General features: G+C 40.5%; 2 protein-coding genes across 2 annotated transcripts; both read left to right on the top strand.

Moving 5' to 3' along the window:
• The first annotated feature begins 28,590 nt into the window (after positions 1–28,590).
• SNX31 (sorting nexin 31) lies at positions 28,591–91,514 on the top strand. Its single transcript, XM_058564444.1, is given in 15 exon segments — positions 28,591–28,761; positions 28,866–28,940; positions 39,037–39,151; positions 40,834–40,898; positions 53,038–53,148; positions 57,036–57,126; positions 58,125–58,212; positions 61,333–61,402; positions 68,340–68,432; positions 71,864–71,914; positions 71,916–72,155; positions 78,925–79,038; positions 81,999–82,076; positions 87,351–87,407; positions 90,207–91,514. Coding segments are annotated over 15 exon segments (1,407 nt in total). The 5' UTR covers positions 28,591–28,695; the 3' UTR covers positions 90,300–91,514.
• Positions 91,515–130,819: 39,305 nt separating this feature from the next.
• On the top strand, positions 130,820–140,421 carry ANKRD46 (ankyrin repeat domain 46). Its single transcript, XM_058564720.1, has 4 exons — positions 130,820–130,823; positions 133,221–133,558; positions 134,774–134,932; positions 139,313–140,421. The coding sequence occupies exons 2-4, from the start codon at positions 133,248–133,250 to the stop codon at positions 139,527–139,529; spliced, it is 687 nt and encodes a 228-aa protein (XP_058420703.1). The 5' UTR covers positions 130,820–130,823; positions 133,221–133,247; the 3' UTR covers positions 139,530–140,421.
• The last annotated feature ends 3,758 nt before the right edge of the window (positions 140,422–144,179 follow it).

The raw sequence follows: 144,179 nt of genomic DNA, 5'->3' as shown, positions 1-144,179 counted from the left end.
ACCTGGACCTCCTTATTTTAAGTCGACAGTCCAGAGTTTATTTGAGCTGTTTCAAGGCTTAAGACTAGGTGTCTTAAGGGGGTACCAGCACATACCCTAGGTCAGAGGAATCTAGGGGAGGAATTCCTAGGAAAGAGAAACTGAGGGGGAATTTCCTAGGCCGGGGGAGCCTAGGGGAAATTTTAGAGTGAATGGGGCAGGCTGATCTTTTTAATTTGGCTTTAAAATTGGAAAGAATTATGTTTATAAGGTCTGAACGAAACTGCTTGATAGAGAAATGAGAGACTGAATTTGTCCAACTCCGAAGAAAAGGGACATTGCTCCTCCTGGCCAAAAGGTGTTTTTCAGGTGATTGAAAAAAACCTCAGCAGGAGTGTCAGAGGCGATCTTCACGATGTGCAGCGGTCCCATAGGGAACTCCACTATCATTCACATTAATTAATTACAGGTTCGTCTGGGGACGCAAGTGTGAGGGTTGGTCACCGCACTCTGAAGCCCCAGGGCAGTCTTAGATGTCTGGCAGGAGAAACCAAGGCACGTAAGAGAGTGCTTATGACATTTCTTTAGGGAGTAACGCTCACAAGCAGCACACTTGTGACCCACTACACTGTCCTCAGATGTTGTTCAGAATTTATAGCAAAACAAAACTAAAAGAAATGTGGGAAATGGAGCTTGCTCGACCAGTTCCCAGCTGGGCAGCCTCCGCTCTGAGGAGACTTGCGCAAGTGCTTAAACAACAGGGGGCTTAAGACTGAAAGAAAAAAATGTGAAAAGAAGCTTTTGCAGACGCAAACTGCTAAATTTTCTAAAACAGCAGCTATAAAATCTTTGTTGCATTTGTCTGTTCTTTAAGTGTGTGCCTATATGTATGTTATATGTGTGTGATATTTTACTTCCAGAGGGTGTGGTCAAAATTAAGAGCTCTATTCAATTAACTTGAAGTAAGTGCTTACACAAGTTATTTCTAAATGCAGTTAACCTAAATGTTTTTCGAGTTAACGTGATATGAAATAATCTTTGGTAAATAAAAGTTTATTTAAGCTTGTTGGTTTTCAGCATTGGATGATACAGACACGCAGCCTTTATTCTGCATTTACTGGTCAAATAAGCTGATGTTATTTCTATTACAAAACTGGTTAAAAAAAAAAATAACTTAAATGATGGCTAATTTTATCTAATGTCTCATAAAGTCTTGTAGGCAATCTAAATAATTATTGGGAACAAGTAACTAAATAGATGTAAAAAAAAATATGAGTATTAAGTGAACTTTTAACAATAATTATGTGTTATGGTGTATGTACTTAAAATAGCTTCCAAATTCTTTTTGGTGACTTAAAACTTTAGAGTTTTGCTCAATTTTATGATAAAAATTCATTAAGTATCTAGATCATTTCCAAATAAGATAAGATATTAGACATTGATTGCTAAATATAAGCTTATCTACTTTTGGCTTCTTATTATAGTAAAACTAAAAGATGTTTTGGGTCTATTGGTAAACATGTCTTGTGTTTTATTAAAAGATTGTACTTTAAAGTAACATGTTTCCAGAAATTATGACAAGTGTTGATATAAATTTGTCAAGCCACAGAATGCTGATGTAAAAGAAAGTTTATAATTGCTTACTTAATTTTTACTTAAAAATTAAGGTTTCTAAGGGTTAAAAATTCTAATATGTGATTAAAGCTACTAAAAATTAAGAAAAATATGTTTGTATTCAAGGAGAGTAAGATGTATGTTTTCGTAAAGAAGTTGTGAAGAATGGAAATATTTTTGTTTGGTTAAGAAAGATAAATTTGTCCTAAAGTACCAGGAGGAAAAAGAAAGGCACAGGACAAATTCTGAATGTAAAAAGGAAGTTATAAAAGGTCTGTTGAAGAGGAAAGAGTTTTATGCATGGTCAAGTTGGCTAAGATTAAAATAAATTTAATTAAGGGAATAAGTTTTAATATGAGAAGTAAGCTGGCACCAAAAGTCAAATTTCGGTTTTCTCTTTCTTTTAAAAGAATAATTTTCTTAAACTCAGTCTGCTCTTGATAAGGAGATTATTATGTAAAAGGTTTTTCTTTACCTTTGAGTAAGTTTATCTAAAGGACAGAGATCTATATTTTGTTAAGGTAACTTCCTACATTCAAAAGACTGAGGACTCTCTATTAAGGTTTTTTTTGACTGTATAAATGCTGTTTGCCCTTCACTGTTTCTGTTGTCACTTTTTGAATGAATAACTAAGCATGTTTCACTGCGAGAAGATCAGCCACCCCTTGATCTTGTCTGACCAAGTGTTTTAAACCCTTTTGATATTTTTGACAAGCTCCTCAAAATTCATATCCTAAATAAAGTCTTTCTTTTGACTTTCTTCTTTGAGAATTTTCAAAGGGTCCTGGGACTTCTCAAAGAAATTTGTTTTCTCTAAAGAGGGAGATACTAAACTAATTAGGCTTGTTTGGTATGCTAAATTGCATGGGAAGAATTGTCGAGTAAATGATAAACCTTCTTAGGTTATGTTGCATAGGTAAATATTACTCACTATTTTAACCCTGCTACCTTGCTTCCAGCATCACAAGAGGAAAGACCACGACTGCATTCTATTTAATTTGGTTTACAGATGGGTCTTACTTACATGATAAACAAGACATGATCAAGCTGGATAAACTGTCCAGCCTCGAGAATGCCTGCTAATTCCTATTAACTCTGCTAACCCAGTAAAAGACTTCCTTCTACAGGCTCAAGAAATCACCACGGAAGAAGAGAAACAGATATAGCAGTCAAAAGAAGGAATTTTTAACACCCCCTCACAGATGTGGTTTGGGCCCAATAAGAAACCCATAGTACCTATTGGAGCACAATTGCCATTGCTCCAGGATATACACCAATTATAATTCTGTGGGGAAAGCAATGTTTTTGGAAACTTTCTCCCACAGTGGCTCATAAAGCCTTCACCTGTTGTGTTTTATGCCCAAAATATAATCTGGGGAAACTACTTCATGAATCACAAGGCCACTTTCCCTTTACTAAGGGACCCTTTGAGGTATGGCAATTGGACTTTGTCCAAAAGCCACCATCACAAGCATAAATATATCTTGTAATGATCTGTGTGTTCTCACACTGAGTTGAGGCCTTTCTTTGCAGAAGAGCGATGGCTTTAGACAAATTATTATTAGAGAGAATAATTCCTGTTTGGGGAATTCCTACTGAGTTACATAGTGACCGGGGAGCTCATTTCACTGGACAAATAATGAAATCTATTTGTAATATTTGGCCAATAATGCAGCATATCCACTGTGTTTACCATCCCCAATCCTCAAGATTGGTGGAAAGAACTAACAGCACAATCAAAACTCAATTGGCAAAGCTTTCAGAAGCATTTAATCTCATGGCCAAAAGCTCTCCCACTAGTGCTCCTCAATCCTAGATCTACAACTTTGGTAAACATTGGTTGTCTCCTTTTGAGATAATAACTGGACAGCCTATGCAATTAGACAAAGAAATGTATAAACCAACTTTGCTTAAAGGAAATATCTTAATTATTGTCAAGGTCTCATTGAGACACTTAAAAAAAAAAAAACGATGAGAGGTTGGTAGTCGATTCTTTTGAGAGAGCTCCCAGACCTTAAGGATTATAACCTGGAAAATTTATTTATCAAAAGAGACATCAAATAAAAAACTCTTCACAGCCCTGTTGGAAAGGGCCATACCAGGTACTTTTAACCAATTCATGCACTGCAGAATCAAAAGGCATAGACTCATGGATTCACATTTCTCATTTTAAAAAGAGGCTTTTCCACCTGAGTGGGTTTCAGTTCCTATTTCTGACACCCGACTTCAACTAGCCAATATGAATATCTCCAAACCAGGATGAGAAGAAGACAGCATCTGTTGTAGACAGCTATCCCAAGACTCTGGACCAGGGTTGTATTCCCAACCTTATATCTCCTCATTTAAACCTTTGTTATGCTTAAACTGTATACCTATTTTATAATTGTTGCATTTAAGATTTACAGAATACTATCATACTTAAAGAATTAAGTGATTGATTTGGAACAGACCTGATCTTGAAGGCCAGGCATTTATCGGGTGGCTCCTAATGGAACTTAATGGTTATGTGGAACACATCTCTGGCCTTGGCTTCTGGCTGGATGGCTAAAACACTGCACCCCAAGCTTCCCTTGGATGCAGGGAAGGATTCACACTGAACTAACACCTGCTGCCAACCTTCCTCTCTCTAAGGCCAGATGGGCTCATTCAATGTTCCATTGCTATGGCCACCAAACAGCTAGCTATATTTGTTCCTTCTTTGGGGCTAGTGGATGTCATATCACATACACAAGCCCTTAATGATAGTCAAGCAGGAATTGCCTTATTAAATACTAAAATGTCTTTAATGAAGAAGACTGTCCTTGGGGCCGGTGCCGTGGTGTAGTGGTTAAGTGCACACGCTCTGCTGCTGGCGGCCCGGGTTCGGATCCCGGGCTCACACCGATGTACTGCTTGTCAGGCCATGCTGTGGTGGTATCCCATATGAAGTGGAGGAAGACAGGCACAGATGTTAGCCCAGGGCCAGTCTTCCTCAGCAAAAAGAGGAGGATTGGCATGGATGTTAGCTCAGGGCTGATCTTCCTCACAAAAAAAAAATAATAATAAAAAAATAAATAAAAAGACTGTCCTTCAAAATAGTATGGCCTTAGATATTTTAATGCATCCCAAGATGGTATATCTATAAATCATTCAAACTGAATGCTGTGTTTTTATACCTGATGAGTCTTCTAATGCGTCATCTCCGCTAAAGCACATGAAAAAGCAGGTGAATGCTTTAAGTGATCCTGCACCTGGTCTTGATTTGTTTGGTTGGCTCCCTCCTGGTATCGGTTCCCTTTTTCAATCCAGATTGCAATTCCTATTTCTATTACTTCTTGGAATTCTTGTACTAGTCATAATATTTAAACTAATTGCTGTTTTCTTTACTCAGTGTTGTAAGACTGGCGTGTAAGCTGGAGTAATGAAACTCGAGATGGTCGATTGATCTTATAACCCCGGACAAATTTCCTTTTCTGATAAGGACTATGACTAAGAACTCATTTTAGGACCGGCCCCATGGCTTAGCGGTTAAGTGCGTGCACTCCGCTACCGGCGGCCCGGGTTCGGATCCCAGGCGCGCACCGAGGCACCGCTTCTCCGGCCATGCTGAGGCCGCATCCCACATACAGCAACTAGAAGGATGCGCAGCTATGACATACAACTATCCACTGGGGATTTGGGGGAAAAATAAATAAATAAAATTGTAAAAAAAAATAAAATTATAAAAAAAAAGAACTCATTTTAAACTAATCTTTTCAAAGATGTTCAATTATTATCATTGTTACTGTACTCGTTCTATAATTGTGAATAATGTAAACATAAGGAGTCCTAAAAAGCACATATACAATGTTTGTGCAACAACCTAAAATTAATCCAAAACCCATGAAATGCTTCCTCTGTTAATATATACCTCTATGCTTGTCCACTATATCCAATTAATTCCCCTCAGTGTGGACAACTGGGCAAATAAATGAGATAAAATCCTGGCACCGAGGGACATGATGGACCCAGAGCAGGCAGCAACCACCCTGGCGCTGAGGGACAATATTTTGATCATCAATGCTTTCTATCAAAAGAATATAGATCAAAAGGGGGAAAATGATAAATAAATGGCAAGCAATAGGATATATTGGAGCATATGAGGAAGCCATTTGTTGTAAAACTAATTCAACCTGAGCTTGTTTTTCCAAAAGGGCCTGTCCCTTCGAACATGCATTGTATATCTGCTCTACCATGTCTCAAAGATAAGAACAAATGTCCTTAAGATAAGGATGCAACTTCCCCCACATTGGCATTTCCTTAAGGATAAGCATTTCTACCTAGGCTGGGATTTGATTGCTGCACTCATCCTGTGACCACCCAACTCAAGACAACAGACCTGCTACCTGCCACGTCCACTGAGACAGCAGACCTGCTTCCTGCTGTGTCCATCAATTGCTATGCTGACAGGGCGATATCATGACTATTGTAAAAGGGACATTGCAATCATATGTGATACATGCTCTTTGATGGTATATAACCACTCTGTACGCCCCACTTCTTTGGTGCCCTTCCTTCCTTGAGGAAGGAAAGCCCCAGGCTATATGGTCCTCAAATTTGGCTCATAATAAACTCACCCCAATTTTGATTTATACATTGATTATGAATTATTTGCATCAACACACTCTCCCTATGCCTTGCTCCAGGTCACCGGTATCTCCTGGAAAAGAGCTTGTAGGTTCATCCGGCCCCCCAATTTTTGTGGCTGCCACCCAGAGGACACCTCTAGATTGCCTGGCTCTGGTGGCCAGTGGGGCTTATGCTTGCTGTCCCACAGGACTGTAACAAATGGAGAAAGAGCTCTTATCAGCTACGAGTCCCAGGGAGACTAGAACAGCAGACAGGCAACAGACTGAGAAGCCCAGTCTTTCTGTGAAAGAGACCTATTAGCTTATCCTTATAGCTGCAGCTTGAGGGGCAGGCTTCTAAATAAACACAGATCTAAGGCCATCTATAATCTTCTCCAGAGATCTCAGAGGGTAGACGTTATCTTTGTGCTCTCCCTCTGCCATGCTCCAGAGCACTGGTATCTCCCAGGTGGGAGCTTGTACATGCATCTGGTACCCAAGTGTTTATGTCTTGTGCCCTGGATTTTGTGGCTGCCACCCAGGGGACACCCCTTGCTTGCCTGTCTCTGGTGGCCATCGGGGCTTGTGTTCACAAGTTCAGTGGATTGATACCAAAGAAAGAAACAGTTCTTAACCGGCTATCACCCCAGGGCTCAATGCAGAGAGAGCAGATAGAAACACCTCTCTCTTAGTCTTCCCCTAAAAGAGATATATTTGCATACTTTAAAAGCTACTGCCTGAGGGTCTGGCTTCCAATTAGCCTGTGTCTAGGTACTGAGATTCTCCCCTTAGGAACAATGACAGGTATTGGCACACCCTCAACTACTAGAAGCCACTAAAAACAAAGTTGGCTGCTTAGACAATCATAAAGGTTTGAGAGACAAAGAGCTAGAGCAGGGTTGAACAACAGGGCTCATCTCCAACACAAGGCCACTCCTTCAAGACTGGGACAAGGTGGCTGTTTTATCTAAAACATAGAAACCAACTCAGAGATTCAAGGAAAATGAAATAGAGGAACACATTTCAAATGAAACAAAAAACAAAACAAGATAAAACCTTGGAAAAAGACCTTAATGAGATGGAGATAAGTGACTTACCTGATAAAGAATTCAAAATATCAGTAATAAAGATGCTCATTGAGCTTGGAGCTTGGGAGAAGAATGGATGAATAAAGTGAGAATTTCAACAATGAGACAGAAAATATAAGAAAGTACCAAATAGAAGTCACAGAGCTGAAGAATACAATAACTGAGCTGAAAGATATGCTAAAAGTGTTCAACAGCAGACAAGATAGCAGAAGAAAGGATCAGTGAACTCACAGATAGGACAGTGGAACTCACCAAATCAGAGCAGCAAAAAGAAAAAAGAATAAAAAAGAATGAAGCAAGCATAAGGGACTTATGAGAAAACATCAAGCAGACCAACCTTCACGTTATAGAGGTCCCAGAAGGAGAAGAGAGAGAGACAGGGGCAGAAAACTTATTTGAAGAAATAATGGCTGAAAACTTTCCACACCTGGGGAAGGAAACAGACATCCAGATTCAGGAAGTACCAAATAAGAGGAAGCCAAAGAAACCTATACTAAGACACATTGTAATTAAAGTGTCAAAAGTTAAAGACAAGAAGAGAATCTTAAAGGCAGCAAGAGAAAAACAACTTGTTACATACAAGGGAACTTTCATAAGATTATCAGTAGATATCAGCAGATTTTTCAGCAGAAACTTTGCAAGCCAGAAGAGAGTGGCAGGATATATTCAAAATGATGAAAGAAAACTTCCAAACAATATATGCCGGCAAAGCTGTCATTCAGAATTGAAGGAGAGATAAACAGTTCTCCAGAAAAGCAAAAGATAAAGGAGTTCATCAACATACTCTGGTCTTCCAAAAATGTTAGAGGGACTTCTTTAAGCTAAAACCAAACGGTGCTAGATAGTAATAAGAAAATATATAAAAGTATAAATCTCACTTGCAAAAGTAAATATAAAGTAAAATTCAGAATAATCTAATGTAAAGGTGGTGGGTTAATCACTTATAAAGCTAGTATCAAGGTTAAGACAAAAGTAGTAAAAATAACTATAAGTACAATAATTTGTTAAGTGATATACAAGATAAAAAGACGTAAGTTGTGAAATCAAAAAATATAAAATGGTGGGGAGTAAAAATGTAGAGCTTTAGAATGTGTTCAAACTTAGGTGTCATCAACTTAAAATAGACTGTTATAAATATAAGTTGTTTTATACAAGCATTATGGTAACCACAAAGCAAAAACCTATCGTAAATACACAAAAGAGACAGAAATCTGAAAGAGAAAGGAATCTGAGCATACCACTACATAAAATCATCAAATCACAAAAGAATAGAGCAAGAGAAGAAAGGAACAGAAGAATTATACAACAGGCAGAAGACAATTAACAAAATGACAATAAATACATACCTATCATTAATTACTTTATCTGTAAATGGACTAAACTCTTCAATCAAAAGACAGAATAGCTGGATGAATAATAAAAAAGACTCACTATATGCTGCATACAAGAGACTCACTTCAGATATAAGGGCACACACAGGCTGAAAGTGAATGGATGGAAGAAGTTATCCCATGCAAATGGAAACCAAAAGAAAGCTGGGGAGCTAAACTTATACCAGACAAAATAGACTTAAAGACAAAGACTGTAACAAGAGAGAAGGACATTACATAATGATAAAGGAATCAATTCAAAAAGAGGATATAACATTTGTAAATATTTATGCATCTAACAAAGGAGGACCTAAATATATAAAATAAATATTAACAGGCCTGAAGGGAGAAACAGATAGCAACACAATAATAGTAGGGAGCTTCCATATCCCACTTCTGTCAATGGATAGATCATCCAGACAGAAAATCAATAAGGAAACATTGGCCATAAATGATACATTAGACCAGATGGACTTAACAGACATATACAGAACATTCCATCTAAAAGCAACAGAATACACATTCTTCTCAAGTGCACATGGAGCATTCTCCAGGATGTATCATATGTTAGAACACAAAATAAGTCTTAATAAATTTAAGAAGATTGAAATCATACCAAGCATCTTTTCTGACCACAATAGTATGAAACTGGAAATCAACTACAAGAAGAAAACTGGAAAATTCACAAGTATGTGGAGATTAAACAACATGCTACTGAGCAACCAATGAGTCAAGGAAGAAATCAAAAGAGAAATCATACCTTGAGACAAACAAAAATGGAAATAAAACATACCAAAACTTATGGGATGCAGGAAAAGCAGTTCTAACAGGGAAATTCACAGCAATAAATGCCTACATCAAGAAACAAGAAAAATATCAAAGAAACAACCTAACTTTACACCTCAAGGAAATAGAAAAAGAACAAATGAGCCCAAAGTTAGTAGAAGGAAGGAAATAACAAGAACTAGAGTGGAAATAAATGAAACAGAGACTAAAAGGACAATGGAAAAGATGAAACCAAGAACTTGTTTTTTGAGAAGATGAAGAAAACTGACATACCTTTAGCTAGACTCTTCAAGAAAAAAAGGGAACTCGAATAAAATCAGAAATGAAAGAGGAGATGTTACTACTGATACCACAGAAATACAAAGGATCAGAAGATCCTTGTATGAACAATTATACACCAAAAAATTGGACAACCTAGAAGAAATGAATAAATTCCTAGAAACATATAACCTACCAAGACTGAATAAAGAAGAAATAGAAAATCTGAATAGACCAATTAGTAGTAAGGATATTAAATCAGTAATCAAAAACCTCCCCTACAAACAGAAGTCCAGGACCAGATGGCTGCACTGGTGAATTCTATCAAACATTTAAAAATAAATTAGGGCCGGCCCCGTGGCTTAGCGGTTAAGTGCGTGCGCTCCGCTGCTGGTGGCCCAGGTTCGGATCCCAGGCGCGCACCGAAGCACCGCTTCTCCAGCCATGCTGAGGCCGCGTCCCACATACAGCAACTAGAAGGATGTGCAGCTATGACATACAACTATCTACTGGGGCTTTGGGGAAAAAAATAATAAATAAATAAAATTATTTTTAAAAAATTAAAAATAAAAAAAAATAAATTAATACCAATCCTTCTCAAACTATTCCAAAAATAGAAGAGGATGAAGCACTTCCAAACCAATTTTATAAGGCCAGCATTACTGTGATACCAAAATGAGACAAGGAAACCACAAGCAAAAAAAATTACAGGTCAATATCTCTGATGAATGTAGATGCAAAAATCCACGACAAAATATTAGCAAACCAAATTCAATAATACATTAAAAGGATCATACACCATGACCAAGTGGGATTTATTTGAGGAATGCAAGGATGGTTCATCATCTACAAATCAATTAATGTGATACCACATTAACAAAATAAAGGATAAAAATCATATGATTATCTCAATAGATACAGGAAAAGCATTTGAAAAACACCAGGATCCATTTATGATAAAAACTCTCAATAAAATGAGCACAGAGGGAATGTACCTCAACATAATTAAGGCCATATATGATAAGCCCACAGCTAATGTACTCAACAGTGGAAAGTTGAAAGCTTTTCCTCTAAGATCAGGAACAAAACAAGGATGTCCACTCTCACTATTTTTATTCAACATAATATTGGAAGTCCTAGCAGAGCGATTAGGCAAGAAAAAGAAGTAAAAGCATCCAAATTGGAAACGAAGAACTAAAACTGTCACTCTTTGCAGATGACGTGATATTATATATAGAAAACTCTAAAGATGCCACCAAAAAACTGTTAGAACTAATTAACAATTCAGTAAAGGCACTAGATACAAAATCAATATACAAAAATCTGTTGCATTTTTATACACTAATAACAAACTATTAGAAAGAGAAATTAAGAAAACAATCTCATTTATAATTGCATCAAAAAGAATAAAATACCTAGGAATAAGTTTAACTAAGAAAGAGAAAGAACTATATCCTGACATTGATGAAAAAATGAAAAAAATTAAAGACGACACAAACAAAGGGAAAGATATTTTGTGCTCATGGATTGGAAGAATTAATATTGTTAAAATGTCCATACCACCAAAGAAATCTACAGATTCAATGCAATCCCTATCAAAACTCCAACGGCATTTTTTAAAGAAACAGGTAGAAAAAAGAATCCTAAAATTTGTGCAAAACCATAAAAGACCCCAAATAGCTAAAACAATCTTGAGAATGAAGAATAAAGATGTAGGCGTCATGGTCCCTGATTTTAAACTATTTTAAAGCTATAGTAATCAAAACAGTATGGTATTGGCATAAAACCAGACAAAGATCAATGTAACAGAGTAGAGAGCCCAGATATAAAGCTATACACATATGGTCAATTAATTAACGACAAAGGAGCCAAGAATATACAATGGGAAAAGGACATTGTCATCAATAAATAGTGCTAGGAAAACTAGACAGCAACATGTAAAAGAATAAAACTGGACCACTGTCTTACATTCAAGTCTAATAATTTTGGGGTATAGTGTAAGACTTGAAACCATAAAACTCCTAGAAGAAAACACAGGTGGTAAGCTCCTTGACATAGTCTTGGCAATGAGTTTTTGGATTTCACACCAAAAGCAAAGGCAACAAAAGCAAAAACAAACAAGTAGGACTACATCAAACTAAAAAGCTTCCGCACAGCAAAGGAATTCATCAACAAAATGAAAAGGCAACCTAATGAATGGGAGAAAATATTTGCAAGTCATATATCTGACAAGCAGTTAACATCCAAAATATATAAACAACTCATAAAACTCAATAGCAAAAAAACAATTTGATTTAAAAATGGACAGGAGATCTTCTTTTCCAAGGAAGATATACAGATGGCCAACAGGTACATGAAAAGGTGCTCAACATCACTAATCATCAGGGAAATGCAAATCAAAACTATGAGTTATCACCTCACACCTGTTAGAATGGCTATTTTCAAAAAGAGAAGAAATAAGCATTGGTGAAGACGTGGAGAAAAGGGAACACTCGTGCACTGTTGGTGGGAATGTAAATTGGTGCAGCCACTATGGAAAACAGTATGGAGTTTCCTCAAAAAATTAAAAATAGAACTACCATATGATTTAGCAATTCCACTTCTGGGTCTTCATCTGAAGGAAACGAAAACACTAACTCAAAAAGATATCTGCTCCCCACCCACCATGTTCATTGCAGCATTATTTACAATAGCCAAGCCATGGGAGCAACATAAGTGTCCCTCAGTGGATAAGGAATAAAGAAAATGTGGTATGAATATACAATGGAATATTATTCAGCCATAAAAAAGAAGGAAATCTTGCCATTTGCAGCAACATAGATGGACCTTGAGGGCGTTACACCAAGTGACATAAGTCAGACAGAGAAAGACAAATACTATATGATCTCACTTAGACGTGGAATCTAAAAATAAAAACTGAACTCATAGATACAGAGAAGAGAATGGTCGTTGCCAGAGGAAGGGGTGGGGGGTGGGGGAAATGGGTGAAGGTAGTCAAAAGGTACAAGCTTCCACTTATAAGTCCTGGGGATGTAATGTACAGCATGGTGACTACAGTTAGTAATACCATACTGTATATTTGAAAGTTGCTAAGAGAGTAGATCTTACAAGTTCTCATCATACGAAAAAAAATTTGTAACTATGTGTGGTGATGGATGTTAACTAGACTTATTGTGGTGATCATTTCCCAATATATACAAGTATTGAATCATTGTTGTGTACCAGAAACTAACAACGTTATGTCAATTATATCTCAATTAAAAAAACTGTACAGGGCCAGCCTGTGGCTTAGCAGTTAAGTGCGCGCACTCCCCTACTGGCGGCCGGGTTCGGATCCCGGGCGAACACGGCCGCACCGCTTCTCCCACCATGCTGAGGCTGTGTCCCACATACAGCAACTAGAAGGATGTGCAACTATGACATACAACTATCTACTGGGGCTTTGGGGGAAAAAAGGGGGAGGATTGGCAATAGCTGTTAGCTCAGGGCCAGTCTTCCTCAGCAAAAAGAGGAGGATTAGCACGGATGTTAGCTCAGGGCTGATCTTCCTCACAAAAAAAAAAAAAAAAGAAAAACCATACAAGAATGACTTGATATATAAAATGGGGTTAAGTCTAGGCTCAGTTAGTTATAATCTGGCTTTCTACCTACACGAATGTCCAGTGGGACATTAGAAATTTGTGTGGGGGGCCAGCCCAGTGGTGTAGTAGTTGCAGTCGCGTGTTCCGCTTGGGTGGCTCAGGGTTGGCTGGTTCAGATCCTGCACGCAGACTTACTCACCACTCATCAAGCCACGCTGAGGTGGCGTCCCACATGGAAGACCTAGAAGGACTTACAACTAGGATATACAACTATGTACTCGGGCTTTGGGGAGAAAAACGAGGAAGATTGGCAACAGATGTTAGCTCAGGATCAATCTTCCTCAAAAAAAAAAAAAGAAAGAAAGGAGAATGAGAATTTAAAAACAAAAAAGGAAATTTGTGTGGAACATGAGACAATTCTTCTTTGTATAGCAGTGTCTCATGCTTTGCAGGATCTCGAGCATTAAATTCAAGCAGTAGCTCCCCACCGCCATTGTGACGGCCCAAATTGTCTCCATAACTTTCCAAGATGCTCTCTAGGGGGTGCTGCGGCCCTCCCACTCCCCATATTGAGAAGCGCTGTTCTGGGATCACGAGCTCTAAGCTGGAGTTGCTTGCAGTCATTTCTTCCAGCTTGGTGGAAGCAGCCATCTGCAGAAGACACAAGCGAAGCCAACACGGAGAGGGAGGCAGAACTGAGAGGTGGTAAGAGAGAAAGGCAGAGTCCTGAGGATATTATTTGAGCTCCTGAATCCACGTATGCCTGAAGTCAGATAACATCTGTATTTCCCAGTTTACATGAGCATTAAATTTCCTTTTAGTTTGAGTTACACTGAGTTTTGTTTCTGACACATGCAACCAAAAAAATTCAGTCTAATATATGGTTCAAAAGGCAACTGTAGATATAATTTAACCTTTTTTTTTTTTGCTTGTTCAATGATACTTTATCATTACTCCTGGCTTACTTTTTTCTTCTGCAAAGTAGGAATGGAAAAGGAAAGTGAACTCCAGGGTGTTATGTCCCAGTAGGTCAGACTTGTAAAGCCTGTGCGCAAACGACTCTACCTTTTCTTTTTCTCATCGAGCTGATCTACACCGACACACCCCCACACGCATACACTTGAGCCCTGGCAGGCATATCCTTATACTGTCGCCACGTTCTCTGGCCATAGCTGGAATTTGATTGGACCAGGGATGGACCAATCAAATTCGCCTTCCCAGGAGTTTCAACCCAGGGCCCAGCGGACTGAAACACTGTCTCTAGGGCTGGAGCTGTTACAGGTAACATGCACACTAGGGTCGGGGAGGAGGAAAGCTGTAAGGTGCTATATTCTGCCAGGTGATTTAGGGAAACAAACAAACAAAAAGACTGATTAGCAGATGTTCAGAAAGAAGAAAACAGACACAGAGTTTCAGAAATGTTCCAGATCCAAGACCCAACCCTTCCCAAGATCCAGACATATCCTGCCCTTGGATTCTTCAAGAACCCCTGTATCTTTAAGCAAATTTCCGCTTTTTGTTTATCTCTCCAGTGGGTTTCTTTACTTGCCTCTAAAGAATTCTAAGCTAACACCTTATTCCTATAGGTATCCTAAGGCCTCTGCTCACATCAAATCAGATCACCAGGAAGCCACGCAATGTGGTGAGGGTAGGGGCTGCGCCATCTCCTGCAGAACCACCTCCAGGGGACAGGGAGGTAAAGTGTTGCCCTTGGCTTTAATCAAAGGTCAGCGCAACCACAGACTTTCGTATTCAAATCCCGTCTCTGACCCTCATCGGCTGTGTTTCTTCAGGTAAATGACTTAACTTCCTTGATCTTGACACTCAGGATGATAACAACCCACCTCCCAGGGTTGCAATGACAGCTAAACAAAATGAAGACAGCGGTGTGCTCAGCACAGCGTCTGGGTCCACTCCAGGCTCAACAGGCGTTGTTTCTCCTACGCCCTCCCCTTTCCTCTTTGCCACCTTGCTCTTCCTTTGCTGTTACCCAGTTAACTAGTTCTGAGAATATCAGCACAACAGGCAAGACTTCTCTTGAATTTGAATTTTAATCAGAAATCTTGACAAAGCACAAAACGATAGAGGGAGATTGGGTCTTAGGGGTTGTCTAGTCCAACCCCACAACCCCATCGTTTATATTAAATTTTTAAAATTTTTTGTCAAGGTTAGAGTTACATAGAGGTTAAAGAGTCAGCTCATTCTATAAGGTTTCTGAAGACAAACAGCAGTCTCCTAGCGCTCACCCCACCTCTCCCGCCCGAGAGGCGGTCTTTTCCTGTATCTGGCTGATTAGCTCCACTCCACCCAACACCATGCTTCAAATGCCACTTATGTTTCGGGGTTAGGCATTATCTATTGACCTCTCACCACAGAACGTGAGGACCTGCTCCCTGATTTTGCAGATCACGTTCAGGATCAGTGACTTGCCCAAGGCCCCACCGAGTTAGATAATCTGGGGTTGAGGCCAGAGGACCTGCTTTTTTTTTTCTTTTTTTAAAGCTCCTTAGTATTTTCTCACACTCAACGCAAGTTTGGGAGCCACTGCCAAGGCACTGAAAGCTTTGGAGGTGGAACTTCGGCATTTAAGTCTTGACTCTGATGCTTTCGGGCTATGTCATCTTGAGCAAACCTTTTCTGAGCCTCAGTTTCTTTATCTCTAAAATGGGCACATTTTTAAGGACTGATAGGAATAAAGTGGGACAACATGGTCAAATGCTGTATGAAGATGAGTGATGACTGTGAGTTCCAGCTACAAAAGCTTGGCCCCATTAGTTCACTTCTTAGGGCCTCATTTTCCTCATTGGCAAAATGGGGCTCCCCTGGCCCTGCCTTTCCTCCTGCTCTTCTGCTCCAGTTCAATGACCTTTTTTCTGTTTCCCCAGGAGAACTTGAGGCTCTCTCACATTGCTGTTTTTCTGCCTTAAACACTCCTCTTTCTAACCCTCTACACAGGCTCTTCATCTGGCTAATCGTGATTCACACTTCAGGTCTCAGTTAAATGTCCCCGGTCCAGGTAAGCCTTCACTAGGCCCCAACTCAGGACTGCTCCCTCCGCCCCCAGCCCCATGCATGTTCCTGCTCTGAGCTCTATGCTTGTTCTTCACAGAACGGATCACACTTGGGGTCTATTCCAACTGCATCCTTTCTTCCAGAACATCTGGCTTCCCCATGAGACTATATTAGCACAGGGACAACACCTGGTACATCTACCACGGCACCCCCAGCCCAGGCACAGGGCCAGACACCCAGTAGATATCCACTAAGCATTCTCTCCCCTTTTGGCTGAATACCAGTCCACCTTGCTTCACCAGCTCACTGCTGGAACCGCCAGCTCAACCTTGCTCCTACAACTCCCTGACTAGAGATGCAGAAAAGCTGGTTGTCCTCAAGTTCATGTTTATTTAACCGAAATCAAAGTCTGATAGCTGAATAGTAAGACAGGCTCAGCAGGCAGGACGTCCCCAGGCACGTTATTACTTACAGTGCATCCTGGCATGGCTGGAAACGCCCTTCCTTTATCCCTAGCCACGGAGCCGTGGCCCTCACTTCTGTCGAAGAAACAAAATCTTCTTTATATGAACGCTTAAGCATTAGGGTTTCAAGTGGCAGGGAGAGCCCCGCTCTGTTTCAGAGCTGTGGGGCATCGCTGTAATTCACACGGTATCCTCGCAACTGAGGAAGAGGAGCCAAAAAGAATCAAAAGCAGAAACAAAACCACTTTTCTGAAAAGGCATTCCACGAAAGCCCTGTACACTCACAAAAGGGCTGGTTGGGTCATTTCCAGTTGTACTGTCAAGAAAAGAGCTGTTGCTCTTTTTTAACTCTCAGATACAAACATACTACTCGGTGATACTACTCAGTGACAATCATATGTTCTGATTTTCACTGATTTGTTTTCAAAAGCCAAAAATATTCCTTTAAAAAAATAAAGCCAACTGTGTTATGATACTCCATTGTTGGAACAGAAATTTCTAGTGCTGAACAAATTCATACCTAGAAATGTTCTCCATTGGAACAGCTGGAATGGATGTTGTAAGGAGACTTCAACATGCGATAAGACAGTTTAGATGACAAATGACGACAGTTACTAAGAGCTTGGGTACTGCAAACACAAGGTACAGCTGCCATCTCCCCAGCCCTGCCTGTGATGGGCATTACTAAGTGATCACAGCAGTTGACAGGACAGTTGAAGATGTTGGCTCAAGAATCATACTGCTGGGTTTGAATCCTGACTCTGCCATTTGACAGTTGCGTGACCTTGAGCAGGTTACTCAACCATGCAGTGCTTCAGTCAGCTCATAGATAAAGGAGCAGAATACCTACCTGGTATCCTGGAATTGGCTGAGTGACTAAATGATTTGATATCTATGTAAAGCACTTAGAAGAGTGTGTGGCCCAAAGTAAGTACTCAAGAAATATTAAGCTCTTAAGCCAAAAACTGTACACAACCCAAGCACTTATAGACAAACAAATAGATAAATTGTGATATATACATACAATGGAATACTACTCAGCAATGAAAAGAAAAAAATTATTAACATAAACAACAACCTGGATCAATCTCCAAATAACTATGCTGAACAAAAAAAAGCTAGACCAGAAAAATATGATTCCATTTACATAGAACTCCTGAAAAAACAAACTAATCTATAGTGACAGAAAGCACATCAGTGGTTGCTTGGGAACGGGGAGACATGGAGACAGGGGAGGGGAGGATTCAGAAGCGGCAGGAGGAGACTTTCATGGGTGATGGATATGTTTCCTATCTTGATCCTGGTGATGGTGTCACGAGTGTATGTATATGTCAAATCTTATCAGATTGTACAATTTAAATGTGTGACTAGTTGTATGTCAATTATATCTCAATAAAACTGTTTAAGAAAAAAAGAAATATCAGCCATTACTATTTCACACTAATCCCATCCTTGTTCACCCAGTGCCCCAGTGGTCACTACTGGATCGGAGTCAACATTCACTTCTAATCTCATTGGTTACCCCTGGTGTAGATGAACTTTTTGATTCTCTCTCACTTATGAGAATTTATGATTCTATAACTTACTAGTCCTCTGACCTTATACAAGTCACTGAAACTCTCTGAGCCTCAATGTTTTTATCAGTAATATGGAAATGATAATATCCACCTGCCTTTCTGGATGGTTGGGAAGGTCAAATGAGGAACTGTTCATCCCAGTGCTCCAGGATGCTGTATGGTGTGAGGCAGACATAGGGGATGAGGCGGGCTGTGTGAGCGTGAATGTTCCATGTGTCTGCCAGCACTCTGTCTGCCAGCAGAACTTGATTCTAAGTACCTCTTAAAGCAGCCCTTTTACAAATATTATTCGGATTTATGACTTTTGTATGAATGCTTTTGTTACCTTGGTTTTGTGGTTAATCATCAGGGCTGTGGAGGGGAGGGATTCAGAGATATCCGAGTCTGAGGGACCCAGGCCAGGCCACTTGGAGAGGCCTGGCCAGCGTTAGCAGGGATTGCTGCATATAGAAACTTCCCACGTGGACAGTCTGTCGCCTATCGAACCTTCTTCCTTCTGGCCGGGGGCCTCTGCCCTTTGATGACTTAAAGCCTGGTGCTGGGTGTCGTAGCTGGGCCCGGCTTGATCCCTTATGTAAAGACAGTTGTTTAGTATCACTCCAGAGAGTCTGCAGCGGTGTTTGCAGGAAACAGGATATATTAAAAGACCTCATTTTGGGGGTGGGAGGGAGTTTACAAACTCAGAGTAAAAAAGACTGGAAAGATACAAACTAAAATTGTACCAAATGTGTGCCAAGAGCTACAAACCAAAACACTAACAGTGATTACTCTTAGACTTGGGGTTGGGGAAGCTTTACTTTCTTCTCTTGGCTTATCTGTATTGTCTAAATTTTCTACAAGGAGTGGATATCGCTTTTGTAATAAGAAAACTTAAAAAAAAAAAACCCTCAGAACCCAAGTATTTCTGGTATGGAATTGCTACCTTAGTGCACAAAGGCAAGAAACATTCTTGTTACCTCTAACCAGTAAAGATAACCATCGGCCATAAACAAACAGAAGATTGAAATGCCTCAAGCCTACGTATGACCTGCCAGCTCAGCCATCCGTCTATGAGAGCTGCGCCACGGGGTGGTTTCAGGAAGGTCCTGCTGTGCCCTTTGACACCCAAATGAAAAGGACAATGATGTCCCCCAAGCCTCCTTATTTCCCTTAACACTGGATCTTGCTCTGTAACCCGTACGGGAATCCAAATTCTTCTTGAATCAGCATGTTTCCTGCCTGTGCAACTAAATTTGGAACGGCCTGTGTTGCGCCCCGAATTCCCCCAAGGCTATCAGCCAATGGGCAGAGCAGCCCCCCCAGAGTGACGGCACGGCGGCTGCTGGGCCATGGCCCTCCCTGCTCGACTGAGACCTAGACCCACTGCAAAGAGCCTTTTAAAAAGGTATGGTGGTCCCCAGAAGCACACAAAGTCCACTCCAGCCGTGCCCCACCACTGTCCTATTGTCTCCCAGAGAAGGCAGTGTTCTATTGTCTTACATTTGGTTTCAGAGCCCAAACAATCAAATTGCAAATCCTGGCTGTGGCATTTACCAGCTGCGTAACCTTAGGTGAGATACTTAACTTCTCTGTATCTCAGTTTCTTTATCAATAAAATGGGCACAATGGTATCCATTTCATCGGGTTGTTGTGAGGGTGAAGTGAATTAATATCGCAAAGTGCTCTGATAGTGCCCGGCCTATAGTAAGTACTCACCACATGTTAACTATTATTTTACTGCTGGCCCATGCCTCTGCTCAGTTTTTGAGCATCCACTCACTGTCCCTCAGAAGGTTCCTAGCAGCATGTGAAACAAACCTTTTTTCTGCAAAGGGATGAAAAAGACATTGAATAAAACCCCAGGTGATGTTTCACACACGTCAGTTTTACCCCAGCAAGCTGCTTGGATGAAGGTCTGAATGCAGCTTCCTGGGGAGGCGTTTTCCCAAGACTAGATCTTATCTATTATAGAGCAAGTTGGGGCCAAACTCTCAACCTTCAGAAGCCTAAGAGCTGTGAGGGGCTCTGACCATGATGGGTTTTATCTATTTTCCAGCAGCTTTCACACATGGGGAGTTTTAAACGCCTGATGCCCAGGCTAAACCCAAACCAATTAAATTGGGACCCCCGAAGGTGGGAGCCTTCAGCATCACTCTGGCTTTAAAAGCTTCCCAGGTGATTCCAATGTGGAGTCAAGGCTGAGAGGCATTGTCTAGGCCTAAACCAAATGTCATGGATTTGTAAATGTTTTCACAATGGTAATGGATCATAGGTGATGGCTAATGTATGTTCATATTTAAAGATATAAACATGTTAATAAACTGCCAACACTGGGGACAGAAAAGGCTCAGGAATGGGGCCCTTAAGATGTCAAAGCTCCATGGTATTCTCTCACCTTTTGAAAGACGCTTGGTTTGAGGGATCCCTAGGTAGTACTGCTTGTGTTCTTATAACTTACAGAGTTTTTGGGGAACAGTTCCTTCCATTTGATAACATCCAGCCTGCTCTCAATTAGAACTGCCCACATGAATCTACAGGCAGGGCTGGGCAGAGGCAGGACTGAGCCTCACATCTCTGCAGTGGCCCTGCCCTGGAGGCATTCCGTGTCTCACTGAGGAGAACTGATATGCAAAGGGGAACAACCAGGCCTCCAGCACACGCTGAGGGTGAGGAGGGAAGCCGTGCCAGGGAGCAGAGAGAAGCGGGCTCTGGAGAGTCTCTGAAGAGGTGGGGCAGCCCAGAGGAGGCCACTAGGGAGGGACGTGTGGTGTGTGTCCTTAAAAGTTCCTCAACTCTCTGTGCTTCTATTCCTTCACATGTCAAATGGGGATAACAGTACCCATGTCAGGGGCACTGTGAAGATTAAGTGAGTTAGCACAGTACATGTAAAGCAGACAGTGCTTGCTACTGAGAAAACTTTCCAGGGTTAGCTGTACTTACTATTGCTGTTGTCAATATTATTATTAAGCAGCAATGGTTATTTAGACTGTTCTACAAGCTGGATGAAATTTTCCTCAATAATATTCTCCCCACCTTTGTGAGGGCACAAACTCCTTCCCATTGCAGCTTTTGGGTAATGCTCCATGTGCTCCTTCGATCTCTGATGTTCAAGGTCTGTGTCTGTGTTGTAATCATGATTGACATCTATCTGACCTGTAATAATTTAATAGCATGCTTCCACTTTATATCCCATTTCTCTAAGGTCATTTGTTTTTTATCCTTCTCATGAAAACCATCTCTTTCCCAAAACAGCTGTGCTGCCCTCAGGGACAGTTGCCAAAGTGAGCGCTTGCTGCCTGCCCCCTCTGAGCCTCACACGAGTGTCTCCTGCAGTTACCATTGGCCTGTCAGGGTACCTAGAATTCGTCAGGCTCAGGAAAGACATATGAACCAGGCTCACAGGACACTGAGGTACCAGCCAGGCTCCGATTTATTGAGCCACCAGGGGAGGGCACTTCTTGGTGACAAGATATTCCTGTCTGAGCTCTCCAGAGCACCACCACCTCTCCGGCCTCCCCAGAAACCCAAATTACTAATCAGAAGGCTGGTGAGCATCAAGTCAAGGCAGAGGAAATTGAGTCTTCAGTGATATCTCATCCCGGCCATACAAAGGCCTCATGAACATTCTCTGCCCCACATCTCTAGCAATTAGAATCCCCATAACTATGAGACACAGGAATTGCTTCCTCCCCTGGACAGAACTTGGAGGAGGGGCAGGAGGAGGAGACTGGGCTTGTTGGCAGCCCTTTCTTAGGCACTCCACCAACCAGTGGCCCTTAGGATTCCACATCCTTTTTCAGACTCTCACAGTGCAGTAAAATTGGCTAGGTTACAGCTCTAATTTCATTCCTTCCAGAGGAAGTCTTCTAGTCGCCTTGACCACACTTGGCAGGTTTTTACCAAGGTTCCATAGCATGAGCCCACCTCTCTCCTCACCTTCTGTGCCTTCGCTGGTGACCACACCCTCTCCTGTGACATCGATCTCCTCCTGTAGTCCCATGATTCCCCATCACAGTCTCATCCCTCCGCTCCAGCCTGGATATCTGAGCCTCTAATTGGATCTCCCTCCAGGACATCCAACTCAGGTTGTCCAAACTCACTTTGGACTCCCCCATCCCCTACCCGCTACTTCCCCCGATGGCAGCCCCATTGTCCACCAGGCCTCTCCAGCCCAAACCCTGAGGCAGCCTTGGGTCTCCCTCACCTTCTTTTCCTCACCTCCCATGTCTGATCAATCCAAGTTCTGAATAACTTTCCCTCCTGAAAATTTTTTTAAACAATGTAATGGAATATTACATATTGCAAGATATGATGTACAGGGATGTGCCCTCCTTTTGCCTGCATGAGCTTCATCAGTGAAGGAAACAACTGGTGAATGTTTGCTCTTGTACCTTTATTTCTTCAAAATTCAATCCCTAGTTGCCTTTTTCCTTACACCTAGCTACCAGGCTGGGACAGAGCAGGTCACATCAGTGAATAGTTGTTAGAAGCAACCATTGCACCTGAAGACGATCCAAGAGAAAGGAAACGAAAACCTACAAATTCCTCCCAAATTTGGATCAACAAGCCAAATTTTCCAATATATTGTGAAAGGATTACAAAGCAGTTTAGGGTCAAATAAAAAGTTACAAATGCCTTAAATGGTTGTCCCTTGGCTTCTTGAGGACAGGAGCCATTTCTAACTAATTATATGGTTTGTGCTGTGCTCCTTAATATTTTTAATCCATTCCTTTCAACACTGCCCTGTCTTCTCTTGCACAGTGACAGCAACTGCCCACGACACCGGCTCCCCACAGAGCAAACAGGCTCCACCTAAAACAGTTGCAGGTTTCTGTGCTGCAGACTTCTCAGAGCCCTCACACAAGAAAGTACTGTGTGAATGTCCAGGAGGGGACTGTCACAACAAATGTCACCCAGAACTCTTAGACCAGGACACCTAGTTTTTGAGGAACACCTTACAGAACTTGTAAGTTCTACAAGAGATTGTTCTACAATCTCTTTTTGCGAAAGACTTCCTTGCAGATCTGACTGCCTCTAGTCATGTAGTCACCAGCGATCTACCCAAAACACACCCTGCCTGCACACTCTCCATATTTACAAACCTTCAGTAGCTCTTCTTCATCTACAGGACAAACTCCAAGCTTCTTGGCCCAGCAGCTACAGCCTTTAAAATCTCACCTGCCTCCTTCTCCAGCCTCATCATGCACCTCTTCAGGCTTCACCTTTATTTCCCTATAACAGTAAACTCCTAGTGTTTTGTTTTTGTTTGTTTGCTTGATTTGTTGTGTTTTTTAATCATCCTAGACCTTTGCTGTTCTGCCTTCCTGGAATGCTCTTTCCAGTGAACTTCTACTCATCCTGAAAGAACCCTGTCAAACCTCACCTTCTCCAGTAAGCCTTCTCTGCCTCCCACCTCGCTCCAGGCTGGCTGGGCTCACATCCCTCCATCACGCTATTGTTGCACATTGGACGTCACTCTGTCCTTGAACTCACCACGATGGCGGTATTCAGCTATTTCTCCGTCTGCCTCCCCCCACTAGGCAGCGAGGCCTTGCAGTTAGTCCCGTCCACCTGCCAGTTCCCACCTCTAGAGCAGCACCTGCACGGAGGTGCATGACCAGAACTGAGCTTCTCAGCGGCACACTGCCAGGTCCCCTGTGAGGGGTCACTTCTGCAATGCAGCAGTCTCACTTCGTAGGGTAACCTCCTCCTGACGTCAGTGTCCAAACCTGGGGGCCCTTGATTTTCTAGAGTTCTTCCTATTAGCAGGTATGAACTGAAAAGTTATTTTTGTTTGGAGAAGTGCTTAGGAGCAAGGGCTCTGGAGCCAGACTCCCTGGGTTTGAATCTCTACTTCCCTCTTACAAGCTGTGTGACTTTGCACAAGTATTAAGCTCCCTCTACCTCAGTTGTGTCTCATGTAAACAAGGATGACAACTGCACTGAGCTCATACGGTTGTTGTGAGTTTGTTGATGTGAACACCCAGAGTGCCCACAGTGAGTGCTGCACAAGGGTTAGTCAGTCTTACTATCTTCAGGACATTGTCCCTCGGATCACAGGTCTCCCATCCTGTTGGCTGCTCTATCTCTGTTTTATACAACTCAACAGCAAAAAAACCTAAATGATCAAATTAAAAAATGGGCAGAGAATCTGAATAGATTTTTTTCCAAAGCAGACATACAACCACAATGAGTTATCACCTCACACCTATTAGAATGGCTATTATCAAAAAAGATAAGAAATACCAAGTGTTGGCAAGAATGTGGAGAAAAAGAACACTTGTGCACTGTTGGTGGGATTGTAAACTGGTATAACCACTAAGGAAAATGGAGGTTCCTCAAAAAATTAAAAATAGAACTACCATATGATTCAGAAATTCAACTTCTGGGAATATATCCAGAGAAAATGAAATCATATCTCAAAGAGATATTTGCACCCATATGTTCATTGCAGCATTATTTACAGTAGCCAAGACATGGAAGCAACCTAAGTGCCCAGCGATGGATGAATGGATAAAGCAAATGTGATACATATATATACACACGCACACACACACACACAACAGAATAGTATTCAACCATAAAAAAGAAGGAAATGTTGCCATTTGTGACAACATGGATGGACCTTGAGGGCATTATGCTAAGTAAAATAAAATAAAATACCATATGATCTCATGTATAGTGGAATCTAAAAAAACAAAACAGATTGTTGTCCCCAGAGTCTAGGGGGTGGAGAGTGGGTGAGCAAAATGGGTAAAGCTGGCCAAGAGGTACAAACTTACAGTCATAACATAAATGTCTTGCAGATGTAACGTACAGCATGGTGACTATAGCTAATAACACTGTATTGCATGTTTGAAAGTTTCTAAGAGTAAATTTTAAGAGTTCTTGTCACAAGAAAAAAATTTTTGTAACTACGTATGGTAGTGGATGTTAACGAGACTTATTGTGGTGATCATTTTGCAATATATACAAATATCAAATCATTATGTTTTATACCTGAAACTAATGTCAATTATATCTCAATTTTTAAAAATGGGCGAAGAACCTAAATAGATATTTTTCCAATAAAGATATACAAATGGCCAACATCACTAATCATGAGGGAAATGCAAATCTAAACCACAATTAGTTATCTATCACCTCACACCTGTTAGAATGACATTACCAAAAACAAAAGAGGTAAGTGCTGCCGAAGATGTGGAGAAAAAGGAACTCTTGGTCACTGTTTGCCCAAATGTAAATTGGCACAGCCACTATGGAAAAGAGTATGGAGATTCCTAAGAAACTAAAAATAGAATTACCATATGATCCAGCAATCTCACTTCTGGGTATATATCCAAAGGAAATGAAATCATATCTCAAAGATATATTTGCACCCCTATGTTCATTGCAGCATTATTTACAATAGTCAAGACATGGAAATAAGTAAATGTCCGTGAACAGATGAAGAAAATGTGTTATATATATATATATGCACAATGGAATATTATTCACCCATAAAAAAGAAGGAAATCCTGTCTTTTTTAACAACATGGATGAAACCTGAGGGGATTATGCTAAGAGAAATGTCAGAGAAAGAAAAATACTATATGATCTCACTTATATGTGGAATTAAAAAAAACAAACTCATAGAAGCAGAGTAGATTGGTGGTTGCCAGGGGCTGGGGGTGGAGAAACGGGTGATGGTGGTCAAAGAGTACAAACTTCCATTATGAGATGAATAAGTTCTGGCGGTCTAAGGTAAAGCATGGTGGTTACAGTTAACAAGACTATGTTGTATACTTGAAAGTGCAAAGAGAGTAGATCTTAAATGTTCTCACAAAAAAAATGGTAACTATATGAGGTGATAGATGTGTTAACTAACCTTTTTATGGTAATCATTTCACAATATATACATTGTCAAATCATCACATTGTAAACCTTAAACTTACACAATGTTATACATCAATTATATCCCAATAAAGTTGGAAAAAAATACAAAATACTCTGACAAAAAAATAATGGTCATTGACTGAATGAATAAGAGCCGACTGACGGGAGCAGACATGAGAGGTGGAGGAGGACAGGGACTTGCACAGAAGCTGGTCCTGTTCCAGTTCAGCTTCAGGGGTGGCATGAGTGAAAGGAAGGAAATGGCTCTGTTTGAACAATGTTATGAGGCTGAGCCAGGGCTCAAACAGGTAGAAGAAAGTTCTCAGGAGGATGGGCCTGACCAGATGCTCTGCTTTGCTGCCCTGAGGACTGCGCCAGATCCCAGAGCCTACCTGATCAGTCTCTGCCCCAGGGGATACTCAGGGACACCCCTGGTCGTGGTATAAGGTGGCCCTTCAGGTGACAGATGGCCCACAGGCAGGGGAAAAACCCTAAAACCCATCTACCCTGGACTGAAAATCCCCTTGAAATGAGTACAGTTATTAACATAACTTCATAGAGGAGGAAACCACAGTTTAAGAGTCCACTAACTTGCCCAAGGCCCCTCAACTAGATGCCACTGAGCTGGGATATGAATTCTGGTTTCCACTCTCTTAGCCGCTATGTTATATCACCTCCCTAAGTGTCAATTCCCTTTTCTCTAAAGCCAGAACCATCAATGGTTCCCAGCTCACAGTTACTGGGGAAATTAAACGGCATGGTGTACATCAGAGCTGGGTACACAGTAAACATGCAGGAAGTAATGGGTGTTCAGCACGTGTTGGTTCTCCTTGCCTAGTCTCTGATTCCCATTTCAGGCACTCAGCTTTCACTCGGTGAAGACTTGCATTTTAAAGGACTTGCAATGATTCCGATTGGAATAAACTACTCAGAACTATGAAAAAGTGATCTGTGACCTTAGAAAAGTTACTCTACTCTCTGCGCCTGTACTGTCAGTGGTAGGATGTTGCTCTAAATGTTTACCTGGAAGAGTTATGGGAAGATACAAGGACGGGAGGAAGCATGGAGACAGCCCAGTGCCTGCCTTGTGACAGGCACACATGTCACTGCTGCTTTCCTCCGCCCCAGTGACCATGGCAAGGTGAGAGGAACTCTATCATGATTTAACTAAAAGAAGAGAATTAGAGAATTACTTTCCATGGCAATTAAAAATGAGAGACTGTTGAAAGAACTCGAGATGGTTAGTCCAGAGAACAAACGGCTTATATGAACCCAGCTAACTGGATGCTGGCACCTAGTTGAAACCAGGGCTTCTTGGGAATCAAGAGAGGCCCAAAGCCACTTCCATTTGATGAGGTTTCTGGTATCTTAAGAAAAAAAAAATTGTTGAGGTTTCTGGTATACTAAGGGGAAAAAAAGGCATTTTTTTAAAAAGGAAAAATATTTGGTATTTAAAAAATACTAAGGCAAGGTTACAAATATCGTGGCATACCTTCAGTGTTACATTTAACCAATGTTAACACAAAAAACTGAACCCAATTGTGCTAGTTATAGGGTAGTTACTAGATTTACGTTTTGTTTTCTTTTGTTTTTTAATCTTAATTCTTGCACACCGCAGGCAGTGTTGGCAGGTCATGGGACACAGACTTTTTTCAACCCTGTCAGGGCACCTACTTGGAGGAAATGTCAGCATTTTGTGTTTGAGGGTGGGTCTGAACGTGATCTGTCTCTCATGATACTCATTGGAAGGGGGCCTGGACACGCTGCAAGCCACAGATCAGGACCCGGACACCTGGAGAAGGCCGGCTTCTCCTAGGCTGTGCACCCCCACTCCCTACCCGCCCAGCAAGTAGCCCAACCCCGAGATGTTGGGTGAGGTGAGGAGTAGTTAGTGAATTACTCGATTGGCACGTGTACAGGACATCTTCGCGGCTGGAGCAACGATTTTTAACTTTTGTGGATTCAAGGAACCCTCTGGAAAATCTGACGAAAACCCTGGACCTCCTCCCCAGAAGAATTCCATCACCCCACCCATCCACGCACAGTTCCTCCCCCCCCAAGCACCCCCCAGGAGTCCAGGCTCCAGGGTGAAAGCCCTGGCCCGAGGAAGGCTCTGGCGCTCTCTGAATTCCGTCCAGGCCCCACCGGGCACCAGGAGCCCTGCCTCGGGCGCAGGCTGGCTGCAGGCGGGGGCCGCTGCCCGGGCCCTGGGCCGTGGGCGCGCTCCGCCTCCCACCGGTCCTGGGAGCCGAGTCGCGCTGCCGGAGCGGGGCGGGGACCAGCAGGCGGCGCAGCCGGGTCCCTGCCCCACCTGCGGACGCCCGGGGCGAGCGGGGAGCGGGAGCAGGGCCCCGCCCCGGACGCCGTAGCCAGCCCCGCTGTGCCCACAGCCCCCGGGCTCAGAGCCTAGGACCGCGCCGCCGCAGGTCGGGCTCCCCGACTGCAGCCCGAGCCTGAACTCGCAGACCGCGCCCCCGCTGCCATAGGTCAGGTTCCCAGCGCTCTTCTGGAGCCGCCGCCCGAGCCATGAAGATGCACTTCTGTATCCCGGTGTCCCAGCAGCGGCTTGACGCGCTGGGGGGCCGCTACGTGGTGCGCCGGGGGCCGGGGTGCGCCCGGGCAGGGAGGAGGCCGGTGACATGGCGGGGGCTCACCTCGCTCGGCTAATCCGGGACGGGATGTCTCTGTGTTTGCAGCTGTACTCCGTGTACCTGGACGGCTTCCTCTTCTGCAGGGTGCGCTACAGCCAGCTGCATCGTTGGAACGAACAGGTGAGGGGTTCCGAGGCGGGTGAGGAAAAGTGCGCCCAGTGGGCTCTGTCTTGACTCTGACAAGACACTGGGCCTTTTGAGGGCTTCAGGCTCCTAATCTGTGAAACGGAGTCGTGATAAGGATTGTGAATTGCTTGCCATAGAGCTCAAGGAATGCGTGGTGCCGTTCCTAATCGTCTACAGCTGGGAGAGGAGGTAACAGGGCGCAGGTGATTCTCCCAACCCCCTTCCAGCGCAATGATCCCACCAGCCCCACCTGGCAGGGTGCTGGACAATGGTGGCCTCCCGTTTCCGTGCCGGCTGTTCCCCAGGACAATGTCTCCATTCAAAATGAGCAAACCAAGTCTAGAGCAAGGTATAGTCTTAGGACTCTTGTACATGCGTATTTAATCTCCTTTCCCCCAGAGTTTAAGCTTAGCCCCTTTAAAACGGTGTCTCTATTTTTGTTTTCAAACGACCGTATTCATGGGCTTCAAGTACTGGCAAGCTGGGAGGCCAGGAAACAGATGACTTATCAAGACAGGGGGCCATTTCCCACCATGGTTTCTCACTCTGAGGTCCTAATGGCATTTTCTCTGCGAGGTGGACTGATTTACTAGCCTGCTCTGACGGTTTTATTGTTCTAATGAGGAGAGGTTGCAAGTCTTCAAAATGGATTAGAGGAGTAAATGGAAGTTTGGAAATGAACTTCATCCACCCCCACCTCCATGCACAGTTTTTTCTTTTAAATGTTTTTTAGATTTTGTATGCTATTATAAAGAGCACATACCTAAAGTAAGAAAGAAAAGAAAGAAACTAACTTGCCCAGGCAACAGCTGTTAACAATTCTGGGACAATCTTTTCTGACAATCTCTGGTTTCTAGTGAGTAGATGCACCACATTTCCTTAACCGTCTTCTGTTGATGGACAGCTCAGTTCCATTTTTCTGCAACTGAAAACATCACTGCAGCAGGCCTTCTTGCTCATACATCATAGTGCATTGGAAAAGTCCATTTCCAAGATATGATTAAGTATTTTTGGAGTCAACAAAAAACAGCTGTAAAGTGGTTGTTAATTTATGTAGTGGTCTTTGAGTTGCTAGCACTTGGACAGTGCCTGTGACCCAGTAGGTCCTCAGGAATGATTGTCAGATGACTGAATGAGGAAGGGCATGGCTTCAGACTTCTGAAAGATGAGAAGCTACTTGTGGCCGAAACATGTTTGGGGAGTGAGGAGGACTGCAGAGGCAGGCAGGTGGGGATCTCGAAGGAAGAGAAAGTCTGGGTGCTTTAGGCATTTGAAGAAGGAAGTTGAGTTCTCTCTCTCACTCTCATCTGTCTTCCTGTACGGTGAGGGGGGACTGGGGAGGTAGCCAACAGAAGGTGGAAAGCAGGAGGGAGCAGGGAGAGCAGTGTAATTGACCGACCAGCTCCTAGCTGGTGGCCTCGCCTCTTCTCTGACCTTCGGTTTTCTCATCAGAAATTGTGAGCCAGTAGGTGGTGATGGATGTCAGCTCCGCAGGGCGCTTGTAAGACTGGGACCAGTTTCTCACAGAGCCTGGCACTTAGTACATGCTTAGTAAAAACCTCAGAGGTTTGAAGAATTCCTGAGTCTGGCCCTCCTTAACCAACAGACTTAGGAAAATGCTTTTTCTGAGAAAAACCCAGACCTGTCAAATCCTAGCAGGTCCAGAAGCAAAGACATAAAGTGAGTAAACTTTTGTTTTTGATCTTCTATGTTAGAAGCCATAAACAAGAAACCGTTTGTTATTCCCTGCAGTGGACTCTGAAATATTGAATTGCCAAGCCCAGTGCCCTCTGTGGGGCATACAGTATATATTAATGAATACTTCATATTTGTCCCAAATTTTTCAAAATTCTAAAGTGGAGATTTCTTTATCAAGTTTCCAGCTACCTTATACCTTGCGCTTATCATTTTTTTCCCCTTTCTGTAGGAACAACTTCATTTTAAAGAAACTATTTAGATCTTAGATGGCTATTGGTATTTATTATTAATTTAAAACAATTAAGCAGTTACTATGTTCCAAGGTTGGTGCCAAGAGCTTTACAGGTGATAGCATGTTTAATTTTTACAACAGTCCTATGAGCTAGGATTATAATTAGCCCCATTTAACAGAGGAGAAGACTGAGGCACGTCTTGCCCAAAGTCATGCTGCTAGTAAGTGTGGGAGCCAGGATTCCATCTCCAGAACCTGCTTGGACACATTACATTTTGTGGTTTCTTACTATAGTTGACAAAATAATTGTATCAGTAAATACAGTTAATTGAGTCTTAAGGTAACACATTTATACTCTATTTTGTCATAACATAATAAAATTTTCCAATTTTGGGTGTTCAGAGTGATGAATTTTAGTAAATGTATACAATTACCACTGCCATAATCAAGATAAAGAACAGTTCTCTTGTCCCTGCCCTTGATCCCCTCCCTCCACCTCTGGCCCCAGAAACCAAGATCTGCTTTCTGTCATCACAGTTCCAGGCACAGGATTTTATTCCAGCTGCCCAGCAAGCCCCTTAAGGCCGGTAGTGCAATTGTCATCGCTATTACCATTTTATAAATAAAGAGTCTGAGTAAGGTTGCCAGATTTAGCAAACAGAAATACAGGATCCCCAGTTGAATGTGAATTTCAGATAAACAACAAACACTTTTTTATTGTAAGTATGTCCCATGCAATGTTTGGGACATACGTAACTGGGCATCCTGTATTTTATCCTGCAGCCCTAAGTCTGAGACTAAAAGGTTGGGTGACCTCTCCCAGCCACTTCTCGGTGAGTTTTTATTCTTCTCTTCCGTGGAAGATGTGAAACGGCTCAGAGTTCTTAATTTGATTTAATACAAAGTGCTATAAGAAAGGAAACAATATAAAGGCCCCACCTCTGTGTGAGTTTTGTGAGTATAGGTTTATTTCCAGGGAAGTTCTGCACCCCACTAGAATAAAAATTTCATCTTATAGAATTAACTGATTTATTCATTTACTTAAACGTTTACTAAGTTTCTGTTACATACCATGCACTATTTTAAGTTAAGTGAAACCTCTGACTTGAGTGCGTGTGGTTTTTGGCTTTAACGATTGGGTTTCTGTTGTGTATGCTGGATCACTCTGAGGTTGAGGAGGAGCACCTGTACCGGGTGAGATGGCCCCTGCTCCTTCTCAGCCAAGCTATGTGGAGGCTAATGTGCGTAAGACCCAGCCTGGGGAGAGAGGGTTGTATTTCCAAGAGGTCGGCTGTGATCTGCACACTCAAGCACTGCCTTCAGCCCTGGCCCCTGCTGAGGCTCCCCTGAGGGCTGGCAGCTTGCCCCTCTGCTGCCGAATGCTGCCCATCTCTCCGCCGTGTGAACTGCCTGACTCGACTTCTTTCTGTGCCTTTAGATGAATAAAACCGGTTTGATTTATGCCCCTGCCCTTGCCTACACCACCTCCCGCAAATGGGTTTAAAGGAGTCTGTGAAGGAAACATTTCACTGGCTTATTTTGGCCAAGTGTTCAAGATGAGGCCATCTGTGTAAGTGATACTGGACTCTGTGAAAAGGATGCTGGCTTATTTGCAGACGTTCTGCCAGCGTCAGACACGGCAATGGGACAAGCTCTGAAAGCTTGCAAAGGGTCCTTCCGCGGGAGAGGAGGGCTGTGCGAGCCTGTGCACGCTGGCTCAGTCTTCTTCTCTGCGGATGCTGGCCCAGCCTGGCTCCTTCACCCTTTTCACCTGGTCTCCCCTCTTTCCTCACTCGAGCCCTCTGTTTGTATCAGGCTGGCCCATTCATTGCCTCTGCCTGGCTCACTTCTCCGTCCTGGGAAGACTCCTGCTTTCTGGCCCGCTGGTCAGGGACCAGCTGTCTCTCAAGGTCCACCTCAAGCCCTGCCTCCTCTGGGAAGTCCCCCTTGATTGCATGAGATGCCTTCTCTGATTCCTGCCACTTTGTGTTTAGACTTTGTTATGTTCCTCTTTTTCTGTGCATATTTTTGTCTCCTCTGATTATGTGGTTGCAAAAACGAATATTTAAATGAAGGAATGAATGGAGCCTGTAGGCATAGCGTACCCAGCACAGAATCCTACTTGAATAGATGCTCAGTAGAGATTTGGTGAGGGAGAAGGAGGAGGAGGAAGGGGGAGGGAGGAAAATGAGGGAGAGAAGAAAAAGTAGTGAAAAGACTGTGTCCAAATTCTGCCACTCATTAGCTTGTAGGCCTTGGTTTAAGTCACTTTATCTCCCTGAGCTGCAGGTTACTGTTATTGTCAAGGTGGGAAGATGACAATGTTAATGGTGATGATGATCGTCTGCCTCACAAGGATATTTTGAGAAGCAAATGGGATAATATACAAGCTCCATGCTAATATTCTTCGGTACCAGATGCCACAGCCCAGATTGCTTTGAGCTATGGCCCTTTACCTGGTGAATCTGGGGTTTTGATTACGAGGTGTCTTGGAGAGGTGAGATGGATGAGTCAACATGAGAAACACACTATAGAAAGTCTGTTTGTGTCTATAATTCCACCTGTCCCAGGTCACTGCTCTGGGATAGACATGGGGGCTGTGAGTGCATAGGGCACGGAAGGAGGTGGTATTTTCAACTGGCCAGTAAAGTCCTATTCACGTGAAAAGGCAGAACTGCACGATGGAGAAATTGGTGCAGGAGATTGTGCTGGGGTTAAAAAAAAGGTATTATCTGAACACGGTCTTTCAAAGAAAGAAAAGACAGACACCTCATAAGAAAAGAACAGAAGAGGTATGTTTTCCTTTTGATCTCTAAACAATTTTTTGAAACAGTGATTGGACTAAACTCTAATACCAGATAATTTTCAGTATGCTAGTCATTTTAATGCTCAACTATGTGCTATCTGAGACCAATAGAAAAGGTTACATTTTGATGGAGTTGAAGAACTTGTGGAGTTGATTATTGACTTTTGGCAGACTTGACTCAGTTGGTTGTATGTTTGTCTTCCCTTTAGACCAGTACTAGAGAAAGGAGGGGAAAGATTCCTTGAGAAGTCAGCTCAGGTTGTAAAACCTGCTGGGAGAGTTTTTGCACCGTGATGGCTGTTAGAACCTTAATCTTTGTTGGCTTGATCCCCAGTTGTTGGCTTTAGGATAGGGGTTTCCCCAAGATGCTCTCCTGCAGGGGGCTAACCCAGGCAGCCCTGGTGGCTCAAGGCTCCTGTGAGTCTTCGAACCAAATTGGGAGCATCTGTGAAATATATGAACACGTGCCGAGGAAGTCAATTGCCTTTAAAGATTACTTAATCGGTTAACCAAGAAATAATTGCATGTAAAGACAAGTTTCTGCTTCTATTTAGTGGAATTAGCAGAGATGGGGCATGTAAATCCTAGGTTGTTTGAGCAGCCTTTCCTGGGATGATGCTCCAACTGGATAGTGTTTGGTATGGCAGGAAAATTTCCTTGAATTTAAAAGAAACAGAATTATGGCTATAATATTTATACTACTAGATTTAGAAGAAAGGTTGCAAACTTAAATGGCTACAGGGGTCAGGCAAGTCATTTAAATGAGAGCCTTGGATCAAGTGAGAGGCAATGGGGAATGGTGGGAACTGCTCAGGTCTCCTCTAAAGAGGACGGTTGCCTGAGGAGTGTGAACCCAGCAATTCCAGACTTTCTGCTTTTTCAACAGAACAAAGAACATCAGTTTTTTTAAGTAAACTTTATTTTTGTAGATCGGTTTTAGACTTACAAAAAAATTTCAGTTTTTCAGATAGTACAGAGAATTCTCATATATCCCACACCTGGTTTCCCCTATTGTTTTCCATCAGTATGGTATGTTTGTTACAGCTGATGAACCAGTATTAATACAGTATTATTAACTATAGTCCATAATTCATTCAGACTTCTTTAATGTTTACCTAATGTCCTATTTCTGTCCTATGATCCCATCCAGGACATCACATTATATTTAGTTGTTATGTCTCCTCAGGCTCCTGGAGCCATTTCGAGGAGTCCTGGTCAGCTGTTTTGTGGAATGTCCCCAGTTGGAATCTGATGTTTTTCACAGGACTAGACTGAGGTTATGGGTTTTGGGAGGAAGACCACAGAGGTCAAGTGCCATTCTAATCACGTATTTGAAGGCACCTATTCTCAACGTGACTTATCAGTGTTGATGTTGACTTTGATCACCTGGCTGAGGTCAAGTGTGTCAGGTTTCACCACTGTCAAGTTACTCTTTTTCCTTACTTTCCATAGAGTACTCTTTGGAAGGAAGTCACTATGCACAGCCCACACTTAAAGAGTGGGACTTGTGCTCCATCTCCTTGTGGATGAGTATCCATGTAAATTATTTGGGATTCTTCTGCACAGGAAATTTGTCTATTCTCTCCTGTTTATTTATTCAATAATTTATATTTGTATGGGCTCATGGATATTTACTTTATACTTAGGGTTATACTTTAATACTTCTTTATTTTATTATTTTAATTGTTCCAGCTTTGGCCCATAGGAGCTCTTTCAGTTTACTCCTGTGTCTCCAACATACACCCATTGCTGATTTTTTTGCTTTGAGTACTTCCTTATTTTCTGGTGCTACAAGATGCTCCAGACTCATCCCATATATTTCCTTTCTTGGTCCTAGAGTCAACTATTTCTCCATGCAACCCTGGTTGCTTTTATTGGAGAACGCTATTAGAAGCCAAGATCTGGGCACTAGGTGTGTTCATTGCTACTGAAGTGTTGTTGCTTCTAGGCCCTCTCAGTTAACAGAGCCAGGAAAATATGTGTGTATACTAATGTGGGTATATATGCGTATCTATAAATAGTTCTGTGTGTAACTATCTGTATCTATATTAAGCCAAACATGAGTTCATACCAATATCTCCAAATAATCCATTACCACATAGAGCATTCTAGCCTACTCCCCTTACTTATCTGAAAACTCTCACTCCAACCATGAGAAACCTGATTCCCACCACCTGTTATCCATTTGCTTAATTGTTCAATTTGTACACACATATAGTAGTATCAGAATTGTTAACCTGTACCCCCACGGGAAACCACTTTATCAACTAGGGTACAGTGCTGGTGTAGTTTCTTTTGCCTTTAGTTTTACAGACTCCACTCATTTCCAAAGCTACTTAGGTCAACACCTTTTTCCTTCGCTCCCTTCAATGAAGTTGTTTCATACGTGTGTAATATAGTTAGATTGTTTTGTTATATTTTGCATTCCGTCCTGAGATTCCTCCAGCCTCCTAAATGATTTTTAAATATTTGCATACATTAAGGTTGTGTTGTAAAGTTCGGTGGGTTTGACAAATGCATAGTGTCATGTATCCATAATGACAGTAATCATACAGAATAGTTTCACTGCCCTAAAAAATTCCATGTGCTTTACCAATTCACCACCCTAGACTCCTGGTGACCATTGATGTTTTTACTATCTCTATAACTTTGCTTTTTCCAGAATGTCAGATAATTGAAATCATACAGTATGTTGCTTTTTCAGACTGGGTTCTTTCACTTATGAATATGCATTTAAGGTTCCTCCGTGTCTTTTCATGGCTTGTTAGCTCATTTCTTTTTAGTGCTGGATAATATTCCACTGTATGGATGCATCACAGGTTGTTTGTCCATTCACCTATTGAAGGATCTTGGTTGCTTTCAGTTTTTGGTGGTTATGAATAAAGCAGCTGTAAACATTTGCATGCAGATTTTTGTGGACATAGTTTTCATAACATAAGCTTTGTAAGAAATTGCCAAACTATCTTCCAAAGTTGCTATACCATTTTGCATTCCCTCCAAGACATAACTTTTAAAATTTTTAAATTGCAAAAATGAAATTGGCATCAAATCCAAATTCTCTATAAATCGATTAAACTACAACCTAGCATACCAAACAAAACACATCAGGGAGCTGTTTCTTACTTACAGGCAGGCAGTTAATAATCTTTCCAGATGTTAGACCAACACTGTCCAATAGAACTTTCTGTGCTGAGCATTTCTGTGGAAATGCTCTACGTCTTGGTCCAATTCAGCAGCAATTTGCCACATTTCCATTGGCTATTGAGTATTTGAAATGTGACTAGTATGACTGAGGAACTGAATTTTAAATTTTATTTTAATTAATTTGAGTTTAAATTTAAATAGTCACAGGTGACTAATGGACATCATATTGGATGACACGGTTCTAGGCCATTGTAAGGATTTTGGCTTTTATTTGAGTGAGATGGGAAGCCATGAAGGATTTTGAGCAGGGCAGTGGAATGATCTGACTTACATTTTTAAAGTATCACCTTAGATGCTGTATTAGGAATAGACTGAAGGGGGTCCAGGACAGAAACAGTGAGATCTGTTGTAAAGCTACTGCAATAATCTAGAAAAGAGATGACAGTGGCTTGGAGCAGGGCGATGGCAGTGAGGGTGGAGAGAAGTGGTCACATTCTTGATGTATTCTGAAGTTAGGGCCTAGGCAAGGTAAATATTTGTCAAATACGCACTGTATTTGTGGCAAAGGTCATGGAATTAAAATTCTTACCTGTTTGCAGTCTTGTTTCTCTTAGATCTGCTTTCATTTTCTTTAAGCCACTGACTACAGTAATTTTAAGAATTTCAGCCCTCCTGATCCAGAAGTACCATGTTAAAACCTGACTGGGTTTCTGACTGGTTTCCTTTCTCCTATTTTAAAGAGAATGATGCTGTGCCTTATCTTTAAGCCACCACTCTGGGTTTTGGGCTGGAATGAAGGAAGATGCACTTTTGGTTTTCTTTTTTTCTTTCTTTTTTTTTTTTTTGTGAGGAAGACTGGCCCTGAGCTAACATGTCTTGCCCGTCCTCTTTGCTGAGGAAGATTGGCCCGGAGCTAACATCTGTGCCCATCTTCCTCCATTTTGTATATGGGATGCCACCACAGCATAGCTTGATGAGTGGTGCATTGGTCCGTGCCCGGGATTCAAACCTGCTAGCCCTGGGCTGCTGAACTGGAGTGCGTGAACTAGACCACTATGCCACTGGGCCGGCCCCCTTAATTTTTTTGTGTGAGGAAGACTGGCTCTGAGCTAACATCCATTGCCAATCCTCCTCTTTTTGCTGAGAAAGATTGGCCCTGAGCTAACATCTGTGCTGATCTTCCTCTATTTTGTATGTGGGACGCTGGCACAGCATGTCTTGATGAGTGGTGCCTTGGTCTGCGCCTGGGATCCGAACCTGCAAACCCCGGGCTGCCAAAGTGGAACTTGTGAACTTAACCACTACGCCACTGGGCGGGCCCCCTTGGTTATCTTAATTTAAAAATTGTTTTTGATGCATCCACTATCAGCTTGCATAAAATTACCACCATGGTCTATGGGTAGGTAGGAGGGAAGGACCTGCCTAACTGGGTTTCTATTGGAATCATGTGTCAGACTTATAGGAATTCTCTAAACCAGCCCCATCCAATAGAAATATAATATGAGCCACATATGTAATTTTAAATTTTCTGATAGCCACATTAAAAGGAACCAGGTAGAATTAATTTTAATAATATATTTTATTTAATCCAACATATCCAAAATATTATCATTTCAACATATAATCAATGTAAAAAATTATTAGTGAAATATTTTACATTCTCTTTGTACTAAGTCTTCACAGTCTGGAATGTATTTTACACTCATAGCTCATCTGAATTTGGACTAGCCACCTTTCCAGTGCCCCTTAGCCATGGGTGGCTAGTAGCTACCATGTTAGATGGCACACCTGTAAACATCTGCTGTTATGTTCAGATTTGGTGGAGGTGGGGTGAGGAAATTAAATTCCTAACTATCCTCATTGATATCACAGACACTATTGGGGTATGAGTTAAAGAAGTATTGTATGATGTGCGTGGTGGGCAGTCTTGTAAAAACATATGAAAAATTAAAATTACCCCAAGTCTGCTAAACTCAGACCGGAGTCATCAGTCTGCGATATGTGTGATAGTATCTCTAGAAACTTATACTGAAATAAATTCCTCCTTAAGAAAATCAAAGTATCCCCTTTTCCTCCTTTTGGCCACCAGGAAGGGTTAGTTCTAAATGAAGTGCTGGAGTGAGACCTGCTGTAAGAGAAGGGTATGGTGTCTCACTAACCTGGAATTGGAGGCTCTTTGCCTTCAACTGTGTGTTTTCTGGATCTTTCAGCTGAGGCGGGTCTTTGGAAATTGCCTGCCGCCCTTTCCACCGAAGTACTACCTCGCGATGACCACATCTATGGCTGATGAGAGGAGGGATCAGTTGGAACAGTATTTGCAAAATGGTATGGATTTGGATTCTTTTTTCCAGATTTATTGAGACACAGGTTACACACCATAAAATTCACCCATTTAAAGTATACAATTCAGTGGTTTTTAGTATATTTACAAGATTGTGGAACCATCACTATAATCTAATTTTGAACATTTTTATCACCCCAAAAACAGACCTCACGGCTATTATCACTCACTCCGTATTCCTCTCCTCCACCAGCCCTGTCACCCACTACACTAATTTCTGTCTCTATAGACTTGCCTATTCTGGACGTTTCATTTAAATGGAATCATACAATATGTGGTCTTTGTATTTGGTTTTAAAAATGCTTTATGTTCATATTCGCCCCTGGGTGCTATATATTGGCTTTGATTGTACAAGTCAAAGGAATATTACCTGGATTAAGACTGAAGAAAGGGATGAGATGAACTCTTTATGCCAAAGCTCTCAGGAGGTATCAGAGATGTTAACTGGCAGTGCCAGAGATTGCACCTCCATCTCTGTCCTCACCAGGAAGCTGAGCTAAGGCGCCAGGGACACTCAGAGGTCTGCTCTGGCCCCATGAGGCTTGCAGCACGACGTTCCTTGCCCCTTGCCTTTGTCCTGAAAACGCTATGCACAGCACAATGGTGCTTGGCAAGCCTGAGCTCGCACAAAAAGAAAGGATTAGGAGAAATAGCACAAGGGGCATTAAAATATTTAAGGGTTTTAAAAAGCGGAAACAGTATATACACAAAATGTTTTAAAAATATAACCTGTCCAAAGGGTATACAATGAAAGGTACATTCCCTTCTACCCCAGACTCCTAGGCGTCTAGAAGAAAATACTAGTACAGTGGCTTGTGTATTCCTAGAACCTATCTGTGTGCCTAGTAGTGTGTCTGTACACCCCTGTTTGTTGAACACAAATTGAAACTTACTCTACACAGTTCTCTGTACCTGATTCTTAAAAACTTTTTATTCTGAATGAATTTCTGATTTACAGATAAGTTGCGAAAATAATGCAAATAATTTCTGTATACTCTTCACCCAGATTTCCCAAATGTTAACATTTTACATTTGCTTTATCGTTCTCTCTCACTTTCCTGTGGGGATGTGTGTGTTATGGATATATATGGATATACATACACATATATATAATATATAATTTTTTTGAGATGCTTGTGTTGCACATACAAGCCACTTAACCCTTAAAAGCTTTGTGTATTTCCTAAGATCCAAGACATTCTCTTCTATAACCACAGTCTAGTTATCAAAATCAAGCAATTAATCTTGACACAGTAATGTCATCTAGTTTACAGACCTGATTCAAACCTCACCAGCTGTTCCACTGACATCCTCATAGCAAAACAAAAAAAGTTTTTTCTTCTGTATGTCGATTTTTTGCCTCTTAAAATATGTATTTTACTGATCATTCTAGGCCAGCAATTATAAATTTACCTCATTATTTCTCCTGGAGATTCCTGGAAAGAGTCGCCTGAGATTGGTGGGATGGGTTCCTGTTGTCATCAAAGCTGCTTGGAGGAGGTGGACTTTGTGGCTTTTCGTATATTTGAGAAGTCACAAGCTCCCTGCCTTCGAGGAGGCAGTGCTGCACTGGCAAGGCCTGGAGGGCTTCCTGGAGGACGGAGCAGTTTAATAGAGACATCAACCCAGCCCTGTGCTAACTTGGCTCACTGTCCATGTTTTTCAGTAACCGTGGACCCAAATATGCTGAGAAGCGATGTCTTCGTTGATTTTTTAAAACGGGTGCAGCTGGTAAGATTGCTCTTCCTTAAGTCATTATTTCGCTGCAGAACATGTCTCTTCGTTAATCACGTGTACGTTTCTGGCCATCTGCCCCACGGAGCCTGGACTCAGGTCAAATACATTCATTTGGAGTACACTGGAAGATGGTTCCCATTTTGTTCTTTTGGAGGTTTGGATTCTAGATGGAAAATTAAGTGTGTCACTTGACCTTTAGCTCATTTAAATAAAGCAGATACCTTTTTTCTGTAGCCTAAGGATTGTACATCTCAAAATTGGCCATGAAGAAGAGAACCTTTGTCATTAAGGGCCCCCATGACAATTCTGGGTCCCTACTTCTATAGCTGGGATTTCCAAGTATGCCACAGTGAGGCCGTCAGGACACCAGTAATAGCCATGCCAGCTATTACTTATATACTCTCTGCTCCTAATTTTATTGTAAATGGATCATGGAGAAAATTCAGTCTGAACAGAATGACATGCAGCAACTCTCTTTCCTTTGTCGGTCTAAAGAACCACTGGCTACTTGTTCCCTAGAGGCTGGAACTCTGCCAAGCGCCTTTGTTTAGCACATCACTCATTCTGGTTGTACGTATGGGGACATTTTTATGCCTGCATGTATGTTCTTGGCTGAATGGAAAAGCTACGAAAAGATTGAAGTTGTTCAATGATATGATATTATTGAACTGGATCCCTAGCTAGGGGAAGAATGATACCTAGATCAAACTTGTAAAAACTGGGAGGAAATTGCGTTTATTCAGTGGTTTGACTGTGTTGGTATACTTGCTGGGCCACTCAACCTGAGAAATGACCCTAGAGCTTCCCATTGTGTAGTTGTTCATATTTTCACATATACTTGATGGTTTAAAAAAATATATACTTTCCTTTTTTTTAAAAAGTTTGTTGTTGAGGTGGTGATGGTGGTAACATTCAAACAGCACAAAAGGGTATACTATCAAAGTAACCCCTGCTCACTCCACAGAGCGCCAGTCCCCCTCCTCAGAGACGACTGCTGTTTACAGTTTACCGTGTGTTCTTCATGTTTCTGTTCATGTACAAGCATTCATATGAATGCATATCCTGTTTTGTTTTTTAGTTTTTGTTTTTTTTAACAAATAAACACATACTCTACCTACATTCTGAACCTTGTTTTTTAAAATCTACAGCTTGCCAATCATTCTATGTCAGTACACAGATGTACATTTGGCCTTGGTCTGTCATCTTTTTTTTGGGGGGGGAGGCATTATAGTTTTTCCTTTTAATACTTTTTAAAATTCATTCACAGGGTAGCAATGTTTTGGCGTTTCGAATGTCTTTTTTTTCTGATAATTTGAAAGAGTTTTACTTGATTTTAGTTCTTTTAGTATTTTACCTTCATAACTTTATACACAAGTCTTAGGCCCCCGCTGCGTTCGGTAGTGTCTCTTCTCGCTTCTTTTGATGAGATTTTCGCTTGTGTAATGGCTTTATTATTCTCTTCCATTTCTTCCATGGACTTTGTCAACTTACTTTTATATCCTTTTGTTATCTTACCTCTTTTTAGAGGCCTATATTGTTCTTTGAGGTCTTAGTTCAGAGAAGCCATATTTTTATTAATACACCCATCATTTTCGTCTCCTTTGTGGCATCATTTTTGGGTATGTATTTCTCACCCTAGTTGGTCAAGTTTCTTTCCTCCTTTCTTGCAGAGTTTTTGCTTAGGTGCCTTGCCAGTTCTTCTCAGGCATCAATCAGCTGTGAGGGGCTGTGCTCTGTGAGCCAGCTGTTTGCCGACCCGGCGTCGGGGAGGAGCCAGAGTGGAGACATTTGACTCTGTCTGTTGTCCTTCTGGATCTTGCCTCTTGTTTCTGTCTCACTCTGCCCTAAGGCCCACACAGTGTGTCTAGCAGGGAAGCCATAACCCACAGTTCCTCATATCATGATCTAGCATTGTAAACCCTCCTGTTGACTAAGCAGCCTCGGGACTGGCTTTGTGGTTAAAAGTGCAGTCTCAGGAGTGCAGGCCAAGGTTCAAATTTTGGCTGCCCTACTTTCAATTTGTATGGCCTGGGGCAGTTTACTTGTCCTCTTTGTATCTCAGTTTCCCCATCTGTAAAATGAGGAGAATAGCTCCTGTCTCATAGGATTCATTTGAGGATGAAGTCAGCCAGTGCTCTTAAAGCCCTTAAATGTCATCTGGCAAACGTTAACACTTATGAGGTGCTCGCTACTGTTATCAGTGCCAGTCCCTTCTCTTCCCAGCCATGCTGAGAGAGTGCATTCAGCAAAGATGGCGTGTCTGCACGTTTCTTTGGCTCCCTGCCCACTAGGTGGTGTCAAATGGGCCCAGAGTTGTGCTCCAGACATGCTGAGTTCCTCAAGATGAACTGCTAAGATAGCTGCTGCGTTGTTTGAGTCCTGCAGACTTGTTACCTCTGCTTCCCTCCTCCCTGACGCGGTCTGGTTTTCACTGCACTTGGCAGCCCCTCTGGAAACCTAGTGGTTCAGGCTGGAGAGCATTTTCAACTTAGTCAAAGATGATTTTCCTTTCAATTGTTTTCTGTTTGCCTCCAAAAGGAGAGCAGGACAGAGGTAACTTTACTCCTGAAGATGTTTATAAAGGAGGTTTACTTTACGATTTTGAAAAGGAAACTAAGTTTAAATCAGGAAGGTTGTTCTGTGTTCATTGTGCCCCTGTCCTGCTTCCTGCTGTCTGTTATTGTTCACACATTCAACAAATATTATTGAACACTGCGGGAGCCAGCCCTGGTCTAGAGGTGGGGAAGACACCAGTGAACAGCACCCAGTCCAGCTCATGGAGTTTACTGTCTTGTTGGGGAGACAGAAAAGTCACTGGGCAAGTCACTAAATGTAATGATCACTGCGACACAGGACTGCATACTACGACATAGGAACAAGACTGTGATACAGGACTGCGTACCATGCACTGTGATGTAGGACCAAGCACTACGATGTAAGACACAGCACTGTGAGACAAGGCCATGTTCCAGGAGAGGGTTAGGGGTGCATCAAGATTTCCATCCTCTCAGCCCAGGTGCAGCATCTGTGGGCCCTGCTACCTCCAGTGGCTTTGTGCCCACTTACCCCAGTGTGCAGTACAAATAGTATCATTCTCTATGTGTGACCTGGTGAGAAGAGGGCTGGGAGGCACTGCCACAGGATGAGTGTGTGTCTGGGAGACATGGTGGAGAGTACCTTGGTCAGGAAGACCTTCTAAAGAGTGACGTGTAAGCTGGTATTTGAAGATTTCTGGGCAGGGAGGGAAGACTATAGGTTTTTTTTTTTTTCCATTGAGAGGAAAAGAACAACAAAGCACATAATATCTGAAGATCGGGGAGACTCAGGACTGATATGAGTGAAAGGGAAGCAGTAGCACTTTTTATTGGGGGTGAGTCTACTCCAGCTGCCAGTAGACCCTTCCCCTGATCACCTTGCAGGGCCAGAGGGATTTATTGACCGTAATGGATGCAGTCAATGCAACTGGCTGGCTGCGCTTGCAGCAGGATTGCTCCTGCAGGGCTGTTGGGAGCTGGGAGGACTGGCAGCAGCCACGGTGAGGTGTGGATTTGCCAGACCGTGAAGGGAGCCCGAGGAGCAGGGATTAGGCAGTTTCCCCAGCTCGGTATTATACAGACCCTGCCTGGATATTTTCACTGCATCTGATAAGTGCTTGGCCTGCAGTTTCCAAGTGGTTATTGCCAGATAATCACATGTTCACAGGCCTGGCTCTCCAGGGCTCAGCAAGTACAAGAACATCTTCCTGTCTCTGGGTGAGGACGCACGATATTAGAAACGTGAATACATGCAGCCTTCCGGGAGCCCGTCTGAGGAAAGCCTCTATCAAGGATGGCCAAAGGCCAGCTGCAGTAATCAGAGGGGTTTGCCTCTTTGGGGCATTTAATCTGGTCTGGATCCTGCTTTATGTGCAGTATCTCACTTACCCCTCACAGCTTGTCGAGGAGGGTGCTATTGGTGTCTCTTTTTCAGGCTAAGTAACTTGTCCAAGGACACATATCTCATAAATGTTAAGAGCTGAGATCTGAGCCCAGGGAGCCTGCATTCAGAGCCCCTGCTCCACTGATGTTATGAGATTTATCTAGGGTAGTGCTGGCCCACCCAGCCCTGCCCCCACTGGGTCCCCCTTGTTTTGTGGGTCTAGACCCCTTGACTTACTATGCTCTGTGCTTTTGCCCTGAGAGTGCCTTTGAGATGAAGGGACTTTTGAAAAGGCAAAACTGAAGTCCTTAAACTAAAGACCCTTTATGTTCCTGGTTCTTAAACTGTAGTGTTCTAAGGCCTCGTGTAAACAATAAGAAGACAGAGGAGGTATTTGGAGTAGCTTTTGTGCACCTGGGAAGTGAGGAGCAGTTTATGTATTGGGGAAGTTTTGCCCACCATGGCTTTGTTTGGGGGCTCTGGGAAGTGTCTCTTGCCCCATTTCCTCATAAGAATGTTTCCCATTTCCTTGTAGTGAAATGATTAGGGCCCATCATAAGTGTGATGGAAATTCAGAGCATAGTGAGTCCTACATATGGATTTTCTTGGATAAGAAACCTCAGGAATAAGCACCGTGGCTATCAGACATTCTTCTGATATGGCCTCAGAGCAGAGTATCAATAAAGCACACTGATTGATCTTCTTTAAGAAATTAAAAAATTGCTCAGGGTGTTAAATTCGATTTGAAAAGAATTAGCACGTTTTAAAATGTGTCAAGGCAGCCCATGGTATTGGAGGATTTTGAGATTTCTTAAAGATAAATGCATTCAATTTTCTGGTGTGAATGGTACATTTTGATTCCTGATCCACCCTAAATCAAGATGGCAGCTTAGTTAAGGTTTTGTTTTTCTACAATCCAAATCCACCAAGTTGGATATTTCCCCTCTAATTGTGTTTTTGTACAGCTTTTACATTTTCTTAATTGTATACGTTCTAGTAAAATTCAGATATCACAAATAGAGCCAAATTCCTCCTTGATCACCACTCAAACCTAGAATGGTTTACCTGTTGTGCGCTTGCTTTTATAACGTAATATAAAGGTTTTCCGATGCCGTTATTTCTCCTCTTTACCATACTGTTCTAAAATTGTTTATTTTTTTATCAAAGCAAAATGTGCTCATAGTTTTAAAAGTAAAGTAGTGCTAGAAAGGATTGTAACATAACTATCTCTTGCTCTGCAGAGGCAATGGCTTTCAAATCTTTTAGCTTTTTCTTTAAATATTTAAAAATCTATGGTTAATGATATACATCTCCAACTTTCTCTTGTTCTTCAGTTTGTAGACATTATCCACTGACTGCCCTGTTATGGGGGATGAGGACTTCAGCTTCCTTATATCACTTCCTCCGTTCCCCACTTCTGCCCAATTTTATGTCACAATTAAAAAAAAAATAAATTCTTAGTCAATATTTTCATCATTATAATATGTAAATATTTCTTATTTCTTAGCCAAATAATGTTTAAGATTACCTTTACTTTTTTGAACAACTTTTATTTTTCCTGGAGTTAAAATGGCATCTTTTTTTTTTTTTTTTTTTTTTTTTTTTTTGTGAGGAGATCAGCCCTGAGCTAACATCCGCCAATCCTCCTCTTTTTTTTTGCTGAGGAAGACGGCCCTGGGCTAACATCGGTGCCCATCTTCCTCCACTTTATATGGGACGCCGCCACAGCATGGCTTACCAAGCAGTGCGTCGGTGCGCGCCTGGGATCCGAACCAGCGAACCCCGGGCCGCCGCAGCGGAGCGCGCGCACTTGACCGCTTGCGCCACCGGGCCGGCCCCTAAAATGGCATCTTTTAAAAGAAAAAAAATATCCTTAGTTGTCTTTAAGTATGACTCTTTCTGTACCTATCACAGTGCTGAGAACAGAATTTTCCCCATGGTCAAACCAATCATATTCTTTTCCTGGAGATGATCTACCCAGAGTCTCTGTCTTTCTGTTGTTTATGACAAGAGAGACTTGAGTAAGTTTGCCTGCCAGTGGGAAGGAGCCAGTGGAGAAGGAGAGTTTGAAGATGGGAGTGGGTGGGATAGGCCTTGATAATTAATAGCACCAAGTCCTTGAGGAAGGAGGATTAAACACAAGCTGGGATTGGGTGGAGGAAAGATAACTCTTAAACTGAATGTGAGACAAAGAGAAAGATTGAGTGAGGCTACAGGCACAGTCCAAGGTTTGTGAGTAGAATTAGAGTGAGTCCCCACTCAGTGTTTCCTCTGTGACTTCTATGAGGTGAGGTCAACTGGTGGGGATAAGGGAGGAGGTAGATGTGGTTGGAGTCTTAGGGAAAGTGGAGAAGGTTGAAATAGAGTGTGAGTCAGAACTCCATTGGCTGAGGCAACCAGTAGGACATGCTGGAGAGAAGGAGGGAGATTGAGGGCCAGTTGGCAACCAGTGTCTCCCATTCTAACCAATGGCAAAGAGTTGGGTGGTCCTTGAACCTTTTGCCTCCATTGCTGTGGAGGTTACCCACTGAGAGAAGGTTGCCTCAACTGAAGCCAGTGTTGCTGTGTCAAACAGAACATTGGAGACTTTAATCTTAATGTTCTCTTCTAGAATATAGGTAGGGTAAATATGAATGGTGAGCTAGAGAAGGAGATAATGTGTATAAACAATCGATTTTTAAATGCTCCATTTTAGATGCCTCTTAGTTCTTTTTATCCTCTCATTTGGATTATTTTGAGAAATATGGCACCAAGATTATTCAAATACCCATTTATACAGGGCACTGTTCAAAATAAATTTATGCATAATCCCTGCTCTGAAGGAGCTTATCATCTAAGCAGCTATCTAACCCAGCTTTAAACAAATTAAGTATAAAAAAGCCAAGAACATTCAACAAATAAACAGAGTGGGTAAGGTGGAACTCAACTGCTTCCATATTAGTCAGCCCTTTTTCAATTGCAACGGACAAAATCACAAACGGGAAATTTATTCAGTTAAATGAAAAGCCAGGGAAGTTGGGCTGGCACTCTCATCCCACTCCCTACTTCAAGCTTTGCTTTTCTTTATGTCGACTTCATTCTCAGAGCCTCTCTCCATGCTGTGGTAAAAATGGCCATTTGCTTCAAGATTAGCAGCCCCAGCTGAAGGAGAGTATCCTCACTTTCCTTTCTCCTTCTCACTAATGGAGTCAGAACTCCATTGGATGAGGCAATCTGCCAGGTAATTGCTAGAGAAAAGGAGGAAGGAAAGTGAGGGGCAGTTGCCAACTGACTTGTCTCATCCTGACCGATGACAAAGGGTTGGGTGTCTGTGACAGAATAAGAAACATATGTTTGGTTTTTGAACCTTATTCCTGACACAGAGCTCCCAAAACCCTTGTAATTTCCTGAGTGATGGGGTGATAGGTGCATCTTAACACAGAGCTTCTAAGACCCTTGGAATCTCTGGAGTGATGAGTGTCTTTTTGTTTGCTAATGAGATGACTGGTGGCCCCCAGATGCTTCAAGATGGGGACTGGTCAAAGGCATGATTAGAGAGTTGGAACTTCCAGCCCCACCTCCTGGCCTCCTGGGATGGGAGACGGGCTCAAGATGAAGGTAATAGTTGGTCATGCCTACATGATAGAGCCTCCATAAAAATCCCTAAACTCTGGGGTTCAGAGAGCTTTGGGATTGGTGAACATGTAAGTGGTGCACCTGGGGAGGGCTCTGCACCCCTTTCCACATACCTTGCCCTATGCATCTCTTCCATTTGGGTATTCCTGAGTTGTATCCTTTATAATGGGTAATAGTAAGTAGTTTTCCTGAGTTCTATGAGCCGTTCTAGAAAAGCATCCAACTCAAGGAATGGGGTCATGGGAATCCCAGATTTATAGTGGGTGGGTCAGAAGTATGGGAGGGCTGGACTTGCGACTGGCTTCTGAAGTGGGGCAGGGGCAGTCTTGTGGGACTGAGGCCTTAACCTGCGGGATCTGTGCTAACTTCAGGTAGGTAGTGTCAGAAGTGTTGGTGTGAGTAAAGTAAAGAAAAACAGTGTTTTTCCTTTTAGCGTCCCATGAGCAATGTAAGGACATTAGAGAGTTTTAAGCAAGAGAGGGACATTTTTAAGTTTGCATTTTAAAAATATTTCTCTGCCTGCTATGTGGAGAGTGCTTTGTAGGAGGGGAAAGCATGGAAACAGGAAGCCCAGCAAGGAGGCCACTGTGGGAGTCCAGGGGAGAGGAGAAGTCAGTGGGTTTAAGGTGCTGGCGGTGGAGATGAAGAGAAGTGGATGGATTCAAGAGAGAGCTTAAGATGTAAAACATACAGGACTCAGAACTTGACTGGATATGAGTGTTGAAAACATCTTCCTAAATCTTTTCTTGATTCTTTTATTTCTTATCTGTTGCCACTAAGTCAAATTAAAGATAGATAACTTCTTCCACATTCCTACTGCTAACAATAACAAAACAATAAAGCTGCTATTTGAGTGTTTGCATTGAGTGCTCTTCCACACATGACCCCTTGAGTCCTTGCCACAGCCCTGTGAGGTAGGCACTATTCCTGTCTTCACTTTGAGCTGAAGGAGTGAGGTATACAGAGGGAAAGTAATCTGTCCAGGTTTACACAAGTCATACGCAGTAAGTGACGGAGCTAGGCTTGGAACCCAAGCAGTCTGCTCTGTGGATTGTGCTTTTCTTAACCACGTGGTCCAGCCCGGTCCCTCTGTACCTCACACATGGATTACTGCAACCAACCTCTCTTGAATCCCCTTATCCTCAGTCTCTCTTCTAGTCCATTTTCACCCCACTGCCAGACAAATCTTTCTATAACTCCCTTTCCATCTCTCCATTTCCCTGATCCAGGACCACCATGGTTTCTTTTTTGCCTTTTTAATAGAATTCTCAAGTGTCTGATTTCAGGGCCGTCTATAATCTGACTTGCTCCACTATCTATTCTGCTTGCTGACTTTTCTTTTGCAGAAGAATTTAATAAAGATATGCACTTGTATCATTTTGTTTGTATAATTTAGATATTTTACTGGTCTGCAATATAGCTTGAGTTTGGAGTTGCATTGAGGTAACATACATTAATGCTAGGCTTTACTTTAGAATCTTATCAAGAAACAATGACATTCTTTCCATTCATTTTGTAAGTGTTTCTCTCCTCAGGTAAGAGATGTTTATTATAGGCTAAAAACCTTTAAGAACCCAAGACCTAGGCAAAGGTGTACCTTGGAAGGAACTATTCAGAACAGTTGCCCTGGGGGAACCCATTATCTCTGATGCCTGTATCTCAGCTAAATGTGGGATCTTGGCCCTGCTGTGGTTCGCCTCCATCAGTTATCATATCTGCAGAGGAACAAGGAAAATCTTCCAAAACTCCCTGGAGTGAAGTGAAGCAAGTGTCACCCAAGGTTGCGTGGGGTGAGCTCAGGGCCTGTTCTTTGGAGGAGGGAAACCAGTGGCCCTGACATTCTGTGGAAGGGCGTGGAGTGATTCTCAGAGGATGCTGGGAAGTGAATTGTCCCAGCACTGGACATTTGAAGGGAAAACCTGGGAGATAGTTCAATCTTTGCTGATTCTGAGGCCAGTACTGACAGGGAGAAGCCACAGGACTGTTTGAAAAGTGACAAACACGGTGATCGATAATTGGAAAATTCATGTCATGCAGAGAGAAACCTATTGTACGTGGAGGGAGGCAGCATAACCTTATGCTGGTGTTATGGTGGTAAGATGGCAGCCGTATACCTTATCCAAACTTGGACAATTCTGAGAGTGAAAGGAATGCTATAATTATTACACTTGTATCCGTCTGCTAGGGCTCCCATAACAAAATATAGACTGGGTGGCTTAAAAAGCAGAAATTTCTAGGGGCCGGCCCGGTGGCGCAAGCGGTTAAGTGCGCGCGCTCCGCTGCGGCGGCCCGGGGTTCGCTGGTTCGGATCCCAGGCGCGCACCGACGCACTGCTTGGTAAGCCATGCTGTGGCGGCGTCCCATATAAAGTGGAGGAAGATAGGCACCGATGTTAGCCCAGGGCCGTCTTCCTCAGCAAAAAAAGAGGAGGATTGGCGGATGTTAGCTCAGGGCTGATCTCCTCACAAAAAAAACAAAAAAAAAGCAGAAATTTCTAGAACTGTGAGAAATCAATTTCTTCTTTGTGTACACATGGAGAGAGAGCAAGTTCTCTGGTATCTCTTCTTATAAGGGCACTAATCCCATCATGAGGGACTTGACCTCATCTAACTCTAATCACCTCCCAAAGGCCCCATCTCCAAATACCATCACATTGGAGGTTAGGGCTTTAACATATGAATTTGGGGGGACATAAACATTCAGTCCATAGCAATGCTGGATGACAGGCTCATACTAGAAGCTTCTGGGGCCAGCTAGGAGATATGTCCACCTTATTTAGAGCCCAGGAGCCATGTGGAGCTGGCCTTGAATCCCGCCTCTGCCGCCATCTAGCAGTGTGTCCTTGTTGTTTAGCTATTTAACTAACCTTGGTGAACTTGTACTTCATCTGAAAAAGGGGGCTTAATAAGTGTATATGCCTCCTGGAGTTGTTATGAGAATTAAATGAGCTACTATAGGTGAAGCAGGTAGCACAGAGCATAATTATCAGTATCATGATCTAACAATATATTTGTATATAATAAATATATAGATATTAGGTTTATTCATAAATGATGTACTATATATACATGTTGCCTATATATGTGGCTATAAATACATTCATAACCATATGTTGTTTTTTGGACCAACCCTTTGAATTTGGAAAACAGCAGATTGTCTCTCCTAAAGTACTTAGGTTCAGAATCATAGAAACTTAGTAATTATAAGTATGCGGGGGTGGGGGTTAAAATTTAAAGTCAACATTTGCCCTTTGATAACAAAATTAGGAAAAATAAGCCTGTCGTTAATATGATTGGCCTTTTGAGGTACTGGACAACGAGACTGAGTTGTTGGGTCCCCTGGTTCCCTACAAAGCTTGGTGCCTAATCTGTTGTGTCTGAATGTCAGGGCGGGGGGGTCAGGAGGACTACGGAAAGGGGAGGTGTTGCCTGTTGAAGGGAACAGGTCTCACCTGGTCAGCTTACCTGGGTAAGCTGATCCCCAAACATTTAGATCTTCCCTCCCCTAACCTGATAGCAGGAAGGAGGTGACCAGTATTACTAATATTCTAGTCACTAAAGAGAGATGCCCCCCCAACTGTATTGTTAATATTCTGGCTTATATAGTAGGTGCAGAACACAGGAAATGCTTTGAGTGACTCTTGCCTCAGTTCTCCCAAGGATGACTCATAACTAGCCTCATTCTAAATGCCTAGGAGAGAGGTTAACTCACTGCGTACAGTGGATGCATTGGGGCATTAGGTTTAATCCTGTCGTGGAACCTGGGATGAGAAAGGCTGTGACCTGAGTCAGCCTCCCAGAGGTGAGGCAGCTCTGTGGACTGATGGATGCCGTTCAGGAGGTGCTGAAAACAGCCACCCCCAGTGCAGCTGCCCTGTGAGGCCCGTCTGGGCAGCCACTGGCCAGGCCTCCTCCTGGGGTCCCTCTCTCTATGGTAACTGAGCACCAACTCAGCCTTGCACTTTCCTAAACTCTGATGGCCTTCCAATGTCTCTAGTGTGTTCTTGACATTCTAGTTCTTGACATTCTAGAGCACTCCTTCCCAAGAACTTCACAGGTCCCCAGATCTGCAGTCGCCTCTGGCGCACATGCATCCCCTTGCAGAATGCATGGGCACGAGCAGAGCTGTGCTGAGCTGGGATCTTGGGCCCTCAGCTGGTGCCCACTCGCCAGGGAGCAACTGGCTTCCCCATACAGGCCTCATAGTTTGCACACTTCAGAATTTTGCTGTAGCAGAATCATAAATTACTGCATATCACGGACTTCTGGGATGCCCAGAAATATTCAAAATGGGAGAGTTAAATCTGAGACAACTAAAAGTCACATGGATGATTTTATCAAAAACTTTTTTCCTAAAATGGATGCTTTGTTGTTTATTTGGAAATTATTCAAGTTGGGTGTCATAACTTTGCCTTGGCCCCTCTTCACACCCCTCCCCATCCCCACCCCCAAAACGACATCACCCAAATCACTTGGCTCTTGTGTGCTTCGGGTACTGTATGCCCCCAGGGCCCAGGGAGAGGAAGCGGCTGACTGTTCCCACTGCCATGTGCCCCCTGAAGGGTGCCACGAAGCTTATTGTGCTTTCCTTTTGTTTACAGGACACATTCAGCATCACTACCAAGAAAGCCTCTCTGGATGTATTTCTGCCGGATGGAAGGAGTATTCAGGTCGAAATTCTAACATCAGACACTGCCGAAAGAGTCCTAGAGGTGAACTTTGTCTCAACTCCACCTCCAGATCTGAATTAGGAATCATTCTGTTTGAAGGCAGGGACTGGGATACAGTTACCTTCTGGAAGCTTCCTGCCTATCATTTTACCCTGGATGACTTATCTGCAGAGGTGGTAGGATTTTCTGGAGACTGACCAAGGAATCTGAGCTGTACCAGTCCTCCCAGTCCTCAGGGCCTCTTTAGTTTTACTTTCCCTGTGGGCATCAACTTTCCAGGTCCTCCTTAAGGCTGCCGTCAGTTCCCTAGAACTCAGCCCGGGATGTGCCGGAAAGGTGCAAAATGCTTTATTATAGGATGCCCCGTGGTTGGGAGCAGGAAGGAGGGTGGGGCCCAGATGAATCTGGAACAGGCCATACCCAGGGGAGCTGGTGACGGGTTCTGGCAGACAGGGATAGTGGATTTCTCAAAGCCTGGAAGAGTGGTCCCTCCTCCCCCACAGGGAAAACCCCTGAAACCAAGGCCGCAGCAGGTCTAATTCTGGGTCTAGACGGCCAGACCTGAGTTTTAGTTGGTTCTCTGAGGACTTGAAGGATGAGACCAGAAAGCATCCTCCCCTTCCTCAGATGTGGCCATTACCAGCTCAGCTCCTCAGGCCTTTCCTCCCTGCGAGCTGGGCTGCGGAGGGGACACCATCTTCTCACACCCACACACTGCTCCTGAGGGCCAACTCCCAGGCCCCTTTCCTTTGGAGTTTTAATCCTCCAGAGAAACATACCAGGAAGAATAAAAAGTTATAAACAGGAGGAAGTCGGAAAGTTTCTAGGACCTTTCCAAGGACAGAAAGTTCTTGGGCTAGGGTCATATCTGACGCCTTCTGAGCTGGAAATGAACGGAAGTGCTCCCTGTTGAGCTCCCAGCTCCCAAGCCCGCCTTTACCTGAGACCATGAGGAGGAGCTTCTTCCCTGCATCGTGGCTCCTCTTCTCACCCTGGAGATTCAAGCTCTACGTGCCCTCCTGGCCTCAGAAGAGCAGCACCCGCGTTAGGAAGCACCCTTCTCTAGATCTTCGCCCTGCCCAAGAATGATGATTTTGGACCTTTCTTCCTGCTGAAGGCACTTCACACACCCCAACTTTTTCTCGGCTCCTATACTGCTGACCTGGTTGAATGGTATCAGCAACCGCCTAGTTGCTGAGGCCATCCATTGAGGAATTACTCTAGGCTCCTCCTCCTTCACCTCCCAGTCCTACTGACACTGTATCCCAAGTCTCTCTGCTATTCATCCCCATCTTCCTATTTCCTCCTCCTCATCTTCATGCCCCTAGTTCGAGCCCTCCTCATTTTCCAGCTAGATTTCTGTAGCAGCCCTGAAACTAGTGTCCCTGCTTCTAGTCTTGCTAATCTTCTGTACTGATTTCCGGAATGATCTTTCTAAAAAGTGTCAAATGCCTTTGATGCTTAATATTTGAGGGGTTTATACCAAAAAAAACACCCCACTAAAACACAGTTCCCTCAATTGCCCTCCTGGGACATGCAGAGTGGGAGACAGACACATAAATGAAGGAGGATACGGACAGTAAGAGTGAGGGTGGGGACCACAAACTTGGGTATCTCTGGGTCCAGGCAGGTAACTCAGGGGTGCAGCTGTGGGGTGTTAGATAATTTGGAGATGAGTGGGCCTGTGACGAACTGGAGAGCGCCTGCCCTGCCTGACGACATCATTATTTGCATGTTTTTCACCCACTGGGTTTGCTGGCCAAGCTAGACGTTTCTGCAACTAAAGCTGGCTGCTGGTGGGAGTTTTGGGTCTCCTATCTGCTGGGGTTGGGACAAGTCCTGGAGTAAAATGACAGCACTGCCACGTCGTAACTGTGTGAGTTTGGGTGAGTTATTTAACCTTTCAAGACGACATCTAAGTAAGTATATAAATAGCTCATGTTCCATCAGCAGTGGTGGTTATGGTTATTTATCATTATTGGTATTGATATTAGAGGGAGTGCTGAACTGAGTAGGACAGTAAGTCTAGGGTTCCACAATACCATCTATTTTGTCCAGGTCCCCTTGTAACTAACGGCATAAATTTAACGAGGTACATTTGTATCTTAGAAAAATGTACTTTCCCTCTTCCATTCACATTGGCTTGTGAGAAATTCAGACCCACGACACTGACATGGTTAGCATCAGGTTAGTTTACCTGGAGGTTCTACCCTTGAAATGGTGGAGTTTCCATAAAAGGTCACAAGAGCAGTTGGCCAGGCAGAGGTGTGAATTCCATTCCAGGGGCTGGGAAATTCTCTAGCTTGCATGAAAATGTAATTTAAATTTTGTAATTAAAAATGATTGTGTGATCTTCTCAAGCACTTTGGCACCACTCGCACTTTATTTCTCCTGTCCACTTTACCCCCATCCTTCTGGGCTCTTTAGGACCAGCAACCAGCTAAAATCTCTTTTTTGTTTTTTATACATTTGTGCTAATGTAGTTTTATTGGTGGGGTCTGTGTTTTGAAGCTTCGTTAACATTTGCTAAGAACGAAATACTATTGTATCTCTTTTTGTCCATGCTTACTCCTCTCAAAAGAAGGTGTTTGTGTTTGTGTCTTTATAAATTATTAAAGGCTTCTCCATTCTCCTTTGTCCCACTCCTCTCTCTGCCTTGGCATGTAAGATTCCTGTTTTCACTGAGTGAGTCAGAGAAGAGAGAGCTCTCATTTGAGTGGACACGGGTGGTATTTACTCTAGGAAAAGATGTCTTTACACTCTTTTCCCTACCAGCACACCCTCACCCCCACACAGAGAGGAGCCCTGTGTTTTGGCTTGGGGCTTTTTACAAGGGCATGGGGAGGGGAGGGAGACAGAAGGAGAATGGGGAGAAGCGTTGAGTAAAACTTGTGGCAAGTTCCCAGGCTCTTCTTTACTTTCAAAGCTACACTGAGAACACCCACTCATCCCATCCACCTCATGAGACTGCTTTACGAGGTAATTGATAGCTCTCTGACAAGAAAAGCACCCCTTCCAGCCTGGTATTTGTACAACTGCTACCTTGAGAAGTTGGAGCGGTGGTTAAAGTGCTGTAAAGGCGAATCCTCACATGTTAACAGAGGTGATCAAGCGAATTCAGACTGGGCGTGCAAAGAAACCACTCAGGAGCCCAGTCATAAAGAGGAGTTGGGCTGGGCGGTGGAGAGGGGGAGGGTCTGTGGCAGCATGGAAGTTCCTGCTAAGGAAAGGCGAATGGATATATAAATGTTATAAAGTTGCATCCTCATGACCCGTTGCTAAAAACAAAACCATTGGTGTTGAAATGAAAGCTGTTTGGTGTAAAGGTCGAAGAGGAATATGAAGTGAGGCAGCTGGTGCCTGGTACCTGAGGTTTCACTGAGCAAATGCCATATAAATTAGACTTGACTATCACAGGGGACGTCAGAGAAGGCCTGGGGTGTCAAAGGCAGACAGTAGCTCATACACTTTTATACGCCAGCCAAACAGTGGGGAACGTCCCTTTTCCCAATGTCTGGCAATCCAGGCCACGCATGGGAAGGTGAATTGATGTGTGGGCCCCAGGGGCAGACATTACAGGACAGATGTTCATGGAGAATGACGGCTGCCCTCCAGTGGACAATAAAGACCCACATGATCCAGGAGACACGTCCGCACGTGAGATGGGACAACCAGCCTCAGCTGAGGCCAGTTTATGTCCATTGTGTTGGCACTGATTTTTATTTTCTTCACTCTAATTTTTTTATTTCTAAATTTTCTAAAAGGAGTATGTACTAGTTTTAGATTTAGAAAACGTTTCTTTTAATGTCCACTAGTCCATTAAAGCACTTTTTATTGATGTTTTACAGGCAATTTCAAATTCTGCGTGTCACAGTAAGCATGATGGACACTCAACTCCTCCCCCTCTTTTTTTTTGTCTTTGGTTAAAGGTGGTGTCACACAAAATTGGACTGTGTCGGGAGCTCCTGGGCTACTTCGGCCTATTTCTCATTCGGTTTTGCAAGGAGGGCAAGTTCTCTGGTAAGAAGGAGAGAAAGAATGTAGGGCAGCCAGGAGCGGGGTGGGCAGGTGTGGGCAGGTGCACAACCCAGGAGATGCTGTAGTCACAGCTGAGGGGCTGGTCACCCCCCAGGGGAACTCCCCAGTATGTGGTCCCTACTACTGTTCTCAGCCCTTGGATCAAAAGTTTGGGGATGGGAGGTTGCATCTGTGTTCAGGGTGAGCTGGGGGCAAGCAGCTCCAGAGAGGTAGCATGGTCAGGGCAAGACAGCAGATCTTTCCAGTAACTGTGCTTCCTCTTGTGCCTGCCCCAATCCCACTCCTGGTGTCCGTCTCCCTTCTACCCTTGCCCTTTACCCTCCCCTTTACCCTGACCACCAGCCATGCCACAACCCCCTTGTGAATGGAGTGCTACACTTCAGGCATCAGGAGATTCCATCACAGCATCCAATCTCCTTGTTAAGGAATATTTGCTATAAAATGTGGGTGATATAAATAAGTTCTTAGATTCTTAAAAAAGAAGAGGTAATGAGATAGTGAAAGATGAAAGATGACAGTACACTTCACGTAGCTTTTGTTTTTCTCTACAGTGCATTTCTAGGTATTACAAGGTTTTTTAGTTGTGAAATGGTGTCAATTATCTCAAAGTAGTTCAATATGTTCTCAAGAAGCTGTGGGGAGGTGGTTTAGAGTTGGAAGTTTTTGTGTGTTGGCTTGGCCATTAGGAGCTGTGGTGTGCTGCTGAAGGCACTGGACCTCTCTGGACCTCTGTTTCTTCATCTGTATCACAGTGTAAAGTATCCCCTACTCAAGGCACTGGTATTTTATGAAGATCAAATGCTATTTATTTTTTGAATGAACTTCAGAAAGTTAAAAATTACATACAAATGCAAGTGAATATAATTATTGTGATTTTATTCTTTCCAATAGTAATGCTTTATTTTCCCATTTTAAAGCCTCTGTACAAACCACTATTTGTGCTGTTTCAACCAGTAAGACTCCCTTTCCTCTTTCTGTAGTCATGAAAAAATTGGCAGACTTTGAGCTCCCTTATGTTAGTCTTCGAAGTTCTGAAGTGGAAAACTGTAAGGTTGGACTCAGGAAGTGGTGAGTAGAATTGACTGTGACAGTAGGTGTTTGAAGGTATCTTACTATTGCTGATCAGATCTTGTCAGTCTCTCCATGTCTGACACACAGTCCTACAGCTAGAGAGAGATCAGGAGCTTGGAGAAGGTTAAGAGGAAAGCAATGAAGAAGAGGGGCGGGGGGAGAATGAATCAGAACATTTGTCCTAAAGAAGAGGATGTTGAGGATGATTTTCACTGGTCTCAAGTAAATACTCAAGGGACATTATCATGAGGATGGCGGCCATGTAGGGGTAAGGCTTGAAAAACAAGGTTTGGGGTGGGGGGTGTGGAGATTGAAGCAAGTAATGGTGAGGAATTACTGGCTGTAGGTTTGCTTTGGAAGGGATGACTAATCTATTAATTGAAGAAATTTCTTGATGATGATAAGCAAGTCTGATTTATCTGTTGAACCGTGGAATTTCCTGAAGGCAAAGGGTGGACTCAGCCAACTTGCAGAGAATTTGAACTCTCAGTATTCGGCTTACGTTCCTGAGGATTCTAACAATAAATGCATGTTTACCAGCGTCAGCCATATTCCTAGATTGATAGGACACAAGTGCCTCTCTGCAGAAAATACTATCATTTCCCCCAGAAACCAGGGGCGCTATGGGGAGCAAACAAACAGAAAATAACAAGAAGCAGGACACACCTACTCCCCTCCCCGCCCTCCTGCCTCCATCCTATAGCCTGTGGTTCCCAGTGTGTATGACCATGGCTGTGTTGGATTGCTTCTTTGGTTCACTCTCTCCCAGCCCCGTTATTCTGTCATCGGAGCACAGAAGCTTTAAATAAAAGGCATTTTGAAACCTAGGAATAGTAGTGGTCTTGACCTTGTGAGCCTGGCTAGAGCTGCAGTCTGTGGCTTTGAACTTTGGAAGGACATTCCCAGCAAGGCTAGAAGTTCATATACTGCTACTCAAAAGTATTCTGAGACATGGTCAAAATCTGTGGCGTGGAACCCTGAGAAGGGGAAAGGATGCAGTTCCATCTGAGAGTTTAGACAGTAGCTGTTCTGGAAGCTGCTTAATATAACAAGTGGCTAAGCACGGTTGTTTGGTTCCTCAGATCAGCATATGTAAATCTAAGTCCCAGCTATCTCAGGGTTTAGCCGAATAACCTTACCCAAGTTATTCAAGCTCGCTAAGCCTGTTTCTTTATCTGTCAAGTGGGAAGAAGAAGAAGAATAGAGTCTATCTCATAGAATTGTAGTGAGCATTAAATAAAGTAATCCCATATGTTCAATAAATGTTGGTCATGTTTGTTATTGTTATATCAATTATAATAGTAACAACAACAAAAAAAATTCCCTGGAGCTTAGACTGTCTTGCACATAGCTCCTCCAGAGAACTCAAGATCAGAGGTGAGATGAGGATTCTGTCCCTCACCTTGAAGCTTGAACTGGAATTTGGGCTTTGCCTATGTCTTCATTAAATAGATTAATTCTAGATCATAGGTGCAAGTTAAATGACTACCCCATCACGAGCCAGCATCTCAGATCCAGGCAGGTTGCCTCCACTCATGGGAACTGAGAAGAAAGGAGGTCCCGCTTTGGTTGTTAGAGCTGAGGATCAGATCACCAGAAGAGGAGAGCCTGGAGTAGGATCCCACAGGTGCCTCTTTCCAGACTGAGGTCTTACTGGGTGGGAGCAGGGAGGCTAACTCAACGGCCAAGAGCTGTGGGATTCTCAGCAGGTGAGGTCTTGCTGTGAGGCCTAGTCGGAGTTTTAGGGATTTTTCTCTGTTTGTGAATTCCCTGGTACATCTCTCTGATGATGGTATGGTTCCTTCCAGACTAGAGGGTGCTTGCCCTGGCCTTTCAGACCCCTATCTGGGATGGGTCTGGGGGCTCTCTAACTTGCTGATGCAACAGTTGCTATTCTCTGCCACACAGGGGCCCCTGGGGTCATGGGTAAAATGGCTAAATGGAGTATAAATAGGAATGCTTCAGTTGCTTCTCTCCATCCCCCAGAATGAAGTCAAGCTGCAGTTTTATCCTTTTCCTAGTCTAAGCCAATCCCCTTGGTCTATTAACCCTACGCTTCTGAGTGCAGTGATTCTGTGTACCTCTGCCTTCAGATGGGTTAGAGATCAGTCGTAGCACTCCCTTTCCTGATCGTTTCTGTCAGTTCTTAGCATGTTACTGTGCTTATACAGTAAGTGTAATGTCAGTTCATCCTAATGATTCTGGATCCGTTAGACAGACACGGAGTCCTGTTATTTGCAAGTCACTTTGCCAAGGCCCAGAAGGGCAACTCTGAGTAGGACCCAGCCCCTGGGCTCAGGAGTCTTCACACCTGGTGTCACGATCAACTAGATCAGAGCAGTGAGGAGGATAAACTCAAGGTGCTGCGGAAGCACCGAGAATGGGCTGCTAACACAGCCTTGGGGAGTAGAGCTCAGAGGAGGGGATGTGAGGCTGAGGCTTGCAGGGAGAGGCAGATAAGTCAAGGAAGGAGGTTAGTGAGCGGAGTGGTCTTCCAGGCAGAGGGAGAGAAAAGAAAACATGGTTGGAATGCAGAGTGTGGTGGAGGGAAGTGCGGTAAGAGATGGAACTGAAAATGAAAGCAGGGGTGTCTCATGAAGGGCTTGGGAAATGAGCAGGAAAAATGACCTAACTCCTGGGAGTATGAGAGTCTGAAAGGTTACTCGGGAAAGACCACTCTGGTTAGAATGTGGAACTTGGGATGGAGGGAACACGACTGAGACAGAAATCCTGGTGAGGAGGTTACTGGAGCAGCTCAGGCAAGAGATGAGGGTGACCTGGGTACTGGGCAGATGAATGTGCCAGCTATTATAGGGTGGGGAAAGGGCATGCAGGACTTGGTGACCAAGAATGGGGCTGAATGTGAATAGGGATGCAGCCCATTCCCCTAAAGCTTTACTCTGAGAGCCCACCAGGCAAGAGCTTACAGTATAAAGAAAATAGGAAACAGAAGAGGTGGGGGGACAAATCAAAGACTAGGTAAGTAGAGGAGTGTGGCTTTGTTAGGAAAGGGGCCTTGATTCAAAGTGTGGAGGGCCCCACTTCAGAGAGCACTTGCTCCCAGGTGTGCCGTTAGCCATGTCATGTGAATTAACTTAACGCTCCTGAATTATGCAGGTACATGGATCCAGCCCTCGATTCCATGCTGATGGACTTCAGAGCAGCTGTAGATTTGCTCTATATGCAGGTGAGGGTAACCAAGAACTATCAGAACATCATATATCATAGGCCATTTGGGTTTGAAACCGTTAGAAAATAATTGGTAGTAGTTAAGAATTCTACCTCCATACCTAGAAGAGGCATATTCATAGGGACAGAAAGTAGAATAGAGGTTACCAGGGGCCAGAGGGAGGGGAGGAATTATTATTTAATTGGTACAGAATTTTTGCTAGGGATAATGAAAAAGTTTACGTATAGATAGTGGTGATGGTTATACAACACTGTGAATGTGTTTTATGCCACTGGATTGTACACTTACTAAGAGTTAAAGTGATAAATCTTGTGTATATTTTACCATAGTAAAAAAAAAAAGAAAGAAAATAAAAAAGAAGTAGAGGAGTTTAGAGGGAAAAAAAAGAATTCTACCTCCATTTTAACAGCCACTCTGAATTTGCAGCTGACACTCCATCATCTAGGCTAATTTACATGAACCTAGAAGGATATGTCTGATAATTTAAAGTCACACATGGTCCCTAAATCTCACTTTGGCATGATCATTTTCCCTGAGCCAACGAGTGGCACACCTGTCCCCAGGGCCAGCTTCATGGTCACGTGGCCTGTGAAGCTGCGGTGGGCCTCATGCTCCAAAGGGCCCCACGCTAGTTTAATGCTTTGCTGTCACATCTTGAAATTCTATTTTGGAACAAGGGATCCCCCCATTTTATTTTGCATTAGGCCCTGCAAATTATATAGTTGGTCCTACCTACCCCTTACTCCCTCAGCCCCCAGAAAAGTAAATTTAGAGTTTGGCCTCTCTTCCTTTCTCTGACTCAGTGGTGAAGATTCTGCTAAGCCGTGGAATGATCAGCAGATGCTGCATCCATGATACCACTCCAGTCACCCCCCTCCTCAGTTCTCCCACCTGCTCCACCAGCTCCCTGCAGTGCTCACCCTCACCAAGTTGGAGGCCTGAGCCTTTCCCACGCCTCACTTGACCATTCTGGGAGGGAGGTTTGAAAACTTCTTTGAAGGAGTTCCATAGGAATGTTCCACAGTCTGTTCTCAAGCAGCAGCAGAGTGGTGGGTCAGATCCTTACCCTGTTCAAACCTCCCAAGGCTGTCCATCTCACTCAGACCAAACCCCAAATCCTGGTGCATTTGCTTTATTTTCTCCTTAGCATTTCCACCATTTGACATTTTATATATTTGTATATATTATATGGATATGTGTGTGTGTGTTTATGTATATTTTTAAAAATTTGTTTACTGTCTCTTTCCCTACTAGAATGATTTCTCCATAAAAGCAGGTATCTGTTTGTCACTGCTGTATCCCCAGAAATGAGAATTCATCCTGACACGATGTTGGCTTTAAGCTCTGTAGTGGGCCCAACATTGTACTAATTGTTTTAAATGCATTGTTTCATTTAAGCTTCATAATAACTCTGTAAGGCAATTGGTACCATCCACATTTTTAAGAAGGAGGAACATCAAGTTTCCTGACAAAGGATTGAGTAGGCATGGATGTGGAGGATGTAGAAAAGGGATTTAACAATACTTATTGCAGGTGGCTTTTTTGGAGTGGGTTTCTAAGCTGCTGCACTCTGTAGCTTTTCATAAACGAAGGAGGTAGCATTGAAGAAAGGGGAGAAGTGTTGGGTCAGTCGTTACCTTTAATGAGCTTTTCTAGGCATCAAGGAAGCATTAATAGAGCCTCCTGTAGTACTTTGGGTATAGCAAAAAGATAAAGGGGTGGATTTTGATGCTTTGGCTTACTAAAGAGCATAGAAGAGGAAAAGAGCCTCAGCACATCTTCCTTAAGTGACTTTTGTTTTTGTTTTAAGTAATTGCATTGCATTAATTGTATTGTTTTAAGCAAGTCTTCATTTTGGAGTGGTTTGTTATGCAGCAATAGCTAACTGATACACAGCTGTTCATATTGTTTTCCCTTTAGTTGAATTATGTTTGTTGTTAATATATTACATGTGTTCAGTCTAATTATCATTTAAAATTACTTGAAAAAGTTTACATTATGATTCTGCATGGAATGGGAGTTATCATTTACACAGAAAGGCAAAGAAAGAGTGGCAGGGTTCCTTTTTATATTAGAAAAGCAAATGTTCATCTCTGAAGAAATGACCACAGTTCCATATTTTCTTGCAAAGCAATAACCAGGTGCTTTATGTGCCTGGTGAGAGGAAACTGCTCTGTTTTATACTGAGATATATGCAAAAGGACTGCCTAGCACAAGCCAAGCAGTACAGCCAAAGGCAGGAGAAATCGCCAAATGCCTCAGAATAAATGAAAGCAATTACCAGCCAGGAGAGACTTGCATGACCAGTTCATGCACCGTACAGTGCTGTCACGCGGCACTGTGTCATAACTTAATTGGCAGTGTTTTTTCTTAGTGTCACACAAAATCATGGTATCTTAGAATCAATGGTATCTTCAATTTGACAAAATAGAGCATCATTTATGTATGTATCTCCCCCACTAGACCACCAGCCCCATGCCAGGACCTTGGCTTTTTCAGCACAAGGCCAAGAACCTGGGTGCATAACTGAGCAGACACAATGGATTCTAGCAGTTAGAATGTCAGATGAGGTCACAACCTTAATGCCCTTTCCTCTTTAGGTGACTTTTTAAGAGACCACAACCGTATAATATATCATTTCCACAAAGCTTTTCTAAATCCTAAGGAGGCAAATCAAAATAGCACTTATTAAATGTTTAATGTTCACTATTACATTTTTATGGCTAGAATATAGTTTTGAGTTCATTTTGTTCAGTGTACTTATACCCATGTTGTATGAGTTGGAACATAATTTACCATTTTAAATGTTTACTGAGGCTCATGGCCATTGTATCCCTGCTGTTATGATACATTATTAGTTGTGTCTGGTTTATTTGATATGATATCCTTGGTGGAGAATGCATCACTAATCCTAATGTTGCTCCTGTGGGAGATAGAGTCTTATGGCGTGGTTTCCAGGTTACATTGTGGTAAGAGGTAGGAACTGCCAGCATCATAATATGATTTTTATCTGTCTTCATTAAGGAGTTGTAAACCAGAGAGAAATGGGTGGTAATTCCTCTGCTGATAGCTGGAAAAAAGATGGCTTCTTGGAAAGCACACTGAATTACAGTTTCAAAACTGCATTCTGTCTCTTGCTCTGCTACTCTCTCTCTCTCTGTGTGACGTGGGCCTGCCACTTCATCCTGGAACTGGAACTATAATGTTCCCCGTTAAGTGATGATCTTAGACAGTCTAAGTTTTCCCCAAGCTTTAATAAAATGTTATTCAAACCTTAGCTCTTTGCCTGGCAAAGTCTTCAAAAAATTGTAATTGATGTCATAATAATCTGTGCCATTATCATCATCGTCATTATTATTCCCTGAATCCAAGTGGAGGTACTGAGAAGTCAAAAGAGGTTAGGGGCTCAAGGTCAGCAGAAGGCTGAGGACCATAGTTGCTGCCTCCTTTAGGAAGCCTTCCTTGGCTGCCCCAAAAGATAATGCCTCTCTGCTCCCTGGGTACTTTGTTTATACCATCTGTTATGGCACTTCTCACCCAGCATTGTAAATACGTATCTCCCTCACTAGGCTGAATGGCCAAGGGCAGACTGTGTCCTGGGTGCTTAGGATGTGTGAGTGAGTGAGAAGCAATCATCCTTTTAAAAAGTTAACGCAAAAAGTTCTTAGAGTTCTTCTGACTGATAACAGTGCCATAATAATTGACTATTAAGGGATACCCTTTTGATTTTTCTAAAGCAGATGTTCCCAGTGATGTCCCACGAGCCAAGTAGACTCCCAGAATGTGTTTCCTTTCTTCTTCTTTAAAATTTGAGTGACATTAACAAAATGGAAGATCACATATAAAAGTATAAATTTCTGGACTTTCTCAAAAATATTGAGGCTCCGTTAATTCTGGGCCTGCATTTCAGCAGGGCCACGACTGGCCTGTACGATAACTTTGTGCAAATTAGAAAAAGGTGCCCCTTCCTCCAGGCGGGCCTGGACCCGTGTCGGGGCCATGGCTTGGTGAGGGGAGCATGGGCTGACCGGTAGCCTCCTAACACCCCTAGGGCCCGGCCTGCTCACACCGGCCTGGCCTTGCTCGGCTGTGCCTCAACCGGCTGGGGCTGAGGGGCTGATGCCTTGTTTAAACAGTGCTCTCCATTTCCCACTACTCTACCCTCTGCAGAGGGTACCGGAGCACGTGTGATTGAAGCTGATGAAAACCATGGCTTATGTGATTTCACTCAGTTTAAAAATTAGATTCCACATTAGTCTCCATCAGCCAGTCTTCGGGGAACCATATCACTGCGTAGAGACATTTGTCTAAACCTGACTTGCTCATTGTCTGGAGCGAGGTACTGTATATAATGTATTTGAGTGATGACTTGTGAACCCATAATCTGGGTCAAATCTTTTCAAAGGTAGTGAAACAAAAACAGTTATGTTCCCTCTGTTGCAGGACGTTTAAATCTCTGAGAGTCCCGGGTGCCCTGATGATGAACAGTGTGTCATCAGTTAGTCCTTACTGCCACGATTGCTGTTCACCTTCTCTATTGAGCCATGCTTTCTCTTTGTTATCATGCCCTGTGCTAACAGGCTTTACAGGACTCGAACATCACATAGAATTCAGGAAAGAGAAAGGTGTTTAGTTCCTCACGCCCATGTTGTTTCCATTCTGGTATAGTATCTAGGTTCAGTTTTGAGAACAGTTGGTGACCAGGAGAAAGTCTTGGGGTGGGTAGCACCTACATGCTAAGAATTCAGTGGCTTGGGCAAGGGTAGGAGGGCGAGGGGTAGTGGTCAGATCTGGCTTTTAATCCAACTCTTGCCATTTACTTGCTGGGTTGTCTTGAAAGTCATAACCTCTCTGGACCTCAATTTACCCATCTGTAAAATAGGGGTAATGTTCCTACCCCACAGAAGAGTTTGAAAAAAGTCAATGAGAAAACCTATCTAAAACAGGTTCTCAACAAATAATAGTTGTTTTTCTTCTTTCTAAACCCATCTCCTTTTCAACCAATCTAAACAGCAATGACAACAATTTATTCTCCTCTTAGAGATAAGGCATAACCTGCCAATATCGCTGAGGGACGTAACACATAGACTTACATTCAGACTAAGGTGTAGATAAGCACCTGGTAATTGGCAGAATTACTGAGTGTTTGCTGTATGTAAGACATTGGACAAGATACACTGAGGTGAAGGGCATAGGGTCTTCCCTTGAGGGGTCAATAGTCTAACTGAGGACCAATGGAAAACTTGTTTAAAGCATGATAATAGCACAGACTAAGGGGATGCAGCTAATGAGATGGACAGCTAACACCAGAGCCTCCCGTGGGGCCAGGCCAGATAAGGGGGAAGGGAGGCAGGGTGCCAGGAGGAGAAGGGAAGAGCACAGAAAAAGGAGCTTAGAGCTTAAGGACGATTCAGGGGGCAGTTGTCTTCAGGTGATTGCTGCCTCTGAGCCCAGTGTTTTTCTGCTTAAACCTGCAGTGTGGATTAGGAAACAGAACGTTATGAATTTGGAGTTTGGGACCACTCGCTGGTAGCAGTTACCCAAAGCTGAGCACACAGGGCCCAACAATGTATTCACTTTTAATTTTTTTTAAAAATTGTAAAATTTGTTTTCATCTTATAAAAAATTTGCAAATAGAGCTCAAAAACAAAAGTAAATGTCATTCCAAATCTTCGATCAATCATAAATATAAACTCAACTTTTTTGGTGTATTTATTTCTTATATTTTTCATTTATGTGCACATCCATTTCCTTGATTCAGAAGTATGCATGCAAGGTTTTTTTGTGTTTTATGTTTATTTCATAAAAGTTGGGGTCTACTACTATGCCCTTATTTTGTAACTTGTCGTTTTTTTTCATGTATCACAACATCACAGAATTTTCCTATGTTGTTAAATATTCTATACAATTTTTAGTGGTAGCATAACCCATTATTTGGTTGTACCCAAACTCTATCGCCTATTTTGGGGCATTTCATAATAGACCTATTTCATAGGGTAGCTGTAAGTATTGACTTTTGTTTTAGAGCAGTTAGAACATTGCCTGACACACAGTAAGCACTATACATGTGTTTGCCACTATTAAGAGTTGAAATTTTTCAATTTTACAAACAATAGTAATAATAGCCTCATCAATATGTTTTTCCCACGTCTAATGTTTATCATTCCTTTGGGTGGTTTTAGATTTATACTGCCAAATCACCTCCATAAAGTTGTACCAATTTAAATCCCATTAGTTCAATATGGAACTTCCTGTTCCCCCAAACCCTTGCCAACTCTGAATATTATATATTTTTTAGTCTTTACCAAATTGAGCAGCAAAAAAATTTTTTAATTACTAGTGAGGTTCAATATATATTTGTCGTTTGGAGTTCCTTTTTGTCAATTGCTGATACACATCCCTTGTCTGTTTTCCTATGAGGGATTTTTCCTATTGCTTTATATAAATATTATTCTTTGTCACTTAGGATACAGTCATTTTCCCTGGTTTTCCATTTGCTTCCTAGTTTGTTCTTGGTGGTTTTATGTACAGAAGTTTTATATTTTCATGTAATTATATATTCCTTTATATGGCATTTTGTCTTTGTATCTTAAAAAGATATTCCCTACCTCAAGGTCAGATAAAAATATTTTCTTCTGGTTCTTTTATGGTGTTTTACATTTAAATCTTTAATTGGTCTGGGTTTCTTCAATTGGATGGGGTGGGGAAAGAGCTACCTTGGTTTTCTTTCCCAAGTGCTGCCAGTTTTATCCCCAAACCATTAAACAATCTCTTCCTGCACCCACTAATTTAAAAAGTAACCTTTATAATGTGCTAAATCCTTATATATGTCCACTTGGGTCTATTTTTATAGCCTTTCATATATGAGTATGTTTTTGTCAGATTAATTCATTTCTGCTAAGTTTGCTAATTTGACAATGTATGTTGTTTTAAGGCAATCCAGGACATTGAAAATGAATGGGCCAAACCCACACAGGTGCAGAGGCAGAGATTAGTGGCTCTCCAGAAAGAAGACAACCAAACACAGGTGAATCAAGTATTGCACCAAGAGAAATCCCTTGGGAGGGAGTTAAAGAAACATATTGGAATTGAGCTATAAATTTCTATAATTTATAAAGCCATCAAGCACTAAGAATGGAGCTCTTTTTAAAAATGAGAAAGCCTTCATTGATTTTTCTGGTTATAAAATTAATAAAAGCTTATTGTTTAAGGATACTAAAAAATACAATATAATGTGAGTGCTTTGCCAAGTTAATTAATATAGACCCTCAACATTATTTTTAATAACCACAGAGTATTCCATTTTAAATTATAATTTAGCTGTCATAAATCATTAGGCATTTATGTACTGTCTAGCCAATTTCCTGTTATTGGAAGTCAGGTTGTTTCTGGTTTTTGCTGCTATAAATCACTTTGGCAGCGATCACCATGAGGCCCAAGACTGTGTGTAATTTATACAAACCCTGTGTGTTCCCAACACCTGTACGGTTCCTGGTTGAAGGTCCCTGAACACTGCAGCCAACATCCTCTGTCTCTGAGTACGTGTTCTATTATTCTTTAGGATATAGTATTTCTAAACGTCCATTTTTAAAGATTCTATACAGATGGTACAGACTCATACACGCCCCGTCCCCAAGCAGTGTATACAAGTCTGACAAACAAGACATATTTTAACAGAAGAAATGGCCTCTGTTTCATTATGTTGTCTTTTTTATTCTTTAGACTTTGCCGGTGTTTACCACTAATGCATTGATTTAGAGCAAAATGAAAACAAAATTTAGAGGATTTGTTTATACTTAGGTTGATATGGAAAGTAATTCTTCAAAGTCTGCAATATTTTGAGAACTATATTGATTAGCTGCAAGAACAGAAAAGGAAAAGGGAAAAAGCATATACTGCCATGATTTAGCATTTTTCCTCCTTGGTATTCCACCGCGGCTTTGTCACACAAATTTTGGAGTTCAGTTTCTCTGTGTATTTGTAAATTTTGATAATTGTAGCTTCTATTTTGATAGGTAGAATATTGCTGGTACTTTGGATACAATTACAAATTCTAAGTCTACGTCTATTTCTGCTCTATAAACTTTGTACTAATTTAGTAAGAATATTGTTTTTACCGTGTGCTATGCTCTACCAAAATTTGGATTTGTATTTTTGCCAAGAAACAAATTTTATTTTCTATGGTGAACATTTTACCTAATTTTACCATACTATTTGTCATAGTGATCTATAAAAAACTTTACCTTGAGTGCATGAATTAGATGAAAAAAATTGAACCATTATTCAAATTAACTGATTTTCTCTTGAAGCATCTAAGAATACTAATATAAAACCAGCATTATTTAAGTGTTTGTGAAGTTCTTCTCCTGCTAATGGAGCCGGCATATTAACAACTATTGCTTTGCTTTATGTACATGTACAAGAAAACTTGGAATTGAAAACGAGTGAAATTAATTTAAGGGAGCAGTCATTTGATCTAAATCAGAGATAGGCTAACTATGGCCCAAGGGCCACTGTTTTCAAATAAAGTTTTATTGGCACATAGCCATGCTTATTCATTTATGTATTGTCTAAGGCAGCTTTTGTGCTGGAGTGGTAGAAGTGAGTAGTTGTAATACAGACCATGTATCTGCAAAATCAAAAATATTTACTATATGGCTTTTTACAGAAAAGTTTGCCAACCCCTGATCTAAATGAAAATATATAAACATACCATCTGCAGTTATATGTGTTAAATTATCTTTTGTAGTCTTCTTAAAAAGAACTAATTTTCGGGTAGATAATCCTTGTAGATTTCTGTCTCCTGGTTTTCATGGAGTCAGTAATGTCGCCACACCCCCTTGTTGAATGACAAATGCCAACAAGCATTTTGAGCAAGTTATTTATTCATCACCAACTTTCTTGAGAAATGGAGCTTAACTTTTAATTAAACAAACGGTTTCATCTCTTTTAGAGCATTGCAGCCTGAATTTATTACAAATTTTTTTTAAGTGTTACCAAATAACAAAATAAACAATTAAAGATTTATACCATATAATAAATAAGAAACTTTTGTAGCAAGATCATAAAACTATCCTGTATACTCTGTGACAAGATTACTCAGCCCCTGCCCCCACCCCCAAACCCTGTCATTCCTGATGTTGCTCACTGACCCAGCGGGAGGCCTTAATGCACCTCCTGAGTTGAATGCATGGGCCACAGCACAGTGAGCTGATACAACATGTATCTGGGTGGGACAATAACCTGGAATAGCTCTGCCACCTTGTACCAAGAGTCAGCTGTCCCTCACCACACGTGTCTCCTCACATTTCACTTTATCAGAGAGCACTTCATGTAGTGCTTGAAAGGGCAGTGTAAGTTACCTCACTTCAAGAAAGGATCGGGAAAGAGCCAGGTTGTCACTGGGTGGTCTTCTTTCAGATTCAACCATGTGTTAACGTGAGAACTCCCTTGTCTGCACACACATCTCCCATACCATCAGGCAGGACCATGGTGAAAGCTGGAAGTACAAGGTGGAGGTCACCAAACTGATATCAGATTATTTAAATCAATTGTTAATAATCACTTTGTTAAAGAAATGAAAAGTCGGGGCCAGCCCAGTGGCATAGTGGTTAAGTTCGTGCCCTCTGCTTCAGCTTTCTGGGGTTCGCAGGTTCAGATCCCGGGCACAGACCTACACACCACTCATCAAGCCATGCTGGGGTGGCGTCCCGTATACAAAATAGAGGAAGATGGGCACAGATGCTAGCTCAGAGCCAACCTCCCTCAGCAAAAAGAAGAGGATTGGCGACAGATGTTAGCTCAGGGCCAATCTTCCTCACCAAAAAGCCAAAAAACAAAAACACCCAAAAAGTCCTCAATAGACATTAACAGCACAGGATGCCAGGACCACAGATGTGAACAACTATGCTCTGTTCTTAAGTCATGTCAGAAGCAGAGGGAAAAGCAAAACCTTAAATGTCACATAAAAGTGTTCCCTTGGCGCTTTGGGGCTGTTCAGGGCTCTACTTAAAAAGCAGACTCACTCTTGCTCTCATTTCACTGCCATTTCCAAAATCTCTTTCTCTGACAATTAATACCATCATCCTACAAAGCAGCCTGTAAAAGTGAGCTACTTTCCTCTTACGTAGATCTCAGCTTGGTTTTTTAAAAGATGGCATTTTAAATGTACACTTTTTATTTTGCTATTATAATCGGTTGAGATAGAATCGTATCTACTCATTCATTTGATTCCCTCTGCTTTCCTTCACTCATCATCCACACATCGAATATTTCATTCCCACTCTGTACCAAGCACCGTAACGGTAGCAGGGACACAATGGTGAACGAGGCAGAATTGGTCCCTGCCCTGGCAGGACACACCAGGAACTTCCCAGGCCTTATTGTCAGCGAGTGCCAGGGGCATTGTCTTCACTTGTATTGACTGCTTTCACCGTGACTCAATTCCATGTGCTCTAGAATGGCAGTAGCTTCTGACATGAGATTTTCATCTGCTTCAAGTGGTCTTTTGCTTCCTCCTACCCCCACCCCCACCCCTTTGGAGCAGTTTTTGGAGCTGTCCCGGGAGGTACGGCACTATGGATACGTGCAGCTGGATCCTTGTACCTGTGACTACCTGGAACCAGGCTGTGGGGCCATTGTTTCTGTTGGCAATAACGAGATCAGCTGCTGCATAACCCTGCCTGATAACCAGACCCAGGACGTCATTTTCCAGATGAACAGAGTGAAGTGCTGGCAGGTCACTTTCCTTGTGAGTATCTTGGCACTGCCTCACCCATGATTTAAAGTCTCCATCCATGATTTAAAAATCCCATTGTTCTTGGGTGACAAAGCTGGCCCTAGGGAGACAGGTCTGCCATTTGAATCAGTATCTTGAGAGGACTAGCATCTAAGCCACAGTAAGCATCAACTAGTGGTAAAACCTATTTATTATCTGGTACAAATTTCCCACACATAGCAGTAAAGACACCAATCTTCCCACCATCCAACAACATCCTTCTCTACTGCGCGAAGGGTGGCTATAGTAATAACAGTACATAGAAATAGCAGCTACCATTTATTGAGCACTTAATATGTACTCCATACGGACAAGATCTCTACCTGTGGAAACTGAATGCTGACCAGCAGAGCTGTACTTAAGGGTCCCTGGCATCATACCTACATTGCTATCTCCTCCCAAGAGAAACCCTTATGACCAGATTTATTGAGTGCCTACTTTGCACCAAGTGCTGTGTGAGGCAGTGCCACATGTATTATTAAATTCTTACAATAACTCAGTGAGCTAAGTAGGCTTATACCCTTTACACAGGAACCTGAGGTTAACTAGTAGAGGACAAAGGCTAGAGAGCAACCATGACACCCAGTTGCTAAATCCATGGAATCCATGGAATTTTTTACCTGGCTCAGTAAGAGGCCTATCTGGCATCTGATGCTGTCAACCATTTCTTCCTTCTCAAAACTCCCTCTCCTTCCTCCCCTAGTTTTGTGGGCTGCTTCTCCCTCTGACAACTCCTAAAATGCTGGTGTTTCCTGGGGTTCCATTTCTAGCATCTTACCTCTACGTATCCTTAGTTACCTGAGGTCCAGTATTTCTTACTGCCTTCTGGACGTTTTCACCAGGTGTCTCACAGACATCTCAAACTTAGCCTTTCCCCAAACCAGACTCATCCTTTCTCCCTCGTGCCCATCCTAGGGCTCTTCCTCCTGTGATCCCCATCTTGGTAAATGGGACTTCCACCACCACCTCTTAATTACCAAACCTGTAAGCTTGAAATTATCCCTGACTTTTCTCTGTCTCTTACCCTGCATGTTTAATTGCTGATGGAGACCTGTCGGTTCTACAGCCCTGCTCTTCCTCAAAACGCTCCCTTTCTCTCCACCCTCACGGCTTGGTCTCAACGTTTCCTGCCTGGATGAAATCCAACAGCCTCCTAACCGTTCTCCCTGCCTCCTGTCTTTCCCTTTTGGGGTCAGAGAAAATACATCATATGATGTCAGTCCTTTTAAACTTACGGGAACTTGTTTTGTGGCCCAAAATTTGGTCTATCTTGGTAAATGTTCCATGTGCACTTGTAAAGAGTGTGTGTTCTGCGGCTATTGGGTGGAGTGTTCTGTAAATGTCAATTACGTAAAGCGGTTGATAGTGTTCAAATCTCTTGTATCCTAATACATTTCTCTCTACTTGTTCTATCAGTTATTGAGAGAAGAGGACCATTACGACCTTTAAGTATTATTGTGGGTTTGTCTATTTCTTTGAATTTTATCAGTTTTTTTCCTCTTTTCCTGCCTTCTTTTGATTAACTATTTTATGATTCCATTCATTTGCACCATTGTTTTTTGTTTTTTAGCTATACCTTTTTTATTTATTCATGGTTACTTTAGAGTTTTTAATACACATCTTTAATATGTTACAGTCTACTTTCAAAAATTATACCACTTCACAAAAAGTGTCAAAACCTTACAATAGTGTTCTTCTATTTGCCCCTCTGTCTTTTGTGATATTTGTTGCCATACTTTATTTCTACATGTATATGTCTCATGCTACATTATAATTATCTTTACTTTAAATAATTATTTTTTAATTTAACTTTTTATTTTGATATAATTTCAGACTCATGTGCAATTGTAAGAAATGGTACAGAGGTCCTGTGTACTCTTTCGCCCCTTTTCTCCAATTGTTACATTTTGCAAAAACTGTAATACAATATCACAACCAGAATATTGGCATTGATACAATCAAGAGGCAGAACATTTCCGTCACCACAAGGACCCCTCATGTTGGCCTTTTATATCTACACCCACTTTCTCCTGCCTCGCCCCTCCTTAATCCTTTGCAACTGCTAATCTGTTTGCCATTTCTACAGCTGTGTCATTTCAGGAATGTTATATAAAATTTTTGGAGGTGATGGATATATTTATTACCTTGATTGTGGTGATGGTTTCATGGGTGTACACATATATCCGAACTCATCAACTTCTATACATTAAATACGTGCAGTTTTTGTATATCAATTATACCTCAATAAAACTTAAAAATAAAAAAAAGAAACATATAAAACAAGATTATGTATTGATCAGTTGATGAAAATATTGTGACCAGAGTGTTGCAGGAACTTAACCCTGTATTTCCCTTGGGGCAGTGATTCAGTACTCAGTAATGCAGTGTTTATGGTGATTTTATAGAACATGACTACCGTGAATAATAAGAATCAACCGTATTTAGGAGGTAAAAATATAAATAAAAGCAAGGAATTGATTACCTTAAAAAAGAAAGAATGTTGTATAAATGGAATCATACTATATGTAGCCTTTTGAAATTGGCTTTTCTTTACTCAGCATAATTCTTTGGAAATTCATCCAGGTTGTTGTGTATATCAGTAGTTTGTTTCTTCTTATTGCTGAGCAGTATTCCACAGTGTGGAATGGCCAAAATTTGTTTAACCATTTACCCAATGAAAGATTTCTGGTTGTTTCTAGTTTTTAGCTATTATGAATAAAGCTCCTATAAATATTCATGTATAGGTTTTTGTCTGAGCACAAATCTTCATTTCTCAGGGATAAATGTCCAGGAGGGCCATGGCTGGGTCATGTGGAAGTGCGTGTTTAGTTTATTAAGAAACTGCCAAACTGTTTTCAAGAGTGGTTGTACCAGTTTACATTCCTACCAGTGATGCATGAGTGACCCAGTTTCTCTGCATCCTCATCAGCATTTGGTGTTGTCACTGTTTTTTATTTTAGTCATTCTGATGAGTGTGTAGTGGTATTTCATTGTGATTTTAATTTGCATTTTCCTCATGGCTAATGATGTTGGCCATCTTTTCACGTGCTTATTTAGCATATCTTCTTTGGTGAAATGTCTTTTTCCCATTTTCTAATTGATCACTTTTTTACTGTTGAGTTTTGAGAATACTTAGTATAGTCTAGATACTAGTCCTTTGTTGGATATGTGGTTTGCAAATATTTTCTCTCACTCTGTAGTTTTTCATCCTCTTAACAGGATCTTTTGCAGAACAGGAGCTTTTAATTTTGATGAAGTCTTAATGCATCCATTTTTCCTTTTATAGATTGTGCCTATAGTGTCAAGTCTAAGAATTCTTTACGAAACCCTATATCCTAAAGATATTTTCTAAGGGTTTTTTCCCTAAAAGTTCTACAGTGATAGGTTCTACATTTAAGTCCATGATGCATTTTGAGTTAATTTTTATATAGGGTGTGAAACTTAAAACAAAGTTCCCTTTTTTGCCTATGGAAGTCCAACTACTCCAGCACCATTTGTTGAGACGGCAATTGTTCCTCAATTGAATTGCCTTTGCACCTTTGTCAACTATCAGTTGGGCATATTCGTATGGATCTATTTCTGGATATTCTATTCTGTTCCACTGATCTATGTGTCTGTCCCTCCACCAATACCACATAATCATTCTCTTCCTTTGTAACCACTTTATTGAGATATAATTCACATACCATACAATTCACCCATATAAAGTGTCCAATTCAATGACGTTTAGTATATTCACAGAGTTGTGCAACCATCACCACAATCAATTTTAGAATACTTTTATCACCTCAGAAAGAAGCTCCATACCCTTTAGCTGTCACCTCTCTATCCTCCCATTCCCACTAGCCCTAAGAAACTACTAATCTGCTTTCTGTCTCCACAGATTTGCCTATTCTGAACATTTCATATTAATGGAATCATATGTGATCTTTGTGACTGGCTTCTTTTACTTATCATAATATTTCTAAGGTTCATCCTTGTTGTAGTATGTATAAGTACTTTATTCTTTTTCATGGTCAAATAATATTCCGTTGTACGGATATATCAAAATTAGTTTATCCATTTGTCCATTGATGGACATTTGGGTTGTTTCTACCTTTTGGCTGTTAAGAGTTGTACTACTGTGAACGTTTGTGTACAAGTTTTTGTGTGGACATGGATTTTCATTTCTCTTGGGTATATATCTAGGAGTGGAGTTGCTGGTAACTCTACTGTAGTGGTAACTCTATGTTTAACTTTGTGAGGCACTTCCAGACTATTTTCCAAAGTGTCTGCTCCATTTTACATCCCCACCAGCAGTGTATAAAGGTTCTGATTTCGCCACATCCTTGCCAGTGCTTGTTATTATCTGATTTTTTTTTTTAATTATAGCCATCTTAGAGGATATGAAGGGATATTTCATTGTGGTTTTATTTCAATATTTTTTCTCTCTGTGCTTCATTTTGGGTAGTTTCTGTTGCTATGGTTTCAAGTTCATCAATCTTTCCTTTTGTAGTGTCTAACATGTTGTTTCTTCCATCCAGTGTATTTTTATTTCTAGTATTGTATTTTTCATCTCTAGAAGTTCCATTTGGATCTTTTTTATATCTCCCATTTCTCTCCTTGTCATGCTATGTTTTTCTCTAAATTCTTGAATGTGTGGAGCATATTTACAATAACTCTTTTAATATTGTTGTCTACTAATTCCATCGTCTCTGTCATTTCTGGGTCTGTTTCTATTGATTGATTTTCCTCCTGTTCGCACAGCATACTTTTCTCCTACTTTGCATACCAGGTAACTTTATGATATGCTGAACATTGTGAATTTTACATTGTTGAATGCTGGATTTTACTGTATTCTTTTAAAGAGTATTAGACTTTGTTCTGGGATTACCCAAGTAACAATTCAGTTACTTGGGATTGGTTTTATTTTTTTAGGCTTGCTTTTGAGCTTTCTTAAGGCAGGTCAAGAGTGGTCTTTAGGGCCAATTTAGTCCTTTACTCATTAGCTGTCATTCTTAGGACTCTCCCAATGTCTTGTTTATTATGGTCTCTCTGCTCTGGTTGACAGAAACACAAACTATTTCCAGGCTGGTGTGTGAGCTCCTGGAATTGTTCAACCTACTGCTTTTTAGTGGTTCTTTCCCCAGCCTCACATGCACAGATCATTATTCAGCCAAACATTTGAAAGGAGCTCTCTGGAGCTCTTTCTCTGTATAAAGCCCTCATCCTTGGTCTTCTGCTCCACAAATTCTAACCTCAGCTTCTTCAGACTTTTATCTCCTTCTCCTCAACTCAGCAAGTCCTCTTGGCTCTGTTTGGGTTCCCCTCTCTATGCTGCATCCTGGAAACTCCTCCAGGCAGTCAGCTGGGTAATTGTAGGGCTCACCTCATTCGTTTTCCATCTCTCTGGGTTAAGAGTTCTGCATTATCTGTTTAATGTCTGAGAGCAACTGTTTCCCCTTTCATTTTTTACAGTGATGCAGTGAGACCCGTATTTCTAAAATATAAATCTAATTGTGTTATTATCCAGTTTTTAAAATCAGTTAATGAATGCCTATTGCCCTGAAGATAAAGTCCAGACTCCTTAACTTAGCTTCTGAAACCTGTAACAGTTAGCGTTCTTTGGTGGCAAGCAATAGAAACCAACACTTCTGGCTCTAGTGAAAAGAGGGATTTGGGGGAGGGATATGGAATAACCCACTGATTTAAAGGAAAAGCTCAAGCAGAGGCTTAGGAAAGTCAGGGACCAAAGGAGCTCAAGGTTTCTGGGAAACAGGAATTCTTTTTCAGGATTTGTTCATTGGGTCTCTCTGCTCTGGCATCAGATGAGGGGCGCAGAGAGTATTTGTGCAGTTGGCCTGAGTTTGGGTCATTTGCCACCCTCCAGCAGGGCAGAATTCCCTGATAGTCCTACCTAGGTAGCCACAGTGGAAGAGGGAGGGTTTTCCCAAGGGAATTTGGACTCCGTTACTAGGAGAAAGAGGGATAGATGCTGTATAGCAAAAATCACAGGGGTTTCTGGGCCGGCCCCGTGGCTTAGCAGTTAAGTGCACGCGCTCTGCTGCTGGCGGCCCGGGTTCGGATCCCGGGAGTGCACCAATGCACCGCTTCTCTGGCCATGCTGAGGCCGAGTCCCACATACAGCAACTAGAAGGATGTGCAACTATGACATACAACTATCTACTGGGGCTTTGGGGGGAAAAAAAAAAATAAATAAATAAAAAATTAAAAAAAAAAAAAAAAATCACAGGGGTTCCTACCAGGCTTTCAGGATCTGCCCCCACCCTGCTTCTCTAAGCCTCTCTTCTCACCACTCCCCATGCCTTGCAGCCTGTGCTACACTCAATCCCTTGCCATGTCTCCAACGTACCTGGTTTCCTCATGCCTCAGTGCACTTATTGTTTCTTCTACCAGGAACCACTTGTCACCTCCTCCCCCCACCCCACCCCCCCAAAAAAGCCACAAAACCACCACAACAAACTTGGATAGTTTCTACTTCTGCTCAGATAACTCCGCTCTGGGAAGCCTTCCTTTACCTTCCTAGTCTGGGTTAGGTGCCCATCCTGTTTACTTCCATAAACCTGTGTTTGCTTCCCTTATAACACTTATTATATCAAACTGTGGTGATTACTTTTATGACTCTCATAGACTGATAGCTTCTTGAGAATAGGGATAGTCTCACTTGTTTTGATATTTTGCCCTTCACATAATAGCCACTTAAATGTCTATTGAATATCAAATAATATCTTTTCCTCTGTAGGGAACTCTGCTGAATATGGATGGGCCCCAGCAAACTCTCAACCAGAACTTAGAGCTCAGATTTCAGTATAGCAGGGATAGTCGCTGGCAGTGGTTTGTTATTTACACCAAACAGGTGAGTTCTCAGGGCAGAGCATGAAAACCTTCTCTGCTGAAATGCTCTCTTGCTGCTGGGTGGACATGGCACATTCCCCTAACCCGGTTGGAGCAGGGCACTTGAGTATGCTGTGCATTCTCTTTTGGCCTGTAATGCCTCTTATCTTGTTTGTTTTTTGTTTCATTTTACTAGTCACAATGGCCTTCATATCAGTTAGAAATGAGTTTAGTTACTGTGTAACAGAAGACTCAACTTTTGACAGTGGCTTAGACCAGGGGTCAGTTTAACTTTTTCTCAAAGGGCCAGATGGTAAATATTTTAAGTTTTGAGGTCGACATGGTCTCTGTCGCAACTACTCAACTCTGTTGATGTAGCACAAAAGCAGCCATAGACAATACATACACAAATGGGTACAGCTGTGTTCCAATAAAATTTTATTTACTAAAACAGTTTGGAGGCTAGATTTGTTTGCCAATCCCCGGCTTAGACAATACAGATTTTTATCATCTTAATAAGAATACTGGAGATAGATGATTGGCATCCCTGTCATTCTCTTGATCTTTTCCAAGCAGATAAAAGCTATTCCTTTTATCTGGAAAGCAAAAGCTTTACCCCAGAAGCCCCCAGTAGAGTTTCCATTATGTCTCATTGGCCAGAACTGGGTCACATGACCACTCCTAGCTGCAAGGGATTCTGGGAATCAAGTATTTAGCAAAGAGGAACAGGATTCATGATCAGCTTAGAGTAAGCATGAGCCATTGCCTAGAGCTGGGCACTTTGTCCTCCCAAAAATAATCAGGATTCTGTTAGGAGGGAAGAAGGGCTGTTGGGTAGCAAATTGTCTGTTTCTGCCACAGGCATGTAACTAAAATTGGAATAAAAATCCTAAGAAAAATAGAATTTTCTAAACACTAAATTCAATTGAAAAATTCTTTTTGCTCAATTAACTTAGGCTATTTCAAATTGGAATCAAAACTACAAATGTTCTAAAATGAAATCAAAATAACCAAGTAATATTTACATCAACATTACATTCAACTTGAGTCCCTGGTGATCATATTAAGTTCCATGGAGTATTCTGGTTTCAGGTAACCAAAGCTCCCTTTCGACTCTCTACTTCTAGGACAGTTGTGATCGTGAGATTATAGATATCAAAGTCCCCTGAACAAGACGAAGTACTAAATCAAAATCCTAGGTTAAAGAAATGGGTCCTCAGGTTCACCTTGAATATGAACCATCCTTAGGGAAAGGGTAGGATGGTTTGCTGAGGCAAAATCTGCAGTCACTTGGAGAGACACAGAGAGATTTTGGCAATGAACCTCCTCCCACCCCCCCACCCCCCCTGCCAATGCTAAGTGCCGTAGTTAAATTTTATTATGGTCTTTTAATCTAGTCCGTAGCAGATGAGTTTAAGCCACTATAGAGAAGTGCAATAAACGTACTTTTAAAGGATTCCTAGTAAGGTCTTATTTCCTTTGGAGTGTGAGTATCCACCCAAGGGCTACTTCTGCAAAAGGCAGAAATGTGGCTTGTGTGTCTTGCAAATACAAATGAGGGTTTGTGCCCAGATCTTTTCTAGACTCTTTAAACAGAAGCTTTGTCCCTTTATATTTAATAAACCTTGCCTGGCTTATAGCAGAATCCTAACCTATGTATCTATGTACCTTGTATAGGCGTATGGAATCAGTCTGCACCTTGTGAGATACCATTAAACATGCTTCCTAGCTGCATCCGCTCAGGGTTTGTTGTTTAACTATTTCATACCCTGGTTTCGTGTAGGTTACATATATGCACAGATAAACAGGGTTAGTTCTTAGCAAAACCAAGAAGGCAAAATTCATCCTTGTGTATAAACCCCACATCTATTACTCTTTTCCTTCTTGGGGGCAGCACCTCTCTTCTCTCTTCCTGCGTTTCTCTTCCCTTAGATCAAATGAATTCTTGTCATGTTCTACAGTCCTGCAAGACTTTGAGATGTAGCACACCCTCCGTCTAATTCTACTGTGTATGTCCTATTCTCCAAGAGTTTCCTACTTTGGCTACCACCCCAACCTGGTTTTCTCTCTCTCCCTACTCCTCCTCTCCATCATCCCCGTCCAGCACAGTTACCATCCTTGAGCACAGACTTAGACTAAGGTCCTATAGCCTTCAAGCTTTGAGCTTCCGTTGTCTCAAACCCTAGTGGGGCTGAAAGAAGAAAGAGCAAGCCAAGAATTGAGAGCTGGACAAGAGAGCAAAAGGATTCATGGGAAAGGAGCAAATGGGAAAATCATAGGGAACCTTAAGTTCGACACATGGGGATGAAGATCCCGGAACAAGGAAGCCGCTTTTGTGTAGCAAGCTATAAAACTGTGTGTGTCTTCGAGCTAACAACGATGAGCCAACAATAAGCCACAGGTGATATTGGCAGCAACTGTCAGTCTTGAAAGGGAATGATTAAAGATACCAGAAAAATAAGAACATGAAGAAAAACAACTAATTTTTTTTAGTTCCATAAAAGCCATAAGATGCTAATATATTCTTTCAAACAGACAGATTACTATTTATGCCTAATGATAGATCTCTCAATAATTATGCTTACAATTAAATATAAGATTGACCATCATCAGTTTATTTGGTTACAATAATAAGCAGTTTTTATTATTTTTTGCTCATAAAATATGAGCTGCTTACATAGTGGTAGAAAAAGATGGGATGTAAGGGGGAAGTTTTAAGAGGGAAACAGATTAGTAATGAGATCCTGGCCATTTTTCATCTCTCTTTTAAAAACTTAGGGTAAATATATTCATGTGACTGGGAAAATTTATGGTTACATGCTAATTATGTCTTATGCAAATTTATGGAAATTAAAGAAATCTAAATTTTTGACAGTGTACTGTTGGAGAGCAGAGCTCAAAATCTGCCTGTGGTGTAAGGAGGGAAGGAAGATAATGAAGATCTCTTCAGTTGAGAGAGTTCTTTATTTCTGAATTTCTTAGGCTTTTTTGCTGAGTAGCTGCTTGAAAAAGATGATCTCAGAAAAGATGGTAAAGCTAGTTGCAGAGAATCCAGAAATGGTAAGTACCCTAATCTATGTATATTTTTCAGTTTAAGTTCCCACCAGCAGCCGACACAAAACTACACTGATGAATTCCCTGGGCCGCCTAGCCTGAGCCTCAAGTGAGGAATCCACCCGCCCAGGAGTGAGCTTCTCTGCCCTCTGTGAGCTCAGGCTGTAGAATTCAAGCCATTTTTTCCAATGAGAAGTTGTCTTTGGATTGCTGAGCACTCTCTAACCCTTGACTCTGTATCCTTATATTTCTGCCTTCCCCCAAATGGAGGATTCTGGATTTACCATACAAGCTTCCAGATTTATCAGAAAGTCAGGATCTTGAGAGGTCTTTAACACAGCAGCAATGATCTTAAATAAGCTCTACAGTTTTGTCTCTAGAAAGAACTCACAGCCTCTTGATGCTTCCACTGTGCCAAATTAAAATGCCTCTAGCAGTTGGGATAAGCCATTGAGTAAAAGAAGCTCTCGAGGCTGTTATTTTTCTCAAAGTAAAATTAAACTTTGTTTTTCTAGTCTACATCTTCAACAAAGGCCCAGTAACTCATTGAAAGGCTTGGTGGCAGGCTATAAAATGAGTTACTGAGATTTTAAACTTTTCTACTTGCCTCGTCATCGTCATGATATAAGCATGTCCCAAATAAGACAGTACAGTTTGATTTTAAAAAATGATTACAAATACTAATGCCTGGTTGACATTTATAAACATAATGCAGAATATTACACTGATCTTTAAAAAATACAACAGAAAACCTTTGGAAATTTTCTCTAATGTTTTCATTTAAATTTAGTCCTTTATAAAGATAACATCTTTAATTTAACATTGATTTTTACTTGATTTTGCAGCTTTTTTCCAAGAAAATGGTTGCATTTTATACTTATTTCTCTTTCTTCTACAACTGAAAATATTTTCTCAGGGAAAATAAAATTCACTGCCCTTTGGTGTTTGAACAATTCAAAATGTACTAGAGAGTAACAAATCAAGGCAATAAAAGAATCAATGATGCTCTTTTTAAAAGAGCAATAAAATCTAACCTCTTAGGCAGGATGGACCCCCTTAGGCTCCAATTATTTGATGTATAAAAGGAAGAAGAAGGAAGAGAAAAGTAATTAATTAAAGTAGCCCCATGAAAAGGGAGAAGTGTTCTCCAATGTGGTTGAATAAAATGTAAGCTACTTGATGCAGGAAATGCATGTACAATGAGTAGCTAAAGAGTTTGCTTACTGTTAGGAGAAGGTGGTGATCCATTTAAAGTTTTCAAGAAAAATAACCACACTAACTACATTTCTTATATTTGCACACAAATTGAAATCTATAGTTTATCCCTGTAGCTGGTAGCAAAATTAGCCAGTACTTGTATTGCTTTATCCAGATACTCAAGAAGTTTTATTTCCACAAACTCTTTATTTTATTTCTTTACTTATTTTGGTTCTTGAAAAGACAAGTTAAGACCCTTCCTCTTGAAAATTGGGTTTTCAGGAGGATGTTGTAGGGATAGTCCACATTTCAATCTGGAATTTCATCTATAAACCCCTGGGTAGAATGGGACCCTGGAAGGTAAAAAGAACAGACAGATCAGCTGTTTGAACTTCAGCTGAGTTCTGGGCCTCCTCACAAAGTACGGTTGACTAGAACAAATCATCTGTGGAGCTTAAAGTACCATGTAAATGTATGACTGTGACCTTCACTCATTTTCTAGGTAGACACATAAAGGCTGAGCTGACAGATCACTTATAGGCTTATATGGACCAAGATACAGAGGTCTCCATTTTGCAAGGCAGAATAGATTTCAAGATTTGGATAATCATGAAGAATCTGGGGAAGGGGTGAGAAATTGAGAAAACTGTAACCAAATGAGCCCCATACATAAAGCAGATGGCCCCTAGAAACAGATTAAATGGTACTGTTTTATCCTAGTTATAAGGAAGGATTGAAAGAAGAAATTTAGTGCTAACTTAATTAGCTTAGTTAGCTTTAGGCGATGGTTTCAAAGGTAGGAGCCGAACCGTTTATGAAGAGATCATTAAAATTTGAACTCAAACAAATGCACTAAAGTGAAATGTAAACATACTACAGAAAAATCATGTTAAATTCTTAAAGGCAGTATTAACTGCAAACCAGAAGGAAAAAAGAGTGTAACATTCTACTTAGAGCTATGCTCCTACACAAAAGCCTAAATTAGTTTTGTTAATAATTGCTACTTTTAACTAGAACAGAATTGTAAGGATTATTTTATTTGAAAATAAAGTGTATTAGGAGTAGATTTGGCTGCATATAACAAAAACAAGACAAAAATAAGTGTCTTGGACAAAATACAAGTTTGTTTCTCTCTCATCTAAAAGAAGCCCAGAGGTAGGCAGTCTAGGGCTGGGGTAGTGGCTCCATGATGTCACCAGAGACCTTTCTGGTCTGCCATCTTCAGTGTATGGCTTTTACCTCATGCCCAAGGTGGCTGCTGGAGCTCCAGGCATTACATCCACATTCTAGGCAGCAAGTATGAGGAAAGTATGAAGAAGGGATCACTTCTTTTCTTTAAGGAGGAGTCTTAGAAGTCCCACACAGAATTTCTGCTTACAGCTTATTGGCCAAGAGTTAGTCACATCACAGGCCCACACCTAGCTGCAAGGGAGTCTGGTAAATGTAATCTTTTTGCAGGGTATGTTGTTTCTCCAAATAAATTTGGGTATTATTACTAAGAAAGAAGGGTAGAATGGATAATGGAGTAGGCTACCAGTAATCTCTGTCATGTAAAGAAATCTAAAAGATACCAAAAAAAGAAAGCAGATGTATTTTATGCAGTAGACGTGTTCCTAAGGAGTTTCTGAAACTGTATCATTTTCTTGTTATTTTGTATATTGAACCATAATCTGAATACATGAGAGGTATCAGGAATATGCTGGTGAATAATTTTCTGAGTATATTTTTAATAATCCATACCTAGTTTGATTGTTTTATTAGTTTGTATATTGTTTCCTTAGGTTTACTTAAAAGTGGGTCTGAATCTCTAAATTAGTTTTCTGAAAAATGGCAAGAATGAGATGGCTGTCTGATTCTGGTTTGCCTCATAGCTCTCACCCTCATCCCCAACTACCATCACTATATGCATTTTGCTCTCCACTCCTTTTTCATTTGGGGTAAGATCAGACTGTGTAAAAGGCCACTGGGCTCAGAGGCGGGAGCTTTGAAGTGTGTTCCTGTTAGGTGGCGAGGAGGGGACACATCAAGGGCAGTGCTGTCTGATGGCCCAGGGATGCCAGCCTTTGAATTGTGGTCCAGTTCAGAAAACAGAAGAAGTATAGACATTTACAGCCTTCATGAAAAGGGCCTGAGCACAGCAGGAGGACGAAGTTTTAGAGAGCCAGGGGGAAATTACTGTGCAGGAATAAGTGCTTAGATTATTAACAGAAACTACTCAATTAATGAAACGAGAGTGCAGGAATAGTGCGTTATGAAAAAGGGTTAGCTTTTCCCCCAACTTTATTCCCCCTAGTATATAAAATATTTAAAGCCTTATTGAAATAAGTCAAGGAAACAACTTATATCATAAACTGCTTAACATTTGTAGTGGGTTCTATTTTATTTATTTTGAAATAGGGAGGGGGAGGGGAAGGAGAATAGGAGAGAGAAAAATTCCAAGAGTTTTCCTCCAACTTCTGTGTTTCATTGCACAAGACTAGTTACAAGCTATAATGTAATATTATATTACAATATAGTAATAATTATATGTAAATATAATTATATGTAAATAATAATATACATATATGTAGATAATGTAAAATAATAATACTAGCAAAATACATAAGACATCAGAGCATTAATTTTTCATTTACTAAGACTTAATTGATTTTTTTAAATTCTTGAGATAGGCCTCAAATATATGAACTTTTCTATTAAGAATACTAACCTCAGGGAGGTCCTCTGCATACTTCAAAGCAGTATATTTTACAACAAAATTAAGTTAACCGTAATTAAAAGATAATGCTCTTTTGCAGTGTCCTGTTATTTATCCCACTTATTTTGAAATGTCCCACTCTATATTCTCATGAATAATAAGCCATAGTAAACAACTTAGTTGATTCACTCCTTCGTTCTCTCATTTATGAATGCCTACATTGACCATGCAATGGTTAGCAACTGAGGATCCAGCGGCAAGGGGCGTATTTGTTGGAGGAGAAAGGCAATTAGTAAAGAGACATTTAGAGTTATAGAGTGGTAAGAGACATGCACATAATGCAGAGTTGCTTAATAGTAGTTCTTTTCTTTTCCTATGGGAAGAGTCTAAGAACTCTTTCCTCCAAACTCTAGCTAGGTCACCTTTACAGGGTGTGCCCGACGCTCTCTTTGCCTCTCCAGATTCACTCTCCACTCTCTTGTGCCCTGCCCTGTGCCCTAGAGACTGACTTTTGTGTGCTGAGACCCTGCCCTCTGACCTCCAACCTTTGACCAGGCTCACCCATGGGGAAACAGCAAAATTGGAGGGTGGGAGAAAAGTGAGATTGGGGTGTTTATTTCTCCAACTCCATCCCTGCTGGGTCTCTGTGGTTGGCACAGCCCCCTACGGAGGGCCACCCTCCTGGAGGTGGCCTCTCCCCCCTGGTACTGCTCTCGTTCCAGTACCAGCTGCTGCCCTGTCCCTTCAGGCCTAGAGGTGGTAAGAATTACCCCCACCCATCCCAGCCCCTACTGCTAGCCCCTAGGGGCTCCAGCATCCCTCCATTGATTCACTTTTATCCTACCCACGCCTCCATGAAATAGTTCCTTTTAAAAATCTTCCTCAATTACTCCAGGAATGCGCCATCTGTTTTCCGATGGGACCCTACTGTTATATTACATTTACCTTATGTACATGAGATACATTCAAGCCTCTTGAACTTTAGTTTGATTCCTCACTTGATCAATGATGCTTTTTGATTAATCAAAGCCCCATTTGGCTTTGATTCAGCATATGGATCGGAGCTCTGTGGATTATCTCAAGATTTAGGAATGCATTTCATTTCATCTGAGGTCCTTTTAAAAGCTGTGTTATATCACAAAATCCATGGGCAATCACTAACGTTAAACATTAAGCTTCACTTAACTTTTGGGGACTCAATTTCTGTGCCACTGAGACACTTGCGAATGAAGGGGGCTGTGGAGGTGACAAGCAGGTGTACCTGCTGACTGGCAGCCTCCAGGACCATTCAGAGGATTACTGCGGAGGGGAAATGTGCTGGTTAAATAGATTATTTGTGTGCTTGCTTCTCCGCTCTGTGCTGACTGACATTTTACTAATCTGTTTAGCAGATTGAAGTTCCGGAACAAGGCAAAAGTAAAAAATACCGCATTCAACAAAGCCAGGTCTGTGAGTAAAATTATGTAATTGATATTATAATTTTGATAAATCTGGCCTTTTTTTCCCCTTTGAGTAACCCAAGTCATTCTACTTTTAAGAATAAGCCAGAATTCTCTTTCTCAGAAGCTCCTCCGTGTTGGTTGGGCCAATTGGAGGACCATCAGAGAAGTGTAGTATTTTTATTGTAGCACCAGTAGGGCTGGGAGAAGTGCTTTCCCGAAGTTTTACATAGAAAATTTCCAAGAAGAACACAAATTCTTTAGTGATTTTCTTCTACACCCTGTGCATTTTTTGGAAAATCCTCTTTCTGGTTTGTATATTTTAGTTTCATAGATTTTCTGCAGTGTACTCTGTACAAGACAACTTTTAAGTTTATAAAATACTTTTGCAAGCATTTAGGTCGAGCATTTAGGTGCAGATAATGGTAACAGTAAAAATCATAATAGAGAGCATTAATAGGCACTCGATGTTGCCAGGCACTGTTCTAAGCACTTTTATGTGGGTTAACATATTTATCCTTACCAGGAACATGTGAAACAGTTGAGGAAACTGGGGCACAGAGAGGTTAAGTGATGTGCCCCAAGTTGCACAGTAATCAATGGTGGAAGGAAGCACATAGTCTGACTCCAGAGCCATGCCCTTAACTACCTTTGCTAACTCTTCCTTTTTAGGTTCAAATCCTAGTATAGGTGAATGAAACAAAGGTGACCGCTAAGTAGCATTTGAATGGAATTTGGTTATTCCTCCAGCTCCTCTCACAGGGTCTGCTGTATGTATAAAGGTACTTAGTATATAAGTACAGTATTTATAAATACATAAGCATGCAAGGTCCTTTTTTGAGTGGATAAGCTCAGAAAAAAAAGTAAAAACAGGCTAAATGCAAAGCTTTCTCTCTTTCATAACAACAGCATTTCTGGCTGCTTAGATCAGAGACAGGAGATGAGAACTCCACCACCTAACTGGCTCTGGGTCTTCAGGCAGATCAAAAAACTAAGTGTGTGTAAGCGACTCCTGAGGTTCTTATTAAAGTGCAAATTTCTAGAGGCCACTTTGGCAGCCCAGGTTCACAGGTTTGGATCCTGGGCATGGACCTACACCACTCGTCAGTCATGCTGTGGCGGTGACCCACGTACAAAATAGAGGAAGATTGGCACAGATGTTAGCTCAGGACTAATCTTCCTCAAGTAAAAAAACAGGAAGATTGGCAACAGATGTTAGCTCAGGGTGAAACTTCCTCAGCAAAAAAAAAAAAAAGTAAAAATAAAATGCAAATTCCTGGGCTTCACCCCAAAAGATTGATCCAGTAGATCTGGGTTACGGGGCCTCCATCAGCATTTATAACAAGTACCCCAATGGGAAACACCGCACCAAGCTTCAATTTCTTTTTCTGTAAAATGTAGGTGGTAATCACTCCATTTAAATTCATCCATTTCAGCAACAAGATGATGGCGTAGAGCTGTGGTTCTCAACCTTGGCTGCACGTTGGAATCAGCTGGGGAGCGCTAAAAACTAACAATGCCTGGGGCCTGGCAACAGAATTTTTAAAACTCCCCAGATGGTCTGATGTACAGCCAGCATTGGAACCATGATCCTAGAACAGTGGTTCTCAAAGTGTGGTCCCTAGGGACCACAGGGACCTTGGGAACTTATTAGAAATTCAAATCCTCAGGCCACAAACCTACTGGATCAGCAACTCTAGAGGTAGGGGCCAGCAACTTGTGTTGAGCAAGCCTCACCCTCTAGATGAGTCTGATGTGTGTCCAAGTTTGAGAGCTGCTGTCCTGGAACAACAGATGACACAACACGCAGCACAACTGTGATCCACGTTGATGCTAATTCAGGTATCCTCTCAGATGAGCGCAAGGCGACAACAGGCAGACCTCCCTCATGCTCTGAGCAGGGCCACCATGTCAGAAGGAGGCCTGGTGTCCAAATATGGTGAATTCCAACTTATTTTAGGAAACCTTTATGTAGAGCTTATCCTGAGCCAGGCACGGTGATAATTGCTTTCCAATAATTCATTTAATCCTCATAACAACCCAGGTGTTATTATCCTTGGTTTATAGCCGAGGGAACTGAAAACATAGAAAGGTTAAGTAACTTGCCCAAGGTCACACAGCTAGTAAATGACAGACCCAGTATCCAAACCCAAGCAGTCTTTATTTGTTGTTTAACAAAGTTTGTTTGTTCCTTTAACCACTTTGCCATGGGGCCTCTCAATCAAGACAAATCCTTCATAAAAAAATTTTTTTAGCTGATCTGCCCATTGAGGTGCCCACATTTATTTCACCAAGATCAAAGCCCGTTCTCCATGGCCCTGTCTTTGAGATTTCATAAATACTGAAAGCCAGCTATTCACTCCCTGAGGATTTGTAGCAACCATAACCTCTTAAAATGTTTTAAAATAACTATAATACTTGTTAAAAATTTGTATTTTTGTGGAATGTGCACTAAAGATTTTGGGGAAAGTTAAAAACTGAAAGTCACGTGGCTTTTAAGAGAGGGGGAAAAGGACAAGAGAGGCAGAGTTCAAGTGTTAGCTGGAGACGTCCTGGTGCCTGGAAAGGCGCTCTGAACATGTCTACCTTGGCACACCAGCAGGGGGCACTCTCAGCCCTAACACATGTGCACCTACCCCAAAATAAAGATTCTACAGGATAAGACCATTTAAAATAACCATTGCTTAAACAAATGTAACTTTCTGTTGCCTTCTTAATATTATTTTAACATCCTTGACTTTTTTGTTGGTTTTGTCATTATGGAAATTATTTCCACTTCTGACCTCTCTGTTTACTTCGCAACAGAAAGACTATTCTAGTTTTCTTCCAAGAAAAAGCAAGATTAAGACAGAGAAAGTGGACTGTGTTTTTGGGACCATAAAGGAAGAAGATCTTTGAAGAGAAAGTCAATGTCCTCTAAGGCTGTCTCTACAGTGAAAGAGCTTGGGGGTTGAAAGTGTACTTCCTACCATCAATGGAAGAAATCTGACCCTTTCCCATTTTGTTGATGTTAAGATGGACCATATTCATAAAGACTACTTCAGAACTCTCTTGATCTCAAGATTAAAAAGAAATACGAACCAAAGTTATACGGTTTGTTTTTAGTGACTCATAAAGGACAAGTGGAAAATCCAAATCAATTAGTAGGAAGCTCATTCTTTTTTCTTTCTAAAGTAGATGTTTACCTAGCTTCATGAAGTCTTATATATCTTCTGATATTACAAGAATGAAAGGCTTCATATAAAACAGTATGAATGCATTTGGGGTTAAGTTCTGAAGATGTGATGACTCATCAGCTGAGGAGAATGTGGCTCTGTCTGAGAAATGGAATCATTGCAAGAGAAATCCGGGCTTCGCTGATCCATCCACAGCACCAGAGCAAGGAGGTGATGAACTACTGATTTGGTTCCTTACATAATCTGGAGCCTACCAATATGGATGTACTCAAAGTAATAGGCTGCCCCAGTTCTGTTTCTCCACTGGTCTAATTGCATGCTGTCCTTGAAATAGAGTTCAGCTCAGTAATCATCATGCTATTTTGAAAAGCAATGGGGCCCTTCACTCGATATCAGATACCTTATGTCTCTTAGCTCTAAAAATATGTATACTTCTTCACTAGATTGTTCCTTATCCAGTTGCAGTTTATCATGGTAATTAATGTAATTATATAGAGAATTAAGACCACAGTAAGGGAGAGGGACAGAGGAATCTATGTAATGTAATTAGATAAAGTGCAGTATTCTAATGTTCTTTTCTAACTGGGTTGTGTAACTAATTATATAATAAATATGAAATATATTCTAGTGAATATAGAATTTACTGATGAAAATTCTGTGAATAATATTTTTGAAGTGTAGAATCTGTTAAAGCCCTATAATATTTATAAAGCAATGCCTCTATCTGTAACTTCTAGTGCCATGAAGTTTTATATTTATATTTTAGGCTGTAGTAGGAAGTTTTGGCCGGGAGAATGATAAACATCCCAAATCATTTGTGGTGAGTGTATTAATGGATTAGGATGCATTTTCAGATTAAAATGGAAGTTTACATACTATTTTGCCAACTTAAGAATAGTCGAGGTCTATTTCTTTTTAATAGCTGACACCTACACTGTGTAAGGACTATTGTAGACACTAGGAACGCAAAGGGAATTTGTATTTGGGGTGAGAAGACACATATGTTAAGTTGAACCATATGTAGTTGCTGTCATGTTGGTCAAAAATAGTTGAATGTTGTCAGTTTGATATGTTTCAGCTTGATAACATAAGAGTAATCCAGAAGCATGTGTCAGTGTCCAGTGTGCAGCGTGCACCTGTGTGTCAAAGGAAATTGGGGGCATTAGGAAGCCCCCAGGGGAACAGGGACTCTGAAGAAAGAGTTGAGTCAAGTGGAGGCAGAGATGGGGGCACACACGTCAAAGGCAAGGATGGACACTGATGGGAGAATGGAGCAGTGTTTGGAAAGGATGAGCAAACCCGCCCTGTGCTAGCAAAGCTTTGGGTTAAGGGAGCAGTTAGGAGATAAAGAGGGAAGAGGGATCAGTATATATGCATACACGAATGCAGTGTCCCTATAAGTGGAGCAGTTTGTCCCTTATCTGAGGATGGCAAAAACAGAAGCATTGTATTTATTAGTTTTTTTCAAGACATTGAGATTATCAATATCAGATAGGAGAAAAAAATACAAGTGATGAACTGCATTCCACAGTATATACTGTGAAGAATAAAGGAACTGGGATAGTAGAAAACAAAATTCAAAACTTACTTTGTAAAATAACACATTTCTTAGCAGTTATGTGAGAGAAGAAGGGGCTGTGAGCCCCTTTAGGGATTACTGGGCCTATCTTTATGTAGAAGGAGTTTGGGGGTTTGAATCACTTCTGGATTAACATACTTCATCATTAAGTAAAAAATCTAACTTCCAACTGCAGGCCTTTGCTCCTGCAGGCTCTGAGAGAAGGTGGCGAGTGAGACCCCATCACTCCTGGGGGTGATGACCTCACTCTTCCAGTGGTGCTGCTGGGGCAGGACCTTCCCAACAGCACAGCCACCCAGCACAGGAGAAGACACAGCCAGCGCCTGACCTTTATAAAGGTAGGCCACTGTTGAAATCCTTCAAGTAACTCCTAAGCAGTGTGGCATGGCTTGGGAAATTACCAGCATATGATTTAATCTATAGATTCACTCCTTCATATACCTGCAAAAATGGTCCCCAGTCAGCCAAATTTTCTCCCGATACATCTGCATTCACCATCGTCACTTCTCTCCCCTTCTAGACATGCCTATTTGTTTCTGCTGTTGTTCGTACTTCTAAAATAACTGGCATAAGCCCTGTGCCCCACAGACAAACACACTTGAGTTTGAAAATTTTACAAAAATAATAATGAGAATAAAAGGCAGAACTAATTAAATTGTGGTTAGGCCCTGAAGTCTGAGCCCTTTTGGCTCATATGGAGGGAAGCACGTGCAGGCTTTGTTTGAAGAGCTGACGTGCTCGCCAAAGCCAGGTCTCAGTGTAGGTCAGTAGGTGGTGAGTGTATGGCTGGCACATGTCCCCATCTGGACAATTGGGAAGCAAATATTATGTTATATATGTAGGTTAGAAATGACCTTACGTTCACCCTCAAAGTGAATTTGAGAAGAACTAAGTGATCTTAATTTGTGGAAAACCAAATAGGGTCCAAGTCTTGGTGGGAAAACAGTGGCCAAAGTGATCCTAAAATACAAAACGAAAGAAAACTCAGCAATGGAAACAACTCTACTTCCGCAAGGCTTTTTAGTCATCCCTCCTCCTGCGTGTGTGGACAGTGGATGTGGACTCAGGATGGTGGGAGAGGGAGTGGAAAGTACTTCTCTCCTTCATTAGAGTGGTCTCAATCCTGTCATCAGTCATCCCAGAAAAAAAGTCAAGAAAAAGGTACGTTTTGCTGGCTGTTATCACCCAAAAATAAGACATTCTGAGCTAACTTAGAAAAAGCACGGCTAACCAATAATCCCTTAGTAGGTGGCTTTTAAGCCTTATAACTGCACTTTTTCTCCACTTTACTGAGTTATAATTGTACTTTGCTTATAGGTTGCTTTATAATAGCTGTTTACTGTATTCTTAAGAAGTAAGTCGTTTGCATAACAATTTTCCAGATAAGATAAGAGCTATGGAAAAAGTACATGGCAGGCTTGGGTCTTTGGTCTAGCTGTAGCCCATGCACTTTCCTGTAGGGCAAAGTCTTTAGCTAACCATATAGGCTTTGCTTGTGTAGTATCTTGGAAGAGGTTAGACATTCCGTTGATTTAAAGCCACTGCCCCTAGTGATTTTGCACTGCTCTTGCACCGAATGTGGTTTCTCTCCCGGAAATGTGGGAACACAGAGTTGGCTGTACTTCCTAATGCCTTTTCCATCTGTCCACATATTTGAGGGATTCTGTGGTGCAGGAGTTGTCTGGGGTGGAGGCGCTCGGAGCAGCAGGCTGAAACTGGTGAGTGTGGGTTGGCTTTGCTGTGCACATGCGTGCTCTTATTCTCACAGGAAACGGGTCCCTGCGGAATTTCTGAGGAGCTCCAATCTTTTGTAACGGGGTCTAGTGTGCAGCGGAAGAGGATATAAATCTACTGCTTCTGGGTCTCAATCGAGAAGTTCAGAATTTGGTTTTTCAACAGAGCAAAAATGATGAGTAAAACAAGTGAAATGGCAGGTATTAAACATTTATATTGCAAAAGTCAACTATTTGGAGACAAGCTGTATTCAAAAATTAATTAACTGTAGAGTTGATTCCCAGATGGTGCTTCACAGTGGTTGGTGGGGCATCACACTTTCCAGAGGCACTAGGCCAACAAGCACACCTACTTATGCACAGAGGGAGAGCGGCTCCACTCCCCCATCGCTTGTACAGCACCATGTTAAGGAAGAAAATAGGGAGATTGTATATCAGAGTTTATCTTCATGTGTCGACTGAATGTACATATAGTGGTTAAACCTAACCTTACAGGTAATTGGATTTATATCAATTATGTATGTAATATTAGCTAGCAATTAACTATCTGTTTGTGTTCTTTTTCCCCCTTTTCCTACCTCATCTCTTTTCCCTTTTCATTTGTCAAAATTAAAACAGGTGACAGGCAGTCTAGGGATCACAATGAAAATCGGCTGAGATCTTGGGCGGTGAATTCACTGTAGAAAAATGCTAAACCCTTACAGCCCTATTGCAAACTCTCTTACCTGGGATTTTTATAAAAAATCCTGCTGGATGACTAACAAAACAAAAAAAAACACAAAAAGCAACTAGCTCCATTTGTTGTTTTTTTTTTTAAATATACTTTGTGAGCTTGGAAGATAGACATGTAAAATAATTTTTCAAGTTTTTTAAAAATAAAAATCATTTGTTAGTCTTTTCGCATTCTGTTTGCCTTAGAACAAATGCATAGGCTAAGAGCAATTTGCATGACTCATCCACCTTTGTTTCCTATAAAAATGTCTTAGTTTCCTCTCTGGTTGGTCAGGAGTGTGAGTTGGAAAGGTGTGTTAGTCCAGCTGTACCTGCAGAAAATAGTTGTCAGAGTAGAATCGCCTCGGGCTTTATCCTGACATTGGCATCACACTTTTGTACAGGTGGAAATGAAAGCACAGATCAGTGTTTTGAGAGGAAGAGAGCAGAACTGAGGCAAGTTCTGGTAAAGTTCGCTTCCTGGAGTATACTGCGGGACTAAGACGTGCTTTGCTTCTGTCTGAAGGATTGCCAAGAGTGTGTTTTGAGACTAACATGAGAGTTAAGATCCCTCTAAGCCTAAAATTGCAGTTCATTGTGAGCCCCTGGGGTGAGCTAGGCACCATTCTAGGGGAAAAGCGAACCCTTTAACAACCCAGATTGCTAGAGTCATCTAAACTGCTCTTTATCTGGACCAAGCAGACATCCCAGGGCCTTTGGGGACAGCATGAGGCCCTCCTTAGCTTCTCCTTTGCCCAGACTTAACAACCCCGGCCTAGCATGGTCTCTAAGGAGTGGGAATATTAAAGAGTTAGAAAGGAAGCTTAGGGCCAGAAAGGAATGGAGAGAAGGCAAGGCTAGCCGGGGCTAGGAGCTTTTCCCACATTATCTCCTGTTGCCTTTCCTTGCCTGCTTCTGAGAAAATTTATAAAGCTATGGACTTCCTGAGTTTCTGGTGCTTGTTTTGAAGTATAAAATAAATGATCAAATATATGGACATCATCCTTTCATATGTACTTTGGGGAGTTCTTATTGACCTTTTCAATTATAAGCAGCAGTGCTCTTTGGGAGATCATTTCTTAGGCGCTTTGGAATCCAAGTCCTCATCTAATCCTACACCCCAAGTAAGACACTACTTTCACATGCCTAAGAGCTCACATCTCATTACTCAGTGAAGGATTCTGAGATCAGATGTTCACAGGCATAACTTCTCACCCTGTAATCCCAGGTGCCCTGAGATTATGGAATCAAGATAGTATGATTTATATATAGTGATGGTGTGCAGGCTACACATAGACTCTGAGCCTAGGAAGGGAACTCAGAAGTGATGCATGAAATTTTTCTGTAATTTTCTTGAACTACTTAAGAGCATTTAAGTTCCACAAAGGATGAAAGGCATGACAGTGGGAGGGGAAGATGACCCCTCTGACCTGAATTCTGAGCTTGCTTCTGCCTGTAGTTAGCAATGTGAGTTTAGGCAAGTTACCTAACTATGTGGCCCTTATTTTTCTCATTTGTAAAATTCATCGTAAGAGCCTATGTGTGTGCTGGATTTTTTTTTTTCTTTGTCAACTGGTTAAGTTGGAATTGTTTCCAGAGTCCCCTCTCCTGTATGGTTCCAATTTAGAATTAGCACAAAGAGGACCTGGCATGAGAACTGGGAGGCAGAACGAGGACCTTGCAAAGGTCTTTTCACAATCAGATACAGTGACATGCAAATGCGAGGTGCTGGGCAGTTTCCAGCTTGTTCTTGCCCCCTCTACTCCATATCTAGCTCTCTTCCTGTCTGCTGGCCTTGCTGACCAACAGAGCCTCAGGACCACCTCTAGATGCTTGGTGGTGGACTCACAGAAGCAGTAGCTACACGGAGGCATCAGCTTGCATAGACCTCTCCACGAGCTCCTCCTTAGTGAGGAGTGAGGCCCAAGCCACGCTTGCCTTCCCAGAATCTTCAGGCAGACTAGTTTGTGACTTTTCATCTGATCCTCCAACACCCTCTTCCAAACTTTCACTTCCTGGACTCCTCCCACAATTGTGTGAGGTGGAATGCCTATAATAAATCTGTTATCCTGTAACACAGTAGTTCTGCTTCCCTGACTGAAAAAGCCTTTGCAAAGCAATGCATTTGCTTAAAGCTTTGCAAAATGTATTCCTTTACGAATGATCAGTTACTTAACTTTTGGAAGGGAGGGTTAATCCGGGCTAGGCACAATATACGATCCTGTCACATGCACTATTTCTTCTAATATCTGTGTGAAAATCTGTGTGATTCTGGCATGTGTGGGTAAGTGCAAAGGAAAACAAATGTTACAGCAAGGAGCCAAGCTCTTTTCTTCTTTCCAGGGGTCCAGCTGTTATCTTAGTAACTCCAGAAATTCAAGGACATCTAAGACGTTTACTTTGCAATTAACAAAGGGAGAGAGAGCCCTTTCTGAAAGTTTTGCTTGAATATTTAATTTCTAGTTGTGCTGGTTGCTGGAGGAAAACCTCCTCCTAGGCTTCAAAATGTTTCCTCAAATAGTTTTACAAATACAATGTCTGGCACACACATACACACTTCATTTTTTTCTGGCTGTTTAATCTCAGTTCCCCAACAATTTAAACATTTAATCTAACCCTGGTGTAGATAAATACATGCTACTTGTCTCAGAGCCTGTGACTTACTCATTCAATGGGTATATCTTGAGAACCTGCAGTGTTGTTAAAACACCTGATTCTGGCCAGTCGGGTGTGAGAGATGGGAAGCCTGTGGAACCAACGCTTTCCAGGAGCATGTCTCCCTCTGATGGTCATTCATTAGTACTACAGAAAACCAAAATGCCTTCTGGAAGGTAAGTAGCGCTCAAAAACAAGAAGAAATGCCTCCTCCTTTGTAGGTAAGGTGTGTTTTCTAAACGCCTCCCCATTCCAACACGTCTTTTCTACAGAGACAACTGGTTACACAGGGATGGTTGCTAGATGACTTTGAGTCTCTTCTGATGAGCATTTCAGTTATGGTTTTGAAAGTCGTTTCTGCATGTTCTAAGACTGAATATATAATCAATAAAGCCAAAACTCTTTTCCTTAAACAGAAGAAAACCTCCTAAAACAAAATCCTACCCCAAGCAAATGTTTTCTGTAATCCATTCATTCATTCACTCATTTAGTTGTCTCTAATACAGTGATTCTCAACCCTGGCTGCACATTAGAATTCCCTGAGCAACTTTTAAAAATACAGATGCTGGGTCCTACTTCCGAACAGTTCTGACTTGGTCTTGGCTAGGGCCTGGGTGTTGGTATTTTTCAGCTCCAGCGGTGATTGTAATGTGCTGCCAGGGTTGAGAACTACTAAACTAATGTTCTTAAGTACCTACCATGAGCCATTCATTGTGGTAGTGCTAGGATTCAGTGGTACGGCTGGTGACCTTCTGACATCCCATGCCCAGGCCACACATACTGTCCCCCCTGTCTGGAACACTTCCCTGTTCACCGCATAATTAACTTCTCATCCTCTGCGTCTCAGATTAAGTATCTCTTATTCAAAGGTGTTGCGGCCCTTCCATCTAAATTGGGTTCCATATTGTTTGCCCTCATACAGCATTTGTCCTCGTTTCCTTCGTAACACTTATCTCAGTCGTAATTACACACATTCCTCCCCGTTGGAACTCTCACAATCGGAACTCAGGACCAAGTAGATTTTGGTAATGAGGAAGAGGAGGCAGATTTACCAGAAGGGAACGGAGTTTAAGCTTCAGGGCCCTTGTGGTGGGCTGAATAACATTCTCTTGAAGATGTCCATGTCCTTATCTCCAGAACCTGTGACTATGTTACTTTGCATGGTAAAAAGGACTTTGCAGATGTGACTAAGTCAGAGACCTTGAGATGGAGAGATTATTCTGGATTATCCAGGTGCACCCAATGAAATCCAAGGTCCTTATAAGGAGACAGGAAGGTCAAAGTTAGAGAAGATGCAAAGATGGAAGCAGAGGTCAGAGAAAAGGAAAGATGCTACACTGCTGGTTTTGAAGATGGAGGAAGGGGCCGTGAGCCAAGGAATGTGGGTAGCCTCTAGAAGGTGAAGGCAAAGAAACAGATTGTCCCTAGAGCCTCCTCAAAGGAATGCAGCACTGCCTACACTTTGATTTTAGCCCAGTGGAACTGATTTTGGACTTCTGACCTCCTGAACTGTTAAGAGAATTAATTAGCATTGTTTTAAATCATTAAGTTTGTGGTAATCTGTTATGGTGACAATAGGAAACTAATACAGCCTCCCCTTGGACAGGCCCCTTCCAAGACCCTAGAAGGGACTCTGGAAGTCCGTTCACATGGTCAAATGTTTCTGTAAAGCTTGCAAAATTAAAATATTTTCACTGCAATTGATTGTCTGCTGTCTCTTTGCACTCGAACTTCCCAAGGCTCTCTTCTCCTGTGGTTGAGTAATGTGGAATGGCTGCAGACATTTTTGGGCTCTGGCTAAGCAGAAATGCAGTTGGAGATACTCTGGTGTGCATTTAGCGGGATATGTTCCTGTGGCTCATGGTCACTTCCATGCAGTGTTAAGTTATTGCTGGAGTGTGGGAATGGCTTCCATCAACACTGCTAATGCCCATGGTGCAAAATTTCCCAGGTGTGGGGACATGAAGGGGTCACAGAATATGGTAGCATGCAGTTTTAATCTTAGAGAAAAAAGCTGTCTGTACAGTCCCTACATTTTTTCAGATCAAACAAAAGCATTAATTCATGAAGACAGAGCGATACATTTGAATAGGCTCTCAGATTGTTTGATAAACCAATTAATGAAGAGGAGTAAGCTATGAAGACATTGGGAAAATGTTCAAATTCTTTGCCGATTTTACACAATTTACGTGCAACGATGAAAATATTATAAACTCAACCACAAGGAGGACATCCGTGACAAATTGGTTAATCAATTCAAAGAATATTTAATATTTGTGATTAGCCACTGCACATGAAAATGTCAAATGCCCTGAAATCTTGTAATTCTTTTTTTTTTTTTTTTTGTGAGGAAGATCAGCCCTGAGCTAAAATCCATGCCAATCCTTCTCTTTTTGCCGAGGAAGACTGGCCCTGAGCTAACATCCGTGCCCATCTTCCTCTCCTTTTATATGGGACGCTGCCTCAGCGGTGCCTCAGTGCTCGCCTGGGATCTGAACCCTGGCCACCAGCAGCGGAGCCCGGGCACTTAACCGCTGCACCACGGGGCCAGCCCCTTGAATTCTTATATGAAAGAAATTTGATGGAGGTTTTCTCAAATTTGACAATAATCCTAAACATTTACATGACATTTCCAAGAACAAACTGTTAGACTGAATAATAGCCCTTGAATGGATGGATATGAGACATCCTAGAGGGTGGCTTTGTCGGGTGAGTATACTAGAATTCAGAAGAAGGATGATCACTGTGCAGCGGAAGTCTGCTTGGCTGTAGGAACGGGATTGGTAAACTAAAAAAAAAAAAATGTTTCCAGTAAATGAACTTCGCACCACCCCACCACCCACTATATTTTTTAGTTTTGGCTGTACACATGTTGCATTTAGTCTGGGAACCCTAAAAGAAAAAAGTGGGATGTAAATGTCGAAATCATTTTTGAAAAAATAAAACTCAAGGTCATATTTTAGAATTAGAGCAGTCAGTCATTAGTTGCGATTACTAATATATCAATTTGGGTTATATGGAAGACTTACCTAGCGGCCAGCAACTATTAATTGATGCCTATAGCACTTAATAACACTGTCCTTGCCTTGGAAGCCTTCATTTAGCTGATGGGGAGTGATGTATATTTAGAAAAGGACGTGAAAGGTGCAAAATGCTCCTGGACTCAGATGGGAGAAACCTCTTTTAGGTCGTTTTCCCCCTCTCCCCATGCTGCAGTTTTGAATCTCCCTGATTCAGAGCAGACTCGTGAGTTTCGGATTCAGAGCCGGCGCAGCCGCCGTGTGGGCCGCCCGCCTCCAGGGGGCGCGCCTGCCGCCGAGGCGTGAGGCCGCTCTGGCCCAGCTGGGGCTCCGCTGGTCTCCGCGGCCCGCCCCTCACCTCCGCCCGCCGCTGCTCCGCCGCCGCCTCCTGCGGGAAGGTGCTGCTGTCGCCGTTGCTCGGCCGAGTCGAAGGTAGCTGGGACGGGCCCGTGGCCAGCCCCAGGGCGGAAGCCGCTGACACCTCCCCTGCAGGCCCTGAAGCACCGGAGGCCCGGGCCCGGGGCCTGAGGGGCGAGGCCGCCGGGCTCCCCGCACCTGCGCGACGGCCAGAGGGAGCCGGACGGGTCTTCGCGGGTCCGGGGTGGCTTCCTCGCGGGACCGTGCTGCTCCGGGGCTCGGGAAAGGCCAGCGGGGCTTCTTGTTTGTGCCTGCGGGGAAGGCTGCGGTGGTCCGCCGAGGGCTGCCAGCCTGGCTTGGCCGGCCGCGGCCGGCGGGCCTGGGGTGGGGGGCGCGCTCGCGGGAAATCGGGGGGTCGGAGGGCCGAGCCGCAGCCCGGCCGCGTGCTGTCGCCGTGTTAGCGCAGACAGGACGTGGCCCCTTCTCAGGACCCGCAGGTGACGCGTACGCAGCGGCTGTTGAGATGTGAGTGCACGGCCCAGCATGGCCGTGCCAGTGTTTACTCCTCAGATGTTCCAACGCAGTTCTCGGCCTCGGGAAAAAGACGTATTCTTAAAATATTCCGCAGTGTTCAGAATTGGCTACTGAATATAATGAGGTAAAAAATAAACCATTGAATAGTAACATCTATCATTCTTTAAAAAACAGCGGTGGTATCAAGGAGCTCCTAGTTTAAAAAGCTATAATATCGGTGGTGTAGGAATTATGTTATAATAGCCCTCTTCAGTGCCTACTACACATCAGACATTGTGCTGAGTGCTTTACACACCTAGTGACTGTGGTTAATCCTTGCATCAACCCTGTGAGGTACCATTTCCATTTTACAGGTAAGGAAACTGAGGCACAGAGAGTCTCAATTAACTAGTCCAGGGTCAGACAGCTAGCAAAGAGTGAGCTGGGGTCTGAGCCTCCTCCTCTTTGTTTCAGTGTCCCTGCTTCTGTTACTTATCCAGACATGTTCTATAAGATTTTGTTGTTGATATTAACTTGATTTGTAGTCTCAACTCATTTCTCTCGGGCTTAATTTTCATGGCTGTATGCAAGAGTCCTATACCAACTCCTTTTTAGTTTAAAAGGAGTTTAATGAGAAAAACGTTTGCTCATGAAGGATTATAGTGATGATAAAGTTAAGCTTGGCCTAGGGCCCTCACCACTCCCATACAGTTTCATTTGAAATAGGGGTTTATTTGGTTGTTAACAAGCTTCATTACTTTCCTTCATTATTTGTGTTTGGATACCATTTTTAGTGAGTTCACTTGGCCTTTGCGATATTTTGACAGTAGTGCCGAAATGAAAGATTTTTCCATGATGGTTAATGTTTTACAGGATGTAAGAAAGCCATTGCACAGAGATGAAGTAAAGAGGAATAAAGAGAAATTTGGCGTATTAGAGCAAATTGTTACTTACTAGATAAAGAATTTTCACAGTTCCTGTCAGTGTCAGAAGAGAAATTTTTCTCATTGTGGAAAGAAGTTGGATATTATAGTGTCCCAAATTTCTTAGCCTTATCAGGATTTAAGAGTTTGCATATTCAGCGTCCATACAGCAAATGTATATTGAGTGCCTTCCATGGCCGGGCACTGTTCTACGCTCTGGGCATGCAGGAGTGAACAACACAACGCAAAATCTTGTCCTCATGGAGCTAACATTCCACTAGAGGATGGTGGGGGTGAAGACAAAAAACAAAATAATTTTTAAAAATTAAAGTAAAATATCTCCAGTCAGATGGTAACAGTTGCTAAGAAGAAAAATAAAGTAGTGAAGGGGGCTAGGGAGCATGAGGGAAGGAGCAGTGTCATGGAGGAGACTCCTGAGTGAAACCTGAAGGAGTGTGGGACAGCCACGCGGCTATCTAGGCGAACACCAGGCAAGTGCAAAAGCCCAGAAACCGCCAGGCTTAGTGGAGGACCAGCAAGGAGGCCCGTGGGTTTGAGCAGAGCGAAGGGGGGAGGGGTAGAGGGAGAGGTGGGGCTGTTGTTCCAGAACTTACTGGTCCTGGTACAGACTTTGGCTTCTTCTCTGAGTGAGGAGGGAGATGGTTCAAGGGTTTTGAGCAGAGGAATTAGGGGATCTGACTTAACATTTTTAAAGGATTGCTCTGGCTGCTGTGTTTCAGAATCGACTGTAGGTACAAGGATGGAAGCAGGGAGATGCGTTAGGAGGTTGGTTCAGTAATCCAAGGGAGAGATAATGGGGGCTTAGACCAGGTGGTAGCAGTCAAGTGGTGAGAAGCGGTCATATTCTAGATATAGCTGACGGGTTTGCTGATGGATTGGATGTGGAGTGTGCGTGCGCAAAAGAGAAGCATGACCCCAAGGCCTTTGGCCTGAGCTATTGGGAGGATGGAGTTGCTGTTTACTGAGATGGGGAAGACTTGAAAGTGGAGAAAGACGGAGTGGTGGGTGGAACAGGAATCAAGAGTTTAGTTTTAGACATGTCAGGTTTAAGATGCCTGTTCACGTGGGGTTGTATGAGGCTGGAGTTCAAGGGAAAGGTCCTGACTCAAAATAGAAATTTGGGAGTCGTTAGCAAGTAGTATTTAAAGCCATGTGATTGTATGAGATCTAATCTAAAGAAATGAGAGTTGAACACGGGGACTTTCCACGTTCAGAGGTTGGAGAGATGAAGAGGCACAAAGGAAGCTGAGGAGGAAGAGCATTTGAAGGCAGGAGTGTGGCCTGCTGGAAGTCTAGTGAAGAGAGTGTTTCAAGTAGAAGAAGGTGATCAACTGTGTCTCCTCCTGCTGATTTGCCAAGTCAAGTAAGATGAGGAGTGTGAAATGACCATTAGATTTAGCAATGTGACGGTTGTTGGTGACCACGCAGGGAGAATAGTGGAGAAGAAAAAGCTGATTGGTGTGGTTTAAAGAGAGAATAGGAGGAGAGGAATTGGAGTCTGCAGGTATGGACAACTCTTTAGAGGAAATTAGCCGTAATTTTTTCATACATAAATTATTTGAAAATGCTGTAGTCATTTCCACAGTAAATAATTTTATTTCCAGCTTCAGCTACTTAGCAACCAGACTTGGATTATTTTATCAATGACTGGTGGAAATAAAATAACTATACTACTACTACTGATAATAATAAAGTATTATTAACCTTGAATACCAATACACAGTGAAGCTTGTCCTTTTTGCATAATACCTTTCAGGGCTCATGAAAGTGCTTGGGTGTGGAGTGTGTTCCTTTCTCCTTACCTTTGTCCTTATCTTTGTTCTTACCTTAGGCTGAAAAATTAACTTAGAGGTGCTACAAACTGTGCATTTAAAAACAAAAGACATGCACACACAAATTGAGAACCGGGACTTATTTTGAAGTATGCTATCTCAGTAGTAGTAAAGACAGTGCTGGTGTACATCATTTCTATTATAAGAATTAATTTTGTAAGAAACAAAATAAAACCACAGTTATCTATTGTTATTTATAAAATGTTAAGACTAATACTTCCTTGAAAGTAAATAATATGGGTTAAATAAGGCAGCATCGTTTAAAAAGGTAGTAAAATGTACTAAAGAGTGCAATTTTTATCTGAAGACATGAGTTTAGGTTCTTGTTTCTGCCCTCAGCAAGTTAATGCCCAACTCCAAGAGCGAAATAGTCTCAGAGTCTACAGTATGTACCAGATTTTATACCACCTTGACTGTGGATATAAGCCCTTTCTGCGTTCTTGTCATGTACTTTTTCCATAGCAAATACAGCCATCTGTTACATTGTAAACATTTGAAGTGATTAAATAAAATATTTTCAAGTTTAGAGTTATATCTACTGATTTTTTTTAATCCATTAATTTTATCTGGACGATGACAGGTCGTTCAATCTACAGGTTGAAATCTATTTTTCAGCTGAGGAAAGTATAAGTTTGTGCCTTTGTTTTGTTCTTGTTTTTTTCTCTGGGAATTTTTCATGACTTGGCTCTGCTCTCTAGTTCTCATAATCATCTCACATATCCTTTTTAACTTTTTTATTTTCTTTTGCATAGCTGCTTTTTTTTTAATATATATATATATTATTTATTTATTTATTTATTTTATTTATTATCTTTTTTTCTTGTGAGGAAGATCGGCCCTGAGCTAACATCTGCCAGTCCTCCTCATTTTTTTTTGCTTTATATGGGATGCCGCCACAGCATGCTTGACAAGCGGTGGGTCGGTGCACGCCCGGGATCCCAACTGGCGAACCCCTGGCTGCTGCAGTGGAGCGCGCGCACTTAACCGCTTCTGCCACCAGCCGGCCCCTGCATAGCTTCTTAAGTTAGACCTTTCCATCACTGATTTGATTTTCAGTGATATTTGTTCTGTTCCTTACTGCTTATAATTTGGATTTTAAATTTCTTTTATGTTTGTATTTAACTATAGTCCTTTTTATCCCAGTCTTCTTCTAATACTATTTTTTTATCACTCTGACTTAATTTTTTTGTATATTTTTAAGAGCACAATTTTTTCTGGAGTTTTCTATTTCTTATTGTAAATAGTTTTCAATAATGTGCTTTTCTCCATGTAGAGCCAATGAACCTCTTCTCTTCTGGTACAGAATTTTTTCATTGACTCCATTTTGATTTTCTTTGTTATTCATCCTTTAAAAATGAAAGAACTTTTGAGATTGTCACTATACTATTGAATTTGTCATACCAAATTTGCTCAGTACCATTCTACTAAAGACTTTTGCTAGATTTCTTATAAGGAAAATAATTAGAGAATTGGATTTTGTGTAGACATTCCATAGAGGACTCTGTTCTGGTGTTTGTAAAAGATTTACCTATTTAAAGTAATTTTCAGTATTATTAGAACTTAAGTTTATGGTAATACCTTTATAATAAAATCCTTTTTTCCAAACCAATAAACAGACATAAGAATGATCAACTTAACTTAAACTTTATGTATAAGAATAAAATCAGTGATGAAGGAACAGCTAATTTCCAAATTAAATAGATGCTTATTCGTTTTTCTTTTTTTTCCCAACTTTATTGAGGTATTATTGACAAATAATAATTATATATATTTAGATTGTACAACATGATTTTTTAAGGTGTACAATGTGATGATTCAGTATTCTTATACATTGTGAAATGATTACCACAATCAGGTTAATTAACACATCCATTTTTGTGTGTGTATGTGTGGTGAGAACACTTAAGATCTACTCAACAAATTTCAAGTATACAATACAGTATTGTTAACTATAATCACCATGCTGTATATTTGATCTTCAGAACTTATTCTTCTTGTAACCGAAAGTTTGTACACTTTGACCAACGTCTTCGCATTTCCCCCACTTCTCAGTCCTTGACAACCACCATTCTGCTCTCTGGTTCTATGAGTTAGACTTTTTAAAATTTCACATGTAAGTGAGATTGTACAGTATTTGTCTTTCTGGGTCTGGCTTATTTCACTTAGCATAATGTCCTCTAGGTTCATCCATGTTGTTGCAAATGGCAGGATTTCTCTTTTTTTAATGGCTGAATGATATTCCATTGTATATATATACACCACATATTCTTTATTATGTATCTGTCAGCAAACACTTAGGTTGTTTCCGTATCTTGGCTATTGTGAATAATGCTGCAATGAACATGCAGATATCTCTTCAAGATAGTAATTTCATTTCCTGTGGATATATACTATTGACCTTAAAATAAAACAGCCAGTTATTTTACCAGCAACACAAATTTATTTGGGAATAGCTCAAGAATCGCAATTTGGGATGTGCGTGCTGTGGTGGACCTTAGGCAAATCCAACAAACGAGAGAGGAACGTTATTTTATAGAGAAAAAGGAGGAAATTGGAAAGGTTTGTTTTGGAGAAAAGCAAAAGTTCAGGGTGGTGATGGATTCTCATTGGCTGAATTCCTGGGGTAATCGATTTCTGTTTGAGATGTGATGTACGTTTCTTCCTGTAATTGATGTTTCTTTCCTGTTGACTTCTTTCTGTTGGGCTCTATAATTGACTATTTTTCATGTAATTGATCTGAAATTGTAATGCATTGGAGCTCTCCCTTCTGGCCACTTGACTTCACTTTAAACAAGAATCCCCTCTTACTAATTTTGACAATACCCAGAAGTGGAAACTTGGTCTTTTTTTAGTGCTGTTCAGTTTTTCTGAAGCTTGTCTTTGTTCACTAGGATTGTTGGCACTTCCTCTAAGCCAGTGTATAGAAATCTTAAATAATTTAATGTCTGACTTGCCAGTATTTATTAGAGAAACAAAACAATTCTAAGACCAAAACACTGTTCAATAAACAGTAGACATACACCCATTGGATTAAAGAATGGACAGATTTTTTTTGTCCCTAGCTCTCTTTCATGTAGCCATAAACACACATATGCCAAAGAAATGCTGATATTTTTATGTATTCAATAAGCTATCCAGTAAGTGGTACTTTTTAATAAATTACAATAAGTTAAAAGATATGTGCACATTATTATTTAGGGAATGTACCAAGTCAGTCAGAAACAAATGCAAGAACACAGATGGTTTATATAGCTACCTTTTACACATGGGGTCTTTATGAGACTAGATACTCTGCTGTATTTTAAATTAAGTATATTAAAACTAGCCAAATAGCCTATATTTTCTCTTATTGCATTATGATGTCTTTTTTTCCTGTAGCTTAAGTTTAATTTTAAAAAAATGTCCTGAGTGTGACATTGTTGGAACAGTTTGTCTAGACGTTTTAACTTTGGTGGCAGTTTTAGTCTTAATATCAGTCAGTTTTTCCAATATCCAAATGACACTGCTTCTTTCCTTTAAATCTCTCTCTGCCCCTGCCGCATGTTTTGGCTGTGTTTTGCGTGTTGACTATTATGCCGATTACAAATGCACTCTGAATTCCAAGCAGGATAAATAAATCCTCCTAAATAGACCTCAGTGAAACTGTAGAACATTAAAGATAAAGTGAAAAACTTTAAACCAAAGAAAAAGAAAAAGACGTTCTTTACACAAGAACAACAGTTAGACTGAAGCAGACATCTCCTAGCAATAATAGATGCCAGGAAACAGTGGAGCGATAGCTTCAAAGTGCTGAAGGACAAGGCAACTACAGCCTTATAATCACCTGAACTGTTATTCAGGAGTAAAGTAAAAATAAAGCCATTTTCAAATTTACAAAGACTGAAATAGTTTACTACTCACAGATCCTCACCCAAAGAACTAAAGGATGAACTTTGGCCAGAATAGTGAATCTAGAGGGGAGGTGTGGGATTTTTTTAAAAAGAGTGATCCGATTGGTAAAATGTTAATAAGTTTAGTTCACCATTTTTTTTTAGAGTTTTAGAAGGTTCTTTTGGTATTTTTTAAAGGTAGAGCTAAAACTCCAGACAACAATCATGAAATGGAATGTTATGTGGTTATAGCATGCTGTGGTTATTGTGTTCAGAATAAAATTTCTGGATAATTTTAACTCTGAGAAAAATTATTAGTGTCTATGTTAAAAGTTTTTAAATAACCAGTTAAAGAAAAGAAATATAATCAATAGTTTCTGAGTCAATACAGAGGAATGAGGAGAATACAGGGAAAAAAGTAATAATGCAAGAGATGGTAGGAAAGAAGCAAAAAAGATGATAAACAGAAAACAAAATAAGATGGTGGAAATGAGTCCAAGTAGGTCAGAAATTCACATAAAATGTAAGTTGATTAAATTCACTTATGAAAAAAACATCTTCAAAACCATTAGAAAGCAATCTAGTTTCCTGCTGTTTACAAGACACACACTTAAAACAAATTATACAGAAAGATTGAAATAGAAAAGTATCTCCCCAAATTATAACCATAAAAAGCTAGTATAGGAGCCGGCCTGGTGGCGTAGTGGTTAAGTTTGCGCACTTTGCTTCGGTGGCCCGGAGTTTGCAGGTTTGGGTCCCAGGCGCAGACCTATGCACCACTCATCAAGCCATGCTGTGGCGGCATCCCATGTACAAAATAGGAAGATTGGCAGAGATGTTAGCTCAGGGCCAATCTTCCTCAGCAAAAAGAGGAAGATTGGTAACAGATGTGAGCTCGGGGCCAATCTTCCTCACCACAAAAAGAAAAAGAAAAAAGCAGCTAGTGTAATAGTATCGTTAATGTCAAATGTTGAGGCAAGAAACATTAGTAGGAATAAAGAAGTACACTAATAAAAGGAAAAATTCTCTAAGACAGAGCAGTTGTGAACTGCATGTACCTAAGCATGGTCACAAAATGTAACAAAAAATTTGATGAAATTATAAAGACAATTGATAAATCTGCTATCATGGTGAAAGATTTTAACACTATTTTGGAAACCAATATATCAGATGGCAAAAATTTAGAAGGATATGGAACATTTCCACAACAAAGTTAACAAGGTTGATCAAATGCATTTATACATATAGATTAGAATCTTGGTTTCAACTCATAGTTTACACATTCTTTTCAGGTACACATGGCATGTTAAAAGACACCAAAAGAAAGTTTGTGAATTTTAACAAATCCTTGTCCCAGAGACCATTTTCTTTTACTACAATGCAAGTAAATTACAAATTAACAACAAAAAGTTTTTTAAATACAGTCATGTGCCACATAATGACGTTTCAGTTGATGACGGACCACGTATATGACGGTGGTCCTGTAAGATTAGTACCACATAACCCAGGTTTGTAGCAGGCTATACCATCTAGGTTTGTGTAAGTACACTCTATGATGTTTGCACAGCAAGAAAATCACCTAACAAATGCATTTCTCAGAATGTATCCCCTTTGTTAAGCAACACATGACTGTACCATATTTGGGTGTTTAAAATGCATTTCTATATAATAAATAGGTTAGGGAGGACATCACTTAAATTATACAATATTTAAATTAAACAACAATGTAAAATATATGAGAACCAGTGGGGTCCATTTAACTTAGTAATTCAATATAAATTTATAGCTTTAAATACTTTTAATCTTACCTTTTAATAAATGTAAGTTAAAGATATAAATCAAGAAGGTAAAAAAAGAGCCACATATGAAATTTAAAGTAGAAAAAAGAAATGGAACAACAGAAAATAACAAAAGAGAAACCAGAAGCAGTAAAACAACAGAACTGGTTCTACCAGTAATGATCAAGGAATGAAAAAACAAGAAAAAGCACAAATAAACAACATCAGAAACAAAACAAGAAATACTACAGATGTAGCAGGGATTTATTTTTTATTCATGAAAGTATATAATGATAACTCTATGCCAGTAAATTTGAAAACTAAGAAGTTTAAAATAAAAATGATTCATTATATCAGTGTCTGTGGGTCAGGAATTTGAAAGAGACTTAGCGGGGTGGTTCTACCTCTGAGTCTTTCAGTCAAGATTTCAGCCAGGGCTGCAGTCATCTGGAGGCTTGACTGGGTCTGGAAGATTTTTTCCAAGACAGCTCACTCACATTGGCAGAAAGCTTCAGTTCCTTGTTGGCAGCTGGCAAGAGGCCTCAGTTACTCATGACATAGGCCTCTCTGTAGTACTACCTGGGTGTCTACATGACATGGCAGCTGGCTTCCTTTAGAGCAAGTGATTCATGAAAGAGCAAGGAGGAGGCTGTAGTATCTTTTATGACCTATCTTGGAAGCCAGTTCTACCATATTCTATTTGTTAGAAGTGAATTAGTAAGCCCATACTCAAGGGGAGGGGATTTAAACTCCACTTCTGAAAGGGAGGTGTATCAAAGAATTTGTGGGTACATTTTTAAACTACCACACTGTACTTCTGTGTTTTGGTTAATACATAGAAAATTCAGGAGAGCCTAATGTACTACTAGAACTAGTAAGAGTTCAGCAAGGTTGCTGATGTGAGGCAACACACATGCATTAATTTAATTCCTAGTATTGGTAATAACCAAGTTAAAACTGTAATAAAAAAGACCCCAATCATAGCAGGAATAAAAACAATAAGATATTTAAAAATAAAACTTATAAAAGATGTACAAGACTTCCATGGAGAAAATTATAAAAATTTATTAAAAGATAGCAAAGAAGAGTGATGTCAGCATCATGGCAGAGTGAGCTTACCCCCCAAGATACAACAAAAAGGACATTCATATACCAACAGAGAACATTCACACGACACAAAAGACCTCTGAGAGATCCACGCAGCCTTACATCTGAAGGTGGAGGTGCTGTTACCCCTGGAGGAAGTGGCAGGAGGTAAAGAGAACTCCTCTCTTTCCCCAGTGACAGCAGTCCTGGGACTGGGACCATGAGGCTCTCTGAGAGAGATGAGGGAGGGGTGGCCCTCCATGGGAAAACTGTCACTCTCCAAGTGCTCTCACAGCCTGTGGGAAGTTCCCATACGGAGGTGACTGAACTGTTGTGGGGGTGTCTTCATCAGGCTAGCACCCCAGGAGAGCAGATAGTGAGGGAAGAACGAGAAGCCCCCAGGATGGAGAAGGCGAAAGAGCCCCTCCCCCGACCTCGAGCACCAGCACAGCCAGTCGGCCAGAGCACCTGCAATCACAGCATGCTAAGAATACATAGCTCTTGACCTCCACCCTAGTGGTGGTAAGTGGAAGCTGCAACCAGATATTTTCAGAATAAGGAAAAATAAGCCCATACCCTCAAGCAGTATGCAAAAATATATTAAATCTCCAGACCAGAAGGAAAATGACAAACATTCAGAAATCAATCCTGAAGGCACAGAAATTTATAACCTAAACAACTGAGAATTCAAAATAGCTATTATAAAAAAAACTCAATGAATTACAAGAAAATACAGATAGACAATTAAATGAAATCAAGAACTTCTTCACAAAAGAGATTGAAACTATAAAGAAAAACCAATCAGAAGTGTTGGAGATGAAAAACACAATGGAGGAGATAAAGAAAAATCTGGAATCTTTAAAGAACAGAGCTGACAATATGGAGGAAAGAATTAGCAATATTGAGGATAGGAATGCAGAAATGCTCCAGGTGGAGGAGGAGAGAGAACTAAGACTAAAAAGAAATGAAGAAATTCTCCAAGAAATATCCAACTCAATTAGGAAATGCCACATAAGGATTATAGATATTCTAGAGGGAGAAGAGAGGGAAAAAGGAACAGAGAGCTTGTTCAAACAAATATTAGCTGAAGAACTTCCCAAACCTGGGGAAGGAGCTGGAAATACAAGTGAATGAAATCAATAGATCTCCTAAATATATCAATATGAAAAGACCCTCTCCAAGGCATATAGTAGTAAAGCTGGGAAAAGTCAATGATAAAAAATATTAAGGGCAGCAAGACAAAAAAATAATAATAATAATGTACAAAGGCATTCCTATCAGGCTCTCACCCAATTTCTCGGCAGAAACTTTACAAACTGGGAGAGAGTGGAATGATATATTCAAAATTATGGAAGACAAAAACTTTCAGGCAAGAATACTCTATCCAGCAAAAATATCCTTCAGATATGATGGAGAAATAATAACTATCCAAGATAAACAAAAGCTAAGGGAGTTCATTGCCACAAGACCCCCACTACAAGAAGTGCTCAAGAAGGTCCTCATGCCTAAAAAAAAAAAAGAGAGAGAGAAAGGGGATACAAAGCTTTGAGCAGGGAGAGAAATAGGTAGACAAAATCAGAAAAATTGCAGCTCTCTATCAGAATAGGTTAGCAAACACTTAATTATGACATCAAAGATTAAGGGAAGGAAAACATCAAAAATAAATATAACCTCATCACTTCAAACACAAACTCAACAACACAAGATGGAATAAGTTGTGATAATAATAACTTAGAAGGAGAAGAGGAAGGGATGGAATTGACTTAGTCTAAGGAAATAAGAGGCCGTAGGAAAATGGACTATCTCATCTATTTTTTTATACAAACCTCATGGTAACCACTAAACAAATAATCAGAACAGAGACACATAGGATAAATAAAGAGAAAAGTAAGAAAACCATCATACAGAACTACTGAACTGAATGGGTAGTCCAAAACACATGTGACGAGAAACAAAAGAAATGCAAAAGAACTGGAAAATGAGCGATAAAATAGTAACATTAAGCCCTCATATATCAATAATCACTCTAAATGTAGGTGGATTGAATTCTGCAATCAAAAGACACAGAGTGGCAGGATGGATTAAAAAACAAGATCCAACAATATGCTGCCTCCAGGAAACACATCTGAGCTCTAAAGACAAACACAGGCTTAGAGTGAAAGGATGGAAGACAATACTCCAAGCTAATGGCAAACAAAAGAAAGCAGATGTTGCCATACTTATATCAGACAAAGTAGACTTCAAGATAAAACAGGTAATAATAGACAAAGAGGGGCAATATATAATGGTAAAAGGGATGCTCCACCAAGAAGACATATCACTTATAAACGTATATGCTCCCAACACGGGAGCACCAAAGTACATAAAGCAACTATTAACAAACCTAAAAGGAAATATTAACAACAACACAATAATAGTAGGGGATGTTAACACCCCACTTACATCAATGGATAGATCATCCAGACAGAAGGTCAATAAGGAAATCGTGGACTTAAAGGAAAAACTAGACGAGATGGACTTAATAGATATAAATAGAGCACTCCATCCAAACACAGCAGATTACACACTCTTCTCAAGTGCCCATGGAACATTCTCAAGGATAGACTATATGTTGGGAAACAAGGCAAGCCTCTCTAAATTTAAGAAGATTGAAATCATAACAAGCGTCTTTTCCGACCATAATACTATGAAACTAGAAATCAACTACAAGAAAAAACTAGGAAAGTGACAAAGATGTGGAGACTAAATAACGTGCTACTGAACAACCAATGGATCATTGAAGAAATTAAAAGAGAAATCAAAAAATATCTGGAGACAAATGAAAATGAAAATACACCATACCAACTCATATGGGATGCAGCAAAAGCGGTCCTGAGAGGGCAACTCATAGCAATACAGGCCCACCTTAACAAACAAGAAAAATCCCAAATAAGCAACCTTAAACCACACCTACCAGAATTAGAAAAAGAAGAACAAAGAAAGCCCAAAGTCAGCAGAAAGAGGGAAATAATAAAAATTAGAGCAGAAATAAAATTGAAACAACAAAAAAAAAAACCAGTAGAAAGGATCAGTGAAATAAAGAGCTGGTTCTTTGAGAAGATAAACAAAATTGATAAACCCTTAGCCAGACTCACTAAGAAAAAAAGAAAGAAGACTCAAAATTAAAAATGAAAGAGGAGAAATTGCAATGGATGCCACAGAAATACAAAAGATTATAAGAGAATACTATGAAAAACTATATGCCCACAAATTGGACAATCTAGAAGAAATGGATAAATTTTAGACTCATACAACCTCCCAAAACTGAATCAAGAAGAAGTAGAGAATCTGAATAGACCAATCACAAGTAAAGAGATTGAAACAGTAATCAAAAACCTACCAAAAAATACAAGTCCGGGATCAGATAGCTTCTCTGGAGAATTTTACCAAAAATTCAAAGAAGATTTAATACTTATCCTTCTCAAACTATTCCAAAAAATAGAGGAAGATGGAATACTTCCTAACAGATTCTATGAGGCCAATGTGACTCTGATACCAAAGGAATACAAGGGTAATACAAAGAAGGAAAACTACAGGTCACTATTCGCTGATAAACATAGATGCAAAAATCCTCAACAGAATATTGGCAAACTGAATACAGCAATACATTAAAAAGATCATACACCATGATCAAGTGGGATTTATACCAGGGACACAGGGATGGTTCAACATCCACAAATCAATCACTGTGATACACCACTTTAGAACGAGGAATAAAAACCACATGATCATCTCAATAGATGCAGAGAAAGCATTTGACAAGATCCAACATCCATTTATGATAAAAACTCTCAAAAAAATGGGTATAGAAGGAAAGTACCTCAACATAATAAAGGCCATATATGACAAACCCACAGCCAACGTCATACTCAACGGGGAAAAACTGAAAACCATTCCTCTGAGAACAGGAACAAGACAAGGGTACCTACTCTTGCCACTCGTATTCAGCATAGTATTGGAGGTTTTGCCGGAGCAATTAGGCAATAAAAAGGAATAAAAGGAATCCAAATAGGCAACAAAGTGAAACTGTCACTGTTTGCAGGCGACATGATTTTATATATAGAAAAGCCTAAAGAATCCATTGGAAAACTATTAGAAATAATCAAGAACTACAGCCAAGTTGCAGGGTACAAAATTAACTTACAAAAATCAGTTAAATTTCTATACTCGAATAATGAACTAATAGAGAACTCAAGAATACAATCCCATTTACACTCACAATAAAAAGAATAAAATATCTAGGAATAAATTTAACCAAGGAGGTGAAAGACCTATACAATGAATACTATAAGACATTATTGAAAGAAATCGATGATGACATAAAGAAATGGAAAGATACCCCATGCACATGGATTGGAAGAATAAACACAGTTAAAATATCCATACTACCTAAAGCAATCTACAGATTCAGTGCAGTCCCAATTAGAATCCCAATGGCATTCTTCATGGAAATAGAACAAAGAATCCTGAAATTCATATGGGGCAACAAAAAACCCCAAATAGCTAAAGCAATCCTGAGAAAAAAGAACAAAGCTGGAGGCATCACAATTCCTGCCTACAAAGCTATAATAATTAAAACAGCTGGTAACTGGTACAACAACAGACACACAGATCAATGGAACAGAATTGAAAGCCCAGAAATAAAACCACACATCTACGGACATCTTTGACAAAGGAGCTAAGAACATACAATGGAGAAAAGAAAGTCTTTTCAATAAATGGTGCTGGGAAAACTGGACAGCCACGTGCAGAAGAATGAAAGTAGACAAAAATTAACTCAAAATCGATCAAAGACTTGAAGGTAAGATCTGAAAGTATAAAACTCCTGGAAGAAAACATAGGCAGTACACTCGTTGACATCAAATTCCGTGTCTACTCAGATAAGGTAAACAAAAGAAAAAATAAACAAGTGGGACTTCATCAGACTAAAGAGCTTCTGCAAGGCAAATGAAACCAGGATCAAAATGAAAAGACAACCCACCAGCTGGGAGAAAATATTTGCAAATCATATATCCAACAAGGGCTTAATCTCCATAATGTATGAAGAAGTCACACAACTGAATAACAAAAAAACAAATAACCCGATCAAAAAATGGGCAGAAGATATGAATATACAGATGGCCAATAGGCACGTGAAAAGATATTCAGCATCACTAATCATCAAAGAAATGCAAATCATAACTACACTAAGATATCGCCTTACACCCATTGGAATGGCTATAATCACCAAGACAATAACAAAAGTTGGGAGAGGTTGTGGAGAAATGGGAACCCTAATTCACTGCCAGTGGAAATGCAAACTGATGCAGCCTCTATGGAAAACAGTATGGAGATTCCTCAAAAAATTAAAACTAGAAATACCTTATGATCCAGCTATCCCACTACTGGGTATTTATCCAAAGAACCTGAAATCAACAATCCAAAGAGGACTGTGCATCCCTATGTTCATTGCAGCATTATTCATATAGCCAAGAAGTGTAAGCAACCCAAGTGTCCCTTGACTAATGATTGTATAAAGAAGATGTGCTATCTATCTATCTATATATATATATATATATATAAAATGGAATACTACTCAGTCATAAAAAAGACAAAATAGTCCCATTTGCAACAACATGGATAAACCTGGAGGGTATTATGTTAAGGGAAATAAGCCAGAGAGAGAAAAACAAACACCACATGATTTCACTCATATGTGGAAGATAAACCAACATACGGACAGAGAGAACAGTTTGGCAGTTACCAGGGAGAAGGGGGTTGGGGGACGGGCACAAAAGGTGAAGGGACACATTTATATGGTGACTGACAAACAATAATGTACAACTAAAATTTCACAATGTTATAAACTATTATGACATCAATTTAAAAAAAAGATAGCAAAGAACACCCAGATATTCCATGTTCAAGAATGAGATGACTCAGTGTAGTAAACAAAAATTTCAGTAGTGTTTCTGTGATACATGACAAAGTAATCCTAACATTCAGATGGAGTAGAAAATGGCAAATAATTGTTACAATGATTTTGAAGATCAAGATTGGGAGATTTGTCATACAAGATATCAAGAACTATTACAAAGCCAAAGTAATTAAGACGGTGTGGTATTGGCACTTATATATTCCATAGACTATTGAAACAGAATAGAGAGCCAGAGACAGAGACACATAAACAGAAATTTGTTATATGTTAGAGCCACATTGTCCAATACAGTGGCTACAACCACGTATGGCTATGTAAGTGTTAAATGTAAGGTGCCAGCATTAATAACTGCAATATTGGTTCTCAGCATTCTGGAGTTCTAGTATTTAGTGCTGTTTTTAAGTGTTTTTGGTAATATATTTCGGTAGGATTTTTTGGTTATTTTTTTCAAACCTTAAGTATTTATGTCTTGGGACGTCATGAGGGAATAATATGTTCTATTATAACTTCAAAATGAATGGTGTATGTGTTTTAAAAATGTATTCTTCTGTATTTCCATAATCTCAAAAGAAGGAAGAAAATTGTCAAAGCAAATCTTCTGTTACCAAAATAATTCTAACTAGTTCAGAGACTTTCCAAATAAGCAAAATGTGAAATTGACAGTATTGAAATTCATTCAGGTATCCCTGATAAAAAATTGAGAGATGACAAATTGGAAATGTTTGACACAAGCTAATAAAGCTCATTATCAATAATAAGATTACAGTTTCTGCAAAAATAAAGAAGTAATTAAAAGGATAGAGAGAGGAAACAGTTTGAAGATGAAAGAATCAGAAGATGTGGAATTATATTACAATTACTACTTCCAGTTAATATCGAGAGGTTTTTCAGCAGCTAGAAAAATTTGCATAAAAATGTGCTTATAACTTATTTACAACGCTAGTAATGTGTTTTGTAAAATTGTGTTTTCAAAAAAAAATTCATTTTTCATGATTATTTCAATTTTCTTCATTTTTATGAGGTTTATTTTTAGATAATATTTCACTTTATTTTTCTGCCAATTTATATTACTGACAGTGTATGCTTAACACATATTTTTGTAAATTTATATTTTTACTTAATGTTCTGCAATATTACTATTTTTTTAATTTAGAATGTATTGAAATTTTAATTTTACTTATTAAACCATAAATTCTGATTTTCTTTTTTATTTTTTTGGTGAGGAAGATTAGCCCTAAGCTAACATCTATTGCCAATCTTCTTCTTTTTGCTGAGGAAGATTAGCCCTGGGCTAACATCCGTGCCCATCTTCCTCTACTTTATATGTGGGATGCCTGCCACAGCATGGCTTGATAAGCGGTGCATAGGTCCACACCCAGGATCTGAATCTGCAAACCCCAGGCCACCGAAATGGAGCGCGCAAACTTAACCACTACGCCACTGGGCCAGCCCCCATGAATTCTGATTTTTAAAAAATAAAATAGCCAGTATTAATGCTAATGTTTCCATGTTATATAAAATAAGTATTGAAATACCCATACTATCATTTTGCTTTAATATTGTATTTCTTTCTAGCATGTGCCTGTTTATGGAAGGAGTCAACAAATGTTGGTTTATTTTTTCTAAATAATTGCTACTTCTTGGACATTAAAAGACATTCAAGAAATAGTCATATGAACATGATTTCTCTTTAACTATGATATCAGTTTTATTGGTGTTCCATTTTGAGCCATACATTTTTAGTCTAGTTGTGTTCTTTGGCCAGCTTCAATGAATGTCTTCATTCCTGTTGCCAACATTTAGGCATTTATGCTAACTTCCAGACTCCATTGAAAGACTTATTTGAATGCATACTTTACATTTGGACCTTACATTAATTTAATCAAAAAAGTATAGATTGAACACTTAGTATGTAATAGGCACTGCTAGACACTGTGGATCATGTTGAACAGACAAACAAGTTCCTGTTCAAAGAGCTTATGTTCAAATGAGGGAGACATACAGTAAATGATTAACCAAATAAGAAAATTATAGATTGTGATAAGAACCAGGAATGAAGTAAACAGAGTGATGTGAGAAGTAACTTGTGGGCATAAGTACATTTCAGCTGAGCCCTGCATGCTGAGAATGAGCCAGTTGAGTGAAAATCTATTCAGGGGAAGTACATTCCTTCAGAAGGAAGAGTAAGTGCAAAGACCCTGAGGCAGGAAAGAGCTTCAGGGAATGTAAAGGAGGTAGTGAGGCTAGTGTATAGAGAACAAGAAGTGGGGAAGGGGTGGTTAAAGAGGAAATTAGATAGGCAGGAGCAAAATCATGCAGGGCTTTGTAGGCCACAGTAAGGATTTTGAATGTTATTTTAAATGTATTGGATTGTCATTGACTTACAGAGGAGTGACATGAAATGATTTATGTTTTTGAAAGATTTTTTTTCTGTGGGGAGAAATGAATTGTACAGGGGTGAAAGTAGAAATGGAGAACGGTTAGGAGTTTATTATAGTAGGCTAGGTAAAAGGTCATGCTTGGACCACTGGAGCCACTAAAAAGTTTTTTACCTTGGAAGTGATGTTCAGACAGCATGGGGTGAGAAAATGAACATGGCGACTTAATGTAATTGACTGGGATGGAGGTGATGGGAGAGAATGAGACGGAGAGACCAATTAGGAAGGCAATTGAAAACTTCATGTATAAGGTGGTTTCTTAGAGCAGGAATTAAGAGTGGAGGCAGTGTGAATGGAAAGGACAGAGTTGACAGGACTTTGTATCTGATTTAGTGTCAGGAGAAAAGAAGGCATCAAGGATGATGGCTAGAAGTCTGGGTTACTAGGAAGGTGTTAGTACCATTGACAGAAATTTGGAGTAGTGTCTTTGGTGCGGTGTGTGTGTAGAGTATTGAGTTTTAGATGTGATGTTGAAGTGAAGGCAAGATACCCAGATGGGACAGTTTATAGAACTGCCTGTGTACTCACGTGCCAATGTACAGTACTGTTACTATCCCTTTGGATTTCTCTGCTCGCTCACTCTGCCTTTGCAGAGCACCAAACTCTAAAGAGTTGCTCCCATCAGCCCCTGACCTCCTGCAGGGCAGAAATCTTTTTACCTGTTGTTACCAAGATGTAGAAATCCTTTTACCCTTAATTCAGGCTGAAGTTTTTTTTTTTTTTATTGACGTCTTAATAGTTTATAACCTTGTGAAATTTCAGTTGGACATTATTTGTCTGTCACCATATAAATGTGACCCTTTACCCTTTGTACCCTCCCCCCCACCCCCTTCCCCTCTGGTAACCACTGAACTGTTCTCCCTGTCCATGTGTTAGTTTATCTTCCACCTATGAGTGAAATCATATGGTGTTTGTCTTTCTCTGTCTGGCTTATTTTGCTTAACATAATACTCTCAAGGTCCATCTATGTTGTTGTGAATGGGACGATTTTGTCTTTTTTTATGGCTGAGTAGTATTCCATTGTGTGTGTGTGTGTATATATATATATATATATATATATATATATATATACATATATACATACCACATCATCTTTATCCATTCATCAATCAATGGGCACTTGGGTTGCTTCCACTTCTTGGCTATTGTGAATAATGATCAGGCTGAACTTTTTTAAGGGGAAGATTTACTAGGAAACTAAGCAAAAAAAAAAGGTAGCGTCTTCTATTTGTATATTGCATTATAGTTTTCAAAGTTCTTCTGTGAAGTGGATAGGACAGATATTATTATTCCAATTTTTCAAATGAGGAAACTGAGGCTCTTGGAGATTAACTACTCAAGATTGTACCCTAGAAAATGGCTGTCAGAACCTAAGATACAAATCTTTTGATTGCTATCTAGTCCTCAGTGCCTATCCTAAAGAATAATTCTTGATAAATTCATAGACCACAGATCTCTTGAATCAAGTCTTTAAGTCTGCCTTCACTGTTTATAGCTTATGATTACCCAAGTGGTTATTTTTCCTAGCTTCAACTTTGTCTCGATTGAGGGGGAAGTGGTACCTTTAAGTTAGCAGAACCCTGACACAGAGATTTGATCCAATTCTCAATTCCCTCTAGAAGTTGTTTTTAGTCTTTTCTCCAATTATTAGTCCCCTTAGGCCTTCCTCTCTGACCTTATGTTTGTGCTCATTGTCCTTGCCTCTATACGTCCTCCTCCTCTGGAGGGGAAAGGTATTTTCTTCCCTGGTAGAAGTGGGAGTGATCTACTTTGAGCCTTAGAAGGAACCAGAAGTTGGCTAAAGAGAGTTAGGGACAGTTGTGTAGACAGATTTTTTCCTGCTTGACATAGCCAAAAGGGGACTAAAGGAGAGGTTGAGAGATGTAATTGGGAGACATTTCATAAGGTGTGAAGGAGTGGAAAAGGTGGAAGGTCTGGAGGTAGTTGTCAAAAGGTGGAGTTATGGGTTAAGATCTGGATGGTGGAACCAAGTTCCAGTGGACAAAGTCCAAGTAAGGGTGACTGAAGTGAAATAGAGATAAAGGTCATATTTGACACTGAGAAGTTTGAGGAACTCTTGGGTTAATCTTTTTTAAGTGATACGTTACACACACAAAATCATCCAATAAAATATAATTAAAAACTAAAACTTGGGCCAGAGAAGATAGAAGGGAAGTGGTATGAAAAGACTGTATATTTGGTGAAAATACTTTAGATTTGTTTGCATTTGTGTCACTGGAGGAGACATGCTAAAATACCATTGGTACATTTAATAGTTACTTTGAAATTAAAAGTTGCCTTTAATTTGTTTTTGTCTCTATTTTTATACATCTCTACAGTTTACGGTGCTAAACATTTCATATCCTAGATCATTTTCCCAAATCCAAAGCTTGTGAACTCTGAAAATGTAATTTGTTTCATTTATCCAAATATAAGAAATTTATTCTCCCATCTATTGTTTGAAGACAATGAAATCATTATCTTTTGATAGCATTTTAAAGAACAATTTTCCTATCATAATTATCTTTGCTTGACAGTGTGGTTCTCTTGAGTACAAGGACAAAAGTTCAAAGTCACAATTGTTCAAACTTTTTAGAAAAGTACTCTTCCTAACAGTTTTATAGTATGTCATCCCAGCCCTGGTGGTCTAGTGGTTAAGATTCAGCCCTCTAATAATTAATGACATTGAACATCTTTTCATGTGCTAACAGCCAATCTGTATATCTTCTTTGGAAAAATGTCTGTTCATATCCTCTGCCCATTTTTTGATCCAGTTGTTCATTTTTTTATTGTTGAGTTGTATGAGTTCTTTATACATTTTGGAAATTAACCCCTTACCCATCAGAATTACTATTATTAAAAAGACAAGAAATAATAACAAGTGTTGGAGAGGATGTGGAGGAAAGGGAACCCTCATACACTGCTGGTGGGAATGCACACTGGTGCAGCCACTATGGAAAACAGTATGATGATTTCTCAAAAAATTAAAAATAAAATACCATATGATCCAGCTATTCCACTTCTGGGTATTAGCCAAAGAACATGAAAACACTAATCAAAAAGATATATGCACCCCTCTCTTCATCGCAGCGTTATTCACAATAGCGAAGACTTGGAAGCAACCCCAGTGCCCATCAACAGGCGAATGGATAAAGGTGATGTGGTATATATATATATATATACAATGGAATGCTACTCACCATAAAAAAGACAATCTCGTGCCATTTGCAACAACATGGATGGACCTCAGGGTCCATCCTAAGTGAAATAAATCAGACAGAGAAAGACAAATACTGTATGATTTCACTCATATGTGGAAGGTAAACACACACATGGATAAGGAGAACAGATTGGTGGTTACTAGAAGGGAATGGGGTGGGAGGAGGGCAAAAGGGGTAAAGGGGCACTTACGTGTGGTGATGGATAAAAATTAGACTATTGGTGGTGAGCACAATGCAGTCTATACAGAATCTGAACTATAATCATTTACACTTGAAATTTATACAGTGGTATAAACCATTGTGACCTCAAAAAATAATTACAAAAGAAAAAAAAGATTCAGCCCTCATCTCCCCAGCCTCAGTTCGTTTCCTGATCAGGGAACCACCCCGTTAGTCTGTTGTCGTCATACTGTGGCAGCTGCATGCTCCTGTGAAGCTGAAAGCTATGCCACTGGTATTTCACATACCAGCAGGGTCACCCGTGGTGGACAGGTTTCAGCAGAGCTTCCAGACTAAGACAGACTAGGAAGAAGGCCCTGGCCACCCACTTCCAAAAAAATTGGTCATGAAACCTTGTGAATAGCAGGGGAGCATTGTCTGATATAGCGCTGGAGGGTGAGAGGATGGGGCAAAAAGACCAGGCAGGTTTCCGCTCTGCTGTACACAGGGTCGCTAGGAGTTGGAATCAACTCGACAGCACTAACAATAACATGCCCCTATCTACTGGTCATGTAGAAAAAAATTTTTGAAATGCAGACATTTACCATGTTATTTCCAATCTCCTTAGTATTTGTTGTAGACCAAATGACAAAATATGGAATAGTTTTGAGAAATTGAAAATAAGGACCAGAAGGAAAAAGAGGTTTGTATTTGCTAAAACTAACAAGCAATTTTAATTCACAGTGTTAATAAAAAACTCTATTGAGAAGACGTTTCCTGGAAAACAGCAAATATGGAAGAGCCATGTAGCTATTAAAACTTGAGATCCTTAGTCACTTACCACTCTTTCCCATGTTGGTCACAGTGACCTGCTAGGTCTCTGGGCAGTCAGTAAAAATAGTTCCATGGGAAACTGATAATAGGGATTTGCCAGCCCCTATTCCGGTTTCTGAAAGGTTCCCTAGAACTCTGATATAGATGTAAAGTGAGCCAACTCATGGATCTGCCATTTTAATAGGAGAGGCTGTGTGGGGGCTAGGTCTCAGTCAGCAAGAGGATTGTTGTAATGCATTGCCCCCCCACTTGGAATTATTATTCTACTGAAGAAGTAATTAGAACTGCTAATTCAGCTCTGCTTTAGAATATTGGCATTTCCTGCTTCTTGCTCCACATCTTAGGTTCCTAAGTGGCAGCATGAAGCTCCAGCCAAAATAAATACAACTTCTGCCTGTAATCCTATACTTATTTTATCCTTGTAAACTGGGCTAGAAAACCTAGGGGGGGAAAGTCCCTATTTCTCCTTCTTGAACCTAGAGCCGTTTCTAACCATGTAACTCCCTGCTTTCTTTTCCCTGGGTATCAAAAGATGCCTCCCGAAAATTGGTTACCCCCAGTCCAAAGGAGGGACAGCAGGAAAAGAACCACAGGCTCCCTTTAAAGCCTCAGACACTCCTCAACTCTCTTACTAAGACTCTTTACTCACTTCCTCCCAAAGGTCTCATCCTTAATTCTTATTTCTTAGTTCTTATTTTCAGGTCCTTTTGTGGCTATGCATAACATGCCATTTTTTAAGGCTGTTTGGCTAAGGTGGTTCCTTAGTTTTGTCTTGAGTCGTTTTTTTCATTTTATAGCCTTCTTACCTACCAGGGTCCCTAGAGGTTGGAACGAGTGGAGTAGAATGTGGATCTTATAACGAGACATGTAAGGAGTTCCTGAGTTTTGAGGGTCTGCCTAGGCCATAAATGTAACTGTGGAGCTCTTGACTAGGATGATTTGCATAGCTTCACGTGCAGTCACACCTCTGTGAGACCCTCTCTGGGGTTTTGTAGCCTAGGGAGGATCTCTATGTCACTAGAATGGGTGTTTTGCATGAAGGATCCAGTACGTGCTAGCACTCATCTAGCGCATGATTTAGAGTGTGGAAGGGGACAGATTACAACAGAATTGTGAAAAATAAGCTATTTTGTTGATGTTGATTACCTTATATTTCTGCCATGAATCATGAGTAAGGCTGGAACCTTGTGGGTAAGGGGTACTGTGTGAAGTAGCATGTAAAGTTACAGCCTCTCTGGTTCTCAATATCCTTATCTATAAAATAAGGAGATTGGGTTAGATGATGCTGGATGGCCATTCCAGCTCTAAAAATTTCATGGAACTATTTAAGTTTCTCCTAAGATCTTAGGTGAAGTCTAGTTTAAATTTTGTGGACTATTTAAAAAATAAAGAATAATTTACAAAAGTTGTAGGTCCTATATCTTTAAATAACACCGAATAAATGAATAAGTAAGAATATCATTTTTGTAGCACTTTAGTTCTATATAAATGAAGTCTGCTAAGGTGAATTTAATGAGGTTTAGATTTTGGAATAGGCCTGAAATCATATTTATGCTATTAATTTGCCTGATAAACTTTTTTTAAAGGAAAATTTAACTTCATCCCAACTCTGATTTATCACAAATTCAGAATTAGTGAGAATTATGATGATAAGTAACTGAAATGAAAGAGAGACTTCAGTGGCGCTCCACTTGCTTTATACCTGTGCTACGTGCTAAAGTTGCACTTGAAGCCCAGGTAAACCACAAGGTGGCACCATTAGGCCATATAAAGTGCTGCTGCAGCTAGAAAAGACTGATTTTTAAAAAAATCAAATAACTTTATTACGAAAGTAACACTTGTGCGTGAAAGACTTCAGATTGACCTCTTGCTGAGGTGCTTATTTAATGTCTTTATTTTATAATTACAAATTATAAACTGGAACCTTCCTATGGGAGGAAGTCCCTTACTAAGAATTTTAAATATGGTAAAATTAGACAGTAAAGATTTTAGAAAATACTGAAAAGTATTAGAATAAAATGAAATATCCAAGGTAACTGATATTCCCTTTGTGAATAATTAACTTTGATTTATCTTAAGCCAATATCTTTCTAAAAGTTGAATTGTAACTAAATTTTAACAATGCAAACAAATAATAAAGTAACATAAATATTGCAGGAAATACATATATTATTATAGAAGATTGGTAACATGGAAAGATATTCACAATACAGTCATGTGTCACTTAACAGCAGGGATACGTTCTGAGAAATACATTGTTAGGCAATTTTGTCATTGTGCAAACATCATGTACTTACAACAAACCTAAATGGTAGAGTCTACTACACACCTAGGCTATATGGTACTAATCTTATGGGACCACTGTCATATATGCGGTCCATCATTGACCAGAGTGTCATTATGCTATATACAGTGCATGACTGTATAGTAAGTTAAAAAAAATTAACATTAGTGTGTATAGTATAAATTAAAAATGTATATTCATATAGAGAAAAAACACTGGAGGACCATAGCACCAAAATATTAATAATAGTTATTTCTAGTTGGTAAGTTTATGGGTAACTTTTATTTTCTTCTCTTTGTTAATATTTTCTTTAAAATTTTACAGTGAACTGTAGAACTAGTCATAAGAAAAATGTTACCTTAAAATCCTGTTACAGTGAATTTAATTGAGTGTACATTCAGCACAGAATTATTGGATTCTCTTATGTCTAGATTTCAAGAAATAATGCGCCAGGCGCTATATAATCTGCCAGGACACACAGATGTATCAGACCCATTTCTTGCCTTCTAAAGACATATTCGGGGGGCTGGCGTTTGGTGTTTGGGGTGCTCCAGTTTGCTGGCCCGGGTTTGTGGGTTCAGATCCCAGACGTGGGCCTACACCACCCATCAAGCCATGCTGTGGCAGTGAGCTACATACAAAATAGAGGAAGATGGGCACAGATGTTAGCTCAGGGATAACCTTCCTCAAGTAAAAAGAGGAAGATTGGCAACAGATGTTAGCTCAGAGCCAATCTTCCTCACCAAAAAAAAAAAAAAAGACATGGTCTGGCAGGAATTTTTGCAAACTATTGTAAACAAGCAACAAAGCTTTGTATGAACCCTTTTCTGTTGATCATCTTGATAACTGTATAGAGGTCACATGGCATATTGGAAACATTATAGACTAACTTTGAAGCCCACTCTACCACTTACAGCAGTGTGGCCTTAGACTCATTAACCTCTCTGAGCCTTAGAAATTAAGACCCGGGCTTTGGGGGAAAAAAGGAGGAGGATTGGCAATAGATGTTAGCTCAGAGCCGGTCTTCCTCAGCAAAAAGAGGAGGATTAGCACGGATGTTAGCTCAGGGCTGATCTTCCTCACAAAGATAAAGAAAGAAAGAAAGAAAGAAAGGAAAGAAAGGGAAAGAAAGAAAGTTATGGTATAATAAGTATATGTTAAAATAGAACATGTTTTCCCCATTAGTTCTTAACCATCAAGAATACCATCTTAAAGTTGCATAGATTGACCTAAGATTAACATAAAAGAAAAAAACATTAACTAGAACTTTCCATCAAGTCAGTGACTCACAAGCTTCCACCACAGTCTCCTTATTGTTTTGTTATTTGGATTGAGACAAGTGCTGTTTGGTGTTAGAAGCTCTTATTACTGAGATCTAGGTAACTGCCTCATCCAGAAGGATGAGTGACTCTGTCCTCATGAAGTTTCTTGGGCAGTGCCACAGAGCATGGAGTTAGGAGTTTTAAATGCTAAGCTGTGTCAGCCTTCTGACACCTGACACCCAGAGTCCTGCTTTTAACAATCCCAGGGAGTCAGCCTCTGAACCAGTCAGTGGACATTGTCCCTTAGGAACCAGGCCATGGTGAACAACCAGAGGGCTTTCTGGGACTTGCCTTTTCACACTATTGACTGTTTTTGTGGTTTTTCCTCGGTCAGGAACCAGTTCCCTTTTCTTTCCCGGAGGTCTTTACTCCCCACTAGAGGTCTCTCCGTTGTTAGAAGCTGCTGTGTTGCCAGGAGTCAATGTTCTGTGCAAGCTATCTTCAGTACCGTAGAGGACTGGCCTCCCCAGAGCGGTGCCCAGCCTTGGGAGGGTGGTAACTATTATTTTTTGGGTGCTTAAGTCATACAACTAGTAAGGAGCCGAAGTGAGGTTCAAACCCGGGCAGTTCAGCTCCTGATACACTCTGGGTGGAGTAGCCAAGCTCTTTTAACAGCCTCTGACAGTAGAAAAACTGCCTGTCTAGAGTACTGTACACTCCTAAAAGTAACCCCTTTCCGGCGAGTGAGACTGTATCACATCTCTCTCCTTTCTGCATTCTCCACCTCTAAAAGCAGCCTTCAGTATGCTTAGCTTTCACATCCTCTGTGAATCTTGAAAGATACTAGTTCACTGCTCACGCTCACACATGAGTGCCTCTAACTCTGCTTGTGGAATGGTTCTTATTGCACGCTCCCTCTGGTAAATACCAGGGCATCCACCTGAGCCCTACCAAATGCTTGGTCCTACAAGCTCTTCCGTAAATAACGTCTCACTCTCCTGGTTGCCTAAGGCACCCAGGCAAATGACCCCCCAAAAGACCTTACATTCTTTCTCTTTTTGCATGGGGAAGATTGGCAGCTTCAGACTCAGCAGTCCTTGTGTCAAAATCTTTAGGACTCCAGGGCCGGCCCCGTGGCTTAGCGGTTAAGTGCGCGCGCTCCGCTGCTGGCGGCCCGGGTTCGGATCCCGGGCGTGCACCGACGCACCGCTTCTCCGGCCATGCTGAGGCCGCGTCCCACATACAGCAACTAGAAGGATGTGCAGCTACAACATACAACTATCTACTGGGGCTTTGGGGAAAAATAAATAAATAAATAAAATCTTTAAAAAAAAAAAAAAATCTTTAGGACTCCATACGATCTAGCATTTGCACTCCTGGCCATATATCCCAGAGAAATGAAGATTTAAGTTCACATAAAAATATGTACCTGACTGTTTTAGAAGCTTTAACATAACACCCCAAAACTGTAGACAACCAGATGTCCTGTGATAGGTGCACACTTAAACTGTGGTATATCCCTACCATGGAATACTACTCAGCAATAAAAAATAAACTGATACAGAAAACAACCTGGATGAATCTCCAGAGAATTATGTTGAATGAAAAAAACCAATTGCAAAAGATTACATACTATATGGTCCCATTTATATAACATTCTTGAAATGATAGAATTATAGAAATGGAAGACAGAGTAGTGGTTTCTAGGGGTTCAGGAGGGCTGGGGATGGGCCGAAAGTAGGTGTGGCTATAAAAGGGCCATATGAGAGATCCTCGTGATAGAAACGTTCTATATCTTGACTATATCAACGTCAATATCCTGGTTGTGGTACTGTACTATAGTTTTGCAAGATGTTACTGTTGGGGGAAACTGGGTAAAAAGTACACAGGATCTCTCTATTATTTCTTACAACTGAATCTAAATGTATAATTATATCAAAATAAAAAGTTAAATTTAAAAAATCTTTAAATGTTCACCCTTGGACAATAGTTAATATGTGTCCTGATTTTTATTCACTTTTATAAGTTGGAGAACCTTGGGGAAGCTATTTCTAGATTTCTAGTGGTTAAGGTCTAATTGGGGTCTCAGATAGTTTCTTGGCAGACTTCTAGTAATTAAGTCTAATGCATTTGTGTAATATTAAGTTTGAAATCACATAAATAAATCCGTAATTTGATTTATTTTCTTAGGGGGCCTTGTCATATCAAAAGAAAATGGCAGAAGCATTGTCTTTCTTGTGGATTTAAGGGAACATTAGTTTCATTGTGGGGGGGCATAACTATAATCTATAATTCTATCTCCAAACAAAAAGCAAAACTTATCATTTTCATAATGTGAACTCTACTATCTTCAGAATAACCCCCCTGCACCATTTTAACTTTGAAAATTAAAGCCAACTCATATATTAGAGAGAGGCTTTAGTGATGAAGACTCAGCTGCAGTGGTCAGGACAAAAAAAGGAAAAATACTAGGCTTTGAGTGAACTCAAAATATTTATTAAGGAAATAGATTAAGTGGCTCAGTGATGTCAAGTTTGTCTAAATTGGTATTATAGATGCAGAAAACTAGGAAGCAGTAGAGGAGGGTAGATGTTTTGTGTGTCACCATGTCTTCATGATATTTGTTGACACTATTGTGGGACTGGTCCTCACGTATACAGACATGCGCCACATGACGACATTTCAGTCAACGATGGACCGCATATACGACGGTGGTCCTGTAAGATTAGTACCGTATAGCCTAGGTGTGTGGTAGGCTATACTATCTAGGTTTCTGTAAGTACACTCTATGTTCACACAATGAGGAAATCTCCTAACACCACATTTCTCAGAATGTTTCCCCGTTGTTGAGCGACGCAGGACTGTAGTTTGTTAGCCCTGGTCTTCACTTCCAGCCTAGCCCTGATACAACCTGATTTACATATTGTAAATGGAGCTTCATGAAATACTATTAATTGTTTCCCTGTGTAAGTTTATTTAAAGAGATTTGATGACAGCATGAATGACCAGTAAAAAGTTAACCTGAATTTCAGGCTGAGCCAGAAATTTGGGGTTTAGACTTTATAGCTCACCACCAAGTGTGGGTATGTGGAATATTTCAGGCACACAGTAAATATTTGTTGAACAAATTAATATTGCTTTTCTGTGGCCCAGACTGCCAGTCCATGACCCCCACTTCCATGATCCCTCAAGAGAAGAATGCAGTGGGGCAGACAGGGTATTCTCGAAATGTCTCTTGGTGCATAGAGGGGATACTGAGTGGGTCCCAGGGAGAGCATGGAGACAGCACCATGGTTTGGGAGGAGCAGGGTCAGGCATGTGGAAAAGACTGCAGATAGATTTGAGCCAGTTTTTCTTTCACACTGAAAAGAAAAGATGGAGGGGGGTGGTGGGCAATCTCGAGGAGATTTAAGTATCAGCATTCAAGATAGATTAGAAATATTTTTTCTTAAATGTATCCTCTTTGGTTTAAATATAAGTATTGGTTGTTTTTACTTTTTACCCCATTGCAAGTAGCATTTTATTTATAAAAATGCTTTTGTGGGCAAATCTGAGATCTAGCCACCACTTATAATGTGAAAAATATGCATTCTGAATTCCAGTGACTTAGAGTGAATTTTCAGAGCCCAGTTTGTTCTCTACTGATGGCACATAATTTGATTCTTTTTCTTTTATCTTTCTGACCATGCTTTCTTGTTTGTGGGCAGCAGAGCCACTCCTTATTAACCCCTTTCTTTTTCCTTTTCATTACTCTATTATTCGTTAGTTACTTTACTAGCCTCACAAGTTGATGCCTCACCCACAGATTTTCTGGAGAATATCTACAGGCCCCACTAGCTTGTCTGTATTTAATAGAACAGCAAGTCCTTTTTCACGCCACATCTTTGTTATAATTGAATTTTTTGTTTACTGTAGATCCTTGCCTGCACATATCTGAATATTCTATTGAACCTCCTTAAGAATTCAGAGAAACTGCCGGGTGACCACTGAAAGAAAGATCTGATCTAAGGCTTACGTGAGTATTTTCTACTGTGGACTTCCTCACAATATGTGAAAGCTTCATTGAACTGTGGCCTTGCTTTAGGGCAGATTCAGTTGTGTGATTAAGATGAAAATGTTATCTATCATTGGGCGTATTAAATTTGGGGGTAAGGTTAGCAGTTTCTCAAGGACACAAAGAAACTCATGAAATACATCACACTTATTCTCACTTAAAAAATAGACAAGAAAGGCTTGCCTTTTTACTGAGCCAACATTCAAAAGAATCCCAGTCTGCAAACCACAAGAATTCTTACTGTGTTTGAACCAAAACACCAAGTAGATTGTTTTTCATTATCTATTCTTACAGAATTTAACCAAAACACATTACCTCTTAAAAAGCACTTGATATGTGGTATTTTATTTTTTTAAAAGTTTGTGATAGCTTTGTCTTTTTTATGATCCAATCCAATGAATACTGCAGGGGAAGATAGGGAGTTTCCCTCAAAAGAGAATTCTTGACTACTTTATTGAGTAATTTCTTCTCATGAGTTAATTTCTTTAAAAATCATTGTTTAATGTCAAAATCTGAAGTTTCTTTTATCTTGATCTCTGTAATTCTTTATCATAAGCAGATTTTCCCCTTATTTAGAATTATCCTTAACAGCTCCTCCTCACTGTTTATAACCAATGGGTCATTAAGTTGTGCTGATTCTATCTTCCATATCTCCCTCCAGTGTGCCCCCTTGTCTCTGCCACTGCCTTAGATCAGGCTGTCATCATTTCTTGCCTAGAGTTCTACAGTGATCTACTGGCTGATCTTCCTGTCTCCAGTCTTGACCCCTCCAATCTAACTTCTCCGTATTGCCAACAAAATAATCTTTCTGAAAGATTAATATAATAAGACCATACCATTTCCTTGGCTTAAAATCCTTCAATGACTCCTTACTAAAATTCAGGTCTAAAAAACCTTACCATGGAGTTGTTAGAAAGATTAAATAAAATACATTAAGAACCCCTAGTGCAATGCCTGGCTCAGAACAGGCCCTCAGTATGTGTTAATATTTCCCGTTTGCACAGATTAACCCATGGCAGCAGCAGAGCTCTAGTGTTAGGGTAGCCCAGGACTAGAGGGACAGTGGCTCTGCTGGGAAACCAGGCTAAAAGGAATACGGGTTAAGAATCTCACCAAACTCCACAGCCATGCTTTCCTGAATCCCCTTAAGGATAGGCACAAGAGTAGATTGGTCTGGCATCCAGTTGCATCAGTGTTCCAGAAAGAAAGACTTTGCGTAATAAACTACGAGTCAAGCCTGTCTGTAACTAAGCTTTTGTAACGGGAACCATCTCTATCAAAACATCAGTCTGTGCCTTTATGTTTTTTTGTTTTGGTTTGTTTTCTCTTCAATTTCTTAGTAAAGCTTCTGTTGTCAGGCTTTAGGTTTTGCTTAAATGAACCAAGGGGAAGAGAGAGAGAGACATACACACACAAAGAAACCTCTGAGTCAGGGAAGTGTCAATGAGAGAGATGTGGACCAACTGACTGGTGAAGCTAGGTTACTCAGATGGATGAAATATTAGAGTGGACACAGTGGGATTGTTGCTGTTGTCCCACTTCTCTATTCCCAGACAGACCTGTTTTTCCTGAGCTCTCAGTCTTCAGACAACGGAAGTTTGGCAAAATCAGATATTTAGATAACCACAGAACAGCGCAGAATAGCAGGAATACTGTAAAAAGACAGTCTAAATTGATTTTATGATAGTTCCAATTTTTAAATTCAGTTTGTTGCTTTCCTTAGCTTTTCTCTTTCTATTAAAATTTGAAGTCTGTGCTATAAACACAACATTCAGTGGGTCCTCATTGAATGTGAATGAAGTTATTTTATTTTTTTTTCATGCTGATTTAGTTAACTTTTAAGCAGGTAGTTGTGTTTACCACATAGCATATCTCAAATACGATAAGCAAATATATGAAAGAGAATTACTTGTTTTAAAGAAGAATCTCTACCAGCAGTAGCATTTGTGTGTGTGTGTGTGTGTGTGTGTGTGTGTGTGTGTGTGTGTATGTAGGTAGGTCTTTGAAGTTTAAGGATCACATACCTATGTCTTCTGACAATGCAATAAACTTAAATCTAAGCAGTTATATCTTACTTAACTTTAAAAATCTCTCTTAGTTTTTTTTACATGATGAAAAGCAAAATAGAACTGTATAGTAATTTCATTGCAATTTTGATCCAGCATATATGAAAAAAATAAGACATTTTAATGGAAAATAAAATATTATTGATAACTTTGTTGTGGTTTCTGTTTGGTGAGGTAATTTATTAGAGGCAGGAGGCCAAGAAGAATAAGTAACAGTGCTTTTTTAAATGACTTCATTGTCTGGATTTAGTTTGGCTTCACCGAATCTCACTCACCTCATATTTCATTACAGGCGTATTCTAACCGCCACATCAAAACAATGTCCTACGTTTTTGTAAATGATTCTTCTCAGACTAATGTGCCCTTGCTACAGTCCTGTACTGATGGAGACTTTAACTATTCCAAGCGGCTTTTGGAAAGTGGCTTTGACCCAAACATTCGTGACAGCAGGGGCAGAACAGGCCTTCACCTCGCAGCAGCCCGAGGAAATGTAGACATCTGCCAGTTGTTGCATAAATTTGGTGCTGATCTTCTGGCCACGGATTATCAAGGAAACACAGCTCTTCATCTCTGTGGCCATGTGGATACTATTCAATTCTTAGTTTCCAATGGACTCAAAATTGATATTTGGTAAGTTCTCTGTGGTTTTTAAAGTCTAGTCAGTTCTTTCCATTAGTCTCCCAACCCATGGTGTAATCTCAGAGTCTATTGATTTTGTTTCCTTATTGATCAGTTGTAGTGACAAGTTCAGAAAGGCATTGAGGACAGTGTAATTTTGTTAGGGAAGTGAGGGAACAAGGGGCTGACTTCTAGATTTATGCTGAAGCAGTGTAAGTTTTTCTATGAAAATAGTGGCTAGGATGTACTACTAATTAATTGTGTATTGTAAGATATGGGAAAAAGAAGAAAACTAATATTTGTTGAAAATCAATTATGGGCTGGGCACTGTGTTTACTTATGTTAGCTCATTTAATCCTCAGAATGAATAGTTCTTGCAATAGTTATTATCTTCATTTTACAGATGAAATAGTTAGACAAGAAAGGTTAGATGACTTAACAAAGGTCATGCAGCTGGAATTTGAACCTAGTTCCGCCTGATTCCAAAGCTTGTTTGCCTTCTATCATATAATATACTATGCTAGCTTCATAATCTCTCTGGGGCTCAAAGTCCTTTTTATACTGAACATTTTGAAGAAGTCATGGGTTTTTTTGTTTGTGTTAGTGATACTTTCTGTCTTGACTGGAAAGGATGTCAGGCCACCTTTAAAACAGCTTGACCTTTAAACTACAGTTACATATTGCCCTAATTTATTGGTGCTATAATGTCCCTAAATCTGAATAGGACATTAAGTGGTTCTGCTACTACGAGGACAAAATGTGGTGGGAATTGACTACGGGATTCAGTGTTACGCAGGCTCTCTCCTGTTGTTGGTGTTAAATAGCTAGTCAATCAAAGCAGCTTATTTGGTTGCTTTTGGGTTTTTGGGGTTTTTTTAATTCTTAGACTTTTTTTTTATATACACTCTTCCAATAAAATGTAAATGTCAGATAAGAATGAATCAAGAACTAGACTTTCCAATTAATTTCTGGAAAGATGCCTTCTTTTTCTTTTATTTACTCTCTTTTATCCACTCTTTTGCCAATATATTCTTTTTTCTTTTTCCCTAGAAGGAAAAAAAATAGGTTAACTCAAAATTCAGGTTCCAGCTCGACCATTGGTTCTGCTGAGTTTTAAATTTAGAGTTAATTGAGCCCGTGCCTTCTTCACTGAGATCTACACAAATAGTTGCTAACAAGATAATACGACTGCTAAAATGACCTCTTTATTTTCATGAACTTCTTTAGCAATCATCAAGGTGCTACACCCTTAGTTCTGGCAAAGCGCAGGGGAGTGAATAAAGATGTCATCCGATTGCTGGAATCTTTGGAAGAACAGGAGGTAAAAGGATTTAACAGAGGAACCCACTCAAAACTGGAGACCATGCAGACAGCTGAGAGTGAAAGGTACTTAAGATATAGTTTTTTAAGGGCCAGTCACTTTAGATACTTGGATCTATAATGACAATTTGTGAGCTTTTGATTTATTTGCTTTCAAGTACAGAGCTTTGATATTTTCTTTGAACTTTATATAGGTCCTTATGGCTCCAGATTATAATTGAGAAGCTATTAACCGAAAGTACTACGTGCCCACATGCACATCATGTTCTGTTAGCCACTGTGCAAGGAAATGTGCTGTATTGGCAGTCCAAGGGAGAAGAGGTAGTTAAAAGCTGAATATGAGGGAAGGAAACAGGAGTTTGAGAATTTTAAGTACAGGTCACAAAAAGAATGGAATTCAAAAAGAGGAGAAAAACAAGTAAGGCTAAAACCTAGACGGTATTAGAAAAGACCAAAAGGTAGTTTCAAGGGTAGGGAAGTAGAGTGCTGAGGGAAAAGTGAAACAGGAGGAGAGAAAGTAATACAAGATTTAATGCATATACAATTCAGTAATATGAAAGTGAAAGTGATTTTCACATGATTTGGAACAATGAAATTTAATTTGGGCTCCTATAAGTAATTGAAGCTAAGATGTAGTGACTGACAGGGTCTTAAGTGTCTCATCGTTTCTCATCTAGAACCAGTTTAGAACACAGATCAGGGAGCACTGAGAAGGTAACAAATCATCTTTTTTCCTGGCTTCTCTGGCTCAACAGGTGAAGTCAGTAGGCCAGACTTAGTTGTACTAGCATGTAGTTTGGTTGACCACCGTGGAGTTTCAGCCTTCTAGATGTTACCAGGTAAGAAGGGTGATGAGCTTACTATAGTCTCCTCCCAAAATTTTCAGTGAAATATATTTCAAAGGCCCTCATCAGCTGTTGACCCAGTAGCTGACTGACCAGGACTTGGCATTAGGATCATATGGTTCACTTATTGGGATCGTTGTTTCTGTGAGTTCAAAATGAAATCCTCTTTATTTTCCATAGTTCTCCCTTTATTTGATTCCTTTGTACCGGTGATTGCTTTCCTCCCTCTTCACATGCTGGCTGGTGTACTCCTTGGGGACCATTAATTCCACTCTCAAACTTCGGACTGTTTTCTTTAGATACTTTCAAGCATTTATTACTGTGAAAAAAAGTTAAAGTGTTTTACTTCTAGAACAGTGCATGCTCTTCATGAGTTATCACCAAAAGCTGACAAGTAGATAGAAGTCAAAGATGCATTGGCAAGCTCTTTTTCTCTCTCCTGTGTACTCTGGATCAACAGTCAGAATGCCATAAGCAATTTAATAACATTGAGTTATCTATTATTTGTTAAAGATCATGTTCTTCCAAAATAACTTGAAATTTATTTTCATAATTCTTTAAGCTGCTTTGCCATGAAAAATGTCCAAGAATGTGTTTTTGCTTGGTATATTTTGTGAACCTTGCTTGGTATATTTTGTTAATAGCCAGTTTCTTGGCACCTCTTTATCAGAAATATGCTTTTGACTTCATTTAGCCTCAGTTGTGATTACTTATTAACTAAGAAGTGATTAGTCATTTGAGCAGCTCAGTATGAAATATTTACTCCAGCTTTTTTCACATACCTGCCATTTCACTTCAGCATGAGAATTTGGTTTGTTTTACAGCATTGTGTAAAGCCAGTTCTTCAAAAACTAAGTTATTAATACTTCTACTACCTAGTTGTCCTATCTTACTCCTGCCCCTCAGTGTCATGATAGAAATGCAGTGTTGAAGTTTAAATTAAAAAGCTTAAAGGCAACATCATTGATCATTAGGAAAATGCAAGTCGAAACCACAGTGAAATACCACTTCATGCCCAGTAGGGTGGCTATAATCAAAAAGATGGACAATAATAAGTATTGGCAAGGATGTGGAGAAATTGGAACCCTCATGTATTGCTGATAGGAATGTAAAATAGTGTTGCTGTTTTGGAACACAGTTTGGCAGTTCCTCAAAAACTTACACAGAGTTACCATATGACCCAACAATTCCACTTTTAGGTATATACCGAAGAAAATTGAAAACATATGTTCACACAAAAACTTATACACAAATGTTCATAGCAACATTATTCATAATAGCCACAATGTGGAAACAACCCAAAAGTCTGTCAACTGATGAATAAATGAACAGAATGTCATTTATCCATCCAGTGGAATATTATTCCACCATAAAAAGGAATGAAATACTGATAACATGCTACAACATGGATGAACTTTGAACGCATGCTGCGTACGAGGAGCCAGTCACAAAAGGCAACATATTATGTGATGCCATTTATATGAAATGTCCAGAATCAGCAAATAGAAAGTAAATTAGTGGTTGCCAGGAGCTGGGAGAAGGTACAATGGGAAGTGACTGCTAAAGGCTACAGAGTTTATTATAGAAGTGATAAAAATGTTCTGAAATTAGATAGTTGAAATAGTTGTACAACTTTATGATATCCTAAAAACCACTGAATTGTACCTTTAAAAAGATGAATTTTCTGATATGTGCATTATATCAATAAAAAAAGTAGGGAAGAAAAGCTTAAAAGGATGGGCTAGCATGTGGCATTATGGCATCGCCATAATGTGTCACGATTAGCCTTCTCTAGAGCAGAAAATAAAGCAAAGTTTTCAGTGTATTTAGTATTTTCCATTTCCCTTAGGATTCCCTGAGATATAGGATAACTTCATAAGGGTCTGTAAATCAAGTTGATGAAAAATATTTCCCCGCTCCCCCATATCCTAAGCTTAATTTAGTTGCTTTTTACTTTGTACTGACAAAGACAGTGTAGATGACACTTATACAAAAAAATATTACATACATATGCGCACATACATACCATCATGATAGCATCAGGTATTAACTGGACAGTAGAAAACATCTCATGGGATAAAGTCACCGTAGAAAACTCTTAATAGGCAGAGCTTCGTGAGCTCCTAGAAGAATGCTCGACTGAATTCTCATTTTATATCTAACATCTTTGATTATGAGAGCATGTTAACTCGGCCATAGTCAATAAATTTCATATAAGTCAAAATTAACCTCTCCTGAACCTGTTTATCTGCTTATGGTTTTATGTGTTTAAACCTTCTCAGGTTCTAATCTTATTTTTGAACTTGCTTCAGTTTCCTTAAATTTCTATATAGTTGTAGATTCCCACTGAAAATGCCTTCTCTTGTTCAGAGAATAAACATCTCAATATTGAAAAAGTTTGGTTGTCAAACAGATTAGTCCCCGAGGAAGTCAGCTTCCCATAATTAGAGACAACCTCTGATACTAGTAAGGGTGGAAGGACCTCTGGTCAAGAAGTAAAATAAAGTTGTATGTTAAAATAACTGCCAATTTTGCATGGTGAACCAGACTCTAAGACTTTGTTTCATGCTGTTTCTATTGTTCTGTGCCCAGATGGTTGGAAGAATATGAGGTGAGGGGTGTAGGGTGGATAGTAATGACCTTTTATAAGCAATAGATAGTTGATATGTATGATTCTGGTCATTGTGGCTTTAATCTAAATGATACCCTGTTACTGGACCTGTGTGTTGTGATATAGTTGTGGGTGCTAATTCCTTAGCGCTTTGAATTCATCACAGTGCAGCCTTCCAGATACCAACGTCAGACATACTGTTTTCTATTTGTAGTGGTCATATTTCTTGTTGACAGAGTTCTGAAAACCAAAATCAGTGTTTTTATGATATTTGTACTACCTTATTTTCAACTAGACTCAGCCTTTATGCAGAAGAGAAATAAACTTATTTTGTATTATTGTACAAGATAAAACTAGAACCAATGGGAGGAAACTATTAAGAAGAATTGCTAATGACTAGACCTGCCCACATGTATAACAGACTGAGGAGTAAGCATCCATTATTAGAGGATTACAGTTAAAAGAAGGAATTCCTTCACTGGTCAGATTATTGAACTAAATTAATAAAAATTATCTTTTCACTTTAAGATTCACACACTGTATAAAACGATTTAAATTTTGCCATCTTTGCTTATTTTTATTAACATAAATTCTCAAGTTATGAATCCTTATTTTGAATTCTTCTAAATTTAAAATAACCAAAATGTGTTTTGGTTTAGTATCTGATGGAAACAACTCATTTGACCTACTTTAAGACTTCTGCTTGGGACTTTTTTATTAGAAAAGGACTTTTAACTTTGGCTCTTCTAGATACTAAACCAAGAAACATAATCATTACGGGTTAGCAGTTTACAGTTTAAGGTAGATTGTCGAGATGACTCAGTATGTAAGTGTATGAGAGTATTTGTATATATTTGTAAGTTTTCTTCTTGTAAGTGTTGTGTTGTATGGTTAGTTTCCTAAATAATCCAGTTCCTGTGGTTTCATGTTTTTGAAATGGGTGCCGTGTGTTGTTCCATGCTCTCTCTTTTCTCTTTGTGTCTTTCATAGTGCCATGGAAAGCCATTCTCTCCTCAGTCCCAGCCTGCAGCAAGGTGAAGGAGTCCTGTCCAGCTTCCGAACCACGTGGCAGGAGTTCGTAGAGGATCTGGGCTTCTGGAGGGTGTTGCTCTTGATCTTCGTCATTGCTTTGCTGTCTCTTGGCATTGCCTACTATGTGAGTGGGGTGCTACCCTTTGTGGAAAACCAGCCTGAACTGGTGCATTAAAGGAGCTCATGGGAGATGAGGCAAATGCTGGCTTCCAGTGTTTGTTCTCAGTTTCTCAGAAATTTCCTCTTAGTGCAAGGCAGTGAGGGATGTACATTTTTTCTTTTTGCATTTTTACGTATTATAATCCTTTTAAAAGAACGACATGTTCCTTTGAACTAACTACATACTGTGGTCAAATATACTGCATCCTAAAGCTACCTCTGACTCACCCTGACTTCTTAGGAAAACCTACACATAGCCTTGTTGATAAAAACATGGAAATAGCTAAAGAATGAAACATGAAGTAAAAGACTAGGAAGTCTTCACTATAGAACCTTACCCTAATATAAGACCAACTAAAGTGTTCAAAAAGATAAAGGTTTTTCCTGTATGATTAGTTTAGGTTGGTAGTTTTATTTTGTTTTTGTTTGTTTATTTTTGCAGGAGCCCCTTTTCTCGTTTTATTTGCTTTCTCTGGGGGTAGGGAAGAGAAAGAAACATTCAGCTTAAAACTTGAAGTGCTTTTTTCAAATCCTATATAGCAAAGCAGCATTGTTGGAATCTCTTGGTTCATTTTAGTATTTTCAAGTCTAGTCACAAACAGAACTTTTGAAAATGAGCTATATTTTCTTCAAAAATGATTGATCTTGTGTTCATTTGTTTTTAGGATAATTTTGAATTTTTTGTGTCAGCTGCTTTGCTTCTTAGTATCTGGAAAATGAACTTGAGGAATTCATTTTGTTCACTTTTCAATTTCCCCTAGTGTTGATTTCAATACCCTGTTCATTAAAAATACAGTCAGAAAACTGTTTTTCTACTCAATAGTTAGCAGGGAAAAATAATTCTGATATTTAACTGTCACTATAATTCCATAGCGCTATTATTGTGAAAAATTCAGTTCTATAAGCTAGGTGTATTGTCACAATTGTATCATAGTTCATAATTATTTCATTTCATGTGCAGTCCTATTTAGAGGCCTGTAGGAATTGTCATAACAGTTCCGTCCATGTCACTAATTCTCTGATGGCAAGAACGGATGGAACATCTCTGAGTTAACAATGCTGAACACTATTGTACTGGGTGTCGTAAAATCTTTATGAATGATAATATTATGTAAATTGAAATCTGGTCCCCAAACTGTATTGCAGCTTTCAGCAGTATGTTTGAAGTCCTCTTTTGTTAATGATTCTATTAGGTATAAGTCATATTCTCGGATTGTTAAAGAATATGAAGACGATAATTATTCATCGGGTATTGTCAGAAAATCATAGTGAAAGAACTAATGGTTTTATTTTTTAGAACAAAGGCATCTAAGCTACTACTAGTTGAATTGTTGCTAGAATTAGAAATTATAGTTTAGAATAAACTATCTGTGATTCTTTTTGCTTCTTGATACTTTCTCTTTTGTGCTTATGTATCTAGGATTGAGGGATTTTCTTTCCTGTGGCTTTATCCTCTCTTAAAGAGCCATTTTAACATTTGTGATTTACTTGGCTGCTTCATTATCAGCTCACAGAGTCTTGCTTTTAGGTTAGATACAAACAAAATAAATCATACTTGGTGTAAGTACAGCAAAAAACAGCAGCCTGTAGGATGGAGAACACTAGAAATCAAAGTATATTCAGAATGAAAGCTTTGGAATTAGCTTTACATTTGTTTGTAAATGTAAACAGATATGCAAAATTGGTTAACGTATATGTAAATAAATTGCATTTTTTAACATTAATGTTTCCTTTTAAGTGCTTATTTCTTTGTATTTTATTCTCTACATTCAACATTGAATAATACTATCAATAAATGTATTTATAATCTCTTATCACAATTTGTTTTCTTAGTGTATCATTATTTTCCTTTTAATTTAGTTTTTTTAATGGGTTGCAATTGGTTGTTTAAAAACAAAGAGCTTTTTTTCAAACCTGATGTAATAGATATATCAAATTTATATATGTTTGCCTTATAAATGCTCTGAAATTAATTTGGGTGAATTGCTTGTGGATTTAAGAATGATAATAACTATCATGATTAAGCAGTTCCTAATAATACAAGTCACTTTACATGCCTCATCTCATTTCATCCTTACATCACCCCCCAACTACATTTACCCATTTTATAAGATGAGGAAACTGACATGAGAGAGTTAAGTAGCTTGTCCAAGGTCAGACAGCTAGGACATAGTAGAACAGGGATTCTTGATTGAGGCTCTATCCCCAATTATAAGTTTGCTCTTTCTTATCCCCCACTGTTGTGAATCTGGCAATGGAACCATCTAGAACCTTGCCTGCTGCCAACTCAGCAGCATGTTACTAAATTTTCCACTCCTGTTCCTAAATACTTATCTTTTCCTCCTCCTATAATGCACCATTTTCCCACGTCCTCCCAGTGTTACTAACCTTTGAAATTCAAGCTCAAACCCGTAGCAGAAAACCTCTCCGAGTTAACAGAAGACTACCCACTTCTGTGCCTGTCATTTCCTCATCACTTACCGTACTCAGTAAGCATGTGTATATTTTTTCATTTGTCTAATTATAAGTTTCATGAGAGCGGGGACTTAGTCTTTTTTTAACAACTGTATCTGTCCACAGTACATCCTGTAGAACTCTTTGTACACAAATAGTGATAGTATTACTTTTTTTGCTTGTGGCAATGTTTTTTTCTTTTCAGATTAAATAGTTATTTACCTTTCACATGTTTCCTCCAACATACTGCATGTGTGAACTATGCTGGTTATTCTTCCTCTGCGACGTGCCTGCTAATTGATGGAAGAACTAACTCCACAGACTTGTACTGTGTAGCTCTTTTACATGAGAGCATGCAGGCTTTCGACCAGCATAGCTTTTTTTTTTTTACCACTTGGTGTAGAAGTCCAGGAACAATATTCACCTTTTGTTATTGGGGTTTTTTTGTTTTTAACCAGGCCTGTCTTTGACTTGTGAAATTGTTTAGGTATGTATCAAAGTGCTTTCAGCTGCAAGAAACCAAAATCTAAATTCAAAGTAGCTTAAACCAGAGGAAATGGATTGATTTATGTAACTGGAAGTCCAGAGATGGAGTAGACCCCAAGGGTGACCTAATCCAAATTTAGCTCAGTTCCCCTATGCTTTTGGCTCTGCCCTCTTGTTTGTTGGCTTCATCCTTCAGCTACTTCTGAGATGAGTCCACAGTTTTCAGGCCTCACATCCATTTATAACCATGTAGAGAAGAAGAAAGAGACTGTCTTTCCCATGGTTCTCTTCTAGGAAACTTTCCTGCGAAGCCCGCAGCAAACTTCTGCTATATTTCGTTGGCCGACATTACATTATGTACCTTATTCTCAAACTGACCAATGCCATGCACTGGTTGATTAGGCCGGGATTAATGAACCAGTCCTCGGTGGGAGTGGGGTGTGGGTAGAATTAATATGATTGGCTTGGACCAATGGTTTCAGAAATGCTGGTGATTAGTAGGCAGGGGCCATAGATGTTTTATGTCCCACAGCACATGGGACAGTTTAGCACAACAAAGAATTGTTCCACATCTCATATGATTCTTGAATATTCTGCTAAACATTAAAAAAAAAAAAAAAAAGGTTCAGGGAACAGCTGGTGGTATAGCGGTTAAGTTCTTGCACTCTGCTGCGGCAGCCCAGGATTCGCGGGTTCTGATCCCGGCGCAGACCAAAGCACGGCTTGTCAAGCCATGCTGTGGTGGACTCCCATATAGAGTGGAGGAAGATGGGCACAGATGTTAGCCCAGGGCCAGTCTTCCTCAGCAAAAAGAGGAGGATTGGCAACAGATGTCAGCTCAGGGCTGATCTTCCTCACAAAAAGAAAAGAAAGATAAGTCTTAAAAAAAAAAAGGTTCAGTTATCCAAGCCTAAAACCCAACTCCATTTTACAGTTTAAAACAAAATATTTTTTATACAGTTTTGATATACACTGAATTTTCCGAGAGTATAACCATGAGATAATTGAGGGAAGATTCTACTTTATTTTGTTCAAAACTTGACCAAGAATTGTGCCTGTTTCAAAAAATCTTGTTATTGACGGCAGTGCTTCTGATGAATCACCAGCATAATTCTCTGTATAGGTACTGATGACTTCATTGTTTCTTCTAGTGTGACTGTGCCTGAGCATTTACATATTGAAATACACATTTTATTACCAATTTCCCTTTGTTTTGCCTTTATATTACATGATTTATATGAAATCATTTTATTGATTTCAGCAGTTGTTACTCACTTTTGTCTGGGACTCATACTACAGCTTCTCTTATTTAGTCATCTTGGTGTACCTTTTCCAAATATTTTATCTTTGAGGATATACCAGGAAGTAGCATTTCTCAAAGTTAATAGAACACTGAGGGGAAAGTAAGGGCCAGCATCTGGTTAAACCACCCTTTAAAATTGTTCAGGCTGAAACAATTCCAGCTGTGCTAGATGAAGTAGAACTTTGGGATCAAGCCAAATCCTTTGTGCCCTGAAGTAGATTCCAAACAAGGGTCTTGGCCTTGCCATGGATGCCTCCTTGGCTTCCCTTAAAGCACAGAGAGGCTAGCATTCTGTTCAGTCACTCGTCCTTGGACTTCTCACATAGCAAAGGGACAGCTCCACAGCCCAAGGCATAGGGGTCTTTATTCACTTGGCAACAGAGTTTTGGCCACACTGCAGCCAGATGTCAAGGAATACAGTCT

This window comes from Diceros bicornis, chromosome 21 (assembly GCF_020826845.1).
Source record: "Diceros bicornis minor isolate mBicDic1 chromosome 21, mDicBic1.mat.cur, whole genome shotgun sequence".
In the NCBI taxonomy this organism is placed as follows: domain Eukaryota; kingdom Metazoa; phylum Chordata; class Mammalia; order Perissodactyla; family Rhinocerotidae; genus Diceros; species Diceros bicornis.
Note: the sequence above shows the minus strand (reverse complement) of the source record. Positions and strands in the feature narration are given on the sequence as shown.

What these genes read in the sequence shown, in the direction of transcription:
- ANKRD46 (XM_058564720.1), top strand. Translation starts at nt 133,248, where the DNA reads ATGTCCTACGTTTTTGTAAATGATTCTTCTCAGACTAATGTGCCCTTG. An exon ending in GGACTCAAAATTGATATTTG is followed by an intron (nt 133,559 to 134,773) that starts GTAAGTTCTCTG and finishes GAACTTCTTTAG; the next exon opens with CAATCATCAAGGTGCTACAC. An exon ending in CAGACAGCTGAGAGTGAAAG is followed by an intron (nt 134,933 to 139,312) that starts GTACTTAAGATA and finishes TGTCTTTCATAG; the next exon opens with TGCCATGGAAAGCCATTCTC.